This window comes from Ziziphus jujuba, chromosome 1 (genome assembly GCF_031755915.1).
Source record: "Ziziphus jujuba cultivar Dongzao chromosome 1, ASM3175591v1".
Classification (NCBI taxonomy): Eukaryota; Viridiplantae; Streptophyta; class Magnoliopsida; order Rosales; family Rhamnaceae; genus Ziziphus; species Ziziphus jujuba.
Window position 1 is genome coordinate 10,391,987 of NC_083379.1, and position 144,179 is coordinate 10,536,165.

The window sequence follows — 144,179 nt, forward strand, 5'->3', positions numbered from 1 at the left end:
TCTACTTTTGTTGGAAACTAATTTCCTCCACTTGGAAAATCAATTTCTACTAGATGAATAAATTAATATTGGAGTAAAGAAATTAAGAGTGGAGATAAAATATTATACAAGATGAAGATGGATTTAAACAAAAAATGTATTGACTTTTAAAATCAATAACCAATTAAAGAAAAAAAATTATATATATTTGTTTTTCTTTTCAAAATTATTTGGACATTTCATAAAATGAGATGTAAACTAAAGATTCAAAATCAATTCTAGAATGCCTCTTTTTATTTAGGATTAACTTCTTCAAATAAAATTGCTAATGCATGCTCCAATCACCATGAAGAAATATACAAAACTATTATTATCGTCATTTTGATACGTGTAAGAGTCTCAGGGTTCTTCGACACTAACTTATAACAGTAGGCAGGCAACTATTAAATATGGTTTTCATCTAATTACCAATTCTCGTTGTAATAATTGTTTTGTTGCAGTGGTGACTATGGCATTTTTACATTCAAGTCCATGGAGTTTTTACATGCTAGATTACCATTGACTTTCACACAAGATGACATAAAGTTCTTTAGGAGGAAGTATGCTCATGAGGCTTACAACAAAGAACTAAGCATATGAGCTGGGTGGTGATGCATTTTTCTTTACTTTTGTCATATTTATAGATGTAACGATGATAACGATTTGTTATTGATGTAAGGATAACTAATTTACCTTATAGAAAATGTGCCATGTTTATTTATTAGAATTACATTATGCACAAACATCTTACATATAGCTCAATTGTAGCTTCTGTAAATTTTTCCGCTTGTCGGAAAAAATTTTCCTCTAGGTGGAAAATTTTTTCTCCTGTTGAAAGATTTTCTTCCACTCGGAAATCCCTTATATGGAGGTCAATTGAAGCTTCTGGATAATATTTCGCCTATCGGAAAATTTTTTCTCCAAGTGGAAATCGTTTTCCTCTTGTTGGAAAAAATTTCCTCCAAGCAAAAATTGTCAAAAAATATTTACTCCTATTGGAAACTAATTTCCTCCACTTGGAAAATCAATTTCTAATAGATTATTTAAATTAATATCGGGGTAAAAAAATTGAGAGTGGAGACAAATATTATATAAGATGAAGATGGATTTAACAAAAAATATATTGACTTTTAAAATCAATAACCATTTAAAAGAAAAGAGAAAATGATATATATTTATTTTCTTTTCAAAATTATTTGGACATTTCATAAAATGAGATGTAAACTAAAGATTTAAAATCAACTCCAGAAAGTCTTTTTTCATTTGGGATTAAATTCTTAAAAAAAAAATTGCTAATAAATCATTACCGTTGAGTAGAAAATATAATATCCAATATATGAAATAATTATCAAAATATATTAAACCATAACACTAAATTAAAACTTCCTAATTCAAAGCATAAGACCATGGATTCGTACATCTATGCCTATACTGTCCAACACCACCGCATCGGCTACATCTACGTCCAATAACATCTTCACCTTGGGATGGAAAAAGAGAACATACCCATCTTGTAGGATCACATGATCGAATGTACTGGGCAGCCTTACTGTTTTTTGCCTCATTTTGCCCTATATAAAACTCAAAATCTTCAACCAAATATGCATTAGCTGCAAACATGAAATATTGTATTATTGTTTCATCTTTTGCATGTCCATTTGCTTTAATATTTCTGCTTATGTGGTATGTGCATAGCGCATGGTATGCATTAGGAAAAACTTTGTGTAATGCCTTTTCAATAGTGGGGTGTCTATCACTCACAAACACCAAATCCGGAAAATGTCCAATGGCATCCTTGAGATTTTGGAATGTATATGCTTGCTCGTTCTCTCCATCTCCAATGAATAATGTTAAACCAAATCAATAAATATATAAAAATTTGAATAATACTAAACAAATGTATTAACTGTATTAAAAAAATCAATTTTGTTTTTTTTTGGGGCAAATATAGCGTTTTTCTACTGGCGGAAAATTAGTAGAAAACTGGTGGAAAACTAGCGGAAAACTTACGAAAACTAACAAACTGGAGGAAAATAGCGGAAGTTCATCTTTTTCACCAATTTTCCTTCGTTTTTACTGTTTTTCGTGATTTTTCAGTTTTACACAAAATTTTTCCCATTTTCAAACCATATAAACTAATTTATTACATACCCATATTAAATAAATCTTAAAAAATACAAGAAAAAAGAGAAAAAAAAATACATACCCATATTTCCTCAATTTCATCCAATAAGAAAAAAGAGAAAATTTTTACTTGAGTTTAGTTTCAGAAATGAGAAAATACAAGAAAAAGGGAGTGGGAGCAGATGAGATGCAAGGAGTGTTTGTGGCCTGTTAGAAAATGTCTTACACAAAACATGAACAGGTGTTTAGAGGAAAAAGGAAAGGGTAAGAAAAAACATATTGCGCAATTTTCAATTTGGTTAAAGAGATTTTTGTCCCAAATTGACTATTTTTTTAAAAAAAAAATTTTTTTTGCTATTCTTCAAAAAACGATTTATGGGGTGGCTATTTTTCCAAAAAACCCGAGGCAACTATCATTTAGTCCCCATTTCAAAAGGTATTAGGCCGAAACCCAAACACCTTCAGCTTTTAGGTAAAGCCCAAAATGATAAATGCCATAGAGTTTGGTACTAAGGCCAGCTGAGCCACGTTGCGAAGGGTTACAACTTTCTTTCTAAAATAGTTCATTCAATTTCATGGTGAATTTAAATAAGTTGTTATTTGGCATGCCTATTCAACAACAATGCAATAGTAAAATAGTAAAAGTTATTGTTTTCTTAAGACTATTGATCATTTTGAGTTTAAAATTTTTCATCTCCATGTGAGAAAGACAATAAGACAAACAATGGAACAAAATATACATATATATATATAGAGAGAGAGAGAGAGAGGTGGGCATGGATTGGGTTGGTTTGGTTTTGGACCGAAATACAATCCAATCCATATATATCGGTTTTCCTAATATAAAATCCAAACCAAATCATTAAAAGGTTAAATCCAAACCAAACCAAACCATTTATGATCGGTTTAGTTTGAATTGGTTGATCGGTTTGAAACTTACTAATTTATAAATATATAATACAAATAAAAAAATTTCCAAATATAAAATATAAATAATAAATTATAATTATTGAAACATAAAATACAATTAGAATAATACAACATAGTCTACAATAGAAAATAAAGAAGAAAGTGTAGCAAATGATACACATCTTACACTTATCAAGTAGCAAACATTAATGTCATTATCTCACTCCTACAAAATCAAATTAAAATTGTTATAACAAATAATATAAAATAATACATTCATCAAAATTCATTTACTCAAGAATCGATTTAGGATTTGGAGATGTAAAAAAATATATATATTAAAAATTAATATATAAAAATGGAAAAAAAAGTTAAAAATTAATATATAAAAATGAAAAAAATATTAAAATTTATATATAAAAATGAAAAAAAATAAAAAAAATATATAATTTTTTAATTATATAATATATTATTTGGATTGGATTGGATTTATATTTTTAATCCATAACCAATCAAATCCATATAATCTATAATATTTTGAACCCAATCCAATTCAATTAATTTAAAAATCCAATGTAAACTATTAAAAATTGATTGAATTGGACAGATTGAACGGATTGGATTGTATTTTGTCCACCCCTATTTGGTATACTGGCTCCATTAACCTACCCAAGACCACAAATAAGAAAAAGGAATGAAAAGTCAAGGGCAATGATTTTCAATAACCTTTCAAAAGAAGATAAAGAAAGGCTCTCAAATACTATTTTTGACTTTTAAGGCTCAGAAACAATTTTCTAAGATTGTTTAAACAATGTTTTTGAGGAGCTTCAGCCTTTTATAAAAACTTCTAATGATGGCTAATAAGGTATAGTTTTTCTATAGTGCTGAGTTCTAAAAAGGCACAATCAAAAGTTATATCAAATATCACAAAGCTTTTTTTTTTTTTTTCTTTCCTTAGAAATCTGATATTTTTTTCATTTTATTTATCTAGTTATTCGTTGTTTTTGCTACATGTACAGAGAGAGAGAGAGAGAGAGAGAGAAAGAGGTGATGGGAAGGCATGTGCGAGAAAGAGGTGATGGGAAGGCATGTGCAAGAAAGAGGAAGGGAGAAAGAGATCAAGATCGAAAGACAAAAATAGTCTTGTTTCAGTTTATGGGAAGGCAGGTGCACAACACACATGGGTAAGAAAACAGAAAATGAATGAGGACGGAATGGGCCACTGTAGCAATGTTTCATCGTTTTTTTTTGCTGAAAGTCACATCGTTATAAGGGATAAATTGGCCAATTTCATAGGTTGGAGGATAAAATGTAACAAACCTCAAAGATTGGGAGCATCGTTGTAAGTAGCTTATATACATCAACAACTTTATATGTCCAACATTTTACATAAAGACAGGGGTTAAGGTGCCTTCCTCTGTCACCACTCTACTGTATATGTCATAAGCACGGTACTAAAGCAATACAAAAAGTGTCTTGCGCAAAAGAAATTTTAAAAAGCAATTTCACAAAGGTGTGACTCGCGTGAAAGGATAGACCAAAGCAAAATAAAAAATAATCATAATCATAATATAAAATATGAATAATATTGCGTGGGGTGGGAAAGGATGGCTGCGAAGCCCTATCTAGGCGTATATAACTATTATCCCCTTTAGAAAGCTTGTTTGAATTTTCACAATACAAACTATTAATAGCCTATTATAGGGCTTTTCTTTGGGAGTCTAAGCTGATTATAAGCCTAGATAATAAATAATGACCTTATAACACGTTCAAATGTAACTTCCACACATTGATTTCAGGCTGTGAGAAGAAATATATATCTTTACTCCTTTAATTTAACATCTTCCAAAAAAAAAAAAAAAGGTTGTTATAGACAAAAAATTATATCACATGGATATGTTATCAATAGATCAACTTGAAAGTTTTAACGATGAAGAATAAAGAAAAAAGTGAGAGCATGCATCTACCTTTGGAGTGGTTTGAATTCCTAATTGCTACAACATTCAATTTTTATTATTTAAACAAATTCACATGCATGGATTATAATTTAGTTGATCATTGACGATGTGTTAAGTTATTTTTACTTAAAAGCACAATTGGAAAGAAAGTATCTCTCAAAGAGCTGGCGGAATAAACACACAAGTTGGACAACTAATATGCATGAACAAGTGGTAGTAGTATGGAAGCAAACAACGATGGTAGGCTTAAATTTTTTATTATTATATTATATATGTATATATATTTATTTTTAATCTACTCATGAGAGTTCTTTAATTATTTGTTATGGTATGGATTTGTTTCTCTATTTTATACAACTTTCATGTACTCTATTGCATGAAGTTGAGGAAAAGTCTTTTCAGGATTTCAAAACCATGATTTTGTACTTAAAGTTTTTCCAAATCCTGATGTAAACAAGATTACATATTATATACATAATGGTTTTCTAATATGGAAACTTTTCGACAAATTTTTGTCCAAAAATTCATCCGATTATACATAACAAGCAGCAAAAGACACCCATCACATATAATTGGATGAATTCCCAGATAAAGAAAAATTATATATATAAAGTCAAGCTCACATTTCTAATATTAAGTTTTCTTTTATATCAATTATTAAATTTTACTAAGGGTTAGAATTTAAAATTTAAAAAGTAATAAAATATAAACATTATCTAAGAAAAACAAACCACATCTGCTCAAGATACGATTTAAAAATAGAAAAAAGGAAGTTTTAATATTAGTAGTCTTTATATTAAAAATTTCATTTGAATTTAATACTATGTATATAATGACACATATCAATCAATAAAATCCTCGATGAGTTTGGATTATCCCTTTCACTTTACAAGTGATGAAACTTCCCAAATTTGTTTTCTGATGGAACCTTCTTATATAGATGCGTAAAGCATATGTATAGATTGGAAAAAAATTGTAGTGCAAGAAATTTTTTATGTTTGTGGTAGTATTTGGAATTTTGGATATTATAGACCTCCGAGATATGTATCTAACGCTTCAAGAGATAAAAAAAGAAAAAGATGATGGTGGTGTAAATTTTTTTCTTTTTTTTGCTATGTCCCTGGCGCCTTTTCCCCCCTAAATTCGAACCCAGCTCTCCAGGCGTGGGCTGTGGTGTTCTGCCAACAGAGCTACCATGGCGATGTAAATTAATGCTGTCGTTTGTTGAAAGTGGAAATTAACAACATCCAAAGGCCAAAGCGGGCATGTGCACATTTGCTTGTTGCTCTCACAAAACCAACAGTACTTTATCCTTGTTTCATTTTTCTCTCTGCATTTATTTTGTGTTGTAGAGGGACATGTTGAGAGGGATTGATTTGTACACGACACATATGTTCATTGCTTATATCAATACCGTGGAAAATTGTTAATCATTATTTCTAAATTGATAATTGAAAATTGAAAATAGGAAATCATTATTTCTAACTTGTTCGAAACTTTGAGCATGTTGAACCCCAAAAAAAAAATATATATATATATATATATCACTATGAAATTAACAATCAACTTCATTTTTTTTTTTTGGGACGTCCGTATATATGACGACAATAATAACTATAAGAATTATGACAATATATTGTTTTTAATTCCATGTGCAGCAAGCAATCCTACGAGTTTTTCCTTTACTAAATTATTACTCTTCCAACAAAATTTTTGGAAACACAATTAAGTGGATGGTTGAAACAAACAAGCTTGATATACGTACCTAAACATAGTGGCATACGAGATCAGTCTATTGCAGAAAACAATTTGGAAAAACATGATCATCTATATAATTACTATTTAGATAATGAAATAAATATCTGCATCAAATCGAAGTGGCACATAATTAAATAAAATGTAAAAAGACCTTTCATAACAATATATAATGTAATGAACTTTTTATTCACCAAAAAAAATTAAATAAATAAATAAATATAATGAACTGTTTTGTCCTTTTGTGAAAAGCTTCGTTAAAATATATATTATATAATATTAGTATACAAAATGGAATGAAAAGCGAGTGTACGCACCACAAACACAAATTGAGCAATGACTGATGAAACCTTCACTTATTTATTTATTTATTTATTTATTCATTTTTACAATAGGTGTAGCACTTCATGTGCCCCGCCTCTATCAACAAACAACCATATTTCATTATTATTATAATCTTTTCTAGTTATTTTCCCATCTTCCTTATAATAATAATAATAATAATAATAGAAATTCCAACACTTGCGTATATAAGTGGTAATCAAGAAGAAAATATCTTGTGAAGGTAACAAAATTTAAATATCTACATGAAGGTGCATCCTTGGGTATCACAGTGACTCGTATAGCAATTCCTTCCACAGCCACAGCTATCATCTGGCTTTCCACAATATCCATGGCATTCGTAACATGGTGGTGGCCAACCAGGGCCGTGACAGCATGGCCCACCAGGATACCCAATGTAACATTGCTGACAGCGTACTCCGATCGCAACTAACACCGGCGGAGGAGGAGGAGGATGTGGCTTTTGACATGGTGGTTTCTCAGTGGCTTTACACTTTTCTAGTTCTTTCTGCTGTTCTTCTTCTTTGGACTTTCCTGATTCTTTAGTCTTCTTTTGTTTTTTTGGATTTTTAGGTGGTTCAGGGTTTGGTTTTTCAGGACCTTTGATCTCGATGCTTTTAATGGTATCACCACCTTTGCAGATAATCTTTTCCTTGATCTTCTCAGGACTGCAACATGCCACTTTGATTGTTACTGTGTCATTCTTCTCATCGTATTTCTGTTCTTGTATATCTCTTGTTCAAAAAAACCAACCCCAATATACAATTCCACTTAATATTTCACTTGCTCAAATAAAAATTTATGAACAAAATTATTTAATAGATAAACAAGATTCAGAGGAATATATAAATTAACTCACAAGGGATTTTACAGAGTATTTTTTTGACCTTCTTGTAGCATTTGCAGCACTGAAGATCCACCTTCAGCACCATTGTGGTGACTTGCTGAAAAACATTATCTCAAGAGAAAACAGAAAGTATTCACATTAATTTTTTCAATACGAAGAGAAAAATGCTCATGTGGGTATAAGCAATTGAGAAAATGAAAGTAAAAGAACGGAATCAGGGTTCTGACATGGAAGGAGGGGACGAGAGAATGAATAAAGAAGAAAGAGCCAAAAACAATGATATAAATGAACGGCAACCACATAAAAATAAGTGAAATAAAATTTTTACCTCTTCTACCCCCATGGTTTTTCTGTGAACCTCTAAGAATGATCAGAAGCTGAGGTGAAATGATTGAAGGAGAGTAGGGGGAGGGACTTATAAACTGACCAAGTAGAGCGAGAAAAGCAAGGAAAAAAAAAAAAAAAAACGCAAGTAATGTTGCAGCAAATAATAATAATAAATACTATAAATCACATATCGTACATATAATAAACTTCACTAAAAATAAATAAATTAATGATAGAACCAATAACTTTCAAAAGTAGTCATTAATAATCTTGATCTGTGACCTATAAAATAAAAAAACATGTGATAGCAATGCTTAAAATGGATAAACTGCTCTCTAATCCTTTCTCTTCTAGATCAATGGTGATCTCTCTAAATCCTAAAGTAAAATACAGTGTATGTATTTTTCTTACTTACCCCATCAGTAAAGCCTAAACCTTTTACAAACTGAAGTTACGTACAAGTCATATGACTTATCCATTATTTTTAACATATATCAAAAATAATAATTTAATAATAAATATAATAATGATAAAAATAAGTATAAGCCAAATGGACTTTTAAAGAGAGTTAGTCTTCCAGTCCAATAGGCCAACTAGAGTATTATAAAGAATGTATGTCCAAAACTCCTATTACATGAGTCAATAAATAAATCAATCACATTAATGGCCAGTAAGTTAGTCCCATTAATAGTACAAATAAGTCTTCTAAGTGAGTTATTGATTATGACAAATTCACACAATTTATATATATATATATATATATATATCTAATGTTCTTCCACTTGAACTACATAATCATCACATATATATCATCTAAACTCACTTACTACAAAATCTCCGAAAACAAAATATCATTTCATCTAAATATACAATATACCTACAATAAAATAATATACTAGATTAGGTAGTAGAGATTATCTCAGTAAATCTCCCAAAAACTAGATACAATTTCAACTGAACACTTTGCATGCCATAAACTTAGTGTAGGTAGTAGAGTTTTACCTTATCACGTGCAATCTCCCAACATATGATATCATTTCATTTTAGCACACTGTGTACCGATAATATACAACAATATACCCAAATTAGATAGTAGGAATTTACTATAGCACCTGTGGATCACTATACACGTATACAAACTAAAAGTCTTGAACGGGCCTCTCAACATAAAGAACAATAATATATGTAATAAATATCTCATAAATAAATAACGATTAAATACAACGATGTATTTCTCAATAATACAATACTCAAAGAAATAAATCATACTCAACATGGACATTATTGTAGATTACATAACAAACTCCCACTGATCGACAGCAATCTTAACTGTCTAATAATCCCATGCGAGATATATGCTCCTTAAATATGTCAGCCGGTAAGGCCTTGGCCAATGGATCTACCACCATGCTGTAAGTCCATGTGTGAACAACAGTCATGAGGCCTTTTTCAACTTTTTTCTTTACTACAAAATACTTTACATCGTTGTATTTTGCCCTAAAAATATCTTTTAAATTGTTGAAAAAGACATTAATACAGTATTATCATAGTACATTATGATAGGCCTCTCAATGGAATCAATAAGTCCCAAATCACGAATAAAATTTCTAAGCTAAGCTACTCGTCACCTCATAACACGCCACATACTCTACCTTCATATTCGAGAATACTGTCACAAATTGCTTAGTACTATGTCAAGATACAACTCCTCTTGCCATGATAAATATATATCTAATGATAGATTTTTTATCATTTACACATCCTTTATAATTTGCATCATTATAACCAACTACATCAAGAGAGTTGGTGCGTCGATATGTCAGTATATGATCTTAAATACTCTGAAGATACCTAAAGACCTTCTTAACCGCTTGGTAATGAATAAAACCAGGATTACTCATAAATTTACCAAGCACACCTATTGTAAAAGCAACGTCAGGCCGTGTACAAACTTGAACATACATTAAATTACCAACTGTAAAAGAATAATGGATGTTTTTCATCGTTATCTTTTTTCTATTATTCTTGGAACACTGATCATTGAAAGCTTTTCACCTTTTGTGGCTGGTACACCTACAGAACAATAAGTGTCCATATTGAACCTTTTAAATATCCTATCAATATAGTCTTTCTAAGACAACTACAATATATAATTAGTCATATATCAAACAATTTTGATGCACAAAACAAAAGAAGCCTCACCAAGATCTTTCATATCAAAATGGTTGCACAACATCTGCTTTGCTTCAGTTAATAACTCAGTGTCATTGGTAGTTAAGAGTATATTATCAACATACAATACCAAGAATATAAAGTTGCTCCTAAGGACCTTCATATATATGCACCTATCGACAACATTCTTCTTAGAAACTTTTTTGGTAACAACTTTATCAAACTTAAGATACCACTGCCTTGAAGCCTACTTAAGATCATAAATAGATTTCTAAAGCTTGCAAACTAAATTATCATTCCCCAATTGATGGAAGCCAACTGGTTGAACTATATACACATTCTCATACAAATCACCATTCAAAACAGCAGTTCTGACATTCATATGAGACAACTTCAACTCATAATGATCAATTCCCTCCTTCTAACTAAATCCTTTGGCAACAAGTTTAACTTTATACCTCTTCACTTGATCATTGGAGTCTTTCGTAGTCTTAAATACTCATTTGCACCAAATTGGTTTGCTACCCTCTAGTAACTCAATAAAGTCCCATACACCATTCGATGCCATGAATTTCATTTCATCTTTCATTGCATCCAACCAAAAATTTAAGTAAGAACTGTTTATGGCCTCCTCATAAGTGATTAGATCTGACTTATCACCTATATTAAACTAATGCTCCCGCAGATAAACCTCATCATCTTCAACTATAGTGGATCTCCGAGACCTCTGTGACTTTTCAAAGGCATATCAATATCTGTAGTAGCTACAACATTCTGTACTTCAATAACAAGTTCACTCTGATAAACTATTGATTCATCAAAGACTAGATCAACAATATCTATGTCAGAAACTTCAACACTTGGAATGAAAATACCTTCTTCTCTGAATTAGAGCTCTTTTGAACTGTCGCTATCATGAAATCCAAATCATCTTCAAAAACAACTCTTTCTAATTCAACAATCCTAGCAGTGTGAGATGGACAAAAGAATTTGGAATCCCTGAATCTTATAAAATAGCTAGCAAAATAAACACTGATAGTTTTAGGATCCAAATTCTTAATTTGCGGATAATAATTTAGATCTCAGCTTTGCAACTCTATACTCAAAAATAGTATAGGCTAGACTTTTTTTCTTACCACAACTCAAAAAGAGTTTTAAGAATAGATTTATTTAGCACTTGATTCAAAATATAAGCTGCTATCCTCAATGCTTCTCCATACAAGTAATATGATAAACTAAAATTTCCCAACATGCATCACACCATGTCCAACAAAGTATGATTTCTCCTCTTAGCTGTGCCATTCCGCTGAGGAGTATCAGGCATTACATACTGTTTATCAATGGCGTACTCATGCAAACAAATTGCAAATAACCCCGGGTTCTATCAAGTCTCATTGTATCTACTGTAAAATTCACTACTTCTATTAGATCTCATAGCCTTTAGCTTCTTATTCTTTTGAAACTACATCTTTATCTTTATTTTCTTAAAGGCAACCAAGAAATCCGACTTCTCACGGATAAGCTCAACATGTTCATAACGAGAAAAATCATCAATGAATGTAATAAAATACCTATAACCATCCAAAGTAATTAGTGTGAAAGGTCCGCATATATCAGTGTAGCAATTAGTATAAAAGGTCCGCATATATTAGTGTAGATTAACTCTAAAACATCTTTACACCTAGCAATCGTATTCTTCCTAATTTTGGAAATAAGCTTCCTCTTTGCACATTCAACACAACTTGACAAGTTGGAGAAGTCAAGATTACGAAGTATTCCATCTTTCATCAACCTTTTCCGTTCTAGACCTAAAAATACATCCCAAATGCATATGCCACAACATAGAGGAATTATCATTAATTCCTGGACGTTTGGAAGTAATAACAGGAAGAACAATAGAATATACAAAAGAATTAAGACCATTACCAAATAAATCAAGCTGATATAATAGGACAATCAGTATGGGTGGGTGTGGAAAACTGACAACCTACCTGATGTCCAATCCCACATCGTCTGGGTATAGATAAGAAGATGATTCAAATGTAATAATAGTTACTCTCATAACACCGAGGCCTTTTCAAAGTAGTTGGCTTCAGGATTCGAAAAGACTCTGAAGTTAAATATGCTCAGGCAAGAGCAATCTTAGGATGGATAACCTCTCGAGAATCTCTAAACAAGAAATCTCATACCGAATATGGTCGCTTAATTGAGGATAATATCAGCAGAAAGTGACAGGTCTGCTAATAGAGATGAGGTTTTACAAATCGTATCAGAACCTGTACCTAGCCGAAAGTGTACCAATAAGGATGCTGGGCCCTAAGAAGGATGGATTGTGATGACCAGTGTGGGCGAGTGGGATTCAAATATAATAATAGTCACTCTTATAGTAGTAGGGCCTTTTCAAAGTAGTTGGCTTCAAGATTTGAAAGAACTCCAAAGTTAAGCGTGCTCAAGCAAGAGTAATTGTAGTATAGGTGATCTCTCGGGAAGCCATGAATAAAAAACTCCATACCAAATATGGTGACTAAATTGGGACAATATCAGGAGTGACAGGTTTGTCAGTGGAAGCAGGGTATTACATATAAATTGCCACATAAAGTTTCAAAACCAACAAGTTTACCATTCTTGTAAAGTTCAACTTTGTTATTACCAAACAAAAGACATTTTCAGAGCCGTTGGCTTCAAAATTCGAAAGAACTCCAAAGTTAAGTGTGCTCAAGCAAGAGCAATCTTAGTATAGGTGATCTCCCAAGAAGCCATGAACAAAAAACTCCATACCGAATATGATGACTAAATTGAGACAATATAAGTCGAGAGTGACAGGTTCGTCAGTAGAAGCAGGGTATTACATATAAATTGCCATATAAAGTTTCAAAACCAACAAGTTTACCATTCTTATAAAGTTCAATTTTGTTATTACCAAACAAAAAATAATAACCTTAACTATCCAAAAGACAAACAGATAACAAATTCCTTCTTATTAAAGGTACGTGAGAAACTTGGTACAACTCTAAAACATATCTTGTGGCAAGGTTTAACTTGATTGTTCTCATGATATCCACCTTCACTTTTGAGTTATCTTCCATGCAAATATACTGCTCAAAACTATTTGCCTCTATTTGACTTATCATCTCATGCAATAAATTAGTAACATGAATTGTTACTCGGGTATCCAACTATCAAGTATTCATAGGCACATCAATAATATTGGTCTCAAGCATCAAGAGATTACATTTCTTCTTTTGCTTTCTTTTCAGTTTCCTTGTTGCAGTAGTTACACTTCCTGAGGGATAAGCATTATCCTTATGTCCTCTGGACTTCACACAAAAAAACTTCTTCTTGTTAAACTTGAACCTTTGTCCTTTTTTTGGGAAAAAACTTCTTAGGCTTGTCCCCTTGATGCGATACCATAGTGACAGATCTCGATTTATTTAACTTGATATCATCCTCTTCCTTGAGAAGAATGTCAGTCAACTCCTCCACGTTGCATCCTTCTTTCTTGATATTCAGACTAAACGTAATCTTATCAAATTGAGATGGGAAGCTTCTTGGTATAGAATAAATCAAGAACTCCTCTCCATTGTCCATCTTAAGGTCCTTAAGCTTGTTATAATAAGAGAAAATTAACAAATATGCTCCCTCACTCATTTAACCCCATCATACTTGATATTGTTTAGAAAATCCAAGTAATAATACTTCTCATTCATGTCAAACTTAATAAATTTCTTTCCAATTTCCTTAAGAAGCTTCTTAACAGTGTCCACCTTTAGAATACTAGCATATATTGATTCATCCATATAGCTCTCCATCATCATTATGTAGCAATTGTTAGAATGTTTCCAATTCTCATATAATTTCTTGGCCGCAGCATTACTGTCATTGGTTGGCATCTCTGGTGGATTCATCTTCAAAGCCATATCCAACTTCATAAATGTCATATTCATAGCCATAGTTTTCTTCCATTTATGGTTATTCGTCCCATCGAACTTTATTATGGCAATCATCGGCAAAACATTCAAGGTGCTACCCGCTGTGAAAATAACAAATATAACAAAGCATTCAAAATATAAAAAAATGCAATTATTATTTTCCAGCTCCTCAATATAAAATACAGAATATAAATATCGCTAGGGTTTTTATAATACTAAAGATATCCATACATGGATAAAGGACAGTCGACCAAATCACCATAGTTTAAGGTATTGAACTGAGTCACCGACAGGATAATTCAAAACTTGCGGCTCATGGTATTTAATCAACTTTCACTGTCATTTCAAGGGTCCTACAAAGTGACTAAAACTATCGACATGGTAACCTAATCACCTTATAGACCTTGGTTAACTAGCAAAAGAAAATAAACATATTGGCAATTTTTATAAAATAGGTAAATACCAAAATATCCTATCCACTAGGCTAATATTATATTAATAACTATAAACTAGATAAAAAGTAGATTTTACCACAGGTAAAACTTTAAAATTCCATTAAGTATATCAACATACATTCCATTGGTATGCATAACGGATAAATATATAAAATTCTACATTACTATATCAACTGGATGCAAAGCATTTTTAGAAAAAGTTAAGATATTTAATTTTGAAATGATTAAAGAAATAATAATAAATAAATAATTTAATTTTTCTTCCTTTATAAACATGTTGCCGATATCACATACTATTTCGTCACAAAATTTTTTTAAAAAGTCTGCTGATGTCATCATATCAACATCAGCAAAATATAATAACATTTCTACCTGGAGTATGGTGGACGGCATCACCTTTTTATCACAATATATATATATATATATATATATATATATAAGCGGATATAAGTGCATTTCTATCTTTAAAGAAAATCTAATCTCTACTGATTAGGTACACTTTAACAAATTACCCAAAAAAAAAAAAAAAAAGGTACACTGTACAACAAATTTTTTTTTTCTTTTCTTTTTGTATTGGCTTTCTATTCCTCGTCGATGAGGGGGCCCATTTTACAACAAACTTAAAATGTCAAAACGAAGCGTATAGAATTACTAGAAAACAAAGAAATATACGATAAAAAGAAAAATCAATTAGAGGGGGCACATATGTAATTTAGCTATTTAAGAAAAGGGTTGTCTGCGATGAGGACCAGTACAGTGTATATGACGGAATGATTGATATGTTTTGTTATGGTGTGGATGCAGGTCGGTGAAGATGATCAAATGGTCCAAAACTGTGAGCCCCAGAAGTGTCAGCTTGAAACTTGTTGAAACTGTTGAGCCGAGCTAACCTATTATAGTTTCATTTTGTCAAGGACTATGGGCCTTACGTTCCAAATCCATCCAATCTCATTCACATTTGGTGGAAGTTATGTCTTCCATGTTTATTATTTTTTATTTTCTTTCATTAAATTTGTAACACGTGGTTTTATTTCTATTCCTACAAAATAAAATAAAATAAAATGAAAATGACTTATTAGTTATCTTTATATATATATATATATATATATATATGAATTTCACCGTGCTGTCAATTTCATGTGGTTGGAGGGGTGGAGATACATATATATATGCATGTATAAAGGAATAATATTATTAACCTTTTTATTTTAAGTTTGTTATATTTTATAGAAAATCAATATTTATTTTTCAAATCTATTGACTCTTTAAAGAAAGAGAAATTGTTAGTTATTCTTTATTAGGTAGAAAAGAAAAAAAGAAAAGAAAAAAAGATCATAATAATTGAGAAGGCATGTAGTCTTATCAAATTCACCAAAATTAATGATTTCACAATTGATTAATTGACGGAAAGAAAAAAAAAATGAAAAGTTCATTTTAGATTTCTTTGGACTATGTTTGGAGTTCACAAAAAGTTGGGGGAAAATGTACGGAAAACAAAACCCAAAAAAAAAAAAAAAGGGAAAGAAAATGTAAATTTATTGTGCAACTTTCATTATTTTCGCACCTTATACAAAATTTAACAAAATATTCAGCATAATCAACATTTATAGTTTTATGGATTTCTTTTACTGTGATGATTATTTTCATTTTTACTTATAAATAATTAGAAAAAAATGTTAAAAACATATGAAAAACAATAGAAAATAAAGAAAAATGCCCATTACATATAAGCAGATGAATTCTGATAACATGAAGAGAAATTATATGTTTGTGTATATATATATATATATGAAAAAGAATGAGGAAAATATGGGAGTGTTAATAGACCTTTGGAGTGGTTTGAATTCCTAATTGCTACATCATTCAATTTATATATTATTTAAACAAATTTACATGCATGGATTATAATTAGGTGATCATTGATGATTTGTTAATAGATAGTACATGTTTCTTAGACTACAATGATTATTTTATGAAAATAGTAACATTTCAAATTTTTAGAAACCGTGAAAAATTTTTGTATTATTTTCTCTCTCTCTCTCTCTTTTTTTTTTTCCCCTATATGAATGAGTGGTAAAAAATAAGACAAAAAATATTTTTTATTAGTCATAGAAAATCATTATTATTTATGGAAAAGATTGCACATATTATAAAGAAATTCAATGCTTTAGAATTTTTGAAATATTAAAAGTTGTTTCATTTCCAACAATATATATATTTCCATTCTGAAATCATATTCATTCACTAAAACACTATTTCTTATTTTTTAAAATAAAAATTCCAAGTGTTTTAAATAATTTGGCAACCAAATAAATAAATATTGTTTATAATTTTTATTTACAAAAAATTCCTACAATCCCCACATAAATAGAAATTAATGTAAAATAATTATGCAGATACTAGAAATAGATTAGTGAAAAGAAACTGCATTAGGATAGATAGCTTTTGGCCTTGAATCTTCCTTAGTGAATAATTATCGAGTTTACTAGTCGATCAATATGCATAATGCTTTGAATTGCCAATTGTTGATGTAAACTAAGACAATAACCAACACACAATCCCTTTTCCTTACAAAATTTGTTCTCATTGTTGTGTTCATTTGGCCTTGAACAACCTAGTAATCATAAACGCTTTAGAGAATTATGCCATTCATAATTCTCATAGAAGCGGCTCCACCTCTACACTTATATAGGTGACTATCTATAAAAAATATCTAACTATATTTCACTTGGATTTCCAAAATATAGACATCATTAAAAGCATAGCTTATCTTAATAACATGCTGCATGCAATACTGTATCACCTTAAAAATTGGAAGAAATATTTTCTCTTATAATACTTCACAAAATTATTAATGAATCATACACATTTACCATGTCTCATTGAAATGGGATCTCCATTCAGTTAGGTTGAGTTTCCATCTATGATGATTCTTTAGATTTAGGCTTTAATCTCGTTCCCCTCAATGATTTATAAACTTGCTCTCTAAACAAACATTTAGTAAATGGATCCGCTAGGCTGTCTTTTGACTTTATATAATCAATAGTTATGATTCCATTATAGAGAAGTTGTCAAACAATATTATGTCTTCGACATATACGTCGAGATTTACCATTATATATATTATTTTGTGCCCTACCAGTTGTTGATTGACTATCATAATGAATACACATAGAGGCACAGGCTTTGACCAGTTTGGAATATCTTCTAAAAAATTTCTAAGTCATTCAACTTCTTTTCCAACTTGATCTAAAGCTATAAATTTAAATTCTATAACTAATCTCGCAATATAAGTTTATTTTACAGACGTCTGTGACACAGCAGCACCTTCAAGTGTAAATACATATCTATTTGTAGACTTTAAGACTTTTGTGTCTAATATCCAATTAACATCACAATATCGTTCTAACACAGTGCAATTCATGAGTCATGGCATATCTTAAATATTTCAAAACTCTAATTAATATCTTCCAATAATCTTTATTGAGTTACTAGTAAATCTACTTAACTTATTAATAGCATAAGCTATATATGATTGTATGCAATTTAAGATAAGTATTTCAATTGATATACACTGTGACTATGATTTTTAGCTAGATCTAAAGTTATGTATATCTTTTCTGGATCTCCATCATATTATCAAATTTTGGATCTCCCTTATATTGTTAAATTTCTCAAGCACATTTTTAATGTAATGAGATTGTGACAAAACTATTTGATATGATGTCTTAGTAATTTTAGTACCTAAAATCATATCAGTTTCACTTAGATCTTTTATATCAAACTTATTAGTCAACATCTTTTTAGTAGCTTTACTGATTTCCATATTGCTACTCATTATTAGCATGTTATTTATATACAAGCAAATCATGACATACCATTTTTAAGTGTTTTTATAATATACACATTTATCACACTAATTAATTTTGAAGCCATTTGTCATCATTACTTTGTTAAATGTCTTATGACATTGTTTGGGTACTTGTTTTAATCCATACAATGACTTAACAAGTTTGCACACTTTCTTCTCTTGTCCTAGAACTATAAACCTTTTTGGTTGTTTCATATGGACCTCTTCTTCTATATCTCCATTTAAGAAGGCAATTTTTACATCCATTTAATGAATTTCAAGATTATACAAAGTTGTTATTGCAATTAAAATTTGAATTGATGGAATTGTAGTTACTGGTGAATAAGTATCAAAATAATCCAAACCTTACTTTTGATTTTAACTTTTAGCCACCAATCTAGCGTTGTATTTATCAATTTTACCATTTGATTTTAATTTCCTTTTAAATCCATTTATAACCCAACGATTTAGTAACAGGTGGAAGATCTATCAACTTTCATGTATGATTTTGCATTATGAAATTAATTTCATTATCAATTGCTTCCTTCCAAAATGGAGCTTTAGGAGTTGACATTGCTTCTTTAAACATTTGAGGTTCATTTTCTAACCAATAAGTCATGAAATCAAAACCAAATGACTTAAATATTTTAATTCTCTTACTATGTCTTGCTTCAACCTCTATCCCTTTATTTGTGTCTCTTTGAGTTTGATTATTGGTAAGCATATCCTCATGAGACTTTTTTAGTGAACTATTTATTTTTCATATTTTATAAAGAAAAATATCTTCAAAGAAAGATGAAGTTCTCGATTTTATAATGGTATTGACATATATGTCTGGAATATCAAATTTATATACCAAAAATAGATATGCACTACTATTATGTACGAAGCCAATAAAAATACAGTTAAGTTAATAGTTTTAGGTCCTATTTTGAACTTTTTGGGAAAAGGTACTGCAACTAATTTCTTATGAGGTAATTTATTTAGAATTAGATAAGAATTCAATAAAGTTTCTCTCCACAATTTTTTGTGGTAAACTAGACATAAGTAATAAGAAGTTCATCATTTCTTTTAAAGTACAATTTTTTCATTAAGTTACATCATTTTGTTGTGATGAATAAAAAGCAGTTGTTTGGCGTATAATATCATGTTCCAAACAGAATTCCTTAAAAGGTGATTCATACTTACCTCCTCTATCACTCCTTGAAATTTTTATTTTCTTGCTTAGTTGGTTTTCTACCTCGTTTTTATAATGTTTAAATATTTCATTGCTTCATCTTTGCTTCACAATAATAAACATAAAAAAATCTTGTACAATCATCTATAAAAATAATAAAATATCTTTTTTCACCTCTAGTTTGTATATATTTTAAATCACAGTATGAATTAATTCTAGAGGTCCTGTGTTCCTTTGCACATTTTGAAATGGGGTTTTAGTTAATTTAGATTCTACACATGTTTTACATTTATGATTAGAGTCAATCTCAAAGTTAGATAATAAGTCCATTGCTAATTAATTTGGATAGTGCATCATAATTTATATGTCACAATCTACCATACCATAAATTAAATGACTTCATAATGTAAGTAGAAGAATTAACTTTATTATTATTAATGGGATGTACAATAGTCAATACATTCATTGTAAATAGACTATTAGTTAAATACCCCTTTTCCACATATATTCCATTTTTAATGAATACAAATTTATCAGCCACAAAGATTAACTTAAATCCATTCTTGCTAAGTAAAGATCCAAAAAATATGTTCTTTCTTATTTTAGGTACATGAAGAAAATTGTTGAGAGTAAGTTCCTTATCGAATGTCATCTTCAGAACTATATTCCTTTAGCCTTCAACCTTAGATGTTGAGAAATTTCCTATATAAAGATATTCTCATGTATCCACATCATGATAACTAGTAAACATTTACCTATTAAAACATATGTGCCTAGTAGCACTTATGTCTACCTACCACTCTTTGTTATTACAAGCCAAATTCACTTCAAAAATCACAGTATCAACGTTCATTTCTTCTATATCAATTGACAACTTATCTTCCTCTGTCATATGTGCTTAAGATTTACTTTTGTTGTTATCTTCCTCTGTCATATGTGCTTAAGATTTACTTTTGTTGTTATCACTTTGTGCTTTCCGATTTTTACATTCACGATGACCTTACTTATTGCATAGAAAGCATTTCCCTTTGAATTTCTTTGTATTCTCTTATCTATTATTTTTCCCAGGATATTTTCTCTTTTTTCCATTTTTCTATCCATCCTCAATTACATTGGCTTTGGCCTACAGGCAATTAGCTTTAGTCTTCTTTTCAAAGCTTCAATTGTCTTCTTCAATTCTAAAATGAACAATTAGATCTTCAAGACTTATTTCCTTATGTTTATGCTTCAAATAGTTCTTGAAATATTTTCAAGAATGCATCAACTTTTCTATAGCAGCACCAACTTGAAAGGATTCAATCAAAGTCATCTTTTCAACATTATTTCATAAAGAATCAATTGGAGTTCTTGTACTTGGTTCATAATAGTTTTAGAATCCACAATTTGAAATCAAGAAACCTTCCAACTATAAATTTCTTCATGCCAGCATCCTCAATTTTATACTTTTTATCCAAGCCCTCCTAAAGTTTTTTGAAAGTTTTAATAGGACTATACACATTATATAGTGTGTGGTCCAAACCATTAAAAATGTAGTTCTTGCATAGAATATCTCCATGTTTCCATGTATCCATAGCTGCTACAACTGTCTTATTTGTTTTATTCTCATTAAGAACGAGAACCTTCTCATTCAAAAACTTTGCCAAATTTAGAGTTGTGAGATAAAAGAGCATCTTTTATTGCTATCTTTTAAAATCATCACTATTGAACTTTTCAGGCTTCTCTCCATGATTAATATGAGCAGGGATAGAATTTTGGTTTGTATTTGTCATTTATCTGTTAACAAAAGTTACAGACCAAAATACTTTTAAAAGTATACTTTAAAAATCTTACACAAATATATACCACAAAATAAAATATTCAAAAATATAATAAGAAAAAGTAAAGATCTAATAAATAGAATATATATATATATATATAACAAACTACGAAACGTTGTATATATAATAATTATATTGCAATGTATATATAAATGAATCAGAAGAACTATTGCACAGATTAAAAAACAAAAGCCAACAGATCCTAAATGTAATCAATTGAAAGTGATAGGAATTGAAAACAAAAAGCAATTTATACAAACGTAATCACGAAGGTGTATTCAATATAAGTTGTATATGTGAAATGCAACGTACACAAAATAAACATTTACAGATTGAGACTACCAATAAATATATTATTCAAAACAGATATACAAAATTTAACTAAAATAAAGGAAAAGAACAACTTGGTTCCAAAAATCTATATTAAATCTAATCAATTATTAAAGCCCAATCAACTACATGACTTAAAAATGCAATTAGTCTATATGTCAGATGCAAAAAAGGAAAGTAGAATATATTTATAAACCATAAATAATACGAAATAGATTACAAGAGTCACGAGTGGGTGCGTACATATATATACATATGTATATGTATACAGACTAGAATTGAACAAGAAAGAAAATGTTTTCAGAATTCTAAATTAAAAACCGGAAATACTAAAAGTAAATACTAATGGCAATTATAAAGACAAAGCAATATATAAATATATAAGATTAACAATTGCTAATAAACTAAATAAATAATCCAATCAAATTTTCAATGATCCCAGTCAAAAGCAGTCGCAAGTTTCTAAGATTATTAAATGTAAATAATAAATGGACAGCCATAAGTAAATACGCAGCCTAGAGAATTTAAGAAAACAACCAAAAAAAAAAAAAATACAGTAGAAACAAAAAATGTCTTAAAATTGTTCTAAATATAAAATTTCTACTGCAAAAATACATAAACACCAAATACACATATAAAAAAAATAATAAAAAAACTTGTTAATATTAGTCAAAATAAAAATTTGATTTTTTGACTTTAAATAATCTTCACTTTGTATTGGTGCTTAACTATCTAAAAAATGAAAAATATCTTCTGAGCTACAATGATTATTTTATGAAAATAATAGCATTTTAAATTTTCAAAAATCACGAACAAATTTTGTGTTACTTTTTATCTTTTTTATTTTCTATATTAATGAATGGTAATAAATAAAACAAAAAAAATATTTTTTTTATCAACCTTAGAAAATCATATTATTATTTATAAAAAAGATGACACCAACTATAATAAAATTTAATATTTCAAAATATACAAAACGTTAAAAATTATCTCGTTTTCAATAATAAATATTTTTCTACTCTAAAACCATACTCATTCACTAAAACACTATTTTTTATTTTTTAAACATAAATATTTTAAATAATCTAACAACCAATTAAATAAATATTATTTATAATTTCAATTCACAAAACTTCCAAAAAGGTCTTCCGCCGCCCGGCTATCGAAGACTGGCCTTCCAAAATACCCATCCTATTGGTAACATGGTGGTGGCCCACCATGGCCGTGAAAGCAGGCAAGCATGGCCCACCAGGATACCCATTGTAACATTGCTGGCAACATACTCCGATCCGAACTAACGGCGGTGGGTATCCCGGCACCGATGTAGGTCGACAAGGACAAGGAGGTGGTGGATCTTTTGGTTTCTCAACAGGAGGTAGTGGTTTGGGCTTCTCTCTTTCTTTAGGAGGTTTCTCTGGCTCATTAAGCTCTCTGGATCCTTAGGCTTCTCAGGTTCTTTTGGTTTCTCTGGTGTCTTAGGCTTTTCTGGTTCTTTAGTTTTCTCTGGGGCCTTAGGCTTTTCTGGCTCTTTGGGCCTTTCTGGTTCTTTGGGCTTCTCTGGCTCTTTTAGTTTTTCAGGTGGTTTAGGCTTTGGTTTTTCAGGAACTTTGATCTCGATGCTTTTAATGGTATCACCACGTTTGCAGAAGATCTTTTCCTCGATCTTTTCAGGACTGCAACATACCACTATGATTCTCACTGTGTCATTCTTCTCATCGTTTTCCTGTTCTTGTATTCTGATCTTGTTAAAAAAAAAAACCAATACACAATTCGAATAATATTTCACTTGCTCAAATAAAAAATTTTTGAACAAAATTATTTAATAGACAAATAAGATTCAGAGGAATATATATAATTAACTAACGAGGGATTTTACAGAGTACTGTTTTTTTGACCTTCTTGTGGCATTTGCAGCACTTAAGATCCACCTTCAGCACCATTATGGTGACCTGCTGCAGACCATAATAAGAGGGAAAAAAAAAATGAAAATTGATTCATATTTAGTGTTTAATACTAAACAAAAAACAAAAAAAATGAAGATACATTCTGATTGCAGACAAAATGAGCTAGAAGAACGGAATCTGGTTCTGACATATGTAAAAAGGGGAAAGAGAATGGATAAGAAGAAAGAGCCAAGAATAATAATATAAATGAACATCAACCACAGAAAAGTAAATGAAAATAACAATAATAATAATAATAAAACAAAGGTACCTTTTCTCCTCCCGTGTTTTTTTCTGTGAAACTCTAAGAATGATCAGAGGCTGAGCTGAGCTTAAATAATTGAACAATACCAAAAGAAAAAATAAAATAATAATAACAATCATAATAAAAAAAGCAAGTGATGTTGAATCAAAAGTTTAAAATAAAACTAATCAAAAGCCAGATTGTCACCATCATAATAACCAGCGAATGAGTATGAACATGTTAGCTTTGGCGTTGAAATTCATGGCCTATCATTAAATGTGAGAACCATGAGATTATTTTTATTGCTGATCCTCCAATCCTGGCTATCATTGACCCACCTTATCGTCCTACCTCTGTTCTAGGAATTGGGTCGTAGTTCAGTACTGGCACAGGCACAGCATCGTTGTTGCTTTTTTATTTATTTATTTATTTATTCGGGTTGCCAACCGGTTAAGTAACCGTAGTTAACCGGTTGGATATGGGCCTAAGGCCCATTAATTTTGAGACTTTCTTTATCACGAAAAATGAGCTTTTTTAAAAATTGATATTTACAATTGCTTTACTAGATTTTGCATGTAGACTAAAAAAAACATTTTTTTTTAAAGAGAAATTTAAAATTTGAATTTTTTTTAAAACAGTTCGAAAATAAATATTAATAATTGCTTTTTGATTGTTGACAAATACTTTTTAAATTATAAAAATTTAATCTACACAAGACCAAACGCACGTTTAGTATAATGGTTATATTAAACTACACAAGACCACTAAAAAGAAAAATAAGAGTGACCAGTCCAAGGCATTGCTTTTCATTACCCTTTCAAAAGACTATAAAGAAAGGCTTGTAAAATACCAGTTATGGCTTTTAAAGCTTAAAAGCAAATTCTGAAATTTTTTTTTTTTTTTTTTTTTTTTTTTTTTTTTTTTGGAAAGAGCTTCAAGCCTTCAACAAATTTAGCTTCTACCTAAAAGCCTCAAAAAGCTCTTCTTAAAACGTGGGGATCTAAAAAATCAGAATAAAAAATTATACAGGACAAAAAGCATTAAAAATAAGAATGCTGTATCTATAGGGGGACTCGTACGTACGTGTCAAAAGTAATAATGTTAGCTTTGTAGTTATACTACATCCAGAAGATTTATATGAATGAGATCCAGTTAAAATTCTATTACCAAAATAAAAAATAAAAGAAAAATCCTGTTAAAATATCAATATAGGAAAGCATATTTATCCTTTTGTAATGAACTGTTTATTCACCAAAAAATATAACTGTAACGAACTGTTTAGTCCTTTTGTGATGTGAGGAGCTTCGTTAAAATATATATTACATAATATTAGTATACAAAATAGAATCAAAAGCAAGTGTACACACCACAAACACAAATTGAGCAATGATTGATGAAACCTTCACTTATTTTTTTATTTTTTTTATTTTTCAGTTTTTACAGTAAGTGTAGCACTTCATGTACCCCCATCTATCAACAAACAACCATATTTCATTATTATTATAATCTTTTCTAGTTATTTTCCCATCTACTTTTTACATATAATAACAATAATATAATAATAATAATAATCAACATTCCACACTACTAGAATCGCATTGATAAATGATGCAATAAATGCATCGTACAAAATAAATAATGACGTATCGCAGGGTATCGCCTAACATACTGTCGCTAAAGCCATAAAACAACAAACGACGTAGTATGAGAGTTGCCTATATTTGAGTTTTTAGCGACGCATTTTTTTAATCCACTTATAGCGACGTTTCATCACAATGTCGCTAAAAATATATTAGCAACTGTTTCATATAGTGTCGTTAAATATATTCGTCGCTAATGAGTCGCCTATTTAGTAACGCATCGATGCTTTTAACGACCCATTTGATGGTCCACTTATAGCGATGCATTATTTAATGATACTATTCAGGAGAGTCGCTATAGCATCGTCAAATATATTTGTCGCTAAAAATACACAATTAAAGGTCGCCAAATATGTTAGACGATGTTGTTATTTGTTAATGCGTCGTCCCTTCTTTTTTTTTTTTTTCTTTTTTTTAATTTTGTGAAAAGTGATTAAAATAGTAAAAATATAAAAATAATTAAAATACCAAAAAACTAAAACTAACTTCATCCAAAATAACTAGAATACAAAAATTTTAAATAAATATTTTTCATAATAAATTAATTATCAAATAAATTAAATATAATCTCATTAACATATTTTTACATAATTTGTAAACTATTGTATTTTTTTATAACAAATTTAATATTAATTAAACTTCCATGAATATACACTCATTGATATGGAAGTTGTCATCCTCTTGTTGATGATATTACACTCTCATACTGCATATGAAAAAATTAAAAAAGTTATTAACACTTACGCAAAATAAAAGAAATATTAATCATTATTAAATTTGTAATTTAGTAAATGAAAATTTAAAGAATATTACCATCGTTCTTAATATTTGACGAGATGCATTTTTCCTAATTAAAAGTGGAAAAAACATAATGAAGCGGATCAAAAAAATAATTAAATGAATAATAATAAATGTTATAATATTACTTAAAACATAAGTTAATAAATATACATACCAATTTATTTAGAAGATATTGTTTATCCATATCCTCTACAATCATAGCCACTCTCACATTCATCCTCATTATCATTTTCATCGATACTTGGCAATTATATGACAAATAGATTGTGAGCCATTATAGTATCTCCAAGAACATCTTCTTCAATAAAAGTACGAAGTTGTGGTGAAGTTAAAACAACAAGCCATCTCAAATCAAGTTGATCTCCAATATAAAATACTTGTTGAACTTAGCAAAACAATGTCAAGCAATATCAGAAACAAAATTTCTACAAAAACAAGATTAATAAAACCCAACGAACCAAACTTGCGGTTAAAATGAAGGAAAAAAAAAAAACCTAACCCACCACATGTCTCCGCCAACCACAAAGAAAAAAGAAACTCACCTAAATGATGGAGACAAAGAAAGAAAAAACTCAGAAAATCATGCAACACAGAGAAATCCAGCTTCCCGATCGACAACAACATAGGCAAATGAAAAACGAAACCCGAAATATCCCACTCTTCAAGTCTCTCTTAGATTGCTTCCAAATATAATATTTATTAGATAGTGTATTTGATGTAGTTTTAAAAAAGATAAGGGATTTAAAGGCGCATGTAAAAATTTTAAAATGCGCCAAAATTTTTCAAAAAATGGCAAAAAGGTGCATTTTCTCTCAATTTCATTTTTTTTCTTTGATTAATTTTTATGTTTTCATCTACAAATAAAAACAGAAAATATTTCTTAAAAATCCGAAGCAAAATATCGAAGATTGCTGTTTATTTTTCTGTTTTTCAAGTACATCTTTATTCTTGATAAAATTTGCATATCTTTTAAAAGTTTTATTTTTTTTAATTGAGAGAACAAGCGACACATTCTCTTCAAGAAAGGTCGCCTATTCTTAAATTGTGGGATCAAGCAATGCATTATAGTCGAAAAGAGTCGCTTGTTCCAATTTTTATATATTCTTCTTTAAATAGTTTTTTAATTGTTCATCTACAAATATATTCATGTAGCAATCCAATGAACATAAATTCCATTGATCTAAAAACAAAAAATAGTTTTGTCAATACTTTTCTCAATTATTCACATATATGTGTCTAGACGAGATACAAAATATCTCAAGACCTAATTTGAGATAGGATACCGAATATAGAATTCTAATTCCACAAGCATTTATTGACCAATTTATATACATAAATATGTTCAATGAGCTTAACTTTCATGTGTTTGTGGTCGATGATAGCTTACTTGTTTTTAAAAATTGAAAATATATTAAATTGCTTTTTCTTAAAAAAAAAAAAAACAAATTGAAGGAACAGGTGACACAATTCCAATAAAATGAGTCGCCTATTCCATGTTTTATTATTGTTTTTTTAAATTTTTAATCAATTTAATTTTATTTCAACTTCAAATAACCAGTGAAAATATTTAAGCAACATAACTAAGCTAGATTTTTTTTTTTTTAAATATATGTAACAGACGACCCATAGTCTTATTTATGCGTCACCTCTTTTTTTTTTTTTAATCAATCAAATTTCATTTCAACTACAAATAACCAATGAAAATATCAGAGCAACATAACTGAGCTAGTTTATTTATTATTATTTTTTTTTAGGCGTCGCCTGTTCTCTTTTTTTTTTTTTTTTAATCAATCTAATTTTATTTCAATTACAAATAATCAGTGAAAATATTAGAGCAATATAACTAAGTTCCTTTTTTTTTGTTTTTGTTTTTTTTTTAGATTTTGGTAGCAGGCGACGCACAATAAAGATTGTGCGTCATCTGTTCTCCTTTTTTTTGGTTCTTTTTTTCAATCTAATTTTATTTCAACTACAAATAACCAGTAAAAATATTAGAAAAACACAACTGAGCTAATTTTTTTTTTTTTAAAGATATTGGTCATTGTGTGTCGCCTGTTCTGCTTTTTTTTTTTTATTTTTTTTGTTTTTTATCAATATAATTTTATTTCAACTACAACTAACCAGTGAAAATATTAGAGAAACATAACTGAGATGGTTTATTTTTTTATTTTAATTTTTTAGATTTTGGTAACAGGCGACGCACAATCTTCATTGTGCGTCCCCTATTTTCTTTTTTTTTTTGTTCTTTTTATTAATCTAATTTTATTTTAACTATAAATAACCAGTGAAAATATTAGAGTAATATAGCTGAGCTTTTTTTTTTATTTTTTATTTTTAGATTTTGGTAATAGGCGACGTACAATGAAGATTGTGTGTCACCTATTCTCCTCTTTTTTTTTTTTTTTGGTTCTTTCTATCAATCTAATTTTATTTCAACTACAAATAACCAGTGAAAATATTAGAGTAACATAACTGAGCTACTTTGTTTTTTTTTTTTAAGATATTGGTAACTAGCGATGCACAATGAAGATTGTGCATCGCCTATTTTGTTTTTTTTGTTTTTATTTTTTTTATCAATATAATTTTATTTCAACTACAAATAATAACCAGTAAAAAAATTAGAGCAATATAACTGAGCTGATTTATTTTTTATTTTTTATTTTTTATTTTTTTAGATTTTGGTAACAGGTGATGCACAAAGAAGATTGTGCGTCGCCTGATCTCCTTTTTGTTTTTTATTTTTTTTATCAATCCAATTTTATTTCAACTGCAAATAACCAATGAAAATATTAGAGTAACATAATTGAGCTCTTTTTTTTTTTTTTTTTTTTTTTGTAATATATCGGTAACTAGAGACACACAATGTGCGTCGCCTAATTGGACATGTGCGTCACTTAATAGGAGATGTGTGTCGCCTAATTGGAGATGCACAATGTGTGTTGCCTATTACTAATTGGAGATGCACAATGTGCGTCGCCTAATTGGAGACGTACAATGTGCGTCGCCTAATTGGGGAACAGTGTATGTTGCCAGTTGCCAATATTAAAAAAAAAAAAAAAAGAGCTCAGTTATGTTGCTCTAACATTTTCACTGGTTATTTGTAGTTGAAATAAAATTAGATTGATAAAAAAAAAAAAAAAAGAATAGGTGACTCACAATCTTCATTGTGCGTCGCTTGTTATCAAAATCTAAAAAATAAAAATAAAATAAAATAAAAGTTCAGTTATGTTACTCTAATATTTTCACTAGCTATTTATAGTTGAAATAAAATTAAATTGACTAAAAGAACAAATAAAAGAGAACAAGCGACGCACAATGAAGATTATGCTTCGCCTGTTACCAAAATCTTTAAAAAAAAAAAAAGAAAAAAAAAACCAGCTCAATTATGTTGCTCTAATATTTTCACTGGTTATTTGAAGTTTTAAAAGAAATCAGGTTGATTTAAAAAAAATAAATAAATAATAAAAAAGGGGAACTAGCGACTCGAAATGCTTTTTATGCGTCGCCTGTTACCAATATCTTGAAAAAAAAGAAAAAAAAAAACGAATACTATTTAAGAGATTTGCAAAAATAAACTGTACATTAAAAATTATATAATTGAACAACAATCTCGTATAATTAAATTTTGTTATAATGTAAACATAAATAAGTGGATGGTTAGTCATTTTTCATAAGTCTAGCATTTAAACAATACAGTTCAAATAAAATATACGAACAATATTAAAAACGACTCTGTTCAACCGTATATTTAGTAACTCTTAACGAATGTATCATGTGTTGTTGTTCTTAGCAACCGTTTCACATCGATTATTTTGGGATATATCGTATATTTATTAAATTTTTACTAACGTATTAACCTTAAAGTGGCAATTTTATTTTTTCAGATGCATTTGTTTCGTAACATTGCTAAGTAACTGCGGTAATTAAGAAGAAAATATCTTGCGAAGGTAACAAAATTTAAAAATTGATCTACATGATAGTGCATCCTTAGGTATCATAGTGGCTCGTATAGCAATTCCTTCCACAGCCACAGCTATCAAAGATGGGCCTTCCACAGTACCCATGGTATTTGTAACATGGTGGTGGCCAAGCATGGCCGTGAAGGCATGGCCCACCAGGATACCCACTGTAACATTGCTGATAACATACTCCGATCGGAACAAACACCGGCGGATGAGAAGGAGATGGCCTCTGACATGGTGGTTTCTCAAGGTCTTTATGGTTGTCTGGTTCCTTTTTTTGGGACTTTTCTGGTTCTTTAGGATCCTTTTGTTCTTTTGGATTTTCAGATGGTTTAGGATCTTGTTTTTTTGGTGGTTTGATCTCGATGCTTTTAATAGTATCACCACCTTTGCAGATAATCTTTTCCTTGATCTTTTCAGGACTGCAACATAAAACTTTGATTGTGACTGTGTCATTCCTCTCATCGTATATCTGGTCTTGTATATCTCTTGTTCAAAAAAACCAACCCCAATATACAATTTCACTTAATATTTCACTTGCTCAAATAAAAATTTATGAAAAAAATTATTTAATAGTCAAATAAGATTTAGAGGAATATATAAATTAACTCACGAGGGATTTTACAGAGAAAGAAAGAGAGAGAGCGGTGATGGGAAAGCATGTGTGAGAAAGAGGAAGAGAGAAAGAGATCAAGGGCAAAAGACGAAAATAGCCTTGTTCCAGCTTATCGAAAGGCAGGTGCACAACGTATGGGTAAGAAAACGACGAAATTAAATGAGGACGCACGGAATGGGCCACTGTAGCAACGTTTCGTTGTTATAAGTTGGCCAATTTTATAAGTTGGAGGATTAAAGTGTAATAAACCTGAAAAATTGGGAGCATCATTGTAAATAAAACTATATACATTGAACACTTTATATGTCCCACCTTTTCCATAAAGACAGGGGTTAAAGTGCCTTCCACCGACTTTTCCCCAAAAAAAAAAAAAAAAGAAAAAAGAAAAGTTCCTTCCTCCGTCACCACTCTACTGTATATATGACATAAGCATAGTACTAAAGCAATACAAAAAGTGTCTTGACCAAAAGAAATTTTAAAAAGCAATTTTAAGCAGGTGTGATTCGCGTGAAAGGATGGACCACATATCTAGTATACCATTTCGGAAACTAATTGGGGTTTTCACAACAACAAACTATTAATAGCCTATTATAGGGCTTTTTTTAAGGAGTCTAAAACTGCTAATAAGTCTAGATAATATATTGATTTCAGGCTGTGAGAAGAAATATATATCTTTACTCCTTTAATTTAACATTTTTCAAGAAAAAATGAATAGTTATAGACAAAAAATTTATATCACATGGATATGTTATCAACAAATCTGATTTAAAAATTTTACATTAACAAGAAAGAATAAAAAAAAAATATGAGAGTGTGCGTCTACCTTTGGAGTGGTTTGAATTCCTAATTGCTACGCCATTCAATTTATATTATTTAAAAAAATTAACATACATGGATTATAATTTAGGTGATCGTAGGCTTAAATTTTTTATTATTATTTATGTATTTTTAATATACTCCTGACAGTTCTTAAATATTTGTTTGGATTTATTTCTTTATTTTATACAATTTTCATGTAATATATTAAATGAAGTTGAGGATAAGTCTTTTAAGTACTTCATAACCATGATTTTATACTTAAAGTTTTCCCAAACCTAATGTAATCAAGATTATATATTATATACTTAATGATTTTCTAATATGGAAACTTTTGGATAAATTTTTATCCAAAAAATTATTTGATTATACATAATAAGCAGCAAAAGACATCAATGAAAAATAATTGGATGAATTCCTGGATAAAGAAAAATAATATTTACACAGTCAAGCTTACATTTCTAATATTAAGTCTTTTTTTATAATAACCATTAGATTTTATAAAATGATAGAATTTAAAATTTAAAAAATAATAAAATATAGATTCTATTTAGAAAAAACGAATCATGTCGTTTCATAATACAATCTAAAACTTAAAAAAAAATTAATATTAATTTTGATATTAAAAATTTAATTTGATACTGTATATATATATATATATATATATATAAAATGACATATTGATCAATCAATGAGGTCCTCGATGAGTTTGGATTATCCCTTTCACTTTACAAGTGATGGAATTTCCCAAACTTGTTTTCTACATGGGTTGTTTTCCATAGCTACAGGTAATTAACCATCTTATATAGACGCATAGAGCATATAAATTGGAAAACATTGTACTGCAAGAAATTATTGATGTTCGTGGTGGTATTTGGAATTTTGGATATTAAAAACCTCCGAGATATGTATCTAACACACAAGAGAAAAAAGAAAAATATGATGGTGGTGTATATTAATGCAATCGTTTGTTGAAAGTGGCAATTAACACCGCCCAATGGCCAAAGAGCGCATGTGCACATTTTAATTGTTGCTCTCACAAAACCAACACTACTTTATCGTTGTTTCATTTTTCTCTTTGCATTTATTTTGTTTTGTTGAGGGACATGTACATGACACATATGTTCATTGCTTATATCAATATCATGGAAAATTGGAAATCATTATTTCTAATTTGATAATTGAAAATTGAAAATGGGAAATCATTATTTCTAACTTGTTCGAAGCTTTGAGGCTGTTGAAGCCCCGCCTCTCCCCCCCCCCCCCCCCCACAAAAAAAGAAAAAAAAAAAATATATATATATATATATATAAATATATCGCCATGAAATTAAAAATCAACTTCAATTCCATATATATGATGACGTCAATAACCACAAGAATTATGACAATATATTATTTTTAATTCCATAATGCAAAAAACAATCCTACGAGTTTTTCTTTTACTAAATTATTCCTCTTAGAACAAAATTTTTGGGAACAATAATTAAGTGGATGGTTGAACCACAAGTTTGATATACGTATCTGAACATAATGGCATACGAGATCAGTCTAGTGCTGAAAACAATTTAGAAAAACATGATCATCTATATAATTACTATTTAAATAATGAAAAAAGTATCTGCATCGAATCTAAATGGCACATAATTAAATAAAATGTAAAAAGACCTTTCATAACAATAGCCAATGTAATGAACTGTTTTGTACTTCTGTGAGGAGCTTCGTTAAAATATATATTATATAATATTAATATACAAAATGGAAGAAAAAGCAAGTGTACACACCACAAACAGAAATTGAGCAATGATTGATGAAACCTTCACTTATTTATTTATTTATTTATTTTTAGTGTGGCACTTCATGTACCCCCCTACTATCAACAAACAACCAAATTTCATTATTATTATAATCTCTTCTAGTTATTTTCCCACCTACCTTATACGTATAACAATAATAATCGACATTCTACCACTTGTATATATAAGTGGTAATTAAGAAGAAAATATCTTGTGAAGGTAACAAAATTTAAAAATTGATCTACATGATAGTGCATCCTTGGGTATCACAGTGGCTCGTATAGCAATTCCTTCCACAGCCACAGCTATCAAAGACGGGCCTTCCACAATACCCATAGTATTTGTAACATGGTGGTGGCCAAGCATGGCAGTGAAGGCATGGCCCACCAGGATACCCACTGTAACATTGCTGACAACATACTCCGATCCGAACTAACACCTGCGGATGAGGAGGAGATGGCCTCTGACATGGTGGGTTCTCAGGGGCTTTAGGCTTTTCTTGTTCTTTGGGCTTTTCTGGTTCTTTGAGCTTTTCTGGTTCTTTGGTCTTTTCAGATGGTTTAGGCTTCTGTTTTTCAGGAACTATGATGTCGATGCTTGTAATACAGCCACCGCCTTTGCAGATAATCTTTTCCTTGATCTTTTCAGGACTGCAACATAACACTTTGATTGTGACTGTGTCATTCTTCTCATCGTATACCTGGTCGTGTATTTCTGATCTTGTTTAAAAAAACCCAACACACAATTCCGCTTAATATTTCACTTGCTCAAATAAAAATTTATGGACAAAATTATTTAATAGACAAATAAAATTCAGAAGAATATATATAAATTGACTCACGAGGGATTTTACAGAGTATTTTTTTGACCTTCTTGTAGCATTTGCAGCACTGAAGATCCACCTTCAGCACCATTGTGGTGACTTGCTGAAAAACATTAACTCAAGATAAAACAGAAAGTCTTCACATCAATTTTTTTAATACTAGGAGAAAAGTGCTCATGTGGGTATTGAGAAATTGAGAAACTGAAAGAAACTTTCTGATTGCAGACAAAATGAAAGTAAAAGAACGGAATCAGGATTCAGACATGGAAGAAGGGGACCAGAGAATGAATAAGAGGAAAGAGCCAAAAATAATTATATAAATGAACAGAAACCCAGAAAAATAAATGAAAATAATAACAAAGAAAAAGGTACCTTTTCTCCCCCCATAGTTTTTTCTGTGAACCTCTAAGAATGATCTGAAGCTGAACTGAGCTGAAATGATTGAAGAAGATAAAAAGAAGAAAAAGAGTAAATAAAAAAAATAAAAAATGCAAGTTTTGAGTCAAAAGTTTATAATAAACCATTTCAAAAGCCAGATTTTCACCATCATAAAAACCTGGGCTGTCATTCAAATTGTCGTACGTTATTTGAGAACATGAGATCATTTAAATTGCTCACTCTCCAATCCTGACTGTGATTGACCCACCTTATCGTCCTTCCTCTATTCTAGGATACCAATTCTGTGTCCCCAAAATTAATTGGTCCCAAAAATTATTTTGGGTTGTTTTCCATAGCTACACGTAACTGACAAATAACTATCTTATATAGACACTATCTCAATTAATTATAATAGCGGATGAGGATTACGTAATCAACGCCAATCGCAGAGCAAATAGATTGGAAAAATTTGTGCAGCCAGAAATTATTGATGTTTATGTTGCTATTTGGAATTTTGAAAATAGACCTCCGAGATTATCTAATCCAAAACTCAACAGAAAAAGAAAAAGGAAAAAGATGGTGGTGGTGAAAATTAATGCAATCATTTGTCGAAAGTAGAAATTAACAATACGCAAAGCGAGCATGTGCACTCTTTGCCCGTCGCTCTCACGACACCAACACTTCTTCCCTGTTTCATTTTCCCCTCTGTCTTTATTTTGTGTTGTTGAGGGACATTTTGAGAAGGATTGATTTGTACATGATAAGTTTATCGCTTATACCATGGAAAATTGGAAATCATTATTTCTAATTTGACAATTGGAAATTGAAAATAGCTACATTGTGACTGTGTCATTCTTCTCATCGTATATCCGGTCTTGTATATCTCTTGCTCAAAAAAACCAACCCCAATATACAATTTCACTTAATATTTCACTTGCTCAAATAAAAATTTATGAACAAAATTATTTAATAGTCAAATAAGATTCAGAGGAATATATAAATTAACTCACGAGGGATTTTACAGAGTATTTTTTTTTTTTTCTTGCCTTCTTGTACCTTAGGACCATTGTGGCGACCTGCAGCAGAACATGACTCAAAGAGAAAAAGATGAAAATTAATTCTCGTTTAGTTTTTAATACTAAGAGAAAATGAATAAACATTCTGATTGCAGATAAATGAGGTGCAAGAATAGAATCTGATTATGATATATGTAAGAAGGGGACGAGAGAATGAATAAGAGGAAAGAGCCAAAAATAATTACATAAATGAACAGCAACCCAGCAAAATAAATGAAAATAATAATAAAGAAAAAGGTAGCTTTTCTATCCCTATAGTTTTTTCTGTGATCGACGTCGATGTCGGCTTCGAATGGTAGATCGTGGCGCATTTGGCAACAGATTGCCATGAAATCTTATGGGCAGAGTCACCTAGAGGTGGGCAACGTGCATGGTTGGCACGTGTATGTAGATAGTGGCTAGAATTTGAGAAAACAATGACAACCCTGTTGGTGCTTAAACAGGTTTAAGTCGACTCAGTTCGGAAGGTTTATGGGATTTGAGGGATAAAAAAGTATTTTGGGATTTATTTTTTACTGGACATGCTTCTCAACATTTATATAAAATTTTGGATTAGTAACAAATAAAAATTCAAAATTGGTTTGAATACTGATATAATACTGATAATTAAAATTTTTCAAAATTATAATTTTTTATCTGTAACACAAAATTTAGCATATCATCCGTCTATGAAATTGTATCAACATACTCTACGCAAACATATATTGGTTAAACTAACATATTGACCATATAAAAAGTGAAATTCGGGACTCACCAACAATCTAGGTGATCAAACCCAATCAAAATTTTAAAAATTTTGGATTTTTTTGGGGATAGGATAAGATAATTTTTCCTAAAAAATTCCCCCCTTGCCTTTTTTGTTTTTTCATAAACTGCTGTTTTATTGGGCTCAAAAAAATAAAATAATGTTTTTATTTTAAATTTGTTGGCCAGCATGGAAAGATAGGTTTGTCTCAAGAGGAATTTTCCTAAGGGGTATTTTAGGCCCATTGCCCAAATAAATAGGATATAAATATTACAAGCCCATTCATATTTAATATATTTTGTTCTACCTACTTTTACCCATTGTACCCCTTAATTGAAAAAAATTAAAAACAAAACAATTTTTTGCAAGTCCTTCTCCTTTGGAACCCACCTTCAATTTTTTCCCCAAGCTCAATTGTCAACCACTGAAACAGCAACAACAAAATCTAGCCAAGATTATGTGAATCTTGAATCTATAATATTATGCCATCGATCTTTCAGTGCAACTTAAAGGTCTGTACTTGTTAAGCATTATAATTATTAGGAAGGTTGATCTGAACCAAACCTTGATCGAATATTTGATTTGACATTATGCTCTCCTTAAATCTCACATAGTGTTATGAAATTCACCAATTGAAAGTTTTGTTAAGAATTTGAAGAGGTTCAGAATTTTAAAAGATGGAAATTGTTTTTATGTGTTTTAAGACTGATATAATTTCCTTAATTGTTGTGCCATCAAGATTGCCAATCCTTTAGAGTTAAAAAAAATAAAAAATAAAAAAAATATGTGACGTTGAAAGCCCACTTTCTTGAAGCACCCCATTGAATGAAAACTAAGCAAAAATAAAATAAAATGATAGTAAGGGAAACCTTTTTTACCACTCCTCGAGAATGACGATATAAGCCAGCCATAAGTAATTTTTTTTAAGACTTGTACACTGAAAAAATTAGCAATGAATGCTACTAGGATTTCCAATAGATATTTTGGCAACTACCTTGCTATTTCTTGCAGTGTACTTTTTTTTTTTTTTTTCCCACTTCATGTGGTACGACAATTTAACGTATTTACTTGTGATTAGACAGGGCCTCACTTTCAAAGATTCTGCATTTTCAACAAATTGCCGATGTTTAAGCTCATTCCTTCAAGCCCTTCGAGCCATTCTTCCGTTGTACGCTTTTAATTTTCTTACAGGGTGCCATGGAAGAGTTGATTTGGAATATCTAATGGTGTTAGGTGGTTCAATTGTCGTTTTGCATTTCATTGACTTCTGTTAAACTCGAGGAGGAGAAAAGGAATTCAATGTTATAGTTTTTGAATCTTTTAAAAATAGGGATAAAACGGGAATATGTGGATAGAACAAAATTTGGGTTAGTGGGAGAGGCAACTGTCATTTAGTCCCCATTTCAAAAGGTATTAAGCCGAAACCCGAAGGCCTTCGGCCTTCAGCCTTCAGGTAAAGCCCAATTGATAAATGTCAATAGGGTTTGGTACTAAAGCCAACTGAGCCACCTTGAGAAGGGCTACAACTTTCTTTCTAAAATAGTTTAATTAAATTTCATGGTGAATTAAATAAGTTGTTATCTGGCATGCCTATTCAGCAACAATGCAATAGTAAAATAGTAAAAGCTATTGTTTTATCTACGCAATTGATCATTTTGAGTTTAAAATTTTTCATCTCCATGTGAGAAAGACAATAAGAAAAACCATGGAGCAAAATATATATCTAACTTGGTATACTGACTGCATTAATCTACCTTCAAGACCACTAATAAGAAAAAGGAGTGAAAAGTCAAGGGAAATGATTTTCAATAACCTTTCAAAAGAAGATAAAGAAAGGCTCTGAAATACTACTTTTGACTTTTAAGGCTCAAAAACAATTTTCTAAGAATGCTTAAACAATTATTTTGAGGAGCTTCAGACTTTTATAAAAACTTCTAATGAAAGCTAATAAGGTATAGTTTTTCAAAAAGCTTTTCTATAATGCTGAGTTTTTTAAAAAACCACAATCAAAAGTTGTACGAAATATCACAAAAGTATTTTTATTTTTTCATTTTATTTATCTAGTTTTTTCATTGTTTTTGGTAGATGTACAGAGAAAGAAAGACAGAGAGCGGTGATGGGAAAGCCTGTGTGAGAAAGAGGAAGAGAGAAAGAGATCAAGGACAAAAGACGAAAATAGCCTTGTTCCAGCTTATTGAAAGGCAGGTGCACAACATATGGGTAAGAAAACGACGAAATTAAATGAGGACGCACGGAATGGGCCACTGTAGCAACGTTTCATTGTTATAAGTTGACCAATTTTATAAGTTGGAGGATTAAAGTGTAATAAACCTGAAAAATTGGGAGCATCATTGTAAATAAGACTATATACATTGACAACTTTATACGTCCAACCTTTTCCATAAAGACAGGGGTTAAAGTGCCTTCCACCGACTTTTCTCCAAAAAAAAAAAAAAAAGAAAAAAAAAAAGAAAAAAGAAAAGTTCCTTCCTCCGTCACCACTCTACTGTATATATGACATAAGCATAGTACTAAAGCAATACAAAAAGTGTCTTGACCAAAAGAAATTTTAAAAAGCAATTTTACGCAGGTGTGATTCGCGTGAAAGGATGGACCACATATCTTGTATACCATTTAGGAAACTAATTGGGGTTTTCACAACAACAAACTATTAATAGCCTATTATAGGGCTTTTTTTAAGGAGGCTAAAACTGCTAATAAGTCTAGATAATATATTGATTTCAGGCTGTGAGAAGAAATATATATCTTTTTACTCTTTTAATTTAACATCTTCCAAAAAAAAAAAGAATAATTATAAACAAAAAATTTATATCACATGGATATGTTATCAACATATCTTATTTAAAAATTTTACATTAACAAGAAAGAATAAAAAAAACAGTGAGAGTGTGTGTCTACCTTTGGAGTGGTTTGAATTCCTAATTGCTATGCCATTCAATTTATATTATTTAAAGAAATTGACATGCATGGATTATAATTTAGGTGATAGTAGGCTTAAATTTTTTATTATTATTTATGTATTTTTAATATACTCCTGAGAGTTCTTAAATATTTGTTATGGTATGGATTTGTTTGGCTTTAGTTCTCTATTTTATACAACTTTCATGTAATATATTACATGAAGTTGATGAAAAGTCTTTTAAGTACTTCATAACCATGATTTTACACTTAAAGTTTTCCCAAACCTAATGTAATCAAGATTATATATTATATACATAATGATTTTCTAATATGGGAACTTTTGGATAAATTTTTATCCAAAAAATTATTTGATTATACATAATAAGCAGCAAAAGACACCCATTACAAATAATTGGATGAATTCCTGGATAACGAAAAATAATATTTACACAGTCAGGCTTACATTTCTAAGATTAAGTTTTTTTTTTTTTTTTGTAATAATCATTAGATTTTATAAAATGATGGAATTTAAAATTTTAAAAATAATAAAATATAAATTCTATTTAGAAAAAGCTAATGTTTCATAATACAATCTAAAATTTTTTTAAAAAAATTTTAATATTAATTTTGATATTAAAAATTTAATTTGATACTATATATATATATATATATAAAATGACATATTGATCAATCAATGAGGTCCTCGATGAGTTTGGATTATCCCTTTCACTTTACAAGTGATGGAATTTCCCAAACTTGTTTTCTACGTGGGTTGTTTTCCATAGCTACAGGTAACTAACCATCTTGTATCGACGCTTAGAGCATATAAATTGGAAAACATTGTACTGCAAGAAATTATTGATGTTCGTGGTGGTATTTGGAATTTTGGATATTAAAAACCTCCGAGATATGTATCTAACACACAAGAGAAAAAAGAAAAATATGATGGTGGTGTATATTAATGCAATCGTTTGTTGAAAGTGGCAATTAACACCGCCCAATGGCCAAAAGAGCGCATGTGCACATTTTAATTGTTGCTCTCACAAAACCGACACTACTTTATCGTTGTTTCATTTTTCTCTTTGCATTTATTTTGTTTTGTTGAGGGACATGTACATGACACACATGTTCATTGCTTATATCAATATCATGGAAAATTGGAAATCATTATTTCTAATTCGATAATTGAAAATTGAAAATAGGAAATCATTATTTCTAACTTGTTCGAAGCTTTGAGGCTGTTGAAGCCCCGCCGCCCCCCCCCCCCCAAAAAAAAAAAGAAAAAAAAATATATATATATATATATATCGTCATGAAATTAAAAATCAACTGCAATTTTTTTTTTGGGGCACATTCGTATATATGATGAAATCAATAACCACAAGAATTATAACAATATATTGTTTTTAATTCCATAATGCAAAAAACAATCCTACGAGTTTTTCTTTTACTAAATTATTCCTCTTGGAGCAAAATTTTTTGGAATAATAATTGAGTGGATGGTTGAACCACAAGTTTGATATACCTATCTGAACATAATGGCATACGAGATCAGTCTAGTGCTGAAAACAATTTGAAAAAACATGATCATCTATATAATTACTATTTAGATAATGAAAGAAATATCTGCATTAAATCTAAATGGCACATAATTAAATAAAGTGTAAAAAGATCTTTCATAACAATAGCCAATGTAATAAACTGTTTTGTACTTCTGTAAGGAGCTTCGTTAAAATATATATTATATAGTATTAGTATACAAAATGGAAGAAAAGCAAATGTACACACCACAAATACAAATTGAGCAATGATTGATGAAACCTTCACTTATTTATTATTTATTTATTTATTTATTACAATAAGTGTTGCACTTCATGTAATAATAATAACAGACGTTCCACCACTTGCGTATATAAGTGGTAATTAAGAAGAAAATATCTTGTGAAGGTAACAAAATTTAAATATCTACATGAAGGTGCATCCTTGGGTATCACAGTGGCTCGGATAACAATTCCTTCCACAGCCACAGCTATCAACTGGCTTTCCACAATATCCGTGGCATTCGTAACATGCTGGTGGCCAACCAGGGCAGTGACAGCATGGCCCACCAGGATACCAAATGTTACTTTGCTGAATACATACTCCGATCGCAACTGACACTGGCGGAGGAGGAGGAGGATCAGGCTTTGGATCAGGCTTTGGATCAGGCTTTGTTTCTACGTCAGGAACTTTGATCTCGATGCTTGTAATACAGCCACCGCCTTTGCAGATAATCTTTTCCTTGATCTTTTCAGGACTGCAACATAACACTTTGATTGTGACTGTGTCATTCTTCTCATCGTATACCTGGTCGTGTATTTCTGATCTTGTTGAAAAAAACCCAACACACAATTCCGCTTAATATTTCACTTGCTCAAATAAAAATTTATGAACAAAATTATTTAATAGACAAATAAAATTCAGAAGAATATATATAAATTAACTCACGAGGGATTTTACAGAGTATTTTTTTGACCTTCTTGTAGCATTTGCAGCACTGAAGATTCAGCTTCACCACCATTTTGGTGACTTGCTGAAAAACATTAACTCAAGATAAAACAGAAAGTCTTCACATCAATTTTTTTAATACTAGGAGAAAAGTGCTCATGTGGGTATTGAGAAATTGAGAAACTGAAAGAAACTTTCTGATTGCAGACAAAATGAAAGTAAAAGAACGGAATCAGGATTCAGACATGGAAGAAGGGGACGAGAGAATGAATAAGAGGAAAGAGCCAAAAATAATTATATAAATGAACAGCAACCCAGAAAAATAAATGAAAATAATAACAAAGAAAAAGGTACCTTTTCTCCCCCCATAGTTTTTTCTGTGAACCTCTAAGAATGATCTGAAGCTGAACTGAGCTGAAATGATTGAAGAAGATAAAAAGAAGAAAAAGAGTAAATAAAAAAAATAAAAAATGCAAGTTTTGAGTCAAAAGTTTATAATAAACCATTTCAAAAGCCAGATTTTCACCATCATAAAAACGTGGGCTGTCATTCAAATTGTCGTACGTTATTTGAGAACATGAGATCATTTAAATTGCTCACTCTCCAATCCTGACTGTGATTAACCCACCTTATCGTCCTTCCTCTATTGTAGGATACCAATTCTGTGTCCCCAAAATTATTTTGGGTTGTTTTCCATAGCTACACGTAACTGACAAATAACTCTCTTATATAGACACTATCTCAATTAATTATAATAGCGGATGAGGATTACGTAATCAACTCCAATCGCAGAGCAAATAGATTAGAAAATTTTGTGCAGCCAGAAATTATTGATGTTTATGTTGCTATTTGGAATTTTGAAAATAGACCTCCGAGATTATCTAATTCAACACTCAACAGAAAAAGAAAAAGGAAAAAGATGGTGGTGGTGAAAATTAATGCAATCATTTGTTGAAAGTAGAAATTAACAATACGCAAAGCGCGCATGTGCACTCTTTGCCCGTCGCTCTCACGACACCAACACTTCTTCCTTGTTTCATTTTCCCCTATGTCTTTATTTTGTGTTGTTGAGGGACATTTTGAGAAGGATTGATTTGTACATGATAAGTTTATCGCTTATACCATGGAAACTTGGAAATCATTATTTCGAAGTTGACAATTGGAAATTAAAAATTTGAAATCATTATTATTAACTTGTTTGAAGCTTTGAGGACGTTGAGCCCAAAAAATAAACACACACACACACATATATATATATATATATATATATATATATATATTCAAGAAATTAATAATCAACTTCATTTTTTCTATTTTTATTTTCTTGCACATTAGTATATATGATGACGTTAATAACAACAAAAATTCATGACAACATATTATTTTTGATTCCACATGCAACAAATAATCCTACAAGTTTTTCTTTTACTAAAAGTTTCTTCTCGCAACACTTTTTGTACATTTGACATATCTAAATATGATGGCATACATGATCAGTCTAGTACTGAAAACAAATTGAAAAGACATGACTATCAATATAAATACTATTTAGATAATGAAAGAAATATCGCATCAATCGAAATGGCACACAATTAAAAAGGTCTTTCAAAACAATATCCAATATAATAAACAGTTTTTATTCACTGTTTTGTTACTTTTGTCCCTTTTTGATGTATTTGATTAAAATATTATAATATAATTTATTTTATACAAAATAATGGAATTAAAAAGCACGCATATGTCCAAGCAAAAAAAAGCAGGTATATGCAGCACAAAGAGTACAAATTGGGCAATCATTGATGGGACCTTCAATTATTGTTATTTAATTATTTTTTTAAGAAAAATTGTAACACCTCATGTACCCCCACTCTATCAACAAACAACCATATTCATTTAATATTCCAGTATTTCCCCATCTACCTTATATAATAACAACGATAATTTTTTTGTGCTACATAAAAATAACCCATTTGGAATCCGAAGCTTGACTCAACATTCCAACACTGCTAAGTAGATATTATAAGAAGAAAATTTTTTCCTTCCTAAGAAAAAAACCCAAAAAAAAGAAAAACAAAAAATGATCTACATAATAGTGCAAGCTTGGGGATTTTCTTCACTGAAAGTATCACAGCGGCTCACATAGACCGGTCTTCCACCACCCCAGCTATCAAAGACTGGCCTTCCACAGTATCCATCGTATTGGTAACATGGTGGTGGCCCACCATAGCCATGAAAGCATGCCCCACCGGGAATCCCATTGTAACATTGCTGGCAACATACTCCCCTGGGAACAAACGGCGGTGGGCATCCCGGCACCGGTTGACAAGGAGGAGGAGGTTGTGGTTTCGGCTTCTCAGGTTCTTTAGGTTTCTCTGGCTCTTTAGGAGGCTGCGGTGGTCCCTTAGGCTTCTCAGGTTCTTTAGGTTTCTCTGGAGCCTTAGGCTTTTCTGGTTCTTTAGGTTTCTCAGGGGCTTTAGGCTTTTCTGGTGGTTCTTTGGGCTTCTCTGGTTCTTTGGGCTTTTCAGGTTGTTTAGGCTTCGGTTTTTCAGGAACTATGATCTCGACGCTTTTAATGGTATCACCACCTTTGCAGATAATTTTTTCCTTGATCTTTTCAGGACTACAACATACCACTTTGATTGTCACTCTGCCATTCTTCTCATCGTATACCTGGTCGTGTATTTATGATCTTGTTCAAAAAAACCCAACGCACAATTCCGCTTAATATTTCACTTGTTCAAATAAAAATTTATGAACAAAATTATTTAATAGACAAATAAAATTCAGAAGAATATATATAAATTGACTCACGAAGGATTTTAGAGTATTTTTTTGACCTTCTTGTAGCATTTGCAGCACTGAAGATCCACCTTCAGCACCATTGTGGCGACCTGCAGCAGAACATGACTCAAAAGAGAAAAAAAATTGAAGATTAATTCACATTTAGTTTTTAATACTAAGAGAAAAATGAAGAAACATTCTGATTGCAGACAAAATGAGCTGCAAGAATAGAATCTGGTTCTGATTTATGGAAGAAGGGGACGAGAGAATGAATAAGAGGAAAGAGCCAAAAATAATTATATAAATGAACAGCAACCCAGAAAAATAAATGAAAATAATAACAAAGAAAAAGGTACCTTTTCTCCACCCATAGTTTTTACTGTGAACCTCTAAGAATGATCTGAAGCTGAGCTGAGCTGAAATGATTGAAGAAGATCAAAAGAAGAAAAAGAATAAAAAAATAAAAAATGCAAGTGATGAATCAAAAGTTTATAATAAAACTAATCAAAAGCAATATTTTCACCATCATAATAACGTTGAGATTCATGGGCTATCATTCAAATTGTCGTACGTTATTTGAGAACCATGAGATCATTTAAATTGCTTATTCTCCAATCCTGGCTGTGATTGACCCACCTTATCGTCACTTCCTCTATTCTAGGATACCAATTCTCTGTCCCCAAAATTAATTGGTTCCCTTACCTGTCCCAACTATCAAATAGTGTCGCATCATTTATGAAAATTAAAACTAAAACTAATAAAACATTTAGGTTTTAGTTTATCTTCTCTCGATTACTTCTTCTTTCATAATAAAATTTAGTTTAGATTGTTGCAATAGATTATGAAAGAATCTGGAAAGCTTTATTGAAACAATAATAAATTTTTATGTCAATTTTATTTTCTTTTATGTCAAACATTTTTGTAGTGTTTAATAAACCATTATTTCAAAATTGCTAAAAGTCACAAATTAGAATTTAAGCATTTGAAAGAAAATCTAATTAACTGTTTTAATTACATGTAAATAACCAATATAGATTTGAATGATTATTTTCTTATGTGTATATATATATATATATATTATTACTATATATAAAATTTTATTATTAGTTGAGAGATATAATAGTAATTTTAATTATATATATTAAAAGAAAAATCTACAATTATTCTAACTTTTAAAAAGGGTAAAGTATTAAAAAATCTATCTTTAGGTTTGGACTAAAATTAAGGGTCAACGCACTCCCATGTGCCAACCTAATATGTGTCCCCAGAGTTAGGTGCCTCCCATCTTGGGACTTTGCCTGCTTAAAATTACATAAACACCCTTTTAATTTTTAATTTTTTTTTTACATACCCTTTATTATTTTTAATTGGATAAATACATTTTGTCACCAAATTTTAAAATCTATTTGTTATCAATGTATAGGATGAAATATAGCTTAAGTAACTTGGTCCGTAAAAATAACAACTATGGATAAATCAATGAAGGATAGACAACCTTAATGAAACGCCCAAGGATGAAACAACTTTGGTGTGGGTTAGAAACAATCTTAGTATAAACGAATGGGTTAGAAACAAAGTGGGATGAAGCATGACAACCATGGACGAAACAAATTGGCTAAATTGATCTATCAATTGAAAGCCGCTTAGAAAGCAGCCTTGAATTGGCTAAATTGATCTAACCTATCAATTGAAATCCGCTTAGAAAGCATCTAAGACTGAGATAAATCATCATATTCGAATCAACACAACTATTACAATAACAATCAAAAGCATAGAAAATCCGAGTGACAGACGAAGGCATTGGTCTATCAGTGCCTTAGGTGCAATCATCTGCACCTAGCACTGATCTCTTCAAGCCCTTCGCCTGATATCCCATTAAAGTAAACCGTGTGATAGAATGCTTTCATGCTTGGAATTACTGCCCAAGCGCGGTATGCGATTGAAGTTTCGAATATGAAAGATAATAAAAACCATGAAATCCATAAAATTTTCAATGAGATATATGAGGAAGGATGAAACAATATCGTTTAAGAAGAATTACTCACATTATAACCTTAATTTAGATAAAAGTTTGAAGTTAATAAGCCAAATTGTTATGGCGATGAAACGAGTATACATGTATAAATGAAACAATTGATAATATTTCAAGAATATAAAAGATAAAATGTCACGCTCGGTCCAAATAATTTCTGAATAGAATTAATCAGAATCCAAGTCATTATTAAACAAGATAAGGATGAAAAGAATTTTACAAACTTAAGAATTCTCCTATAAGATATACACCAATTCATAAACGACTCTGTGGGTGATTTAATCCTTTTGGGGTTAGGAGTCTTGAGTTATGATCAAACTCTAAAAAGTCAAACACCCTCTATATAAGCTTTATTCCTCCATCGGAATAAGCCATGCCATTCTCAACTTACACTGAGCATTAAAATATTTCAAACACCATTATCTGGCTTAAACATTGAACTGTCTTTGATCAGTTTCATACTAATATGTTGAAGTGTCTTTGGTAGATATCGGCAGTTTCACACTGATATCCTATGATTTTTCATGTGATTTCCATTGTTTTGTAGGTTTTACAAAGAAGATTCAAATACTCGTGTGGATGTAAATACTCCTGTGGATTCAAATACTCATGTGAAGATCTTCCCATCGAGACTTATGCATCAATAGTTTACCCCCCATATAGGGGGCAGCAATAAAGAAGCATCTCAAAAAGCCTAGAACCACTGTTAAATTCATTTGTTTTTGCATGAATCTAAAAACAATGGCTGAAGAATCAAAACACCGAAGCCATACCAATAGGAAAGCTAGGCCCAAGACTTTGCCAGCTCAAAAGGCCAATCAAATGGCACTAAAGAAAGCTAAATTAACTGTGGTAAAAGAACAATTGCAGCCTCTAGTACAGTTAATAAAGAACGGATAAAAGAACTATTACAGCCTTTATTACAGCTAACAAAGAACGGCGGGCGATTAACTTCAGCTTGATTAGGCAACTAGGACCTTTTCTTTCTACAATCCTTTTAAAATATGGGACGCAAAACTTAAATAATTTGAATCAAAACAATTTGGCTGATATAATACGAAGCGGTCAAACCCCTAATTGTCGATATTTGAATCAGGACAATCTAGACGACCTAACATAAACTGGTCAAAATCTTGATAATTAATCAGAATCAAAATTTGAATGACCAGAATTTGGAAATCATTATTTCTAATTTAATAATTCGAAATTGAAAATTGAAAATCATTATTTCTAACTTGTTTGAAGCTATGAGGATGTTAATGTAGAAATATTATTATGAGAATAATATGTAAATACATATGAATCTAAAATATATAAATAAAAAAAATAAATTAAAGAAAATTAGGAACATATATCTTTAGATTTTATCTGCTTATCCTTAAGATTATTTCCATCTCACTGATGCAGGTCTGCTCATTCTTAAGACTATTTCCATCTCATCAATGCAGGTATTTTTCGATAGTCATCTTCTATAATACAATAGATACTCAAACTCTCGGACACAACACTTACTCAAACTCTCGGACATAGCACTTCTGAAAATTTTCTTTCGAACTTTCAGAATATCTTTGCTTTGCCACCCTCACAATGTAATATGAAATTTTTCTTAATATTTTTCCTTCAAAAACTCACGTGTGGGGAATATTGTGTTTCAAAACTTTCGCGTGTCTGGATATTGTTTTCCTTTTCTTTTTCCTTTCGAAATCAGTCCCCTCAAAACCCAAAACGGTAAACATTAAAACTCATTTTAAAACCCATTAATGCCATAAAGCTCATTAAAGACAAAACCCATCAAATCATTCAAATTAAAAACATGCAAAACGTTACAGTTGAACCCCGAAAATATATATATATATATATATCTATATATATGATGACGTTAATAATAACAATAATTATAACAATACATTGTTTTTAATTCCATATGCGACAAACAATCTTATGAGTTTTTCTTTTACTAAATTATTCATCTTGCAACAAATTTTTAAAAACATAATAAAGTTAATATTTGAAACACAACAGGTTTGGTTTACGTATCTAAACATAATGGCATACGATATCAATCTAGTGCTGAAAACAATTTGGAAAAACATGATCATGTAAATAATTTTTTTTTTGGTTTTTTATTAAATAATTATTAGTTAGATAATAAAAGAAATATCTGTATCAATCGAAATGGCACATACTTAAATAAAGAATAAAAAGATCTTTCATAACAATATCCAATGTAATGAACTTATTTTTCCCTTTATGAAGAGCTTGATAAAAATATATCTTATAGAATATTATTATATATACAAAATGGAATCAAAAGCAAGTGTACACACCACAAACATAAATTGAGCAATGATTGATGGAAGCTTCACTTAGTTTTTTGTTACAAAAAGTGTAACTCCTCCGCCATCACAATAAACAACCATATTTCTTTGTTATTGTAATCTTTTCTAGTATTTTCCCTTCTATCTTATACATATAGTAATAATAATAATAATCGACATTCCAGCACTTGTATATATAAGTGGTAATTAAGAAGAGAATAACTAGTGAAGCTAACAAAACTTAAAAATTGATCTACATGATTGTGCATCCTTGGGTATCACAGTGGCTCGTATAGCAACTCCTTCCACCGCCCCAGCTATCAAAGACTGGCCTTCCACAATACCAATCGTATTGGTAACATGGTGGTGGCCCACCATGGCCGGGAAAGCATGGCCCACCAGGATACCCACAGTAACATTGCTGACAACATACTCCGATCGGAACCAACGCCGGCGGAGGAGGAGGAGGTGGCTTCTGACATGGTGGTTTAGGTTCCGGAGGCTTCTGGTCTGGTTGTGGTTTAGGTTCAGGAGGACAAGGAGGCGGCTTCTGGTCTGGTTGTGGTTTAGGAGGAGGCTTCTTATCTGCTGGTGGTTTAGGTATCGGAGGCGGCTTTTTTATCTCGATGCATTTAATGGTGTCGCCTCCTTTGCAAATAATCTTTTCCTTGATCTTTTCAGGACTGCAACATACCACTTTGATTGTGACTGTGTCATTCTTCTCATCGTATATCTGGTCTTGTATGTCTCTTGTTCAAAAAAGAAAAAACAACCCTAATATAAAATTCCACTTAATATTTCATTTTGCTTAAACAAAATTTATGAACAAAATTATTTAATAGACAAATAAGATTCAGAGGAATATATATACAATTAACTCACGAGGGATTTTACAGAGTATTTTTTTGACCTTCTTGTAGCATTTGCAGCACTGAAGATCCACCTTCAGCACCATTGTGGTGACCTGCTGCAGTACATAACTCAAAAGAGGGGGGGGGGGGGGGGGGGGGGAGGGAAAGGAGAATAAATTCTCACTTAATTTTTAATACTAAGAAAAAGAAAAAAAAAATGAAGAAACATTCTGATTGTAGACAAAATGATGTAGAAGAATGAAATCTGGTTCACACATATGGAAGAAGGGGACCAAGAATGAATAAGAAGAAAGCCAAAAAAATAATAAAACAAATGAACAGAAACCACAGAAAAGTTAATGAAAATAATAATAAAAAAAAGGTACCTTTTCTCCTCCCATGGTTTTTTCTGTGACCCTCTAAGAATGATCAGAAGCTGAGCTGAGTTAAAATAATTGAACAAGAGCAGAAGAATAAAAATAGTAATAATAATATAATAAATGAGCAGGTGACCATGAATCAAAAGTTTATAGTAAAACCAATCGAAAAGTTAGATTGTCACCATCATAATAACTTGGAGTTTACTTTTCTTACATGACAAGCTAGAGAGATATGAACCTGTCAGCTTTGGCGTTGAAATACATGGCCTATCATTAAACGTGACAACCATGAGATTATTTTGACTGCTTATCCTCCAATCCTGGCTATGACTTCCCCCCTTATCGTCCTTCGTCCATTCTAGGGATTGGGTCGTACTTCAGTACTGGCACAGCTGTTACATAATCAGTTTTGTTATACATGATATGTACAGCTCTATGTGATATATATATTGTTATTTTTTAATATTTATCCTACTGTTATAGCTTAGTAGGACTCTTTAGTTTGTACACCTGTATTTAACAGTGGTTTCATGTTAATAATAATATACTTTTCATTCTCTCTATTTTGTCTCTGTTTTCCTTATATGGTATCAGAGCATCTAAAATTTTTTTTTTTCGATCCTTCCTAGTCCTTCTCATGGCTCTCTCTTCATCTTCTACATCAAATCCTACAGACTCAACATCCACTGTTGCTCCTTCTACTGTCTCTAATGAGCCATCTCTCTCAAGCCGTGTTCTTGTGGTTCTCAATGTGGCCACACAGGTCCCTCTTAAACTCACTGACACCACCTATTTTCCATGGCGTAAGCAGTTCGACGTGCTTCTCACAGGTTATGATCTCTATGGTTTCGTCAACGGCAATATTCCCTGTCCATCACCGACTCTATCTGATCAATCTCCCAATCCTGATTATTCGTTTTGGATCCGCCAAGACTCTCTTCTACTTGGTACGTTGCTGGCTTCTTTATCTTCTGAGGTTCATCAGATTGTAGCCACCTCTGAAACATCTAAAGATGCATGGGATCGGCTTGCCTCTGCTTTTGTGAAACCATCCCGCTCTCGGCTGTTGCGAATCAGAGAAAGGCTTATTAAAGCCCAGGGTAATCGGTCGGTCTTGGAGTATCTTAATGATGTCAAAAGTGCAGCAGATGAACTCAGTCTCTTAGATCATCCGGTGAGTGAAGATGATCTTACTTTATATATTCTTAATGGTCTATCTACTGCATTTGAGAGCATTTCTGCAGCATTTCGTACAAGAGATTCCTCTATCAGTTTTGAAGAATTACGTGAGAAATTAACGGAGCATGACAATTATATGAAAAGGACAGACACACAGCCTTCAGACACCACGATTACTGCCCATGCTGCACAACGCATGCCTCCACCTGGCACTTTTGGCCCACGGTTTGGTGCACCCAGACCATACAGACCCCCTCGTGCTTCTGTTGTTCCTCAACGTCGTCCCGTCTCCAACTCCTCTCCCACCAATTACAAAGGTCGCTGTCAGCTATGTGCAACCCAGGGACATTTTGCACGTTATTGTCCTCTATTCAAACATCAATGGACATTTACGCCTAAGCAGCAAGTCCCTCCTACTTTCAATCAATCTGCTCCTCATGCCTTTCATTCAACATCTGTTCTGGGTCCTGCTCCTATTCCTCCACCTCAACCTTGGCTGTTGGACACGGGTGCTTCGCATCACATAGCTCAAGATTTTCAGACTTTATCTCTTCATTCTGACTATGATGGCACCGAAGAAATCTCTGTTGGTAATGGTAACAGATTAGGTATCACACACACGGGCTCTACCTCTTTATCCTCTCCCTCTAAACTTTTTTCACTCACTAATGTCTTATGTGTTCCTGCTATAACAAGAAATTTACTTTCTGTTTCTAAATTTTGCCAAACCAATAATACCTCTATTGAATTCTTTCCTACTCATTTGTTGTGAAGGATCTCCGGACCGGCGCTTGTCTTCTCAAAGGACCACTTAGACATGGAGTTTATGAATGGCCGGGTCCCTCTTCTCCCTCTCATCCAACACATGCTGCCTATACAAGTGTCAAAACCAGTCTTCAACAGTGGCATCAACGGCTTGGCCATCCTGCTCTCAAAACTCTCCGTCATATTATTCACAAGTATTCCCTACCTGTCTCCAATAATGCCAAATTTATTTGCTCCTCATGTTTTTGCAATAAATCTCATCGTCTCCCTTTTGGTGTGTCTTCCCTTTCTAGTTCAAAACCTTTACAATTAGTCTATTCTGATGTTTGGGGACCTTCTTCTGTTCCCTCTTTTGATGGTTTTACATTTTATGTAATTTTTGTAGACCATTTTTCTAAGTACACATGGTTATTTCCTATTATGCATAAATCTGATGTGTCTTCAGTTTTTATTAAATTTAAAGCAATTGTAGAAAAATATTTCAATCTCTTCGCTCCAAAATCTGTGTTCTTACAGGATCACATATTTTGCGGGGGGATGTTACGTAATCAGTTTTGTTATACATGATATGTACAGTTCTATGTGATATATATTGTTATTTTTTAATATTTATCCTACTGTTGTAGCTTAGTAGGACTCTTTAGTTTGTACACCTGTATTTAACAGTGGTTTCACGTTAATAATAATATACTTTTCATTCTCTCTATTTTGTCTCTGTTTTCCTTATAACAGCAACATTGTTGCCTTTTTTTTTTTTTTTTGGGGGGTGCGGGTTGATATGGGCCTATATGGGCCTATGGCCCATCAATTTTGAGCCTTTCTTTATCATGAAGAATGAGCCCTTTTAGAAATTGATTTTAAAATTTGAATTTTTTTTAAAAACAGTTTATAAAAAACTTTTTTTTGGTTAATAATTGCTTCTTGATTGTTGACAAACATTTTTGAAATTATAAAAATTTCATCTACTCAAGACCAAACGGACGCTTAGTATAATGGTTGTATTAGTATACACAAGACCACTACTAAGGGAAAAAAGAGAAAAAAAAAAAAAAAAAAAAGGTGAAAAGTCCAAGGCATTGATTTTCATTACCCTTTCAAAACAATATAAAGAAAGGCCCTGTTTGGCTTGTAAAACACCATTTATGGCTTTAAAAGCAAATCCTGAAAATGTTTAGATAATTTTTTATTTTTTTTGAAAGAGCTTCAAGCCTTCAACAAATTAAGCTTCTAAATAAAAGCCTCAAAAAGCTCTTCTAGTAAAAATAGAGATCTAAAAAAGCAGAATTAAAAAATTATACAGGACAAAAAGCATTAAAATAAGAATACTGTATATATAGGGGATTCAAAAGTAGTGATGTTAGCTTTATAGTTATACTACATCCTGAAGATTTATATGAACGAGATCCTGTTAAAATTCTATAACCCAAAAAAAAGGGGAGATCCTTTAAAAATATCAATATAAGAAAGCATATTTATCCACTCAGCATTCTCAACCCCTTCCCATGTCCCGCACTGTCAACAGCCTCATATATTAACAACTTTTAACTTTTTCCATAAAGACTCCATAAAGACAGGGTTCAAAGTGCCTTCCTCCTTCACCACTGCACTGTACATGACATACGCACAATACTAAAGCAATATAAAAAAGTGCCTTGCCCAAAAGAATCTTAAAAAGCAATAATTTAACAAAAGTTGATTCGTGTGAAAGGATTGACCAAAGCGTAATAAAAAATAATGATAATCTCAGAGAATATATATATATATATATATATATATATATATGCTATTAATAAACTAATAAGGCTTTTTTTGGAGTGTAAGCTGAGTTTGAGAATACCAAATATTTGAGAATATATTGTTAAGTATAAGTGTGTAGATAATAATGACCTTTGTGTTTAAATTTAGCTTTCATATATGGATCTTTCCTCCTTTTTATTAAACACCTTTCAAAAAAGAATTAATAATTAAAGATAACAAATTATATCACGTGCATATCTTTTCCAGATCATCGATTTCAAATTGTTTTACATTAACAACGAAGAAAAAAGAAAAAAGAGAGAGTATGAATAGACCTTCGGAGTGGTTTGAGTTCCTAATTGCTACATCATTTAATTTATATATTATTTAAACAAATTCACTTGCATGGATTCTAAATTAGGTGATCGTTGACGATTGTTAAGTTATTATTCACTGAAAATCACAACTGAAACAGAAAGTCTCAAAGAGCTGTCAGAATAAACTCTTCACAAGTTAGACAACTAATATGCATGATCAAAACAACAAGTAGTCCAACGAAAGCAAGCAACGATGGCAGGCTTAAATTTTTTATTATTTATATTATATATATTCTTTTCAATCGACTTATGAGAGTTCTTTAAATATTTTTTACCGATTTGTTTCTTTATTTTATACAATTTTCCATGTATTATATTACATGAAGTTGAGGAAAAATCATTGAGTATTTCATATCCATCATCATATACTTAAAGTTTTATCAATATATACAGCTTTGATTTGATTAAGATTATATATACAGTGGTTCTTTAGTCTGAAAAATTTTTAAACAAATTTTTGTTTGAAAATTCATCCGATTACATGTAATAAACAGCCAAAAAAAAAATGTCCATTACATATAATCGGGTGAATTCTGATATGATGAAGGAAAATTATATGTGTATGTATATATATATGTTATATGTAAAAGAAAATTGACACATATTGATTAATAAGTGAGGTCCTTGATGAGTAATTGGATTATCCCATTCACTTTACAAGTGTTGGGATTTCCCAAACTTGTTTTCTATTTTGGGTTGTTTTCCATAGCTATACGTAATTGACAAATAACTATCTTATATAGACACTATCTCAATTAATTATAATAGCGGATGAGGATTACGTAATCAACGCCAATCGCAGAGCAAATAGATTGGAAAAATTTGTGCAGCCAGAAATTATTGATGTTTATGTTGCTATTTGGAATTTTGAAAATAGACCTCCGAGATTATCTAATCCAAAACTAAACAGAAAAAGAAAAAGGAAAAAGATGGTGGTGGTGAAAATTAATGCAATCATTTGTTGAAAGTAGAAATTAACAATACGCAAAGCGCGCATGTGCACTTTTTGACCGTTGCTTTCACGACACCAACACTTCTTCCTTGTTTCATTTTCCCCTCTGTCTTTATTTTGTGTTGTTGAGAGATTTTGAGAAGGATTGATTTGTACATGATAAGTTTATCACTTATACCTTGGAAAATTGGAAATCATTATTTCTAATTTGATAATTGGAAATTGAAAATTTGACATCATTATTATTAATTTGTTTGAAGTTTTGAGGACGTTGAGCCCAAAAAATAAACATATATATATATATATATATCCAAGAAATTAATAATCAACTTCATTTTTTTTTTTTTCTTACACATTAGTGTATATGATGACGTTAATAACAACAAGATTCGTGACAACATATTGTTTTTGATTCCATATGCAACAAATAATCCTACAAGTTTTTCTTTTACTAAAAATTTCTTCTCGCAGCAAATTTTGTACATTTGACATATCTAAATATGATGGCATACAAGATCAGTCTAGTACTGAAAACAATTTGGAAAAACATGACCAACAATATAAATACTATTTAGATAATGAGAGAAATATCGCATCAATCGAAATGGCACACAATTAACAAATTATAAAAAGGCCTTTCAAAACAATATCCAATATAATGAACAGTTTTTATTCACTGTTTTGTTATTTTTGTCCCTTTTTGATGTATTTGATTAAAATATTATAATATAATTTTATTTTATACAAATAATGGAATTAAAAAGCACGTATATGTCCAAGCAAAAAACAGCAGGTATATGCAGCACAACGAGTACAAATTGGGCAATCATTGATGGGACCTTCAATTATTGTTATTTAATTATTTTTTTTAAGAAAAATTGTAACACCTCATGTACCCCCACTCTATCAACAAACAACCATATTCATTTAATATTCCAGTATTTCCCCATCTACCTTATATATAATAACAACGATAATTTTTTTGTGCTACATAAAAATAACCCATTTGGAATCCGAAGCTTGACTCAACATTCCAACACTGCTAAGTAGATATTATAAGAAGAAAAATTTTTCCTTATTAAGAAAAAAACCCAAAAAAAAGAAAAACAAAAAATGATCTACATAATAGTGCAAGCTTGGGGATTTTCTTCACTGAAAGTATCACAGCGGCTCACATAGACCGGTCTTCCACCTAGGGGTGGGCATTGATTGGATTGGTTCAGTTTTGGACCGAAATACAATCCAATCCATACATATCGATTTTTTTAATTTACAATCCAAACCAAACCATTAAAGCATTAAATCCAAACCAAACCAAACCATTTATAATCGGTTTGGTTTGGATTGGTTGATCGGTTTGAAACTTACTAATTTATAAATATATAATACAAATAAAAAATTTTTCAAATATAAAATATAAATAATAAATTATAATTATCCAAACATAAAATACAATTAGAATAATACAAAATAGTCTACAATGGAAAATATAGCAAATGATACACATCATGCACTTATTAAATAGCAAACATTAATGTCATCATCTCACTTCTATAAAATTAAATTAAAATTGTTAGAACAAATAATGTAAAATAATACATTCGTCAAAATTCATTCATTCAAGAATCAATGCATAATTCTTTTTTTTTTTTTAACCTTAAAACTTTGGTAAATCATAAGTCAATCAATGTTGACAGGTTCACTAATTTTAGTTGATTCTGTAAGCTCTACGAAGATTAAAACAATAAAATTAGCAATAAATTATATTTAAACATTTATATATATATATATATATATATATAAAAGTAACAATTGGATACAATATATGTAGATATATATATATATATATATGATGGGGAAATATATATATATTATGATGATAGTGATGGACTGGTGGTGGACGGCAACAAAGGTAAATGTTTAGTTTAAAATTACAACTTACAATTTGATTTGGGATTTGGGATATGGGGATGTAAAAGAAAAAAAAAAAAATATATATATATATATAAATATAAATATATTAAAAATCAATATATAAAAATGGAAAAAAATTAAAAATTAATATATAAAAATGAAAAAAAAATACTAAAATTAATATATAAAAATGAAAAAAATAAAAAATATATAATTTTTTAGTTATATAATATATTATTTGGATTGGATTGGATTGGATTGGATTTATATTTCCAATTCATAACCAATCAAATCCATATAATTTATAATATTTTGAACCCAATCCAATCCAATTGATGTAAAAATCAAATCCAAACCATTAAAAATGGATTGGATTAGGCGGATTAACCGGGTTGGATTGGATTTTGCCCACTCCTACTTCCACCACCCCAGCTATCAAAGACTGGCCTTCCACAGTACCCATCGTATTGGTAACATGGTGGTGGCCCACCATAGCCATGAAAGCATGGCCCACCGGGAATCCCATTGTAACATTGCTGGCAACATACTCCCATCGGAACAAACGGCGGTGGGCATCCGGGCACCGGTTGACAAGGAGGAGGAGGTTGTGGTTTCGGCTTCTCAGGTTCTTTAGGTTTCTCTGGCCCTTTAGGCTTCGGTGGTTCCTTAGGCTTCTCAGGTTCTTTAGGTTTCTCTGGGGTCTTAGGCTTTTCTGGTTCTTTAGGTTTCTCAGCGGCTTTAGGCTTTTCTGGTTCTTTGGGCTTTTCTGGTTCTTTGGGCTTTTTAGGTTGTTTAGGCTTCGGTTTTGGATTTTTTTGAAAAATAACCACATTACAACTCCATTTTAGAAAAATAGCAAAAAAAAAATTTTTTTTAAAGAATAGCCAACTTTTAGTACAACAGGACCAAAATACCCTTTGTACTTTTTTTTTTTTGGGTCTATTTTCTCTACCAAAATGCAACTTTCTTTTAGTTTGTTGTTTTTGGTTTTTTTTTTTTCCTCCATTCCCTTTTCCTTTCGAAACAGAACTAGGGCATAAAAACAAAGCTAAGCTTTCCCTTTCCCTTTAGAAACACACCAGTGCCATTTTCACTTCAAGCAAAATTGTCCTCCCATTTGCCGGTGTCATAGAAGAACCAGTTTTTGGAAAATTGTTCTCCCTCCCCATGCCCATGCGATGTGATGTTGTTTGATTTTCATCTTTGAGCAGAGAGACAAGTTTCTGGAAAATCAAAATTAGCTTGCTAATTTCTATAAAAGGTCCACATTTTCGTCAGTTAGTTTGCCGAAGAAGAAAAATGACGGAAAATTGGCGGAAAACTGGTGGAAAATTGGCGAAAAATTGGCGGAAATTTTGCGAAAATTGACAAACTGGAGGAAATTGGCGGAAGTTCATCTTTTTCGCCAAATTTCCTCCGTTTTTACTGTTTTTCCACAATTTTTCAGTTTTACACAAAATTTCTCCCATTTTCAAACCATATGCCACCTAAGTATCTTTAAAATCACATATAACAGCTCATAAATTAATTTCTTGCATACCCATATTAAATAAAAATCTTAAAAAACCCTAAACTAATAAAAAATACAAGAAAAAAGAGAAAGAGAAAAAAAAAAAAAAACACACACATATTTCCTTACTTTCATCTAATAAGAAAAAAGATAAAATTTTTACCTGAGTTTAGTTTGAGATATGAGAAAATACAAAAAAATGAGAGTGAAAGGTGATGAGATGCAAAGAGTGACCTTAGAGAAACCCCACGAACGGCTGTGTAGAAACCCCACGAACGGCTGTGTAGAGGAAGAAAGGAAAGGGTAAAAAAAAAAACCTTTTGCGTAATTTTCAATTTTATCAAGGATATTTTTGTCCCAAGATGGCTAGTTTTTTTTTAAAAAAAAAAATTTTGCTATTTTTCTAAAATGGAGTTATAAGGTGGCTATTTATCGAAAAAACCCTTCGGTTTTTCAGGAACTATGATCTCGACGGTTTTAATGGTATCACCACCTTTGCAGATAATCTTTTCCTTGATCTTTTCAGGGCTACAACATACCACTTTGATTGTTACTCTGCCATTCTTCTCATCGTATACCTGGTCGTGTATTTCTGATCTTGTTCAAAAAAACCCAACACACAATTCCGCTTAATATTTCACTTGCTCAAATAAAAATTTATGAACAAAATTATTTAATAGACAAATAAAATTCAGAAGAATATATATAAATTGACTCACGAGGGATTTTACAGAGTATTTTCTTGACCTTCTTGTAGCATTTGCAGCACTGAAGATCCACCTTTAGCACCATTGTGGTGACTTGCTGAAAAACATTAACTCAAGATAAAACAGAAAGTCTTCACATCAATTTTTTTAATACTAGGAGAAAAGTGCTCATGTGGGTATTGAGAAATTGAGAAACTGAAAGAAACTTTCTGATTGCAGACAAAATGAAAGTAAAAGAACGGAATCAGGATTCAGACATGGAAGAAGGGGACGAGAGAATGAATAAGAGGAAAGAGCCAAAAATAATTATATAATTGAACAGGAACCCAGAAAAATAAATGAAAATAATAACAAAAAAAAAGGTACCTTTTCTCCCCCCATAGTTTTTTCTGTGAACCTCTAAGAATGATCTGAAGCTGAACTGAGCTGAAATGATTGAAGAAGATCAAAAGAAGAAAAAAAATAAATAAAAAAATTAAAAAATACAAGTTTTGAATCAAAAGTTTATAATAAACCATTTCAAAAGCCAGATTTTCACCATCATAAAAACGTGGGCTATCATTCAAATTGTCGCACGTTATTTGAGAACATGAGATCATTTAAAGGGTTTTTTCGATAAATAGCCACCTTACAACTCCATTTTAGAAAAATAGCAAAAAAATTTTTTAAAAAAAAAACTAGCCACCTTGGGACAAAAATACCCTTGATAAAATTGAAAATTATGCAAAAGGTTTTTTTTTTACCCTTTCCTTTCTTCCTCTACACAGCCGTTCGTGGGGTTTCTACACAGCCGTTCGTGGGGTTTCTCTAAGGTCACTCTTTGCATCTCATCGCCTCTCACTCTCATTTTTTTGTATTTTCTCATAGATCAAACTAAAATCAGGTAAAATTTTTATCTTTTTTCTTATTAGATGAAAGTAAGGAAATATGTGTTTTTTTTGTTTTTTCTCTTTCTCTTTTTTCTTGTAAGTTTTATTAGTTTAGGGTTTTTTAAGCTTTTTATTTGATATGGGTATGCAAGAAATTAATTTATGAGATGTTATATGTGATTTTAAAGATACTTAGGTGGCATATGGTTTGAAAATGGGAGAAATTTTGTGTAAAACTGAAAAATCGCGAAAAACAGTAAAAACGGAGGAAATTTGGCGAAAAAGATGAACTTCCGCCAATTTCCTCCAGTTTGTCAGTTTTCGCAAAATTTCCGCCAATTTTCCGCCAGTTTTCCGCCAGTTTTCCGCCAGTTTTCCGCCAGTTTTCCTCCATTTTTCTGCCAGTTTTCCGCCAATTTTTCGCCAGTAGGAAAAAGCTATATTTGGCCTGAAAAAAAAAAAACAGAATCAACTTTTTTAATACAGTTAATATGTTTGTTTAGTATTATTCAAAATTTTATATATTTATTGATTTAGTTTAATGTTATTCATTTAATTTTGTAGTAAAATGGAAGATGATGACATTGTAATTGCGGTTTTATACAATGGAACATTGGTACAAAATGATAGTGGTAATTGGGAATATCGAAATGGTAAAAATATAATGGTTTCCGTCGGCAAGAGATGCACAAAATCAGAGTTAGAGGATGAGATTTTCAATTCAATTGAGATAGATCGAAATGAATATTTGCTAAAGCTAAAATGGATATATGGACGATGTGCAGAAAAGTTGGATCCTACAGAAATACGATATGATAGGGATGTGAAATGCTTTCTTCAAGAAGTGAGGAATGGAGGGATGACAATGATGCGGCCTCCATTGTATGTTGAGGTGATTTCGAAAGTTGAACATGTATGTAGAAATGTGGGAGTAATCTTCATTCTTTTTCTTGTCCTCCAATTGGCGCTCGTCTACCACAAGCTTCTGGTACTGAACCTATTCAGGCTACATCTCAGGAAATTATGGTTCAAGAAACTCAGTTTAGAGATCAAGTTGATGTTCGTGGGGCCTGGACATCATTTAACATCCACGAAGGAGTTGATGTTGGAGGTGACTATGCTGAACGGTTTCCTAACGACGGGGAGTATGAGCAGTTGCATCATATTGATCATGATGAGAATTACAATGCAGCAGGGGATGATGTTGATCATAATGATGTAGATTTTGATCATGAGTTGCCAGACAATGATAATGATATGCATCCTGAAATGAACAATGAAGGAGTTGATGATGTTAAGGTTCATCGTGCTACAAGTGACCACATATCATCTAGCAACAGAAGTGGTTCTATGGCCATATTTTCGTCAAAGTTCACTGGCTGTGAGAGCATAGTAGTTGGACAATTATTTCGCAACAAACGTGACCTACAGAATAAACTGAGTATCTATTGCATGCGAAAAAATAAAGAGTTCAAGGTGACACGGTCAACTACACAACGGTATGAGGTTGTATGCTTGGAAAATAATTGTAAATGGCGACTACGTGCAACCACATTTAAAAATGGAGAAATATTTGTTGTGAGAATGTTTGATAATGTACACAGTTGCTCGTTAGATATCGTGCATCGAGAACACAAGCAAGCCAGTAGCCGGGTTATCGGGCAATGTATCAAATCTAAATATGAAGATATTGCACGTGTTTACAAACCCAAAGAAATTCAACATGATTTTTTGCAGAAATATGGGGTGAATATAAGCTACAACAAAGCATGGAGAGGTAAAAAGTATGCACTTAACAGTGTTAGGGGATCTCCAGAGGAGAATTTTGCTAAGTTACCTGCCTACTGTTATGAGTTAGTGTCGAAGAACCCTGAGACTATTACACGTATCAAAACAGACGATAATAACAATTTTGTATATTTCTTTATGGCGATTGGAGCAAGCATTAGGGGATTTAAATCCCACATAAGACCCCTGTTGGCTGTTGATGCAACTACATTGGAAGGGAAATACAAAGGGTACATGTATATTGTATCGGGCATGGATGGCAATAAACAAATATATCCTTTGGCTTTCGGCATTGGAGATGGAGAGAACGAGCAAGCATATACATGGTTTTTCCAAAACCTGAAGGATGCCATCGGAGATTTTCCAGATTTGGTGTTTATGAGTGATAGACACCCCGCTATTGAAAGGGCATTACGCAAAATTTTTCCCAATGCATATCATGCGTTGTGCACGTACCATATAAGCAGAAATATTAAAGCAAATGGATATGCGAAAGATGAATCAATAATACAATGTTTCATGCTCGCAGCTAGTGCATATTTGGTTGAAGATTTTGAGTTTTATATGGGGCAAATTGAGGCAAAAAATAGTAAGGCTGCCCAGTACATTTGATCATGTGACCCTACAAGGTGGGCACGTTCTCTTTGTCCATGTAGAAGGTACACTATCATGACCACCAATATTGCAGAAAGCTTGAATGGCATTCTGCTAGATGCTAGAGAGATGCCAATAGTAGCATTAATAGAGCACATACGGGATTTACTGCAAAGGTGGTTTTATAAGCGACGTACTGCAGGTGCAAAATTGACAAAGCCTGTGACTGACCATATGGAAGAGCAACTCAAACTACGAAATTTGGAGTCCATCAGACTACGTGTGAAAGCCATTAATATGCATGAATTTCTTGTGGAAGGTGAGAGTTTGAGGGGTACAGTTAATCTCCAATCAAAAACATGCTCATGCAAAGTCTTCGATATTGATCAATATCCTTATGATCATTGTATTGCCGCTTGCAGAGACCGAAAAATTGCTCCTTATGGCATGTGTTCTCATTACTACACCGCGGATGCATATCGTGCAGCTTATGCTGAGTCCATTTATCCTTTGTTAGATGAAAAACAGTGGCATGTCCCGGATGACGTGGCAAGTCGCATTGTTCTTCCACCAAGATGGACACGTAGGCGAGCGGGTAGACCGAGGATGCAACGCATACCATCCGAAGGTGAAGATGTTATTGGACGTAGATGTAGCCGATGCGGTGGTGTTGGACATTATAGGCAGAGATGTACGAATCCATTGTCTTATGCTTCGAATTAGAAAGTTTTAATTTAGTGTTATGGTTTAATATGTTTTGATAATTATTACATATATTGGATATAATATTTTCTACTCCACGGTGGAAGATTTATTAGCAATCTTTTTTTTTTTTTTTGAATTTAATCCCAAATGAAAAGAGGCTTTCTGGAGTTGATTTTAAATCTTTAGTTGACATCTCATTTTATGAAATGTCCAAATGATTTTGAAAAGAAAAACAAATATATATCATTTTTTCTTTTCTTTAAAATGGTTATTGATTTTAAATGTCAATACATTTTTGTTAATTCCATCTTCATCTTATATAATATTTGTCTCCACTTTCAATTTTTTTACCCCACTATTAACTTAAATAATCTATTAGAAATTGATTTTCCAAGTGGAGGAAATTAGTTTCTGATAGGAGTAAAAATTATTCAATGATTTCCGCTTGGAGGAAATTTTTTCCAACAGGAGGAAAAATTTTCCGCCTAGCGGAAAATTATCCAGAGGCTTCAATTGATCTCCATATGGGATTTCTGACTGGAGGAAAATATTTCCTCCAGGAGGAAAAGTTTTCCGCCTAGAGGAAATATTTTCCGATAAGCAGAAAATTTTTTAGAATTTGCAATTGAGCTTGTAAGACGTTTGTGCATAATGGAATTCTAATAAATAAACATGGCACATTTTCTATAAGGTCAATTAGTTATCCTTACATCAATAACACATTGTTATCTTTGTTAAATGAACATTATAAGCCACCATTATCTTTACAATTAAAGGTCTAATGTAATAAAAAATATGCATCTATAAACATGAAAAAAGGAAAAAAAAATGCATCACCACCCAGCTCATATGCTTAGTTCTTTGTTGTAAGCCTCATATGCATACTTCTCCTAAAGAACTCCATGTCATCTTGTGTGAATGTCACTAGTAATCTAGCATGTAAGAACTCGATGGTCTTGAGTGTAAACATGCCACAGTCACCAGTACAAAAAAACAATTATTATAACATATATTAGTATTATTAGAACAGTTAATATTTATTCAACAAACATGTACGTATTAAGGGGCTTTACCCGTTACTTTGCTAAGGGGAATTTTGTGCCAATTCACATGTAAACTCATCAACGAAGTCTATAAAATCTGTCCGCTGCTCATAAAAGGATGGAGACCACAGTAAATAAGGTAACATAATGCATAATTTCTAGAAATAAATTTCTCCCATGTTTTGGTTGCCAGAGTCATACGATGCTCTTTCAAATCCACCTGCCCTACCAGCCAATGTATGTTGCGCTTATTTAGTGGAATCAACAACTGTCAATACATTACAGGATTTCAGTTAGCACAACAAATAAAGGAAGGCATATGAATAAATGAATAGTTAACATTATACAATTTGGACATGTATATTGTACATGATTTACGCATTTCCATGGCTTCGACTCCTTCATTCGAATCCCCAATACATATTCTTGTATTGCATATGAGAATTGGAACTTAGATGGATTGGCGAGGAACTTTCCATAACACTGCTCAATGTATACTTACAACAAAATAAATTATTAGTTATCCAAAATCACAATAGCCACATATAGAACATCTGGCCTTTAAAACTTCTTTACTTGGAGAAAAATATTTTCCGACAGGAAAAAAATGCTTTCCACTTGGAGGAAAAATTTTCTGACAAGCGGAAAATTATCCAGAAGCTTGAATTGAGCTACATATAAGGGATTTGTGAAAAATGGAATTATAATAAATATGCCACATTTTGTAGACGGTTAATTAGATATATTTACACCAAAACCCATTATTATCTTCGATAAATGAACATCAAAATAATCTAGTACAAGATAAGTATTAAAAAAAATAGCTAGAAGTACATTATATATAAGAGCAAACTAATAAATGACTTCAACATTATATAGAAATTTCCCTGTACTTGGCAAAGACATATGGTAAAGACATCTCCATATCAAGTAGAGCTCGGCAGAGCAAGCTTCAACCTGTACCATGTACTGTCCTATATCCAATCTACTTTCCTACTTCTATTTCTTGATTGGCCAAACCATATCATCACCATGGCCACATCATCATCTTCTACAATACCACTTCCAAATCCAATTTCCCACATCTCCAAAAATCAAGAATTTCAATTCCAATCTTCAGACTATATCTATCAAAATTAAAACTCATGACTTCTAAACGAACCAAACATAGTAATATTTTTTACCCACACTCCACAAAATCATCTCCATCTATGGTTAAAGCCACCACCATAGCCAGCAGCCATGAATGCATACCAAGCTTAAAAATTAACCACCTACCAATTGTTTTGCCTCTTATTATGCTCTTGTATATCTAAAGGGTAATAGAAATGACAAAAGATAATTATAAATATAATTACTTTAAAAAAAAAAAGAGAAAAAACATGAAATTTGAGACTAGAAGATGAGATTATCCCATTTTGGAACAATTGTTGGCTGGAAAGAAACTCTAAATTGAGTGCTTGGTGAAGTAAAATAACTCCTACACAGATTTTATGGTTTGTGTAACATGGCGTTGTTTGTATTTTGATGTAATTTTGCATGGATTAGAAAAGCAAGTAAGCCATTAAAGCAGGACAATAACTTAACTAATAAAGTAATTGTAATGCATATGTACGTACAACAAATAGTGGGGTCAAAAACAAAATAAGACGTTAAATATATAATCACGTATGTAATTTTTAGTTACTTGTTTGAAGCATGCTTAATTACCTAGTGCTTAGCCAAAAAAATATTCATAATAAGTGATAATGATGATAATTAATTATTTGATGATTCTGCAACTAGAAATTAAAATTGCATTAAATAATAAAGCTCATAGCCAAAGAGATCGTTGGGTTGTTGAATTTGGAGGAAGGCCTTAAATCCATTTCGAATTGCTAAATGCTAATGTTGGATGGATGGATAACCTAAATTTGCAGCCAAACAGATTAATTAATGGAATACTTGGTGGATCTTGAAGGAGAAATTACCTTCACTTCATCACTGCCTCGTGGGGAAATTGAAGGGCTACCCTCACTTGATAACTACTCAACTGGCTGTGACATTTCAAAGTGAAACTATGAGTCATACTGTTTTTTGGGCCATTGCCACCTTTACCATTTTTTTTTCCTCTCCCAATTTCTACACATGATAAACAAATTCTTTAAAAACTAAACCCTCAAAATATAATAATAATAATAATAATAATAATAAACAATTTTAAATAGTAATAATAATTAATATAAAAAATTTGAATTTGGATAAACAGTGCAATTTCAAATCTTCATACCATCATCCTTGGAACTTGCCTTTTCCCTCCCACTTCCTACAATTTTAAGCATTGTTTTGCAAAAATCATTGCCACATTCAGCAAAACTATACCCAAAAAATAAAAAAAAAAGGTTTCCACATTTAGCAAGCTGAAACAGGGAAGAAGATACCTGAGGATCGAGTACCATAATTATTTTCAACCTTGCTGACATCCTTCCGATGAGAAATAAAGTAAGAAAAGCAAATCATTCTTTGAAAACCCATTAAATAATTAAAAAAATTAAAGTTAAAAACAAAATTTGTACAGCTAGAAAACTAAAAATCCCACTCAAGTCGCTAACACAGAGAAAAAAATTTGTACAACCAAAAAATGTCTCTTTAAACGCAAAAAATTGAGAGAGAGAGAGAGAGAAGGAGGTGGAGAGGGGAGATGTGTCTGAGAGTGAGCTACAGATTCAGCCGTGCAGTTTTGGAAGGAAAGTGGAAAAAAAGAAATTGTATTGTTAAAGGGTATTTTAGTCCAAATACGTAAAAAGGTGGTTATTTTTTATAAAAAATATTTTTTTTGTTATTTTTCAATTGTTAATTTAGAAGGTGGTTACTTTTCAAAAAAACCCTCATTTAAATTGCTCACTCTCCAATCCTGACTGTGATTGGCCCACCTTATCGTCCTTCCTCTATTCTAGGATACCAAATCTCTGTCCCCAAAATTAATTGGTTCCCTTACCTATCCCAACTATCAAATAGTGTCGCATCATTTATGACAATTAAAATTAAAACTAATAAAACATTTAGGTTTTAGTTTATCTTCTCCCGATTACTTCTTCTTTCATAATAAAATTTAGTTTGAGATTGCAATAGATTATGAAAGAATCTGCAAAGCTTTATAGAAACGATAATAAATTTTTATGACAATTTTGTTTTCTTTTTTTTTTTTTGTCAAACATTTAATTAGTGTTTAGTAAACTATCATTTCAAAATTGTTAAAAATCATGAAATTAGAATTTAAGCAAGTGGTAGAAAATCTAATTAACTGTTCTAATTATATGTAAATAACCAAAATAGATTTGAATGATTATTTTCTTATGTATATATATATTATTACTATATATAAATGGGAAAAGATGAATTTGATTATTAATGGAGAGATATAATAGTAATTTTAATTTTAAAGTTTTAATTATATTAAAAGAAAAACTAGAACTATTCTGACTTTAAAAGGGGTAAACTATTAAAAAATCTATCTTTAGATTTGGACCAAAATTAAGGGTCAACGCACTCCCATGTGCCAACCTAACACGTGTCCCTGGATTTAGGTGCCTCCCATCTTGGGACTTTGCCTGCTTTAAATTACCTAAAAAGCCTTTTAATTTATAATTTTTTTTTTCACGTACATTTTATTATTTCGTAATTGGATAAATACATTTTGTCATCAAATTTTAAAATCTATGTGCTATCAATGTATAGGATGAAGCATAGCTTAAGTAACTTGCTCCGTAAAAATAACAACTATGGATAAATCAATGAAGAATGAGACAACCTTATTGAAACGGCCAAGGATGAAACAACTTTGGTGTGGGTTAGAAACAATCTTAGTATAAACGAATGGATTAGAAACAAAGTGGGATGAAGCATAACAACCATGGATGAAACAAATTGGCTAAATTGATCTAACCTATCAGTTGAAATCTGCTTAGATAGCATCTAAGGCTGAGATAAATCATCATATTCGAATCAACACAACTACGACAATAACAATCAAAAGCATAGAAAATCCGAGTGATAGATGAAGGTGTTACAGATAAGGATGATATAGCTCCTAAAAGATCCTAACAATTCTAACTATAGTAGTTGGGCAACCATCGTATCTGGTGTTTTTTTGAATTTTGTATTTTAAATTCAGCTTATCCATTTATATTTTTTTGTCAATCATATGATGTATATATACAGAGGTTGTACTCATTTTGTAAATTATTCAAAAATATAATAAAGTCTTTTATTCATCATTCAGTTTCTTAACTTGGTATCAGAGCCAATGGCCACTTTCGTTGCTGTTCCTGCACAAGGAGTTCAAGTTTCTAGTATGTTATCTCATCCGCTGTCCACAAAGCTTGATTCCATTAATTATCTTCAATGGCGTCAACAGGCTCTTGCTGCTACTAAAGGAAATAGGATGCTTTCCTATGTACACAGTAAAAGTGTCCCTCCAAAATTTCTCCTAGATGCTGATAGAGAAGAAGGCAAAATTAATGAAGAATATATTACCTGGTGTCAGCTGGATCAAGTACTCATGTGTTGGCTTCTTGAATCCATGACTGATCCTGTGCAGACTCAGATGGTTGGCTGCAACACAGCTTTCGAAGTATGGAAAACAACTGAATGTTGTTCTCCTCGAATTCTAAGGTGAGAACCATGCAGTACAAACTACAACTTCAAACTATTAAAAAGGGTGGCTCTTCAATGGCTGAGTATTTGCTTAAAATTAAAAGTATTGTTGATGCTTTGGCTTCTACAGGATCCACAATTTCTCAAGAAGACCATATTCTTCGCATCTTGAATGGTTTAGGCACTGAATATGATGCTTTTGTTATCTTTGTTGCAATTAGAACTGAACCGATAAGACTGCTATGTTAGTAGCTCATGAATGCCGCATTGATCATCACAACTCAATTATTGATGATGCCATGCAAGTAAATAGAGCAAGTAAGAATACTAATTTTCGTAAGAATAATAATTTTTCGATCAATACATCACGTCATATGATGTTGTGGTTCTCTGACCACGTTAGAGAAGAAATATGAGAAGAAAAATAAAAAGAATTCTATTAATCTCTTAGAAATAGAATACAAAAATAAAAACTTCTCTCATGGAGGATTCTCACGTGGAACCTCTCTCTGCACTCTCCAATTCTTTCTGGAATTGCTCACTCTTCTCTCAAGCTCTCTCTGGAACTTAAACACTCTCTCTCTCGGAGTTTTCTCTCAATATTCCTCACTTGGGATAATATTGAGCTTTGCTCACTTGGCTTGGTTTGCATGCAACGGGAAGGAGCCTATTTATAGGCTTACAAGGCCATAATCTTCAACAGCTTAGCCCATAATTGTTGATCAATTTAGAATTCGGTGCAGCAATGTCCATTTGTCAAAAATGGTGGCTGTGGTTGGTGCGGCTGTGGTTGGTGCGGCTGTGGTTGGTGTGGCTGTGGTTGGTGCGGCTGTGGTTGGTGTGGCTGGACTTCACAATTCTCCCCCTCCAGTTGCATTTAAACTGATGGTCATCTGCCATCTATTCCAGCTATGTCTCTGCATAGCTTCAGCTTCTCTTGCGCAACAACTTTTGTTAGCATATCTGCTGGATTCTCTTTTGTGTGGATCTTCATCAGTTTCAGCAACTGTTGATCTATTACTTCGCGTATCCAATGATAACGGATGTCAATGTGCTTTGCACGGGAATGATACATTGAGTTTTTGCTCAAATCCATGGCACTTTGGTTATCACAATGTATCTTGTAGTCTTCTTGCTTGATGCCCAATTCTGTGAGAAAACGCTTTAACCACAACATTTCCTTACCCGCTTCCACTGCGGCAATGTACTCTGCTTCAGTAGTGGATAAAGCAACACACTTCTGCAATCTTGACTGCCATGACACAGCTCCCCCTGCAAAAGTGTAGAGATAACCTGATGTAGACTTTCTATTATCAGGGTCTCCGGCCATATCTGCATCTGTATAGCCTTCTAAGATTGGATCACCTCCTCCGTAGCACAAGCACAGCTTCGATGTACCTTTAAGATACCTGAGAATCCATTTGACTGCTTCCCAGTGTTTCTTTCCAGGATTTGAAAGAAATCTGCTCACAACACCTACTGCATGAGCAATGTCTGGTCTGGTACACACCATTGCATACATCAGACTTCCTACCGCTGAAGAATATGGTACTGAAGCCATCTCCTCTATCTCTTCTTTGGATGAGGGGCACATTCTCTTACTCAACTTAAAATGATTTGCAAGTGGAATGCTGACCGGTTTGGCTTTATCCATGTTGAATCTCTTTATCACCCGTTCAACATACTTCTCTTGAGATAGCCATAACCTTCTATTCTTCCTGTCTCGGATTATTTACATTCCCAAAATTTGTTGAGCTGGTCCTAAGTCTTTCATATCAAAGGACTTAGATAATTCTTTCTTCAGCTGACTAATCTTCATTGCATCTTGTCCAACGATCAACATGTCGTCCACATATAGCAAAAGTGCAATGAAGTTTCCACCTGAAAATTTTTGAATATAAACACATTGGTCTGCTGCAGTCCTTTTATAACCTTGACTCACCATAAACGAGTCAAACTTCTTATACCATTGTCTTGGTGCTTGGTTGAGGCCATACAAGCTCTTCTTTAGCTTGCATACGAGGTTTTCTTTCCCTGAAACCTCAAATCCTTCTGGCTGCTCCATGTAGATTTCTTCATGTAAATCACCGTGAAGAAATACTGTCTTCACATCCATCTGTTCAAGTTCTAGGTTTAGACTTGCTACTAAACCAAAAATGACTCGAATTGAAGTCATTTTTACCACTGGTGAAAAAATCTCATCAAAGTCAATTCCTTTCTTCTGAAGAAATCCTTTGACCACCAATCGAGCTTTGTGTTTCACCACCTTTCCGCTGCCATCTTTCTTGAGCTTGAACACCCATTTATTCTTTAGTGCCTTCTTTCCTGTTGGAAGCTCAACCAACTCATAAGTATGATTTTTCTGCAAGGATTCCATCTCATCTTGCATTGCTTGCAGTCACTTTTCCTTCTCTTAATGAGAAACAGCTTCCTGGAAACTCTCTGGCTCCCCCTCTTCAGTAAGCAGAATATACTCAGATTTTGGAAATCTCTTTGATGGAATTCGGCCTCGCTCAGATCTCCGAACTTGTAAACCACTGGTTTCAGGAGGTGTACCATCATCTGACCGCTATGATGGCCCTGCAGCTGCTTGAGAGGATTGAGTCTCCCCCTGCTCAATATCCCCTTCTTCCTCCTGGTCTGCTTCTGGTATATCTTCATGCACCTCATTATCTTCTGTGGCTATTTGTGCTGGTGCTGGATTAGGACAAAAATTCTCGGCACTAGAACTACAATTAGGAGACATTCTGGGCTTTTCAATGTCTTCCATTTTCTGGTTTTCATGAAATACTACATCCCTGCTTCTAATAACCTTCTTTGTTTTCGAGTCCCATAATCTTTATCCGAATTCTTCATCTCCATATCCTATAAAGATGCATGGAGTAGATCTTGCATCGAGCTTCTGTCTGAGCTCCTTGGATACATGTACATAAGCTAAACAACCAAACACTCTTAAATGAGAGTAGGAGGGAATCTTACCCGACCACATTTTCTCCAGAATTTCAAAATTCAACGGTACTTACGGTGATCGGTTGATTAAATAGCAGGCGGCACGAACAGCTTCTCCCCAGAATGGCTTAGGCAGCTTAGCCATACTGATCATACTTCTGACCTTTTCCATAATGGTTCGGTTCATTCTTTCGGCTATTCCATTATGTTGTGGGGTGCGAGGGACCATCTTCTCATGTCGAATGCCGTGTCTTCTGCAGTAGGCATCGAACTCCTTGGAAGTATACTCGCCTCCATTATCTGAGCGGAGGCATTTCAGCTTCTTTCCTGTTTCACGCTCTACCATGGTATGAAACAGTTTGAAGTAATCCAATACCTGGTCCTTTGTTTTCAAGAAATATACCCACACCTTCCGAGAAGCATCATCAATGAAGGTCAGGAAATACTTGTTGCCACCTAATGATTCCACCTCCATGGGACCACAAACATCAGAGTGCACCAGACTAAGCAACTCTGATTTTCTCGATGCAGAGGAACTGAAGGAGACTCTATGTTGCTTACCAAATAAGCAGTGACTACAAGGATCTAGTGCAGCATCCTTGCAAACAGTGATAAGCTTCTTCCTTGCCAAAGTGGACAATCCTTTTTCACTCATGTGACCAAGTCTCTGGTGCCACAGATTTTGAGACGCCTCTCCTTCTGCAATATTGAGGCTATCTGCACATATCTTCACATGAGTCTTGTACAGCGTTCCACAAATATGTCCTCGGGCGACAACTATGGCACCTTTCGTCATTTTCCATGTGCCATTGCTGAAGTAGTTGTCATAGCCTTGCTTGTCTAAGGCTGCTCCCGAAAGTAGATTAAGCCGAAGATCTGGAACATGACGGACATCCTTCAAAATGATTGTACAACCAACATTCGTTTTTACCTGAATATCACCAGTTCCTATAATCTTTGCAAAACTGGAATTTCCCATCTTTACCGTACCAAAGTCTCCTGCTTTGTACGTTTTGAAGAAATCTCTGTGTGGAGTGACATGGTAGGATGCTGCAGTATCGACTACCCACTCAACATCTTGGGTTGATATATGAAGGCATGTCTCTTCTTCGGTGGAGCAGAGCGCCACTTCTCCTGTAACAGTGACTAGTGTCTCTCCATCCTTCTTCGGCTGATTACCTTGGAGTCTCTGCTCTCTCAACAACTTTCTGCAGTTCTTCTTCATGTGACCCTCCAGGCCACAATGATAGCACTTATATAATGATTTTCTGCCGTCTGTAGATCTGCCTCTGCTCTTGCTCCTGCCTCTCCCCCTATCACGACCACCTCTTTGCTATCATCCTCTCTCTGTGACAAGGGCATGTGACTGATCCATGCCAATGTCCTTTCTCCTGGCCCTGGCTTCTTCATTAAATAGGGCATCCTTAACCATAGACATAGTAAGTTTGCCATTCGGGGCCGAATTGCCTAGAGAGACTACCAATGTCTCCCAATTGTCTAGAAGAGAGCTTAGAAGTAGGAGGGCTTGATCCTCATCCCCTAGTTGATAATCCACAGCAGATAGTTGATTTACCAAGCTCTGGAACTCACTGGTATGCTCGGCTACAGAAGTTCCACTCTGTAATTTTAAATTTACCAATCGCTTAAGCAACAGGGCTTTGTTCCGAGCAGTCTTGGCCTGGTACATGTCCTCCAATTTTGTCCAGAGGGCATATGCATCCGTTTCCTTCGCTACATGATGGAAGACATTGTGGTCGATCCATTGCCTGATCTGACCGATCGTTTTCTTGTTTAATTTCTTCCACTCTGCTACTTTGCTGGGATCGGGGTTTTCTCCTTTAGCTTCTATAGGATCAAACAGATCCTTACAATTGAGGAGATCTTCCATCCGAGGTCTCCAAAGTGTATAATTTGTGGCAGTGAGCTTAACCATAGCTCCCGAAGATGATTCTTCCATTGACATTATGGCTTGACCAAAAATGGAGCTGAATTTGGCAAAACGGAGTTAACCGTTGCGTCCGGAACGGCCGAAAATGGTGGACTTGACTCTTCCGGGGTCAAAATATAATTACCAGAAATTTTGGGGCAACATTGTAATTTTACAAAAGTTCTAGGTCAACCTGCAAATACAGAAACTTCAGAGGTCAATTTGTAATTTCCAATAATTCAGGGGCTGTTCCGTAATTTCAGAAACTACAGGGGTCAATCTGTAATTTCCAATAATTTAGGGGCTGTTCCATAATTTCAGAAACTAAGGGGTCAATCTGTAATTTCCAATAACCCAGGGGCTATTCCGCAATTTCAGAAAGTATTGATGACGTGGCAGATGTGCTGACGTGGCGATTACGTGGCTGACGACGTGTCGGCTGGCGTGGCAGATGACGTGGCCGGGGCACTGACGTGTCTGCTGACGTGGTCGTCTTCAACCTCCAGACGGCGCGTGCGGCGCGTGAGGCGTGTGAGCTGTTGCAGAAATCTTCAGGTGGCGCGTGCGACGTGGCGTTTCTCTCCGGCGAATTTCGTTGTTCTCGTCTCGTCGGGTACTTTCACCTGGTATTGTCAAATTAATTATTTGAGCAACTTTTCAAAATACCAACTTGAAGAACAGTGGCTCTGTTTCTTCAAATTTTGAACCCAAGCTCTCGACCTGGAGCTCCGATACCACTTGTTGTGGTTCTCTGACCACGTTAGAGAAGAAATATGAGAAGAAAAATAAAAAGAATTCTATTAATCTCTTAGAAATAGAATACAAAAATAAAAACTTCTCTCATGGAGGATTCTCACGTGGAACCTCTCTCTGCACTCTCCAATTCTCTCTGGAATTGCTCACTCTTCTCTCAAGCTCTCTCTGGAACTTAAACACTCTCTCTCTCGGAGTTTTCTCTCAATATTCCTCATTTGGGATAATATTGAGCTTTGCTCACTTGGCTTGGTTTGCATGCAACGGGAAGGAGCCTATTTATAGGCTTACAAGGCCACAATCTTCAACAGCTTAGCCCACAATTGTTGATCAATTTGGAATTCGGTGCAGCAATATCCATTTGTCAAAAATGGTGGCTGTGGTTGGTGCGGCTGTGGTTGGTGTGGCTGGACTTCACATATGACAGGTGGATGATCCAACTTCAATGGTCGTCAAAATTTTCTACATGGTTGTGGACAAAGCAATCGAGGTGGTTTTCACAATTCTTTCTCTCATGGTAAACCACAATTTCAGATTTGCACCAGGTTTGGACACATAGCTCCTCGATGTTATCATCGTTTTGATCAAGATTATCCAAGTCCGTCGATGACTACTTCTCCAACAACCAATCCGATGACTGCTATGGCTGCACTACGAGAGTCTTTGATTGATCCTCACTGGTATTCTGATTCGGATGCGACAAATCACTGTACTCCGGATATCAACAATCTCACTGACATGCAAGAATATCATGGTTCTGAAAAAATTTATATGGGCAATGGTGAAGGTTTGAAAATCTCTCATTTTGGCTATTCTTCTATTTTATCAGCTAATCTCCACTTCATCTCAACAATATTTTACATGTGCCCCATATTACAAAGAATTTATTAAGTGTTTCCAAATTTACATGTGATAATTATGTTTACTTTGAATTTCATCCTCAGATTTTTTTTTATAAAGGATCGAGCTACGAGAACAGTACTTCTACACGGAACGCTTAAGAATGGACTTTATCAGTTTGATGCAAGGATTCTCAAAACCCATAAATCAAGTAGTTATTGTAATAAAGGATGATTGTCTTCATCGTCACCTTTTCAATTCCATAACCAGAATGATTATGTTGGTTCTACAGTTCTCATTGCTGATAGTAATTTCTCTTTAGTTAAGTTATGGCATGATCGCTTGGGTCATCCTTCTCATGATGTGACCAAATCAGTTATGCGTAGTTGTAGTGTTCCTATGTCAAATAATAACAATTTTATTTGTACTGCCTGTCAATTAGGTAAAAGCAAATGTTTACCTTTTTCTTTATCTTCAACAGCTTATGATGAACCATTGCACCTAATTAGTATTGATTTATAGGGTCCGGCACCATGTTTGTCTTCAAATGGTTTCCGATACTATATAAGTTTTGTTGATCACTGTACAAGATTTACATGGATTGTCTTACTAAAAGCTAAATCAGAAGCTTTAAATGCTTTTATTCTTTTCAAGAAACAAGTTGAGTTACAAACTGGTAAACGTATTAAAATGGTTCAAACAGATGGTGGTGGCGAGTCCAAACCATTTGCTTCTTACTTAGCAACCTGTGGAGTTATCTTACGGCATTCTTGTCCTCATACACATGAGCAAAATGGTATTTTGGACTGCAAGCATTGTCATATTGTGGAAACATGTTTGACCTTACTTGCTCATGCATCCATACCTCTAAAATATTGGGATGAATCTTTTTTAGCTGCTGTTCATATGATTAATAAACTACCATCTTCAGTTCTTTAACATACAACACCTTGGGAACGATTTTATGGCACTAAACCAGATTATGCCATGCTCAAAGTGTTTAGTTGCTACTGTTTTCCTAATCTCTGTCCACATAATAAGCATAAATTGATGTTTCGATCCACACCTTGCACATTTATTGGCTATAGCAATAAGTATAAAGGATATAAATGTTTGGCATCTAATGGAAGAATTTATATTGCTCGGAATGTTATATTTGATGAGACTCGGTTTCCTTTTGCTTCTACTACTGCTTCTAATTCTTCTTCTTTATCTATTCAAGACTCTACTTCTACTAGGACAACATCTTTTGTGCCTTATCTTCAGGTAATTAAGACTTTTCAATTGGTTCCACCACCTCCTCAAACTTCTAGTCCTACTAATATTCCATCTCAGCTTGATGAATCTACCACATCTATGAGTCCTCATGCTCCATACGTCATTCCATGGTCACTCGGTCACAAACAGGTTCTTTAAAGCCGCGAGTTTTTCTTGCGGATTCACAACTGTCTGAACCAAAATCTGCCAAGGATGCTCTTGCTAGTCCGCAGTGGTGTAAAGCAATGGATGCCGAATATGACGCTCTCATGGTTAACAAAACTTGGTCACTGGTTCCTCTTCCACCTGACAGAAAAATTATCGGTTGTAAATGGGTATTTAGAGTGAAGAAGAATTCAGATGGTACAGTTCAACGTCTTAAAGCGCGTCTAGTAGCTAAAGGGTTTCATCAGCTTCCTGGCTTCGATTTCAGAGAAACATTCAGGCCTGTGGTCAAGCCTATTACTATATGAGTTTTACTTACTGTTACTCTTGCTCAAAACTGGTCTATATGATAGCTAGACTTTAATAACACATTTTTAAATGGTGATCTCACCGAAGATGTATATACGGCTCAACCACCTGGGTATGTTTCTTCCTCTAATCCTCATTTTGTTTGTAAACTTCATAAGTCATTATATGGCTTAAAGCAGGCTCCAAGAGCCTGGTTTGAGAAACTTGGTTTAGCACTCAAAGCTTTTGGCTTTCAACAATCCTTATTTGAGAATTCTCTGTTCCTCTGCCTCAGTCATTTATTCATTAGCTTATGTTGATGATATCATCTTGACTGGTAATAATAAGGATGATTTGCAACTTCTGATTCATCAGCTTCATCATAAGTTTGCTCTCAAAGATTTAGGCTCATTAAATTTTTTTCTTAGAATTGAAGTGGTTCCTACTGCTGCTGGAATTTTTTTATCACAGCAAAAATATATTAATGATTTACTTGTTAAGGCAGCCATGCAACATGCCAAGCCCTTACCAACTCCTATGGTGGGTGATCTTCAGCTTTCAGCATCTTCTGGTGATTTTTTCTCCGATCCTCATCTTCATCAAAGCATAGTTGATGCTCTACAGTATGTCACAATTACTCGTCCTGAATTATCTTTTTCTGTTAATCGTGTGTGTCAATATATGCAAAATCCTCTTGATACACATTGGAAAGCCGTGAAAAGAATTTTACGATATTTAAAAGGTACTTCACGGTTTGGTCTTCATCTTCGCGAGTCAAAAAGTTTAAATATTATTGCTTATTCTGATGCTGATTGGGCTTCTAGCCCTGATGATGGTCACTCAAACACCAGATTATGTGTTTATCTTGGTAGTAATCTTGTTACTTGGAGTGCTAAGAAACAAAATACTGTCTCTCATTCTTCTACTGAAACTGAGTATCGTAGCTTGGCTAGTGCAACTTCAGAAATCTTATGGCTTCATTCTCTGCTGTCTGAGCTTGGCATTCCAATTGTTCATCTTCCTTTGTTATGGTGTGACAATCAAAGTGCCATAGCTCTGGCACATAATCCAGTTTTTCATCATGAAACAAAACACATTGAGATTGATCTCCACTTTCTTCGCTAAAAAGTAGCTCAACATTGCTTAGCTGTCCAGTATGTTCCTTCTGTAGATTAGGTTGCAGATGTCTTCACAAAGTCTCTTTCAGCTCCTCGTTTTCACCTGTTGCGTTCCAAGCTTACAGTGGTTGACTCCCCTGTTAGCTTGAGGGGGGATGTTACAAATAAGGATGATACAGCTCCTAAAAGATCCTAACAATTCTAACTATAGTATTTGATCAACCATCGTATCTGGTGTTTGAATTTTGTATCTGGTGTTTTTTTGAATTTTGTATTTTAAATTCAACTTATCCATTTATATTTTTCTATCAATCATATGATGTATATATACAGAGGTTGTACTCATTTTGTAAATTATTCAAAAATATAATAAAGTCTTTTATTCATCATTCAGCTTCTTAACTGAAGGCATTGGTTCATCGGTGCCTTAGGTGCAATCATCGCCAAGCACTGATCTTTTCTAAGCCCTTCACCTGATAACTCATTAAAGTAAACCGTGTGATAGAATGCTTTCATGCCCGGAATTACTTCCCAAGCGTGGTATGTGATTGAAGTTTCGAAGATGAAAGATAATAAAAACCATGAAATCCACAAAATAGTCAATGAAATATATGAGAAAGGATGAAACAATATCGTTTATGAAGAATTACTCACATTATACCTTAATTCAAATAAAAGTTTGAAGTTAATAAGCCAAATTGTTATGGTGATGAAATGAGTACATCCATGTATAAATAAAACAATTGATAATATTTCAAGAATATAAAAGGATGAAATGTCACGCTCAGTCCAAATAATTTTTGAATAAAATTAATCAGAATCCAAGTCATTATTAAACAAGATAAGGATGAAAAGAATTTTACAATAAGGAAGAAAAAAAATTTACAAGTTTAAAAATTCTCCTATAAGATATACCCCAATTCATAAACGACTCTATGGATGGTTTAATCCTTTTGGGATTAGGAGTCTAAGTTATAATCAAACATAAAAGGTCCAACAACCTCTATATAAGCTTTATTCCTTCATCAGAATAAGGCATGCCGTTCTCAACTTACACTGAGCATTAGAATACTTCAAACACCATTATCTGACTTAAACATTGAAGTGTCTTTGATCAGTTTCACACTAATATGTTGAAGTGTCTTTGGCAGATATCGGCAATTTCACACTAATATCCTAAGATTTTTCATGTGATTTCCATTGTTTTGCAGGTTTTAAAAAGAAGATTCAAATACTCGTGTGAAGATCTTTCCATTGAAATTTATACATCAATAGTTTAGCGCCCCAGATATGGAGCAGCAATAAAGAAACATCTCAATAAGCTTAGAACCCCTGTTAAATTCAATTGTTTTTGCATGAATCTAAGAACAATGGCTGAAGAGTCAGAACACCGGAGCCATACCAATAGGAAAGCTAGGCCCGAGAGTTTGCCAGCTCAAAAGGCCAATCAAATGGCACTCAAGAAAGCTAACTGTGGTAAAAGAACAATTGCGGCCTCTATTACAGTTAATAAAGAAAACGGGTAAACGAACAATTGCAGCCTCTATTATAGCTAACAAAGAACGGCGGGCAATTAACTTCGGCTTGATTAGGCAACTAGGACCTTTTTTTTCAACAATCCTTCCAAAATATGGGACGCAAAACTTAATAATTCGAAATTGAAAGTTGGAAATCATTATTTCTAACTTGTTTGAAGCTATGAGGATGTTGAACCACGAAAAATATATATATATATGTATCACCATGAAATTAATCTAACCTTTTTTTTTTTTTTTTGGGCACATCAGTATATAAGATGACGTTAATAACAACAACAATTATGACAATACATTGTTTTTAATTCCATATGCAACAAACAATCTTACGAGTTTTTCTTTTACTAAATTATTCGTCTGCAACAAATTTTTAAAAACAATAATAAAGTGGATATTTGAAACACAACGGATTTGATATGCGTATCTAAATATAATGGCATACGAGATCAATCTAGTGCTGAAAACAATTTGGAAAAACTTGATCATCTATATAAAATTTTTTTTTTGGATTTTTATTAAATGATTATTAGTTAGATAATGAAAGAAATATCTGTATCAATCGAAATGGCACATAATTAAATAAAGTATAAAAGGACCTTTCATAACAAGATCCAATGTAAAGAACTTATTTGTCCCTTTATGAGCAGCTTGATAAAAATATATCTTATATAATATTATTATATATGCAAAATTGAATAAAAAGCAAGTGTACACACCACAAACACAAATTGAGCAATGATTGATGGAAGCTTCACTTATTTTTCAGTTACACAAAGTGTAACACCTCCGCCATCAATAAACAACCATATTTCTTTGTTATTGTAATCTTTTCTAGTATTTTCCCATCTATCTTATATATATAATAATAATAATCGACATTCCAGCACTTGTATATGCAAGTGGTAATTAAGAAGAGAATAACTAGTGAAGCTAACAAAACTTAAAAATTGATCTACATGATAGTGCATCCGTGGGTATCACAGTGGCTCGTATAGCAACTCCTTCCACCGCCCCAGCTCTCAAAGACTGGCCTTCCACAATACCAATCGTATTGGTAACATGGTGGTGGCCCACCATGGCCGTGAAAGCATGGCCCACCAGGATACCCACTGTAACATTGCTGACAACATACTCCGATCGGAACTAACACCGGCGGAGGAGGAGGAGGAGGTGGCTTCTGACATGGTGGTTTAGGTTCCGGAGGCTTCTGATCTGGTTGTGGTTTAGGTTCCGGAGGAGGAGGAGGCGGCTTCTGGTCTGGTTGTGGTTTAGGTTTCGGAGGAGGAGGCTTCGGATCTGGTGGTGGCTTAGATATTGGAGGCGGCTTTTTGATCTCGATGCATTTAATGGTGTCTCCTCCTTTGCAAATAATCTTTTCCCTGATCTTTTCAGGACTGCAACATACCACTTTGATTGTGACTGTGTCATTCTTCTCGTCGTATATCTGGTCTTGTATGTCTCTTGTTCAAAAAAAACCAACCCCAATATACAATTCCACTTAATATTTCGCTTTGCTCAAACAAAATTTATGAACAAAATTATTTAATAGACAAATAAAATTCAGAGGAATATATATATACAATTAACTCACGAGGGATTTTACAGAGTATTTTTTTGACCTTCTTGTAGCATTTGCAGCACTGTAGATCCACCTTCAGCACCATTGTGGTGATCTGCTGCAGTACATAACTCGAAAGAAGAAGAAAAAAAATTAAAAAATAAATAAATTCTCACTTAATTTTTAATACTAAGAAAAAAAAAATAAAAAAATAAACATTCTGATTGCAGACAAAATGATGTAAAAGAATGGAATCTGGTTCTCACATATTGAAGATGGGGACGGGAGAATGAATAAGAAGAAAAAGCCAAAAGAATAATAAAATAAATGAACAGAAACCACAGAAAAGTTAAATGAAAATAATAATAAATAAAAAAAGGTACCTTTTCTCCTCCCATGGTTTTTTCTGTGAACCTCCAAGAATGATCAGAAGCTGAGCGGAGCTAAAATAATTGAACAAGAGCAGAAGAATAATAATAGTAATAATAATATAATGAAAGAGCAGGTGATCATGAATCAAAAGTTTATAGTAAAACCAATCGAAAAGTCAGATTGTCACCATCATAATAACTTGGAGTTTACTTTTCTTACATAACCAGCTAGAGAGATATGAACCTGTCAGCTTAGGCGTTGAAATTCATGGCCTATCAGTAAATGTGAGAACCAATGAGATTATTTTGACTGCTTATCCTCCAACCCTGGCTATGATTGCCCACCTTATATTGGGTCATATTTCAGCACTGGCACAGCAACATTGTTGCTATTTTTTTTTTTTTTTTCTTTTTTTCTTTTTTTTTTTGGGTGCCGGTTGCCAACCGGTTAAGTAACCGTACTTAACCGGTTGGATGGGCCTATGGCCCATCTATTTTGAGCCGTTATTTGTCATGAAGAATGAGCCCTTTTAGAAATTGATATTTACAATTGCTTTATTAGATTTTCCACCTAAACTCTAAAAAGAATGAATTTTTTAAAAGTAGTTTAAAATTTGAATTTCCTGTAAAAAAGTTTTAAAAAAAAAATTGGTTAGTAATGACTTCTTGATTGTTGACAAACACTTCTGAAATTATAAAAATTTAATCTACTCAAGACCAATCGGACGCTTAGTATAATGGTTGTATTAATCAACACAAGACTACAAAAAAAAAGAAAAAAAAAAAAAAAAAAAAAAAAGAAAGAAAGTGAAAAGTCCAAGGCATTGATTTTCATTACCCTTTCAAAACAATATAAAGAAAGGCCCTGTTTGGCTTGTAAAATACCATTTATGGCTTTTAAAACTTAAAAGCAAATTCTGATAATTTTTTTTTTTTTTTTTCCGAAAGAGCGTCAAGCCTTCAACAAATTAAGCTTCTAAATAAAAGCCTCGAAAAGCTCTTCTAAAAACGTAGAGATTTTTAAAAAAGCAGAATAAAAAAATACACAGGAAAAAAAAGCATTAAAGTAAGAATACTGTATCTATAGGGGATTCAAAAGTAGTGATGTTAGCTTTATAGTTATACTACATCCTGAAGATTTATATGAACGAGATCCTGTTAAAATTCTATAACCCAAAAAAAAAAAAAAAAAAAAAAAAGAGGGGGGGGGGAGGGGAACCTTTAAAAATATCAATATAAGAAAGCATATTTATCCATACAGCATTCTCAACACCTTTCCACGTCCCGCAGTGTCAACAACCTCAAATATTAACAACTTTTAACTTTTAACTTTTTCCATTGCCTTCCTCCGTCACCACTGCACTGTACATGACATAGGCACAATACCAAAGCAATATAAAAAAGTGCCTTGCCCAAAAGAAATTTAAAAAGCAATAAGTTAACAAAAGTTGATTCGTGTGAAAGGATGGACCAAAGCGTAATAAAAAATAATGATAATCATAACATATAGAATATGAATAATATGTGTGGGGTGGGAAAGGATGGTTGCAAGGCCATCTCTAGCTAGGCATATATATATATATATATATATATATATGTAACTAGTATACTGTATCCACAGTGATTTAAAAATATTTTCTCAGAGAATATTAGGGGTGGATTCGATTCGGTTCGGTTCGATTTTGTGATCTTTTTTAAATCGAACCGACCGATTCGGTTTGGATTGGGTACAAAATCGAACCGAACCGACCGTTACATTCAACCCAAACCGAACCGAACCGAACCGAATGAATATTTTTTTGTTTGGGTTGGGTTCACGGGTTAGGCTGGGTTGGGCTTTCTGATGGGCTTCGGCCCAAATTTTTTTATTTTTGGTTTAGACCGGTTTGGACCTTATGATGAGCTTCACTTTCAGCCCAATTTTTTTTATTTTTGGTTTGGGCCAGTTTGGACCTCAAGATGGATTTCAGCCCAAATATTATTTTTAATGTTTCTTCTTCTTTTTTATATTGATGAGTTTCACTTATTTATTTTATTCAGGTTTAATTTTCATTAGTTTTACAATTATTAAAATATTTTCATATTAATTTTTTTTTTAATATTTTCATATTAATTAGTAAATTCACAAGTGAGGTTGGTCCAAGTATGCTTAATATTTTATTTTCAAAGTTGCAGGTTCAAATAAACAAAAGGGATAATATAATATTCTTTTATGCTAGTACTGATATTATCATGTGAAAAAATATATTACAATATAATGTAGTATAAATAATATGCATTATGTTTTTTAAAAAAAGGGAAACAATAAGGATGAAGAAATCTTCTTACCAAAATATAAATAAATAAAAAAGAAGGACAATAAAGAGAATCATTCCCCATCGGATTCTTATCCTTGTCCTGTTGTCATTGTTAATGCTCTCCTTTATTTTTATTTTTTTTTCTTTTTTTTAAATAGAAAAATTATTAAAAAAATATATACCAAAAGCTTTGAGGGGATATAATTATTCACATGCATATTTTTTTTAATATTTCATGACTAAACCTTCACCTTTGGATTATTATGGGTCGGCTCGGTTTGGGTTGGGTAAATTTTCTACCCACCCGTAATCCGAACCGAAAACCACGGGTTCAATACATATGTAACCGAACCGACCCGTTTAACAGTTAAAAACCAACCCAAACCGACCCAAATAGTTCTGTTCGGGTGGGTTGGTCGGTTTGGGTCGGGTTTTGCCCAGCCTTAGAGAATATATATATATACACACGCTATTAATAGACTAATGACGCTTTTTTTTGGAGTGTAAGCTGAGTTTGAGAATACCAAATATTCGTGAATATATTGTTGAATATAAGTGTGTAGATAATAATGACCTTTGTGTTCAAATTTAGCTTTCATATATGGATCTTTCCTCTTTTTTATTAAATACCTTTCAAAAAAGAATTAATAATTAAAGACAACAAATTATATCACGTGCATATCTTTTCAGATCATCGATTTCAAATTGTTTTACATTAACAAGAAAGAATAAAGAAAAAAGTGAGAGTGTGAATAGACCTTTGGATTGGTTTGAGTTCCAAATTACTACATCATTCAATTTATATATTATTTAAACAAATTCACATGCATGGATTCTAAATTAGGTGATAATTGACGATGTGTTAAGTTATTATTCACCGAAAATCACAACTAAAACAGAAAGTCTCAAAGAGCTGTCAAAATAAACTCTACACAACTTAGACAACTAATATGCATGATCCAAGCAACAAGTAGTCTAATGGAATTAAGCAAGCAACGATGGCAGGCTTAGATTTTTATTATTATTTATATTATATATATTCTTTTCAATCGACTCATGAGAGTTCTTTAAATATTTTTTATTGATTTGTTTCTCTATTTTATACAATTTTCCATGTATTATACTACATTAAGTAGAGAAAAAATCTTCGAGTATTTCATATCCATCATCATATACTTAAAAGTTTTACCAATATATACAGCTTTGATTTGATTAAAATTATATATATCATGGTTCTATAATTAATCTGAAAAATTTTCAAACAAATTTTTGTTTGCAAATTCATCCAACTACATATAATAAACAGCAAAAAAAAAAAAAATGTTCATTACATATAATCGGATGAATTCTGATCTGATAAAGAAAATTATACATGTGTGTGCGTATATATATTTGTTATATGTAAAAGAAAATTGACACATTGATTAGTAAGTGAGGTCCTTGATGAGTAATTGGATTATCCCATTCACTTTACAAGTGTTGGGATTTCCCAAACTTGTTTTCTATTTTGGGTTGTTTTCCATAGCTACACGTAATTGACAAATAACCATCTTATATAGACACTATCTCAATTAATTATAATAGCGGATAAGGATTACGTAATCAACGCCAATCGCAGAGCAAATAGATTGGAAAATTTTGTGCAGCCAGAAATTATTGATGTTTATGTTGCTATTTGGAATTTTGAAAATAGACCTCCAAGATTATCTAATAAAACACTCAAGAGAAAAAGAAAAAGGAAAAAGATGGTGGTGGTGAAAATTAATGCAATCATTTGTTGAAAGTAGAAATTAACAATATGCAAAGCGCGCATGTGCACTTTTTGCCCGTTGCTCTCACGAAACCAACACTTTTTCCTTGTTTCATTTTCCCCGTCTTTATTTTGTGTTGTTGAGGGACATTTTGAGAAGGATTGATTTGTACATGATAAGTTTATCGATTATACCATGGAAAATTGGAAATCATTATTTCTAATTTGATAATTGAAAATTGAAAATTTGAAATCATTATTATTAACTTGTTTGAAGCTTTGAGCACGTTGAGCCCAAAAAATAAACATATATATATATATATAATTATATCCAAGAAATTAATAACCAACTTCATTTTTTCTATTTTTATTTTCTTGCACTATCAGTGTATATAATGACGTTAATAACAACAAGAATCGTGACAACATATTGTTTTTGATTCCACATGCAACAAATAATCCTACAAGTTTTTCTTTTACTAAAAATTTCTTCTCGCAACAAATTTTGTACATTTGACATATCTAAATATGATGACATACAAAATCAATCTAGTACTGAAAACAATTTGGAAAAACATGACCATCAATATAAATACTATTTAGATAATGAGAGAAATATCGCATCAATCGAAATAGCACACAATTAACAAATTATAAAAAAAAACCTTTCAAAACAATATCCAATATAATGAACAGTTTTTATTCACTGTTTTGTTACTTTTGTCCCTTTTTGATGTATTTGATTAAAATATTATAATATAATTTTATTTTATACAAAATAATGGAATTGCACGTATATGTCCAAGCAAAAAAAAGCAGGTATATGCAGCACAAAGAGTACAAATTGGGCAATCATTGATGGGACCTTCAATTATTGTTATTTAATTATTTTTTTAGAAAAATTGTAACACCTCATGTACCCCCACTCTATCAACAAACAACCATATTCATTTAATATTCCAGTATTTCCCCATCTACCTTATATATAATAACAACGATAATTTTTTTGTGCTACATAAAAATAACCCATTTGGAATCCGAAGCTTGACTCAACATTCCAACACTGCTAAGTAGATATTATAAGAAGAAAATTTTTTCCTTATTAAGAAAAAAACCCAAAAAAAAAGAAAAACAAAAAATGATCTACATAATAGTGCAAGCTTGGGGATTTTCTTCACTGAAAGTATCACAGCGGCTGACATAGACAGGTCTTCCACCACCCCAGCTGTCAAAGACTGGCCTTCCACAATACCCATCGTATTGGTAACATGGTGGTGGCCCACCATGGCCATGAAAGCATGGCCCACCGGGAATCCCATTGTAACATTGCTGGCAACATACTCCCATCGGAACTAACGGTGGTGGGCATCCCGGCACCGGTTGACAAGGAGGCGGAGGCTGTGGTTTCGGCGGAGGCTGTGGTTTCGGCTTCTCAGGTTCCTTAGGTTTCTCTGGCTCTTTAGGCTTCGGTGGTTCCTTAGGCTTCTCAGGTTCTTTAGGTTTCGGTGGTTCCTTAGGCTTTTCTGGTTCTTTGGGCTTTGCTGGTTCTTTGGGCTTCTCTGGTTCTTTGGGCTTTTCAGGTGGTTTAGGCTTCGGAACTATGATCTCGACGCTTTTAATGGTATCACCACCTTTGCAGATAATTTTTTCCTTGATCTTTTCAGGACTACAACATACCACTTTGATTGTCACTCTGCCATTCTTCTCATCGTATACCTGGTCGTGTATTTCTGATCTTGTTCAAAAAAACCCAACACACAATTCCGCTTAATATTTCACTTGCTCAAATAAAAATTTATGAACAAAATTATTTAATAGACAAATAAAATTCAGAAGAATATATATAAATTGACTCACGAGGGATTTTACAGAGTATTTTCTTGACCTTCTTGTAGCATTTGCAGCACTGAAGATCCACCTTCAGCACCATTGTGGTGACTTGCTGAAAAACATTAACTCAAGATAAAACAGAAAGTCTTCACATCAATTTTTTTAATACTAGGAGAAAAGTGCTCATGTGGGTATTGAGAAATTGAGAAACTGAAAGAAACTTTCTGATTGCAGACAAAATGAAAGTAAAAGAACGAAGTCAGGATTCAGACATGGAAGAAGGGGACGAGAGGATGAATAAAGAAGAAAGAGCCAAAAACAATGATATAAATGAACAGAAACCACAGAAATATAAGTGAAATAAAAATTAAACAAAAAAAAGAAATTGTACCTTTTCTGCCCCCATGGTTTTTCTGTGAACCTCTGAGAATGATCAGAAGCTGCGCTGAAATGATTGAACGAGAGCAAAGTTGGGTTTAATGGCAGGGAGGGACTTATAAACAGATGAAGTAGAGCAAGAAAAGCAGGAATTTAAAAAAAAAAAAAAAAAAAAAAAAAAAAAGGTAGTACAGGTCAAAAGTTGATAATAAAATTAAACAAAAGCCAGATTGCCACCATAATGAGGTTGAGTTTACTTAAAAAAAAGAAAAAAAAAAAGGGAAAAAAAAGAAAAAAAGAAAGAAAAAGAAGAAGAAAGAAAGTGCGAGTGATGGATCAAAAGTTTATAATAAAATTAATCTAAAGCCTGTTTGCCACCATAATAAAGTTGAGTTTACTTTTTAGTGCACAACCAGCCAATGAGATGTGAACACGCAAGATTTGGATTTGAAATTGATGGGCCATTATTAAAATTGTCGTTATATTGAGAACCATGCTGATTCTCCAATCCTGCAATTGCATGTGCTGGCTTTGATTGACCCACCTCACCTTCCATCCTCTTTCTCTCATTTCATTAAAACCATTAAAGCCTAAATTACATTCTAAGTTACGCTGTTTGGTCAAGTGCATTTAAGGGTCATTGCACTCCCACATGCCAACCAAACACCTGTCCCTAGATTTGGGCGCCACCTATTTTGGGATTTTTGCCTTTGCTAAATTACATAAAAATCCTTTTAATTTTGAATTTTGAAAATAACATAACTATAAATTTACCAAATTTATTTACTAAAGTCTTAAAATCTAAATAAATAATGATACAGTATTATATAATTGATTTTTTTTAAAAATTTTATTAGAGTATACATAATTTATTAATCATTTATATATTACCATATCATTATTTATTAAAATTTTACTAAACAAATTTGATAATTGTAACATTATTCAATTTTTTAATAATGTTACATGAAACAAATTTGTCTACCAAATTAAAGCCAACTGAATATGAGCATATAATATATTATTAATTTATCGCTAATAATTAGGTGTAACTAAATATAAATAAATACTCACTTACAAAGATAAATAAAATTCAATACAAACTAATATATATATATATATATATATATAAATATAACATCATTTACCCCTTGGCAAATATCTTAGTGCCTATAATATTATTAAATTTTTTTTTTGTGCATATAATATTGCTTCTTTTTGCCTATACTATTACTGCTTTTTGAAATCATAATAATCTTTTCTCCAGTTTCATATTCCATAAGCAAAAATACTATAGAGAAAAATACGATTATATTGGATGTCATCACCTTTTTATCAATATATATATATATATGTATATATCTATGTAAGTGGAAATAAGGACATTTCTATCTTTAAAGAAAGTTTAACCTTTATTGAATAGGTACACTTCACAGCAAATTTTTTTTTTTTTTTTTCTTTATTGGCTTTCTATCCCTTGTGGATGGAGGGGGTCCATTCTGCAACAAACTTAAAATATCGAAAGTGTACACAATTACTAGAAAATAAAGAATATTAAATAAATTAAAGGGGGCACATATGTAATTTAGCTATTTGCGAAAAGGGTTTGTCTGCGATGAGGACCAGTACAGCGTATATGAAGGGTTGGTTGATCGGTTTTGTGATGGTGAGTGTCCTCATATTACTTGTTGAAACTGTTGAGCCGACCTAACCTATTATTGTTTCATTTTGTCAAGTAGTGTGGGCCTTACATTCCAAATCCATCCAAGCTCATTCTCATCTGGTGGAAGTTATACCTTCCATGTTTATAATTTTTTATTTTCTTTTATTAAATTTGTAGCTCTTGGTTTTATTTCTCAATAGAATTCCTACAAAATAAAATAAAATGAAATTGTCTTATTATTTATCTTTATATAAATATATGTATATGAATTTCACCATGCTATCAATTTCATGTGGTTGGAGGTTTGGAGCTATATATATGTATGTATAAAGGAATTACCAAAACATAATGTATGTATAAAGGAATAATATTATTAACATTTTATTTTAAGTTTGGTATATTTTATAGAAGATCAATATTTATTTTTTCAAATTTATTGACTCTTTAAAGAAAGAGAAATTGTTTTTGCTTCCATCAAGAAAGAGAAATTGTTAGTTATTCTTTATTAGGTAGAAAAAAGAAAAAAAAGAAAAAAAAAAGAAAAAAAAATCATAATAATTGAGAGGGCATGTAGTCTTATCAAATTCACAAAAATTAAGAATTTCATAATTGATTGATTGACGGAAGAAAAGAAAACGAAAAATTCATTTTAGATTATTCATTTGGCCTTTTTTTGGAGTTGAAAAAAGTTGGGGGAAAATGTACGGAAAAACAAAACCCAGAAAAAAAATGCCAGGAAAGAAATGTAAATTTTTCTTTTTCTTTTTTTTTTAAAAGAAATTTGCCAAAGAAAAAGGAAATGGAAAAATTTTTCAACATTGAGACACACAAGAGACAGAGACGCCATGTTACATTGAGAGAGAGAGAGAGAGAGAGAGAGAGAGAGAGAGAGAGAGAAGAGAGGTGTGATGTTAAATGAGAAACAGAGAAAGAGAAGAGAGAGCCAGGCGATGCAAGAACGGCAAGAGTGACGGCATAAGGAAGCGAGGAAAACAGAAATCTTGATTTCATGCTAGCTCTTCCATTAAATTTTTTTATCTATTTCTTTTTTTCTTTTTTTTTCAAAAGATATTTTACAACCAAACAGGGATTTCAAAAACTTTTTTTCTTTTCTTTTTTTTTTTTCGTTTTTTTTTCCTTTCCCTCAACCAAACAGGGATTCTAGGTTTTCGGAAAGAGCCTTGGGGTTTCAATGAAAATAAAATAGTTTTTAGAAATTTTTTTTATCCAAATATGAAAAATAAAATTTCCTTATTTCCACATTTAAAAATTTAACAGTTTGCTTTACAGAATATTTTAAAACTATTTTCAAAAGTTTTTTTTGTGATAGGATTATCTTTCAAAGTTAATAATTACAAGTTTTATATGATATCCAAAAGTACAAATGTAAGGACACATATTATATATGTACGTTATAGTTATTTTTTTTTTTAACTTTTTCTTTTTATTTTTTTAGATAATAATTCTAAATACATATCACTTTGGTCAAAACTTTTAAAAAAATGTTGACCAATCAAAAATTGAATATATTTATATATATATATATATATATATATATATTTATAGCTCCGAGAAACCTCACCCTTTGTATGGGCCGGTGTGATCATTCTTATAAAGAAAGTAAATGTTAGCTTTGGGTAGAAAAAGAAGTGAAAAACAAATCAATGGTCTTACAACAACTACAGCTGATGCCACTAATAATCGGTAGTTACGTCAAGCTGATAAGAAAATCATGATAGTTCTGATTAAAATAACAGACCTTTCCAGAAGAAAACCACCAAATTTTTCATTTTCTTTGTCATTATTATTTGTGATCTAAAATTCTTTATATTAACTTAAATTAGTTTAAGTAAAAATAAATAAAAAAATCTAGAACTTAAATTGTGAACAAAATACTTGGTGTAGCTGGTATGTGGCCTGGGCCAGTCCAATATGTGCGAAGCCCACGGAAGTTATATTTGGGCTGGACATTCGGCCTTAAAGGAAGAATACAGATTGATCCATTAATGCAATAAACCTTCATGCATGTATTGTGTATAAGACCGACCAAAAGTTCTATTGCATAACCAAACCAATTTATGAAAAAACCATTCAATCTAACACATGAAGAGTAATAAATAAGATGGGGAAAATACAAAAATGGTCATCTCTTAGCCAAAACGAAGAAAAATGCCCACCTTTTTTTATTTTTAACAATTTTACTAAACTTTTTTTTTTTTTTTATCTAACAAATATCCAAAATATCCTCATCATATTACCTAAATAAACCCACCAAAAATGAGTTTGCTTTGCAACTTCTGTTATTACCACACTTTATTAAGAAATTTAATAACATAGTCGATATAATCATAGCTTTATGGATTTTTTTTTTTTTTACTTTAATGATAATCTACATTTTTATTTGTAAATGCTAAGAAGAAAATATGAAAAAGAATTAGAAAATTTTAAAAAAAAAAAAATCATATATACGTCCCACCTCCATTGCGAGGGGATCCCTTTCATGGGGAGGATGGGTCAAGGAAGATACCTTACCCTCATTAAGGAGGGATCCCCTTGGACAGGATTCCTATCTAATAGGAATGAGATAATTTTACTTGATTTCGTTTACACCCCACCTTCCTCCCCATGAAAAGGATTTATCTATGCCCTGCTCCCAATTACACATCCTATCCCTTAGTAGGAGCTCTCCCTCGACTCAATGGGGTGGGATGTGTTGTCTTTAACGATTAATATTTTTTTCTTTATTTTATTTTTTTCATATTTTTCTCATTTTTGTTTATACTTTCTTACAACCATTTACAAATAAAATTGAAGACTAAATATGTTTGATTTGGCTCATAAAAACACATTTTTCGAAGATCTCTTCCTTCTTTTCGGGATCGAACGTCAATTATAACGATTTGATAAATGGTTCATTGGGATAGAGGAACAATACTCCCTAGAAACATATAAAAAGTTTTCTTCTCCTACAATTCAAGAAAATTGAAAATTATATCATAAACAGTCATAAATAATTATAAAATTATATTTTTTCTCATACAATTCAAGAAAATTGAAAATTATATCATAAACAGTCATAAATAATTATAAGATTATTTTTACATATTTCTTTATTTCTACATTTAAGAATTTATCGGTTTGCTTTATAGAATATTATAAAACTATTTTCAAAGTTTTTCTTTTTATTTTCATTTTTTTTTAAAAGAACTATTTTAAAAGTTAATAATAACTAGTTTCACATGATATCCCAAAAATACAAATGTAATGACAAACGATACATATGTTATGTTACAGTTATTTTTTTATTTTTCTTTTTATTTTTTAGATAATAATTCTAAATACATATTATTTTGGTCAAAATTAAAAAAAAAAAAGGCTGACCAATCAAAAATTGAATATATTTATATATATATATATATATATCTTCCTATATACCTGGCAATTCGTGTTGGTGGGTCGTGTTCGTGTCAACCCGTTTAATAATCGTGTCAAAAATACCTAACTCGAACACGACCCATTTATTAATCGTGTCAGGTACCTAAAACACTAACCCGATCTGTTTATAAACAGGTCAACACAACACGACCCGTTTAACACGATTATTTTAACAGGTCGTGTTGACCTATTAACCCGTTAACCTGAAATTGACCTATTAATCCGAAAACTAACCTATTAACCCGTTAACCCGAAAATTAACCTATTAACTCGAAATTTTTATTTATTTTTATTTATTTTTATGTTTTTTTTTATTAAAGATGTATTTTTTGTTTTTAAAAATTAGTAATAGAAAATTATTTTTATAAAATTTTTAATTTATAATATTTTTTAGTTATTAAATATTATATTAGTGATAAAATATTAATTTAAAATTAAATTTAAATGGATTGTAATAGGTGTATAATCGTGTCAGGTTGAAACTGAGACGTTTAATAAATCGGTCGTAACGAGTCAACTTCAAGTTAAACAGGTTAACCCGAAAATGACACGATCAATAATCGTGTTAAACGAGTTGACCCGATTATGATCCAAACCCATTTATAATAAACCCAAACCTATTTATTCCGTGTTATTTTCGAGTCGTATCGCCATGTCATGATCCAAATTACCAGGTCTATCTTCCTATAGCTCCTATAAATCTCACCCTTTCTATGGGCCGGTGAATATTCTTATATTCCTTTTTTATCTCAATATTGAGAATGCTTAATAAGAAGGAAGTAAGTAATAATTAACTTTAGGTTAAAAAATTTTTAAAAAAAAAAAGAAAAAAAAAAGAGTGAAAAACTAATCAATGATCTAACAACAACTACTGCTAATGCCACTAATAATCAGCAGTTTGATGAAAAACAGAGTTAAGGGAATTCTGCAGAAAAACGTTTACTGGTTGCTTTATTATTTTAAAACACTTACTGCACACTAACTGTATACCGTTTACAAGCTTTTACATCTGGTATATTTACACGATAAAGGAAAATAACAACCATGAGTAGGTAGAAACCTTATCCTTCTAAAAATCTATCTTGATGCAATCCTTATGATAAGGCTTTACATACAACCAATCCTTTCAGAAGTGTATCTCCTCTAAACCGATCCTTTGAGTGACCTGTTGGTGCCGGCCTCAAGTGTAATTCTTCTTCACCTGATATGGCAGTAACTTGCTGAATTGTCTCATTCTTTAGCTGACTTGGCTTACCATGATGAGTTGGATTGAGACCCTCACAGTTATGCCATGCTGATAAGAAAATCATGATATTTCTGATTAAAATAACAGAATATTTCAAAATACAAACACCAAACATTCCATTTTCTATGTCATTATATAAAGAATTTTAGATCACAAATAATAAAATATTGCAACTTCTTAAAAGTAACTACTTTCTATAATAATAATAATAATAATAATTCTTATGAAAAACAACTAGACCTTAAATTGAGAACAAAATGTTAGGTGTAGCTGGTATGTGGTCTGGGCCATTCCTACATGTGCGAATCCTAGGGCAGTTTTATTTGGGCTGGACTTTCAGCCTTAAAGGAAGGATACAGATTGATCCATTAATGCAATAAACCTTCATGCACGAATCGAGTATAAGACCTACCAAAAGCTCTATTACATAACCAAACCAATTCATGAAACCATTCACTCCGACACATGAAGAGGAGTAATATAGAAGAAGGGGAAAAACACAAAAATGACCGCCCCTCGGCCAAAATGAAGAAAAATACTGCTTTTATTTTTTATAATTTTATCCCCTTTTAGCTTTTTTTCTTTGAGGGATATCCAAAATATCCTCACCATATTACCTAAATAAACTTACAAAAAATTAGTTTGTTTTGCAACCTCCATTATAGTCGCACTTTACTAAAAAAATTTAACAACACAGTCAATATAATCGGCATTTGTAGCTTTATGGATTTCTTTTACTTTGATGATCATCTTCAGTTTTATTTGTAAATGATTAGAGAAAAATATGAAAGAAATAAGAAAAATATGGAAAAAATGAAGAAAATAAAGAAAAATGCCTATTACACTTAATCGGATGAATTTTGATCACATGAAGAAAAATTATATGTGTGTGTATGTATATATACATATATACAAGAACAGGGAAAATATGAAAAAGAATGAGGAAAATATGAAAGTGTGAATAGACCTTTGGGGTGGTTTGAATTCCTAATTGCTACATCATTCAATTTATATATTATTTAAACAAATTTACATGCATGGATTATAATTAGGTGATCATTGATGATTTGTTAAGTTATTATCTACTGAAAATCACAATAAGAAAGAAAGTCTCAAACAACCGACAGAATAAACTCTACAGAAGTTAGACAACTAACATGCATGAACCAAGCAACAAGTCGTCTAATGGAAGCAAGGCAGGCTTAGATTTTTTATTAATTATATTATGCATATTTCTTTTCAATCTACTCATGAGAGTTCTTTAAATATGTGTTATTGATTTGTTTTTTCTATTTTATACAATTTTCCATGTATTATACTCCATGAAGTTGAGGAAAAATCTCCTGAGTATTTCATATCCATCATTATATACTTGAAGTTTTTTCAATATATACAGTTATGATTTGATTAAGATTATATATATAGTAGTTCTTTAATTTGAAATTTTATGAACAAATTTTTGTTAGAAAATTCATCTGATTACATGTAATAAACAGTAAAATATTGCCCATTACACATAATGGGATGAATTCTGATTATGAAAAAAAATTATATGCATGTGTATATATATTTGCCTATATTTAAAAAAAAAAAAAATGATTCATGCTGATCAATCAATGAGGTCCTTGATAAATAATTGGATTTGTTAGAGATAAACATTATCTATCAGTTACTTTTGACTAAGAATTGGTTGTCATGTTTTATCCGATCAAGTAAATTTGTATTTTTCATATTTATCAACAGCTATATTTTGTACTTTTTTACCGAAAAACAGCTATACTTTGTACTAACATGGACATATAAAATCAACTATTGTACCACATAGCAGAATGACAATATGATACATTATTTTTCTTATCTGCTTTCCTGACTGGATTATCCATTCACTTTACGAATGATGGGACTTCCCGAACTCGTTTTCTATTTTGGGTTGTTTTCCAGAGCTACACCTGTAATTGACAAATGACCATCTTATATAGAGACACTATGTCAGTTAATGGCAGATGAGAATTACTTAATCAACGTCAATCGCAGAGCCTATGGATTGGAAAAAATTGTACTACTAGAAACTATTGATGTTTAAGAAAAAAGAAAAAGATGATGGTGGGAAAATTATTGCAGTCACCTATTGAAAGTGGAAATTAACAACATGAAAAACGCGCGTGCTCACTTTTTGCCCGCTGCTCTCACGAAACCAGCACTTTTTGCTTGTTTCATTTTCCTTTCTGTCTTTGTTTTGTGTTGTTGAGGGATATTTTGAGAAGGATTGGTTTGTATATGATAAGTTCATCGCTAATATCATGGAAAATTAAAAATTATTATTTTTAATTTGATAATTAAAAATTTGAAATCATTATTGTTAATTTGTTTGAAGTTTTGAGGACGTCGAACCCAAAAAATAAACATACATACATACATATATATATATATATATATATATATATATATATAAACCAAGAAATTAATAATCAGCTTTATTATTATTATTTTTTTAATTTTCTTGCACATCAATGTATATGATGATATTAATAACAACAAAAATCATGATAATATATTATTTTTAATCCCATATGCGAAAAATAATCTTACGAGTTTTTCTTTTACTAAAAATTTCTTCTTGCAACAAACTTTTGGAAATAATTGAAACACCAAATATTTATACATGTGCATATCTAAACATGATGGCATGCAATATCAGTCGAGTACTGAAAACAATTTGGAAAAACATGACCATCCATATAATTACTATTTAGATAATGAAAAAAATATCTGCATCAATCAAAATAGTACACAATTAAACAAATTACAAAAAGGTCTTTAAAACAATATCCAATATAATGAACTGTTTTTATTTACTGTTTTGTTATTTTTATCCTTTGTGATTTACTTGGTTCAAATATTATATAATATTATTTAATACAAAATAACGGAATAAAAAGCAGGTATACGCAGCACAAATAGTACAAATTGGGCACTGATTGATGCAACCTTCAATTATTGTTATTTATTTCTTTATTTATTTTGTTGGAATAAGTGCAACACCTCATGTATACCCCTCTATCACGAGAAAATCTTCTGTGCATCGGTGGTACCAGCTCAGCTGATACCACTCCAAATGATTTACTGACATGTGTTAAAAAAAAGCCATATCATAAGCCAAGTATTCAAAACTCAGTACTTCTCCCTTTTATTTAATGATATATGGATGATTTCCACGTCGACAGCATTCCCCCCAAAAACTCATTAACGCCGTTGGACACCGTTTCTTTTTTGTGCCTTGGCTTCTTCGTCTCCTCCGTTGAAGCTGCTGCATCCTCTGTGATAAAAGGAAAGGAAAGAAATAAAATGAAATAAAATGGTAAAAAATAATTAGAGTACATCAAAAATTAATTTGGTGGGCACTATAAAATTTATGAGTACATCTGTTGCCTCTAAAGCTAGTTCAACACACACATTCTCATGATTTTTCTCTGAAATAGTGGATGTTCATGGATTCAAGAACAATTGGAACACCTCTTAAGAAAAAAAAAAAAAAAAATTGATTTCCAGGCGTAGTCATTTTTGGCACCACAAAAAAAATTACTCCAGCTCCGGCGGACTTGGTTTCAACTCTATTTCACCTTCTTAAATTTCTGGATATTGTAAATCTTAGTTGTTAACGAGAGACAATTACTTACCGTGAAAATGTTTTTTTTTCAGCTTTAATGGAGTTTACAGAAAAATTAGGAGAAAAAAAAATCTAACTAGATTCATAGCTAATTGTCCACTGATTTTTACTCTTTTTTTTTTTTCCCCTTTCTTGATAATGGGGAGACAGCTATTTACCCAAAAATTTTAAAAAAAAAATTATAATATGTATATATATAATATAATTAGGCAGCAGCAGCTTCAATGCAGGAGGCGGAGAAGGCAGGCGCAAAATAGAAACGTGCTCAATAGCGTTAATGAGTTTTTGTGGGAAGACAATCCAACGTGGCAATCATCCACATGTCAGCAAATTATTTGGAGTGGTATCAGCTGAGCTGGTACCACCGATGCACTGAAGATTTTCTCCTCTATCACATAATAGCAATGATATTTTTCTTAATACATAAAATAACCCATTTGGAATCCGAAGCTTCAGTCAACATTCCACCACTGCTAAGTGGGTATTATTACAAGAAGAAAAAATTTTCCTTACTAAGAAAAAAGAAAAAAACCAAAAAAAAAAATAAAAAAATGATCTACATAATAGTGCAACCTTGGGGATTTTCTTCACTGAAAGTATCACAACGGCTTACATGTCACGTCCGTTCTAGATATAAGGGTTTTAGTGTAAAACACATAAATATATAAGAAGAAGATAATAGAAAAATCTATTAATTTTAGTTTAGTTGAGGTAAGAATTTGATTTTTTAGTTTTAAGATAATTTTTATCCCTTAGTGATATTCAATGGTTTAATAGATAGTACATATTTTTCAGACTACAACGATTACTTTACAAAAATAGTAACATTTTAAATAATTAGAAATTGCAAACAATTTTTGTATTATTTTCTCTCTGTCTTTTTCTTTTTTTTTTTTTCCTATATGGATGAATGGTAAAAAAATAAAATAAAATATTTTTTATTAGTCATAAAAATTCATTGTTATTTATAAAAAAGATTCCATATATTATAACGAAATTCAATGCTTCGGAATTTCTAAAGTGTTAAAAGTTGTTTCATTTCCCACAATAGATATATTTCCACTCTGAAATCATATTCTTTCAGTAAACACTATTTTTTATTTTTTTAAAATAAAAATTCTAAGTATTTTGAATAATTTGGCAACTAAATAAATAAATATTGTTTATAATTTCTATTCATAAAAATTCCTACAATCCTCACATGAACAGAAATTAATGTAAAATGATTATGTAGACACTAGAAATAGATTAGAAAAAGGAAACTGCATCAGGATAAATAGCTTTCGGCCTTGAATCTTCCATAGTGAATAATTATCGAGTTTACTGGTCGATCAATATTCTTAATGTTTTAAATTGTTAACTATTGATGTAAATTAAGACAATAACCGACACACAATCCCTTTTTCCCACAAAATTTATTTTCATTGTTGTGTTCATTTTAGTCTTAAACAACCTAGTTTTCATAAATGCTTTAGAGAATTATGCAATTCATATTTCTCATAGAAGCAACCCCGTTTCTACACTTATATAGGTGACTACCTATAAGAAATAACTGACTATTTTTCACTTGAATTTCTAAAATATAGACATCATTAAAAGCATAGCTTATTTTAATAACACGCTGCATGTAATACTGTTTCACCTTAGAAATGGAAAGAAGTATTGCTTGTGAATCATATATACTTACATTGTTCCATTGAATCTAGATCTTAAGATCTCCATTCAGCTAGGTTGGGTGTCCATTTATGATGAATTGTCAGATTTAGACTTTAATCTCATTCCCCTCGATGATTTACTAACTTGCTCTCTCAATAAACCTTTATTAAATGGATCCGTTAGGTTGTCTTGTGACTTTGCATAATCAACAGTTATGATTCCATTAGAGAGAAGTTGTCGAACGATATTATGTCTTTGATGTATATGTTAAGATTTACCATTATACATATTATTTTGAGTCCTATCAGTTGTTGATTCATTTTCATAATGAATACATATATGAGGCACATGCTTTGACCAATTTTGGAATATCTTCTAAAAACTTTCTAAGCGGGCCTCTTCTCCAACTTTATCTAAAGCTATAAATTTTAGATTCCATAAGTGATCTCGTAATACAAGTTTGTTTTGCAGATTTCCATGAAACATTATTCACTTATAGACTTTGAGTATTTTGTATCTGATACCTAGTTAACATCACAATATCCTTCTAACAAAGTGCAATTCGTGTATCATGGTGTATCTTAAATATCTCAAAACACTAATTAACACCCTCCAATGATCTTTCAGGATTACTTGTAAATCTACTTAACTTATTAACAGCATAAGCTATATCTGATCGTGTGCAATTAAAGATATACATTAGGCTTCCTATAATTCTAAAATATTTTAATTGATATACACTTTGACTATGATTTTTAGATAGGTATAAAGTTATGTTTATGAAAGTCTTTGTTGGACCTCCATCATATTTATCAAATTTATCAAGCACATTTTTAATGTAATGAGATTGTAACAAAACTATTCCATATGATGTCTTAGTGATTTTAATACCTAAAATCATATCAGCTTCACTAGATCTTTCATATCAAATTTATTAGTTAACATCTTTTTAGCAGATTTACTGATTTCCATATTACTAGTCATTATTAGCTTGTCTTCTACATACAAACAAATCATAACATACTCTTTTTGAGTGTTTTTATAATATACACATTTATCATACTCATTAATTTTGAAGTCATATGCCATCATTACTTTCTTAAATTTCTCATGCCATTGTTTTGGTGCTTGTTTTAATCTATAAAATAACTTAACAAGTTTGCACACTTTTTTCTCTTGTCCTGGAACTATAAACCTCTGTGGTTGTTCCATATAGATTTCTTTTTTTTATGTCTCCATTTAAGAAAGTAATTTTTTCCATTTGATATATTTTAAGATTATACAAGGCTGTTACTGCAATCAAAATTCAAATTGATTAAATTCTAGTTATTGGTGAATAAGTATCAAAATAATCTAAGCTTTCCTTTTGATTGTAACTTTTAGCCACCAGTCTAGCTTTGTATTTATCAATTGTACTATTTGATTTTAATTTCCTTTTAAAATCCATTTATAACCCAACTGTTTAGTATTATGTCAGGACCCGTCCAAGATCCCTCATCGAAACCCTAGACAAGTCCTGATCCCAGGGAAACACCACCGAACCTTCCAACGGAAAATCCGACAGCATCTCCCCTATGGGTAGGACTTACCACAAAATTCTCTGCACATAAAACACACTCCAATAAACACCACCTTATTTTTCCCACCTTACTATAATTTATTTCCTTAAATTTACAGCACTCCAAAATAATAACAGGGAATCAGTAAGCAATTAAACAAATATCTGTGCAATCCGTATACAGAGCATTATACAAATAAATATGACTTTAATACAATGACAAATAAAGAAGCAATACAAGATGGAGAGGAAAAAGGGAGGAAATGCTTCTTGGACTTTCGGCAATGAACTGAGACGTTGAGCTCGCCCCGGACGATCAACGTCTCCCAATCTGGGCCTAGGGAAACGGAATTTAATAACATGAGATACTAATCATCTCAGTGAGTATCCCAATCTAATATTCAATTATAATAGTAATAATAATTATAGTAAACTTGATCAATTAAGAATAAATAAATAAATAATTAATAATTAATTGGAAATAATATTTTCTCTCAAAACCCTCATCATTCACTCCGTTGGAAAAGTTCCCATTTTAAAACATTTTCGCAAAATCCAATATTTTATGCCCCAAAAATCAAGGAATAATTAATTTAATAAAAATTTAAATAATCCAAATACGAATAAAATATAATAAAATAAATTTAGAATACTTGCATTAAAGAAATATGACATAAAAGTAAAATTTAATATATAATTCATAAAATTTGATTTAATAAATCAAAATAAACAGTGTCAAAAATATAATTTAAATAATTACAACCAACTATATAAAATAAGTGGTAGAAAAATACTATAATATTCATTTTGAAATATTCAACCAACCTATATAATATTTTTATAGCAAGATACATTTTAAAAACATTAATTTAAAATAAATGACATAAAATATGAATAAATACATTTTAGAAAATACTAATTGGAAATAGATGATAAAACAAATTAAATACATTTAATTTAAATGCTGCTTTAAAACTTTAGGATTTGAAATTTATATATGAAAAATAATACTTGACGCACCACACTATATACTAATGATGTCCTATGATACCCAGCATCCCGAGCACCATCTGGCGAAGGTTGAAGAGAGAAACTTGTATACGGTCGCTTTGGTGTCCCGATAGTGCCGCTGCTTAAACCGTCATCCCGGCCATGGAGGGGGACAGCTTATGGCCAATATCAAACTTGCCTGCCCTCGGTCTAATGGCAACTCACGGGAGACATTATAACTTGCGCGCTCATCCACATATATAGTACAGAACACCAGTACTGTATGAGTGCATCTAAAACAAATAACCATATTATTTTTTAAAAATAACAATTTTTCCAAAACTCACCGTGGGAATTATATCACTTTTCAAATTCATATTCCCACATTTTTCTTTAATATCACCGGCATAAATCCATCGATAATAAATTCCATCAATTTCAAATCCATCAATGAAATCAACAATAATTTAAAATAAATATTCCTTCAATTCCTCAAACTTCAAAATATAATTAAATCATATGATAAACATAACAATTATAAAAGAAAATTGAAATCACAATTTCTTTTAATTCTCAAATATATTTTTGGCGCCCAAACATATATTAAAACAACATGCATTGGTAATATAATTTAGATGGAAATTCTCTTAATATCAAATACATAAAACATATTTTTCAAATATCTAATTATAAAATATTCCAATAACAAAATCCAATAATTATTAAATTAAACCTCAAATTCAAGAAAATCCTTAAAACCCAAAATATTTATAATACACAAATAATTAATTTCCTTCAATTTTGGCATAAAATTTCAATTAGAAATTTACTAAACAATTAACACATGAAATAAAATTTCCAAATATATAATCAACACAAAATATATACAATTTACCAACCCAAAATAATTTTGAAAGTGGGTCACTCACCTCGAGCAAGCAATTAACCCAAGATCCTCCATAGGATCAATTCCACGATGCACACGTGCTCCTACAACAACAATATTACATAACTCAAATAAATTAATATTTTATTCAGATAAATAATACCTGGTATCCGGGGGAGTTTAAGACAAACGGTGTCCAAAATTCACAAATAAAGTGCCTATGGAAAGCTAAGGAGACGATGATCACATTACCAAACTTCATTGGACCCAATTTGATCAGCAGGAACCGGCAGAATGGACAGAAAGTTTTGGCCGAATTTCAACTTATTGTATCTCTCAAACAACAGGGAATTGAGCTGAATGGACCTCAACTTATTTGGCTCATAACTTTCAATCTGTAACTCCGTTTTCAATGTGCTACTAGTCTATGGACTCGTGATAATGTGTACTTTTTAACGGTATCTCGGTCAATGTGAAATTCCATCAGGAACAAAAAGTCAATATTTGACCCTTTCTCGGTCAACGACAGTCAAACCTGGACAACCTTGGTCAAATTTTAGAAATTCCGATGTACTTCAGGAACAACTAGGTGGAAGATCTACCAACTTTATGTATGATTTTTCATTATGGAATTAATTTCACTGTCAATTGCTTCCTTCCAAAATGGAGCTTTAGGAGTTGACATGGGTTCTTTGAAGGTTTGAGGTCCATTTTCCAACAAATAAGTCATGAAATCAAAATCAAATAATTTAAATATTTTAAATCTCTTATTACGTCATAGTTCAACTCCTTTCTTTTCATTTGTGTCTCTTTGAGTTTGATTACTAGTAACCATATTCTCATGAGATCTTTTTAGTGAACTATTTATTTTTCATATTTTATAAGGGAAAATATCTTTAAAGGCAGATGCAGTTCTTGATTCTATAATGGTATTGACATGTATGTCAGAAATATTATATTTATACGCGAAAAATTGATATGCACTACTATTTTATACATAGCCAATGAAATTATATTCAATAGTTTTAGGTCGTATTTTGACCTTTCTGAAAAAAGGCACTGCAACTTTAGCAAGACATCCCCATGTTTTTATGGATTTATATGTAAGTTTTAACATTTTCATAACTCATATCGTATTTTATCCAATTTCTTGTGACATAATTTCTTTAGAATTAGGTTAGAAGTCAATAAAGCTTCTCCCCACAATTTTTATGGTAAATCAAATATAAGCAATAAGGAATTCATCATTTCTTTTAAAGTATGAGTTTTTGCATTCAACTACATCATTTTATTATGGTGAATAAAGAGCAGTTGTTTGCTACATAATACCATATTCCAAACAGAATTCCTTAAAAAGTGATTCATACTCACCTCCTCTATCACTCTTCGAAATTTTTATTTTCTTACTTAGTTGGTTTTCTAGTTCATTTTTATAATGTTTAAACATTTCAATTGCTTCATCTTTGCTTCGCAATAAATAAACATAAAAAAAATCTTACACAATCATCTATGAAAATAATAAAATATTTTTTCCACCTTTAGTTTATATATATTTTAAATCACATGTATCAGTATAAATTAATTCTAGAGGTCCTGTGCTCCTTAATTTGCACATTTTGGAATGGGGTTCTTGTTAATTTAGCTTCTACACATGTTTTTACATTTATGATTAGACTAAATCTTAAATTTAGGCAATAAGTCCATGTTAATTAATTGGTGTAGTGCATCATAATTTATATCTGCTAACCTACTATGCCATAAATTAAATGACTCCATAGTATAAGTAGAAGAATTAAGTTTATTATTATTAATAGGGGGTACAATAATCAATACATTTATTTTAAATAGACTATCAGTTAAGTACCAATTTCTCATATATATCCCATTTTTAATGAGTATAGATTTGTCAGCCATAAAGGCTAGCTTAAATCCATTCATACTAAGCAAATAACAAGAAATTATTTTTTTTTCATATTTTAGGTACATGAAAAACATTGTTGAAAGCAATTTCGTTGTTGAATGTCATCCTCAGAACTATTTTCCCTCAGCCTTTAACCTAATGGGGTGTTTGGATAATGGTAAAGTTAGTAGGAATCTAAAATTCCCTAGGAAAATTAAATTTTCTCTTGTTTGGATAGTTTTTAAAAGAAAAAATTTGTGGGTCCCAGTAATAAATAAATCTCACAATGTGAGAAAGTGAAAGGGAAAATGAATCCTTCCAAAAATGTGTTATTTTAAAATTTCCTGAGAAATTAGTTTTATATATATTTTTAAATACAATTTTACCATTTAATTTTAATATACAAATTTATTTAATTACTTATAAATTCTATCTTCTTTTATAATTAACCAAACACTATAAAAAGAATCCCAAAGAAACACATTCTCTGGAAACTAAATATCAAGAAACTGATTCTCAGGAATCAGTTTTATTCAATACTTTCCATTTTACCAAACACCCCATAAGATTTGAGAAATTTTCCATATAAAAATATTTTCATGTATCCATAACATGATAACTAATAAACATTTTCCTATTGGAACATATATGCCTAGTAGCACATGCGTCAACCACCGTCAATTCACTTCAAAAATCACACCAACAAGGTTCATTTCTTCTATATCAATTGACAAATCTTTCTCTATCATGTGTGCTAAGATTTCCTTTTGTTGTTCACTTTGTGCTTTCTGATTTTTATATTCGTTTGCATGCTGACCTTATTTCTTGCATACTAAGCATTTCCCTTTGAATTTCTTTGTACTTTCTTATCTATTATTTTGCCCAGAATACCTTCTTTTTTTTTCCCATTTTTCTATCAATTCTCAATCACATTGGTTTTGGCCTTCAGGTAATGAGCTTTAGTCTTCTTTTTTTCAAAGCTTCAATTGTCTTCCTTAATTCTAAAATGAACAATCAGATTTTCAAGATTCATTTCCTTACATTTATGCTTCAAATGGTTCTTGAAATCTCTTCAAGAAGGTAGAAACTTTTCTATAATAGCAACAACTTAAAAGGGTTCACTCAAAGTCATCTTTTCAGCATGTATTTCATGAAGAATCAATTGGAGTTCTTGTACTTGGTTTATAACAGATTTAGAATTCACCATTTTAAAATCAAAAAACCTTTTAACCATAAATTTCTTCATGCCAGCATCCTCAGTTTTATACTTCTTATCCAATCACTCCCAAAGTTCTTTGAAACTCTTAATTGGACTATAGACATTATCTAGTACGTTGTTCAAACCATTGATGATGTAGTTCTTGGCAAGAACTTCTTGCATAGAAAATCTCCATGTTTTCATGCATCTGTAGCTGCTATAGTTGTCCTATCTATTTCATTCTCATTAAAAACTTTGTCAAATTCAGAGTTGTGAGATAAAAGATCATCTTTTGTTACCATCTTTTAAAATCAGCACTATTGAACTTTTTAGGCTTCTTTCTATGATTCACATGAGCAGGAATAGAATTTTGGCTTATATTTGCCAATTATCTGTTAACAAAAGTTACAAACCAAGTTATTTTCAATAGTATACTTTAAGAATCTTACATAGATATGTACAAAACAATAAAGTATCCAAAAATATAATAAGCAAAAGTAAAGATCTAATAAACAGAATATATATATAGAACAGACTACGGAACTTTATATATACAAACTGATAGAATAACTAAAACTATATGTATACTAATTCTATTGCAATGTATATATAAATGAACCGAAAGAACTATTACACATTAGAAAACAAAAGCCAACAGATCCTAAATGTAATCACCTGAAAATCATAAGAAGTTAAAATAAAAAGCAATTTATACAAATGTAATCACCAAGGGACATATATTCAATATAAATTGTATATGTGAAATGCAACAGATACAAAATAAACATTTACAGATGGAGACTACCATTAAATATATTATTCAAAATAGACATACAAAATCTTACTAAGATAGAGGAAAAGAAAAACTTGGATTCCAAAATTCTGTACAATATATAAAAATAGAAGAGTATGCGCCACGTGTTATCATATTATCATTCCAAATTTCCTAAAAAATTATCAATAAAAAAATCATCTTTTTTTTTTATTCTTTATTATTTTATCAAAATATTAATCAATACTAAATGGAACAGCTATTTATAAGCATGAAATTGTTTAGCTTTATTGGTTGTATTAAAAAATATATATTTTTATTATTATAATATTAGATAATTGATTGAAAAAATATGCAAAAGTAGAACAGTCGATGCCATATGTTATCATAATAGTCTTCCAAATTTCCTCTAAAATCATCAATAAAAAAAATTATCTCTCATTCTTTTTATTATTATATAAACTCTTATCAAAATCTTAATCAGTACCAAATGAAACAGTTGTTTAAAAGTATAAGATTTTTTATCTTTTATTAAATTTATTAAAAAATATATGTTTTTATTATTATAATATCATATAATTGATTGAAAGAATATAATAGTTTTTTATCTTTTGTGGTTGTACTAAAAAAAAATATATTATTATAAAATAATAATAAATATATATTATTATTTATTAATAATAAATAAATAAATACTTATTGTTATAATATTATAAATATAATTACCACGGTTGCATTTAAGTTATTAATTTATATGTTTATAAATAAAAATAAATAAGTATATATTTATTATTATAATTTTTTAATATTATTATTACTATATTATAATTTTACATATGTTTTTTATTTGTTTTGCCCCTGAAATGAAAGAATAAAATATATTTTTTTATTATTATACTATTATATATGACATAAACTGTATTTCCATATATATGATTTACTTAATCAAACTTATTTTAAATATTTATATATATAAATGTGATTATATGGAAATTAATAAAAATATCTCTTTATTTGGAAATAAAAAATATAATATATTAAACATGATAAAATAAAATTTATATTTAAAATAAATTATTTTATTTACCAAATATGTCAAATACATTTGGTTATAAATTAGAAAGTGATACCTTCCGGTTATTTAAAATTTTTTTGTTCAATGTTTTGTTGTTTTTTGGTCTCTCATATTTCCGTTTTAGTTATTAAATTTTTTTTTTGTTTTTATTGTTTTAATTTCAATTTATTTTTTTGGATGAATCTTAATTATGATCATTTTATTCATGAGCATGAATGTGAATTATGCTATAGATTTTTTGTTGAAGTTGACAATACTAAATCAAGATATACTGTGAAACTAATAAAAAAAAAAAATATTCTGACGAAGATTCCTCATTAATTATTAATTTATCTTTATTTATCAACTTTTTCAAAATGATAAAGGAAAAAAATATAAAAAAAGAAGACATAAGAGATCATGTGAGAAAGCACAATATGATTGTTCTGGCAATCAGGTGATATCGGAATTCCTGGACCTTACGACAACTTCATTGAATAAAAAACAACTTAAGAAGATTAAGCATTTATCTTCGACAATATAGTTTTTTTTTTTCTTATTATGTTTCATTTTTTTTTTATTGAAATCTATTGTGTTTGAACAATAATATTTTAATCTTTATTTGAATTGAAACAAAAAAAAAAAAGTTTTATTTTAATTGTTATAAATTACAACATAATAGCTTAATAAAATGAAAAATCATTAATGCCTAATGCATGGTTGTTATTATGTTCCAAAAATAATAATATATAATATATAACATTTTTCTTATTATTATTTATGTTATTATATACATACATATATTTATATATATACATATTATCTTTATTTTATATAAAAATAAGATAATAAAAAATTTTCTCACATGTCATCATTAGATTTGAATATAATTGATTATTTTAAATTATTTTTAAACTTATCTATTATGATTATACATACTGTGCATCGCACGTGAATATATGTTAATCTATATAAAATCTAATCAATTATTAAAATCCAATCAACTATATGATTGAAAAATGCAACCAGTTTATATGTCAGATGCAAAAAGGAAAGTAGAATATGTATATATATATATATATGTATATCTATATAAAGATTTTATGGTATAGATGTTCGCAAAAATGACAGTTTCTAAAAAATCGATCGTCAATACTCGTAATTGTGTGATAGTATTACCGACGATTTTTTAAAAAACCGTCGTCTTTGTGGAGGTGTGCACAATAAAAATGTTCAGACATCCATACCATAGACGGACTATATACATATATATATACTATAAATAATACAAAATAGACTAAAAGATTCACGAGCGAGTGCATATATATAAAAAATCATGTATACTAAAATTGAACAAGAAAGAAATTGATTTCACAATTCTAAATTAAAAACCAAAAATACTAAAAGTAAATACTAATGGAAATTATAAAGTCAAAGCAATATATAAATATATAAGATTAACCAATTTCTAATAACCTAAATAAATAATCCAATCAATTTTCAATGATCCCAGTTAAAAAGCAGTCACAAGTTTATGAGATTATTATATGTAAATAATAAACAAACAACCATAAGTAAATACGTAGTCTAGAGAATTTAAGAAAAAAAAAATGTAGTCGAAACAGAAAACTATCTTAAAATTGTTCTAAATATAAGATTTCTATTGCAATAACACATAAACACCAAATATACATATAAAAAGAAAATGATAGAAAAATCTGTTAATTTTAATTAAGATAAAAATTTAGGAGGGTGTATTCAATTTAGAATTTAAAGGATTTTAAAAGTTATTAAAAGTTTAGAGGTATTCGATTTAGATTTTAAAGGAGTCTATACAAGTCTAATGATATTCAATTCAGGTTTTGATGGATTTTATAAAAATCTATTAAAATCTAGGTGTATTCAACTAGAACTTTGTAGAATTTTTTTAAAATCTGATGGTATTTAAAAAATTATTGATTTTAAAAGATTTTAAAAAATGATAGATATTAATAGATTTAAACAGATTTTAACAGTGAAATTGTAAAAAAAAATTATAAATATAAAATCTAACCTTAAACTCGAATATTTCGTTGGATTTTTATAAAATTATTATGGAGTCTATAGAATTCCATAACAATCCGTCAAATCTTTTAAAGTCTATAATTCATTTTAAAACCATCAAACTCTAAATTAAATATATCCTTCTTAATTCTTTGGCTTTAAAATAATTTTTGCTCTATATTGGTATTTAATGGTTTAATAGATAACAAATAATAATACTTCAAATCCTCTAAGATCACAAACATCTTTTGTGTTACTTTCTCTCTTTTTTACTTTCTATATCGATGAATGGTCAAAAAATAAAACAAAATATATATATATTTTTATCAATAGTAGAAAATCATATTATTATTTATAAAAAAGATGACACTTATTATAAAAAAATTCAATATTTCAAGATATACTAAAACTTCAAAAATTATCTCATTTTTAATAATAAATACTTTCTCTATTCTAAAATCATATTCTCCCATTAAAACACTATTTTTTATTTTTTTTAAAATAAATATTTTAAATAATTTGGCAATCAAATAAATGAATATTATTTATAATTTCTATTCAAAAAAATTCCAACAAGATCTTCCACCGCCCCGGCTATCAAACACTGGCCTTACATAATACCCATCACACCCATCGTATTGGTAACATGGTGGTGGCCCACCATGGCCGTGAAAGCATGGCAAGCATGGCCCACCGGGATACGCATTGTGACATTGCTGGCAACATACTCCGATCGGAACTAACGGCGGTGGTATCCCGGCACCGATGTAGGTCGACAAGGACAAGGAGGTGGTGGATCTTTTGGTTTCTCGTCAACAGGAGGTGGTGGCTTCGGCTTCTCTGGTTCTTTAGGAGGTTTCTCTGGCTCATTAGGTTTTCTGGTTCCTTAGGTTTCTCAGGTTCTCTAGGTTTCTCTGGGGTCTTAGGCTTTTCTGGTTCTTTCGTTTTCTCCAGGGGCTTTAGGCTTTTTCGGCTCTTTGGGCTTTTCTTGTTATTTGGGCTTCTTTGGCTCTTTCGGTTTTTGAGGAACTTTGATCTCGATGCTTTTAACCACCTTTTCAGATAATCTTTTCAGGACCGCAACATACCACTTTGATTGTCACTGTGTCATTTTTCTAGTCGTATAGCTGGTCTTGTATTTCTGATCTTGTTCAAAGAACCCAATACACAATTCCGCTTAATAGTTCACTTGCTCAAATAAAAATTTATGAACAAAATTATTTAATAGACAAATAAGATTCAGAGGAATATATAAATTAACTCATGATAGATTTTACAGATTATTTTTTTGACCTTCTTGTGGCATTTGCAGCACTTAAGATCCACCTTCAGCACCATTATGGTGACCTGCTGCAGAACATGACTCAAAGAAGAAAAAAAACTGAAAATTAATTCATATTTAGTTTTTAATGCTAAGAAAATAAAATTAAGATACAATCTGATTGCAAACAAAATGAGGTAGAAGAACAGAATCTGGTTCTGACATATGGAAGAAGGGGACAAGAGAATGTATAAGAAGAAAGAGCCAAAAATAATAATATAAATCAACAGCAACCTCAGAAAAGTAAATGAAAATAATAAAATAAAATAAAACAAAAAAAGGAACCTTTTCTCCTCCTATGTTTTTTTTCTGTGGAACTCTAAGAATGATCAGAGGCTGAGCTGAGCTAATTGAACAAGGGCAAAAGAAGAAAAAAAATAACAATAATAATAAAAAAACAAGTGATCTTGAATCAAAAGTTTAAAATAAAACTGTTTAGATATATATATATATATATATTGAACGAGCTTCAAGCCTTCATCAAATTAAGCTTCTAATTAACAGCCTCAAAAAGCTCTTCTAAAAACGTAGAGATCTAAAAAAGCAGAATAAAAAATTATACAGGATAAAAAGTATTAAAAATAAGAATACTGTATCTATAGGGAGTCGCATACGTACGTGTGCAAATGACGATGTTAGCTTTATAGTTATATTACATCCAAAAGATTTGCATGAATGAGATCCTGTTAAAACTCTATTAGCAAAATAAAAAATAAAAGAAAAATCCTGTTAAAATATCAATATAAGAAACCATATTTATCCTTGTTTAATGAACTGTTTATTTACCAAAAAGAAAAAAAAATGTCATGAACTGTTTTGTCCTTTTGTGAGGAGCTTCGTTAAAATATATATTATATAATATTAGTATGGGTCAGGACGGTCCTGACTGTGTTTGATCTTGCCTTGATAGCAATGGTACGTGATTTGTGATTGGGATGTGGCAGTGACATGAAGAAGAAGGAAATTAAAAGGTTTATTTATTATAAATAAAATTATAAGTCAAAATATAAAAAATGTGAGAGCAAAAGTGTGTCAGTCAGTCACTCAACCAGATTTTCGAGAAAAAAAAAAAAAAATCCATGGATTTTATACAGTTTCATAATTTTTAATTATCTAAAATATCCTTTCTATTTTTTCCTCCTTTTCCTCCTTCTTCTCTCTCATAAATTTTAATTATCTAAAATATCCTTTCTATTTTTTCCTCCTTTTCCTCCCTCTTCTCTCTTTCTACAGTGATCTCTCTAAGCTATAGATTTTCCATTTGAATTATAATGCATTCTTAAAGTTAATTTTTCAAAATCCATTTTTTTTTTTTTACTTGAGAATTTATAACATATTTTTTAATTATGGGTTCATCTTCGTTCACCATAACCATTAGCTATTTCTGTTTGCTAGTTTTATGATAAGATCAGGTTGAGATTCTGAAATGGCAAAGCATTTTCCCATGAAAAAAAGTGGAAGAAAAACCGATCAATTGGCAAAAGCCGGCAACTAATGGGAGATCCCTCTGTAATAAACTACTGAAACTTGAATTCGGGATTTTCTCTTTTTTCAAAGATTCATTATGTTCATAGGTTTTTTTATCTGGGTTTTTGGGATTTTGCTGTGACTTTGTTTTTCTCTTTGATGTTTTTAGTTTTTTTTGGCTTTTGGATGATTTTTAAGATATTTGCGAGGTGCCTAAACGTTAACTTGCTCATTTATGTTATTAACAATGGCCATGTTGATGCCAAAAACCATAAGGCGAAAGGCAACAGAAAGGAGGTGATGCAAGCATGGGATGAATTTGATAAAAGGATGAAAATTTAAGAATATTTTAATAATTCAATAATGAATGGGACTGTATGAAAGAGATTTTGGTAGTGCAACTAGAAGTACTGAAAAAAAAAAAAAAAAAAAAAATTCTCTCTCCGACTCTACCACCTCTCTTCCTTACTTCAATACCACCATTAAAATTCTTTTTTTTTTCTGACTCTCTTTCTCTGTCTCTCTCTGTTTACTCCTTTCTTTTTCTGTCTCTCTCTGTTTACTCCTTTCTTTTTCTTTTGTTTTCTTCTTCTCTTTCGCACATAAAACCAAAAAACCCAGAACCTCAAGGGACAAAAAAGAAAAAAAAAAAGAAAAGAAAAAAAAAAAAAGCCTAACAGAGAAAGGAAAAAAAGCCTGATGCTGGCCGTGGCTTTGGTTCTAGAGAGATTATGGAAATGGCGGCCCAAGATGGTGGGAAAGGAAGCGGAGGAAAGCTTGTAGGAGCAGGGTATTTGGGGACTTGGGCGGTGGCTGGTCGCTGGAACGGCGGAAGATAGTGGGAAAGGAACGGAAGGGAGCACTTAGAAAACGTTTTTTTGAGAAAAATTTGCATTCTAATCTGTTTTTTATGCGAATGAAACATGGTCAGGATCGTCCTGACCTTAGCGGTTCCCATATTAGTATACAAAATGGAAGAAAAAGCAAGTGTACACACCACAAATACAAATTGAGCAATGATTGATCAAACCTTCACTTATTTATTATTTATTTATTTATTTATTACAATAAGTGTTGCACTTCATGTGCCCCCTCCGCCCCAATATCAACAAACAACCATATTTCATTATTATTATTATTATTATTATTATAACCTTTTCTAGTTATTTTCCCATCTTCCTTATACATGTAATAATAATAATAATAATAGACGTTCCGCCACTTGCGTATATATGGTAATTAAGAAGAAAATATCTTGTGAAGGTAACAAAATTTAAATATCTACATGAAGGTGCATCCTTGGGTATCACAGTGGCTCGGATAGCAATTCCTTCCACAGCCACAGCTATCAACTGGCTTTCCACAATATCCGTGGCATTCGTAACGTGGTGGTGGCCAACCAGGGAAGTGACAGCATGGCACACCAGGATACCAAATGTTACATTGCTGACAACATACTCCGATCGCAACTAACACCGGCGGAGGAGGAGGAGGATGTGGCTTCTGACATGGTGGTTTATGTTCCGGATCAGGCTTTTTGCACTTTTCTTTTTCAGGAACTTTGATCTCGATGCTTTTAATACAGTCACCGCCTTTGCAGATAATCTTTTCCTTGATCTTTTCAGGACTACAACATACTACTTTGATTATGACTGTGTCATTCTTCTCATCGTATATCTGGTCTTGTATATCTCTTGTTCAAAAAAAAACCAACCCCAATATACAATTTCACTTAATATTTCGCTTGCTCAAATAAAAATTTATGAACAAAATTATTTAATAGACAAATAAGATTCAGAGGAATATATAAGTTAACTCACGAGGGATTTTATAGAGTATTTTTTTGACCTTCTTGTAGCATTTGCAGCACTGAAGATCCACCTTCAGCACCATTGTGGTGACCTGCTGCAGAACATAACTCAGAGGAAAAAAAATAAAAATAAAAATAATTCTCATTTAGTTTTTAATACTAAGAAAAAAAATGAAAAAAATTCTGATTGGAGACAAAATGAGGTAGAAGAACAGAATCTGGTTGTGACATATGGAACAAGGGGACGAGAGAATGAATAAGAAGAAAGAGCCAAAAAATAATAATATAAATGAACAGCAATGACAGAAAAGTAAATGAAAACATAAAAAAGGGTACCTTTTCTCCTCCCATGGTTTTTTCTGTGAACCTCGAAGAATGATCAGAAGCTCAGCTGAGCTAAAGTAATTGCACAAGAGCAAAAGAAGAAAATAATAATAATGTAATGAGAAAGCAAGTGATCATGAATCAAAAGTTTATAGTAAAACTAATAGAAAAGTCAGATTGTCACCATCATAATAACGTTCAATTTTACCAAAAAAACCAGCTAGTGAGATATGAACATGTCAGCTTTGACGTTGAAATTCATGGACTATCATTAAACGTGAGAACCATGAGATTATTTTGATTGCTGATCCTCCAATCCTGGCTATGATTGACCCACCTTATCGTCCTTCCTCGATCCTAGGAATTAGGTCATAGATTAGTATTGGCAGTGATGAAAATATCGGTGTAAACAAAAATATCAAGAATAAAATTTTATGAAAATATCGATCAAGTTACAGAAATTATAAATATTTAATTTAAAATATAAATTTTTACATATCAGATAATTAATACAGTAAAACAATATAAAAAAAATATAATAATTAGAATATAAGGATAGTAACATAGTTTATAAATATAAAAAATTACCCTAACTAAACAATATAGAATTTTCGTTATCACTAAAATATAGAAAATTTAATAAATAATTTTAAGATACATGAAATTATCAAACATAATTTATAATATATCATCAATACCAAAAAGAACTTCTTTGCTGTCTGCACTATCATCAAACATCAAACTAAATTTTAATCTTTCTCAAATATCAAACATCAAAACAAAATAATTTAAATAATAAAGATTAAAATTTTGAAACAAAATCCCTTTGCAACCAGTCGGCCAAGCTACATTTTCTTTGTTGTTAATTCCCCAATCCACCCGGTCGGCTGGCCGTGTTATTTCCCTGTGAATCCTAAACCCACTTCAAAAGAATCAAAATCTTCACCGGCAGACTTCATTTCCAGAAAACCCACCGGTCGGCCCTGTCAATCCCCACGTGAATCCCCTGTGAAAATACATATAAACACAGAACATGAAACAAGGATGGATTGCAACCATTCAGGATATCCAAGTTGGGGGATCAAGCAGCTCCCTCAATGCAATAGCGTGAAGAGGCTCTGAGAGCGATGGTAAGGAAGTTGATAGCTTATCAGCTACCTGCTTCATAGTTGGCCGAGACTGTGGACTTGTTTGTAGACATGCAAATGCTACGTTCACAATAGAGGCAAGAAACGTTGATCCAATAAATCCTTTAGCAGAATTTGTGAAAAGCTGGTGTTGATGCTGACAGAGACAAGATTAGACCTCCTGGATGTTTTCCCATGATCGGCTCCAAATACTACAACCCCAAAGCTGTACACATCACACTTTTCATTTACTTTCATTGTGTAAGCAAGCTCTGATAACAAAATGCATTTAAGTTATATATTTTCTAGAAATGAGATAAGTTTTGCCAATTGCAACCAATTAATTTACTTGTTAAATAATGATAATTTTTCAGGCTTGAATTGATTAATTAACCCACGTGAAACCCACTTCAGGCTTGAATTGATTTCCCAAAAACCCACTGGAGCTGTACTTGGTCTCCGAAATTCCATTGATTTCTCGAAATTTCGACGATTTAGTCCAACAATGTCGACATCGAATGGCATTTGTGAGGTTTCGATGACAAGGCCGACAAAAATTTCTTTCCCCCCTGTATCGTTGTTGGCGGCCAGTGATCCTCGAAATTATCGGCGACATCCCAACGACATGTTCAACTTTTTCTTCCTTGGTAATTGATTGGATATGGGCCTATGGCCCATCAATTGTGAGCCTCTCTTTATCACGTAGAATAAGCCCTTTTTAACAATTGAAATTTACAAGGGTTTTTTCGAAAAGTAGTCACCCCGTAATATGATTTTTGAAGTATAGCAAATTTTTTTTTTTTTTTAAACTAGCCATGTTGGGACAAAAATACCTTTGATAAAATTGAAAATTATGCAATTGGTTTTTTTTACCCTTTCATTCTTCCTCTACACAGCTGTTCATGCAATAATTTCTCTAGCAGGCCACTCTTTGCATCTCATCTCCTCTCACTCTCATTTTCTTGTATTTTCTTATATTTGAAATTAAACTTAGGTAAAAATTTTATCTTTTTTCTTATTAGATGAAACTAAAAAAATATGTGTTTTTTCTCTTTTTTCTTGTAGTTTTTGTTAGTTTTGGAATTTTTAAGCTTTTTATTTAATATGAGTATGCAAGAAATTAATTTATCAGCTGTTATATGTGAATTTAAAAATACTAAAGTGGCATATGGTTTGAAAATGGGAGAAAATTTGTATAAAACTAAAAAATTATGAAAAACAGTAAAAACGGAGGAAATTTGGCGAAAAAGATGAACTTCCACCATTTTCCTCAAGTTTGTCAGTTTTCGCAAGTTTTCCTCTAATTTTTTGTCAATTTTCTGCCAATTTTCCGTCAGTAGGAAAAAACTATATTTGGCCCAAAAAAAAAAAAAACAGAATCAATTTTTTTAATACAGTTAATATGTTTGTTTAGTATTATTCAAATTTTTATATATTTATTGATTTAGTTTAACGTTATTAATTTAATTTTGTAGTAAAATGAAATATGATGATATTGTAATTGCGGTTTTATACAATGGAACATTGGTAAAACATGATGGTGGTAATTGGGAATATCGAAATGGCAAAAATATAATGGTTTCCGTCAGCAAGAGATGCACAAAATCAAAGTTAGAGGATAAGATTTTCAATTCTATTGAGATAGATCGAAATGAATATTTGCTAAAGCTAAAATGGATATATGGACGATGAGCAGAAAAGTTGGATCCTACAGAAATATGCTGTGATAGGGATTAAAATGCTTTCTTCAAGAAGTGAGGAATGGAAGGATGACAATGATGCGAAAGTTGAACATGTATCTTGAAATGTTCATCAAACAGCATTTGCTTCGAATAGTGGGAGTAATCTTCATTCTTTTGCTTGTCTTACAATTGGCGTTCGTCTACCATAAGTTTCTGGTACTGAATCTATTCAGGCTACATCTCAGGAAATTATGGTTCACAAAACTTAGTTTAGAGATCAAGTTGATGTTCGTGAGGCCTGGACATCATTTAACATCCACGAAAGAGTTGATGTTGGAGGTGACTATGCTGAACGGTTTCCTAACGATGAGGAGTATGAGCAATTGCATAATATTGATCATTATGAGAATTACAATACAGCAGGGGATGATGTTGATCATAATGATATAGCTTTTGATCATTAGTTGCCAGACAATGATAATGATATGCATTCTGAAATGAACAATGAAGGAGTTGATGATATTAGGGTTCATCGTGCTACAAGTGACCACATATCATTAAGCAACAGAAGTGGTTTTATGCCCATATTTTCGTCAAAGTTCACTGGCTGTGAGAGCATGTAGTTGGACAATTATTTCGCTACAAACGTGACTTATAGAATAAATTAAGTACCTATTACATGTGTGAAAATAAGGAGTTCAAGGTGACACGGTCAACTACACAACGGTATGAGGTTGTATGCTTGGAAAATACTTGTAAATGGCGACTACGTGCAACCACATTCAAAAATGGAGAAATATTTGTTGTGAGAATTTTTGGTAATATACACAATTGCTTGTTAGATATCGTGCATCGAGAATATAAGCAGGCTAGTAGCCAGATTATCGGGCAATGTATCAAATCTAAATATGAAAGGATTGCATGTGTTTACAAACTCAAAGAAATTCAACATGATTTTTTACAAAAATATGGGGTGAATATAATCTACAACAAAGCATGGAAAGGTAAAGAGTATGCACTTAACAGTGTTAGGGGATCTGCAAAGGAGAATTTTGCTAAGTTACCTGCCTATGGTTATGAGTTAGTGTCGAAGAACCTTGAGACTCTTACACGTGTCAAAACAGACGATAATAACAATTGCTCCTTATAGCATGTGTTCTCATTACTACACTGCATATGCATATCGTGCAGCTTATGCTGAGTCCATTTACCCTGTGTTAGATGAAAAATAGTGGCATGCTTCGGATAACGTGGCAAGTCGTATTGTTCTTTCACCGAGATGGGCACGTAGGCCAGCCGCTAGGTCAAGGATGCAACGCATACCATCTGAAGGTGAAGATGTTATTAGACGTAGATGTAGCCGATGCGGTGGTGTTGGACATTATAGGTAAAGATGGACGAATCCATTGTCTTATACTTCGAATTAGGAAGTTTTAATTTAGTGTTATGGTTTAATATATTTTGATAATTATTTCATATTTTGGATATTATATTTTCTACTCGACGGTAGAAGATTTATTAGCAATTTTTTTAAAAAAAAAATTTAATCCCAAATGAAAATAGGCTTTTTGGAGTTGATTTTAAATCTTTAGTTTACATCTCATTTTATAAAAAGTCCAAATGATTTTGAAAAGAAAAACAAATATATATTATTTTTTCTTTTCTTTAAAATGGTTATCGATTTTAAACGTCAATATATATTTTTTTAAATCCATCTTTATCTTATATAATATTTGTCTTCACTCTCAATTTTTTTACCCCACTATTAACTTAAATAATCTATTAAAAATTGATTTTCCAAGTGGAGGAAATTAGTTTTGATAGGAGTAAATATTATTCAACAATTTTCGCTTGGAAGAAAAATTTTCCAACAGGAGGAAAATGATTTCTGCTTGGAGGAAAAATTTTCCGCCTAGCGGAAAATTATCCAGAAGCTTCAATTGGTTCCATATGGGATTTTCGACTAGAGGAAAAATTTTCCTCTAGAAGGAAAATTTTCCGCCTAGAGGAAAATTTTTCCAACAAGTGGAAAATTTTTCAGAATCTGCAATTGAGCTCGTAATATGTTTGTGCATAATGAAATTCTAATAAATAAACATGGCACATTTTCTTTAAGGTCAATTAGTTATCCTTACATCAATAACACATCGTTATCTTCGTTAAATTAACATTATAAGCCACCATTATCTTTACAATTAAAAATCTAAAATAATAAAGAATATGCATCTATAAACATGACAAAAGTAAAAAAAATAAAAAAATAAAAAATAAAGTGTCACCACCCAGCTCATATGCTTAATTTTTTGTTGTAAGTTTTACTCTTTTTCTTCAGTAGGATATCCACATTCAACCATAGGAAATTTCCTTTTTTAGTTTGAAATAAGTTTCTAAAGTAGGAACCAAATTTATCATAAGGAACCAAATTTATCAATAGCATGATTATGAGTCAACTATCTAGTTTACAGAACTCACTTTCCAGATCACTCATGAAAGAAGAAAAAGAAGTACATACGAAAAAACCTAAAGGGAAAAAGGAAATCAATTGGAGCAATGAAGAAGAAAAATCTAAATGTATACTTTTATATATCTTTTTCCCTTTTAAATGAAAGTTTTTTGCATAATAGATTTATTCCACTTCACTTTATTATTTAGCCACAGGAAGCCTCCATTGAAGTAAAACAACATGAGGATTTTTAGATTTGCAAAGAGTACCTGGGAGCAAATAAGCATTGACAATAATAGCTTCCAAAACACTACTCAAAGACAAGAAATGTTTTTCATAAATGGAGTCAATCATAACAGTGTTTGGAAGCTTTGCTCTTCTATATTTCTTCCTCAATTGGTTGATACATTCAGGCCTCTTCTTAGTAGTCCCATCTCTATGTTGCTCACTCCATGCCTACAACATTCCATACATCCCCAACTCCCCGTTAGTAGAAATTAAACTTAGCCAATCTAAAATCTTTACCTTTACCCATTTCCATAACCAAAAACCCAAAACAAAGGTTCAAACTTTGGATTTTTTTTTTCCCCTCAATTTTCTCATTAGCCAAACACCAGAGAATACATTGAAAATATATGAAATTAAGTGTAAAAAAAAAAAAAAAAGAAAAAAAAAAGCTCTTTACCTCCTGAGTGATATCAAAGAGAAGAATTGCTGGGGTAGCATCACTGGAATAAGCAGTACAAGTCTTGAGGATTCAAGAAGCAATCCAATTTCAACTGGGTCATTTGGTCTCTTTTCCATTTCCAAGTTTGGGATCTATATCTTGGTCTTCTTCTTCTTTTTCTTCAGGGGATATTATGGATCTGGCATATTCGATGAATCTAAGAAATGGGTCCTCCTCTTCTACTTCCAAATCTTCAATGGCCATGTCTAAATCCTTTTTTTTTTTTCACCGAGTTTTATATATTAAATTTTATTGGATTAATTACCCTACTAAAGCAAAATTCCAATATTACAACAGTTCATAAATAATCAACCACTGGCCAAAAAAAAAAAAAAGTAGAGAAAGAAGGAATAGGTGGTTGCGGTGGCATCGACACATACGCAACCTGCGGCTGTGGCGACAACTAGCTTTTGGTGGTGACAGCAATGGTGCAGATGCGACGATGGCAATGGTGCTGGTGCTGCGACGACTGGCTCTTGGTGGCGACGATAATGGTGCAGCTGTAGTGATGACTAGCTCTTGATGGCTATGGCAATGATGCGGCTGCGATCATGTTGGCTCTTGGTGGTGACTGCAATGGTGTTTTTTGAAAGGGAAATTAGAAAGAGAAAGCCCTAGCTAAATTTTGAAAAGTTTGAAAAGGAAAAGGAAAGGGAAACCAAGAAAAAAATTTAAAAAAATATAATAAAAGATATTTTGGTCCAAATATATTAAAACTTGATTATTTTAAAAAAAAAATTATTTTTTATTATTTTTTAATTTTGAATCAGACAAGTGGTTATTTTTCAAAAAAACCCAATTTACAAATGTTTTACTAGACGATACACATAAACTTAACAGAAGAAATTTTTTTTTTTTTAAAAGAAACGTTCAAAGTTTAACTTCTTTTAAGACAGCTAAAAATAAATTCTTTTCTTTTTTTTTTTTTTTGGGTTTCATAATTGCTTTTTGATTGTTGACAAACTCTTTTCTTTTTGGTTAATAATTGCGTTTTGATTGTTGACAAACACTCTTGAAACTATAAAAATTTAATCTTTACAAGACCAAACGGACGCTTAGTAAAATGGTTGCATTAATCTACACGAGACCACTAATAACAAAAAAAAAAAAAAAAAAAAAAAAAAGCGAAAAGTCCGAGGCATTGCTTTTCATCACCCTTTCAAAAGAATATAAAGAAAGGCCGTGTTTGGCTTCTGAAAATATTTAGATAATTTTTATTTATTTATTTATTTTTAAAGAGCTCCAAGCCTTCAACAAATTAAGCTTCTAATTAAACGTCTCAAAAAGCTCTTCTAAGAACGTAGATCTAAAAAAGCAGAATAAAAAAATTATACAGGACAAAAAGCATTAAAAACAAGAATACTGTATAAATGGGGGTCGCGTACGTACGTGTCAAAAGTAATGATGTTAGCTTTGTAGTTATACTAAAGAGTTATATGAATGAGATCCTGTTAAAATTCTATTACCAAAATAAAATATAAAATAAAAAATAAAAAATCCTGTTAAAATATCAATATAACAAAGCATATTTATCCGTTGAGTATTCTCAACACCTCTTCATGTCGGGTTGTGTGAACAACCTCATATATTAACAACTTCTATGTGTCAAACTTTTTCCATAAGAAAGGGGGTCAAAGTGCCTGACACCGTCACCACTGTACTGTATATGACATACACACAATACTAAAGCAATATAAAAAAGTGCCTTGCCCAAAAAAAATTCTAAAAAGCAGTTTTATCAAAAGTGTGATTCGTGTGAAAGGATGGACCAAAGCATAATATAAAATAATGATAATCATCATAATATATAGAATATGAATAATATGCGTGGGTGGGAAAGGATGGTTGCTAGGCCATCCCTATGTCACGGACTTGTTTGTTTACCCTTCAAGCCGTGCGGCCTTAGTTGCTATTCCGACCCTTTGTTGCAATTAAGTAAGCCTTTTGCCCGCTAAAAGAGAAAGCTAAGCAAAGAAAGCTAGAGCACAAAGAGAGTTTGGGAGAATGAAAGTATATTACTTAGAGGAGAGCTTTACAAGTGAATGTGGGAATTCTTGGATGGTTTAGCCAAATGAGGCCTCCACCTATTTATAAGCACACAAAGTCTAATCCTACGGCTATAATTGCTTTGATCCTACGGTGGAGAATGGGTGTCTAGATCCTTCCCACCTCCTTTACATAAAATATCTAAAGAAGCATCTAGAATGGATATGTACATGGCTTGACCTAGAGTTCTCCACAAGGTTCTAGAGAATTCTACACTACTCTAGGTGCTTGGCCCATTGTAAGGCCCAAAATAGGCTCAAAGTGGATTATAAGGCCCAAAATCGAGAGAATGCTCACCAAGTGTTTGATGAAATGTCCCAACCGTGACATTCTCCCCCACCTATGCCGTCGACGTCCTCGTCGAGCTTTCTTCATGGAACCTCTTGATGTAATTTTCAAATTGCCAAAGCGCGGTAGCAGGTTCCCAACTTGCTTCGCTATCGGGAAGTCCCTTCCATTTCACCAAGTACTCATGACTCGGATGGTTATCCCTTCCACGAACTACTCGATCAGCTAAGATGCTCTCCACATCCTTGTCATAAGTGTTGTAGACCCCTATTGGTGCTCGCTTGGACTCCCCTCTTGTTTGGTCTTCCTCATCCTTGTAGTATGGCTTTAAGCAACTTACATGGAAGACCGGGTGAAGTTTGAGTGTAGGAGGTAACTCCACCTTATAAGATACCTTGCCCACCTTCTTGACGATTGGAAATGGTCCCTCGTATCGGCGAACAAGGCCTTTGTGTAGTCCTCGGGTAGACTTGTGTTGGGATGAAAGGATTTTGATGAACACCAAGTCTCCCACTTGATACTCCACGTGCCTTCTTTTGGCGTCCGCCCACTTCTTCATTTTCTTGGTGGCCTTATGAAGGTACAACCTTGCTAAGTCCACTTGTTCATGCCAACCTTTGGCAATCTTGAATGCGGCAGGACTCCTTCCTCCATACTTGGTAACAAGTGTTTGTGGAGTGAGTGGTTGTTGCCCCGTGGCTAACTCGAATGGACTTCGGTTGGTGGACTCGCTCCTTTGCAAGTTGTAGGAGAATTGGGCAACATCTAGCAGCTTTGCCCAATCATGTTGATTGGCACACACAAAGTGCCGTAGATATAGTTCCAATAACGCATTAGCTCGCTCGGTTTGCCCATCGGTTTGTGGATGAAAGCTTGTAGAGAAATGCAACTCCGAGCCCATGAGCTTAAATAACTCCGTCCAAAACTTTCCGGTGAACCTTGAGTCTCGATCACTTATAATTGATCTTGGGAGTCCCCAATACTTCACCACGTGCTTGAAGAATAGCCGTGCCGTCTCCTCAGCTGGACACTCCTTTGTCGCGGCAATGAATGTAGCATACTTGGAGAATCGATCAACTACTACGATTATAGTGCTACATCCCTCGGACTTGGGTAAGCTAATGATGAAGTCCATGGAGATGCTCTCCCATGGTCTCTCCGGAGTTGGTAGTGGCTCCAATAAACCTGCGGGTTGTCGTTGCTCTACCTTGTCTTGTTGACAAACAAGGCAGGTCTTCACATACATCTCGATGTCGTCCCGCATTTGTGGCCAATAATAGTTCGTCTCCAACAAAGCTCTCGTACGCTTTTTCCCCGGGTGGCCGGCCCATTTGGTGTCATGGCATTCCTTGATCAAATTCTTCCTTATGTTGCCCCACCTTGGTACGTAGATGCGATGCCCCTTTGTGTAGAGAAGGCCATCTTCAACCCAAAACCTCTTAGTCTTGCCCTCCATGGCAAGTTGTAGGAGTTGCTTGGCCACAACATCACGGTCCATGCCCTCCTTTATTAGGTTGAGCAGTTCCCCTTGGAACTTGGTTATTGATGCTAGTTCGGCCTTCCTACTTAATGCATCGGCAACTACATTGGCCGTACCGGGCTTGTATTCGAGCTTGTAGTCGAACTCGGCAAGAAAGTCTTGCCAACGAGCTTGCTTGGGGCTTAACTTCTTTTGAGTTTGGAAATAGCTTGTGGCCACATTGTCAGTCTTTACCACAAATTTGGACCCCAGCAAGTAATGCCTCCAAGTGCGCAAGCAGTGGATGATGGCGGTCATCTCCTTCTCTTGGACCGTATACCTCCTCTCCGTGTCGTTGAGCTTGCGGCTTTCAAATGCGATTGGATGCCTTTCTTGCATCAACACGCCCCCTATGGCAAAGTCAGAAGCATCAGTGTGCACCTCGAATGGTTTGGAGCAATCGAGCAATGCCAACACGGGTTCCTTCATAATCGCCTCCTTCAAATTCTCAAAGGCTTGCTAGCATTGGGTGGACCAATTCCATGTCTTGTTCTTCTTTAGTAGGTCGGTGAGTGGTGCGGCTAGGGCAGAATACCCTTTGATAAACCTCCTATAATAGTTAACAAGACCAAGAAAAGATCGCAGCTCACTCACCTTGGTTGGAGGATCCCACTCTTGGATGGCTTTCACTTTGGCTTCATCCATGTGTAGCTTGCCATCCTTGATCTTATGACCGAGGAAGTACACTTCATTGGTTGCAAACGAACACTTCTCTCTCTTCACGTAAAGCTCATTATCCTTTAGAACCTTGAACACAATTCGTAGGTGGTGGATGTGCTCCTTTAGCGTCTTGCTATAGATGACAATGTCATCCAAATAGACCACCACGAATTTGTCCAAGTAAGGATGGAAGATCTTGTTCATGAGAGTGCAGAAAGTGGCGGGTGCGTTGGTGAGACCAAAGGGCATGACGAGGAATTCGTATGCTCCATATCGAGTAACACATGTAGTCTTTGGCTCATCACCCTCCGCAATTCTAACTTGGTAGTACCCCGACCTCAAGTCAAGTTTGGTAAAGTACCTTGCTCCTCCAAGTTGATCAAACAAATCGGCTATCAACGGTATAGGGTACTTGTTCTTGATGGTAACCTTGTTAAGTGCCCTATAGTCGATGCATAGCCTTAACGAACCATCGTGCTTCTTTTGGAACAAGACGGGTGCTCCATAAGGTGCTTTCGACGGTTGAATGTAACCGGCATCCAAAAGCTCTTTAAGTTGTCTCCTTAGCTCCTCTAGCTCCGGTGGAGACATGCGATATGGTGCTTTTGCGGGTGGTTTTGCACCAGGCTCCAACTCGATGCAATGATCCACCTCCCTCCTTGGTGGAAGTTTCTTGGGTAGTTGTGGTGGCATGACATCCTTGAACTCTTCAAGGACTTGGCTAACCTTCTTCGGTGGCTCCTTGGAAGTAACTTCTTCTTCCTCGCGTAGAGTAGCAAGGAATGTAGGCTCCCCTTTCTTTACTCCTCTCTTGAATTGCATGGCGGAGAGGCGGTTGGAAGTACTTGGCTTGTGCATGGTTGGAATCATGCAAGGGCCTCCCTCCATTATACACACCGTGTTGTAGCGAGGGAGTGGTACCACATTGAATTGCCTAAGAAATTCCATGCCAAGTACAATATCAAAGTCATCCATAGGAGCAATGGAGAAGTTTACGTTACCTTGCCAAGTGCCGAGGTGTAACTCCACGTTACGAGCCATGCCATCTAGCGGTTTAGCCTCCGCATTCACAGTTTTCAACCACCCTTGACCTTTGTCGAGTTTGAGGCCAAGCCTCATGGCCTCCTCCTTCCTTACGAAGTTGTGTGATGCGCCGGTGTCTACCATGACTTGGGCATCTTTCCCATTGATACGTGCCGCCACGTACATTAGGGAGTTCTTCGTATTGTTGGTTGGGATTGGACTAGCCTTCAGTGAGTTGAGGAGTTGTATACAACCCATTTGCGTGTGCTCGTGAGTTTCCCTCTCTTCGAGCATGGCACTTAAGGACTTCCTCTTCGGACAATCTCTAGCCCAATGGGGACCATCACATAAGAAGCAATTTTCCTTCGGCTTGAATTCGGGCTTGCCTCCTTTCTTCCAATCTTGGCTAGGTAGTGGTGGCCTTCTTGGAAACTCCTTACTTTGGGGAGTTTTATGGAATTTGGCTCCCCCACCTTTAATATAATTAATCTTAGGCTTAGAGTTGGAAGACTCACCTTGCCTATATTCGACAAGCGTTTCGGCCGTGGTGAGGGCAGTGGAAATATCTTGTACTCCCCTTCGTTGAAGCTCTTGGCATGCCCACGGTTGCAACCCATCCATGAAGTTGAAAAGGAGGTCCTCCTCACTCATGTTCGGAATTTGGAGCATTAGCCCAGAGAATTGCTCCACATATTCACGGATGGATCGTTGGTGCTTCAACTCCTTCATGCGTTTCCTAGCTTCATTCGCCACATTCTCGGGATAGAATTGTTTTTTCAATTCACTCTTTAAATCTTCCCAAGAATTGATGGTGCATATGCCTTTCTTCATTTCTTCGTGCTTTCTACGCCACCATACCGCTGCAAGATTAGTAAGATAGAGGGTAGCGGTGTTTACCTTTTGCTTCTCGTCTTGGAAATCCAAGGCCTCGAAGTACCGTTCCATGTGCCACATGTAGTTGTCCAACTCCTTTGCATCCCTTCTCCCACTAAACTCCTTGGGCTTGGGAACATCTACCCTTGGAGTAGAGACTATTTGTTGGGTGGTGGCCGTGCCACTAGTTGCAGCTCTCTTGCATAACGCCCAATCCTCTCGTGTCTCCTCTAAACTCTTCTTAAAATCATCTAATTGAGCTTGCATAAGGGACAAGGTTTCAATTACCTTTGTTTGGAAAGCTTGGCTTTCATGACGCCATGCCTCGGTGTTGGCCTCGTTGGTGCTTTGCATGGTACCTCTAAGCTCCCCCACTTGGTCACCCACACGACTATCGAGCTCCTCCATGCCTTGCTCCACACAATCAAGCCGCTCCAACATGTCGGCAACGGCCAACTCCATCTTGACCACCTTGGTCTCCATGGCGGTGAGAACGTCCTTCGACTTTGAACGCCCACGTCCCTTCCTTGCAGCTTCGGGGATGACCTCCCTTCCCCTTGCTTCTTCAATCACAACCTCTGATGAAGACATTGTGCTCTAAATGCTAGCTTTAACCTTGGGCTCTGATACCACTTGTCACGGACTTGTTTGTTTACCCTTCAAGCCGTGCGGCCTTAGTTGCTATTCCGACCCTTTGTTGCAACTAAGTAAGCCTTTTGCCCGCTAAAAGAGAAAGCTAAGCAAAGAAAGCTAGAGCACAAAGAGAGTTTGGGAGAATGAAAGTATATTACTTAGAGGAGAGCTTTACAAGTGAATGTGGGAATTCTTGGATGGTTTAGCCAAATGAGGCCTCCACCTATTTATAGGCACACAAAGTCTAATCCTACGGCTATAATTGCTTTGATCCTACGGTGGAGAATGGGTGTCTAGATCCTTCCCACCTCCTTTACATAAAATATCTAAAGAAGCATCTAGAATGGATATGTACATGGCTTGACCTAGAGTTCTCCACAAGGTTCTAGAGAATTCTACACTACTCTAGGTGCTTGGCCCATTGTAAGGCCCAAAATAGGCCCAAAGTGGATTATAAGGCCCAAAATGGAGAGAATGCTCACCAAGTGTTTGATGAAATGTCCCAACCGTGACACCTAGCTACGCATATATAGGTGTGTGTGTGTGTGTGTGTGTGTGTGTGTGTGTGTGTGTGTGTGTGTGTGTGTAGGTAGTATACTGTATCCCCCTTTAAGAATATGTACAAGCTATTAATAGACTAATAAGGCTTTTTTTTGGAGTTGTAGCTGAGTTTGAGAATACCAAATATTCAAGAATATATCGTCAAATATATGTAGATGATATTGAGCTTTCTGTCTAAATTTAGCTTTCATATATTGATTTCTTTCCTCCTTTTATGAAACATCTTTCAAAAAAATATAATAAAATAAAACTAATAATTAAAGACAATAAATTATTTCACGTGCATATCTTTTTCGATCATTGACTTCAAACTGTTTTTCATTAACAAGGAAGAATAAAGGAAAAAATGAGCGTGTAGACCTTTGGAGTGGTTTGAATTCCTAATTGCTACATCGTTCAATTTATATATTATTTAAACAAATTCACATGCATAGATTATAAATTAGATAACTAGTGACGATGTGTTAAGTTATTATTTACTGAAAATCACAATTAAAATGAAAGTCTCAAAGAACTGTCAGAATAAACTCTACACAAGTTAGACAACTTATAATATGCATGATCCAAGCAACAAGTAGTCTAATGGGGAAGCAAGCAACGATGGTAGGCTTATATTTTTTATTCTTTACATTATATATATTTCTTTTCAATCTACTCATGAGAGCTCTTTAAAAATTTATTATTGATTTGTTTCTCTATTTCACACAATTTTACATTTATTACATGAAGTTGAAGAAAAATCTTTGAGTATTTCATAACCGTTATCATATATTTAAAGCTTTTCCAATATATGCAGTTTTGATTTGATTAAGATTATATATATAGTGGTTATTTAATCTGAAAATTTTTCAAACAAACTTTTATTCGAAAATCTGATTACATGTAATAAACTGCAAAAAGTGCCCATTGCATATAATCAGATCAATCCTGATCAGATGAAGAAAATGTATGTGTGTGTAATTGGATTATCCCATTCACTTTACAAGTGATGGGATTTCCCAAACTTATTTTCTATTTTGGGTTGCTTTCCATAGCTACACCCAATTGAACAATGACCATCTTATATATATAGACACTATATCAAATAATTATAGTAGCGGATGAGAATTAGTAATCAACGCCAATGGCAGAGCAATTGTTAGTTATTCTTTATTAGGCAGGAAAAAAAAAAAAAAAAAGATCATAATAATTGAGAGGGCATGTAATCTTATCAAACTCACAAAAATTAATAATTTAATAATTGATTGATTGACGGAAGAAAAGAAAATAAAAAATTCATTCTAGATTCCTTTGGGCTTTTTCTGGAGTTCAAAAAAGTTGGGGAAAAATGTAAGGAAAAACGAAACCGCAAAAAAAAAATACCAGGAAAAAAATGTAAATTTTTCTTTTTTTTTCTTTTTTTTTTTTTTTAAAGAAATTTGCAAAAGAAAAAAAAAGGAAAAAATTTTCAACATTGAGATACAGAGGAGAGAGAGACGCCATGTTACATTGAGAGAGAGAGAGAGAGAGAGAGAGAGAGAGGAGAGAGGTGTTACGTTACAATGAGAAAGAGAAGAGAGAGCCAGGTAATGCTAGACCGGCAAGAGTGACGAAATAAGGAAGCGAGGAAAATAAAAATCTTGATTTGATACGAACTCTTCCATTAAACTTTCTCATCTATTTTTTTTTTTTTTTTTCCAAACAGATATTTTACAACCAAAGAGGAACTCCAAAAACCTTTTTTTCTTTTTTTTATCTTTTCCTCAACCAAATAGGGATTCTAGGTTTCGGAAAGAGCCTTGGGGTTTTAATGAAAAGAAAATAGTTTTTAGAAATTTTTTTATCCAAATATGAAAAATAAAATTTCCTTATTTCCACATTTAAAAATTTAACAGTTTGCTTTACAGAATATTTTAAAACTATTTTCAAAGCCTTTTTTTTTTTTTTTGGGGATAGAATTATTTTTGAAAGTTAATAATAACAAATTTCATATGATATCCCAAAAGTACAAATGTTAAGGACAAATGTTATATATGTCATGTTACATTTAAGATTTTTTTTTTTTTTACTTTTTTTTTTTCAGATAATAATTCTAAATACACATAACTTTGGTCAAAAATTTTAAAAAAATGTTGACCAATCAAAAATTGAATATATTTATCTATATATATAGCTTCTTATAGCTCCTAGAAACCTCACCCTTTCTATGGGCCGGTGAATATTCTTATACTTCTTTTTTATCTCAGTATTGAGAATGCTTAATAGGAAGGAAGGAAGTAATAATTAACTTTAGGTTAAAAAAAAAAAAAAAAAAAGGTGAAAAACTAATCAATGATCTAAAAACTACTGCTAATGCCACTAATAATCAGCAGTTATGCCACGCTGATAAGAAAATCATGATATTTCTGAGTCAAATAACAGACCTTTTCAAAAGACAACCACCAAACTTTCCATTTTCTTTGTCATTATATAAAGAATTTTAGACACAAATAATAAAATATTACAACTTCTAAAAGGTGTTTACCTTCTATAATAATAATAATAATAATTCCTGTGAAAAACATCTAGAACTTAAATTGTGTCAAGGGTATGTGGTCTGGGCCAGTCCTATATAAAAATGCGAAGCCAAGGGTAGTTACATTTAGGCTGGACTTTAGTCCTTAAAACTATTCAATCTAACACATGAAGAGTAATAAATAGGATGGGGAAAATACAAAAAAAGGTCATCCCTTAGCGAAAATGAAGAAAAATACCAACCTTTTTATTTTTAACAATTTCACTGAATTTTTTTTTTTAATCTAACAAATACCCAAAATATCCTCATCATATTACCTAAATAAACCCATAAAAAATGAGTTTGCTTTGTAACTTCTATTATTACCACACCCTATTAAGAAATTTAATAATATAGTCGACATAATCGTAGCTTTATGGATTTTTTTTTTACTTTAATGATAATCTACATTTGTATTTGAAAATAGTAAGAGGGAAATATGAAAAAGAATTAGAAAATTAAAAAATAAAAATAAAAAAAATCATATCAGTCCGAGGTTGGAAAGATATGTCCCACCTTCGTTGGGAGGGGGTCCTTTTCGTGGGGAGGATGGGTCAAGGAAGATGCCCCCATTAAGAAGGAGTTCCCTTTCATGGGCAAGGTTCCTCCCTAATGGGAATAAGATAGTTTTATTTGATTTTTTATTAAGTGTTTTACAGGCTTGATTCAAGTAATAGAATCGAGTTACCGAGCAGCTAGATAGATATTGTCCCCTATTAGTCATATAGGTTACAAAAAATTGAGGCTAGAAAAAAGGGTAGGTTGAATCTGAAAAGTTTACACATCGCCTCCCTTTCCATGGAAAGGCCCCCTCCCTACCCCCAATTACACATCCCATGCTATAGTAGGAGCTCTCATCTTCCCCCCAAGGGGGGTGGGACTTCTCGTCTTTAATGACTGATTTTTTTTATTTTTTTTATTTTTTATTTTTTTCATTCTTTTTTATACTTTCTTACAACTATTAATGAAGACTAAATAGGTTTGATTCTTTATCGAGTCATAAAAATCCATTTTCCTAAGATCTCTTCGGGATTGAACATCAATTGCGACAATTCAATAAATGGCTCATTAGAATAGATGAACAATAGCCCCCTAGAAATGTATAAGAAGTTTTCTCCTTGTACTACTCAAGAAAATTGAAAATTATATCGTAACATCTATAGATAATTATAAGATTATATTATTCTGAATGGGATGAAAGAATTTCTACTATATTGTTATTGTTCTCTTTTCTTCTTTTAATTGAAGAAATAATTGGAACATAAAACAGCAAGTACAAAAATGAAAAATAACCCCCAGTTGAGATTGGTACAATTCAATTCAACATTTTGCTCATTCACGTTTGATTTTCATCAAAGAAAAAGAAATCCAATAATATTGTTCACTTAATATCTACATTGAATTAATAGATTCATAAATTTTAAAACTTACCAATTTTTAACTAAAACAATTCTTTTGATAAATATCCAAATATATATATATATATATATATATATATATATATATATATATATATATATATATATATATATATATTATAGAAAACACCATAGATATCATTATTCAAAAATCATAATAAAGCTAAAAGTGTCGATTATTTGATTATAATAAATTTCTTGTTAAGGTTTAGAAATAATGAAGGCTGAAAGGCAAATCCATTTTTTGTGAATTTATTTAGGTAATATGATGAGGATATTTGGATAATTCGTTGGGTAGGAAAAGTGAAAGGTGGGCAAAATAATTGAAAATAAGAGAAATTGACGTTTTTCTTTATTTCGCTTAGGGATGGGTATTTTTGTGTTTTTTCCATATAAGATTCCAGCAAAAGGAAAAAAAAAATGGTAATATGTAAGAATGAATATGCAAAGAAGGTGGAGAACCTAAGGTTAATAGAGAAACTTATTTCTTAAGCCTACTATCTTCTCTCTTCTTCCTTTTTTTCCCTTTTCAACTCTCTCTATTTTACTTTTTTTTTTTTTCCTTTTTTTGGGATGGAAATGTCCTTTTAACTACCTCCAAATCAACTACCATGATAATTTTTTGTTTTTCTTCAAGCATCATATAACTGTATACCTAATATTTCAATTTTTTTTTTTAATTACTACTTTCTGGCTGTGTACTATTTAAAGTATGAAATCATGAGATAAAAATCTATAAAACATTTTCATTTTCTTTTGCTTGTTTGAAAGAATTATGAAGAACAGCCATTCTCTACTGTGCTCATGTTGGAATGGGCTTCTATAGAGCCAGACTAGCAGCTAGTGAAACCATTTATAATGGAGGCAAGTGCAAAGTCCATGAGTCCATGTTTTAGGTTTGTAATTCTAATTACTTTTTAAAAGGAAAAATCCGTTGAAGAGGTGAAGAAAAAAGTAAATTAATAAATATTATGAGATTTTATATTTGATATAATTAACTTGTTACATCATGCAAGTATCAAGTGTTATTCCAATATATATATATATATATATATATATTCACATAAAAGTTTCACAAGTTATGAAATGGTACTTTCTTTAAAAGACTTTAGAAAATAATTTATAAAAAAAAAAAAAATTTAGAAACTAAGAATAGAAATGGAGTGTAAAACTTGGATAATCCGGAATAATTTTGAATAGCCTAAAATCAATTTTAACTATATAAAATCACAAATGCCTGAGGGAAGGTTCACTACAATTGGAGAAATGGGCTGGACTTAAAGGAGAAAGACAAGGTGTTTCATTTCTATTCGTACTTCAAAATGAATTCTATACACTCTACCCATAAAATAATTTTTTTCTTTCAAAAATTTTATGTAGAAGAACCACAGAAGGTGTATAGAGTCCAAATAGTTTTACAAATAGCAACTTCCCTATTAATGTCCTACTCAACTTCAGTCCAGCAACTCGGAAAATTATTCATGAAGTCAAACCACCCAACCTAATTTCTTCAACATGTTTTTAAATTTGAGCTGCAAACACCATATTTTGTTCGTCTTCAATTCCCACCATCTTAATATTGAGAAAGCCACATATATATGGTTGCAATAAATTTGGACATCCTATACGGTTACAGAATTAATTTGCTTCCACTCAGAAATTTATATGTATATATATATATATATATATATGTAACGTTTTTTCATTTATTAGGTTTGAATGATTTGTCTTTAATGGGCTTTAATGTGTGTTGATGGGGCCTTTCAAGTTTCAAACGTTTGTTTTGGTGGAAAAGTGGGCTTTTGACAAAATGGTTTTGGAATGAAAAAACACACATCATTTTGAGTCCTACTGCATACAGAGAGGAATTTTCGAGTTTTTGCATTGTTGTGTGTATGGTAAAGTAAAAATACTGAAAGTTCGAAATGAAAGGTTTTGATGATGCCGTATCTAAACTTTTGCATCCGTTGTATTTTGGAAGACGATCGTCACAAATCCATCTACACCGATGAGGTGAAAATCATCTTAAGAATATTGTGGTATCACACAAACTTCGAAAAGATCTATCAACCAGCAGATAAATAGGTTCTAAAATTTTATTTCTTATATATATTATCTAACAATATATAGATATATATATATATAAATGCCTGGTAAACAATATATAAATAAACACTTTCTTATACATGCTAAAGAAAAATTAATTAAACCATATATATTGGCTTAATTAGCCCAGATAAAAAAGGGTTTGGTTCAGAAATTGATTTTTTTTTTTTTTAAATAAATTTTTATATGGTGGGCAGGAGTGGAGGAGGTAAGCACAAATAGCAAATCTGGCAAGTTGGTAGTGAAAGGCAAAGCAGCAGATACATATAGGCAAAAAAAATTATGATTTTGATTTGGATGTGATTTATGTGCATATGATTTTGCATGTTGCAACATGCGCATCTTTGTTGTTACAAAATTAATTGACAACATTCACACACACACACACACGCACAAACACACAAAAAGTAAAAATAAAAAATAAATAAAAAAATAATTGACAACGCACAATTTTAGCTTCAGCAATAATCGTTGCCTGTTGCGAAAGGTGTACAACTTTTGACAACATCAAGATGGACAACATTTACATGCAACATTTCGGCAATGCACATCACCTGTTGTCAAGAGCAAATTTTCTTGTAGTGTATACTATTGACAACATGCAAAACACGAAAAAAATAATTATATATATATATATATATATATATGTATGTATGTATTCAATGTTCTTGGAATACACACTTTCCCTTTAATACAAAAGTGCAGTGCATGGGGATGGTTCCACTAGGGGTGAGGTCGATGCGGTTTGATTCGATTTTATAAATTTTTTTAAACTAAACCGACCAACTCGGCTTGGATTGGATACGAAACCGAATCGAACCGACCACCACATTCAATCCGAACTGAATTAAACCAATGGTCATTGGTTGGTTTGGGTTGGGTTAACGACTTAGGTCGGTTTGGACCTCGGACTAAATTTTTTTAGTTATGCTATTTTGAGATAGAAATTGTATACATTGGATTCAAAATTGTATAAAGTTTTTTTAGGCCTTTTTAATTATTAATCTTCAATCATATTCATACATTATATTTTGAATTAAGCATTTTTTTTAAGCTATTATCTAAACCAAATAATATCTAAATTAAATAATTTTAACATACATTCAACTAGTAAAAATATCAAATAAACTAATTATTAACTACAATGCAACATGAAACCTTACAACTACAATACAAGTAAAATACTACAATATAAAACCATACAACTACAATATAAATCTCCAACTACAACCTATTTATACAAATATATCATACACCAACAAATAAATTCTATAACAAATCTACAACCATTATTAATTATAAAATAGAATACAGCCCATATTTAAAATATTAAATTTCAAAATGAACTTATAATTAAATAAACTAATAATCCATAAAAATAAAAATTATTTTAAAAAGTCTTCTTCCATACTCTTCAATCTCATTCTCATAATAAATAAAATAATAATTTTATTTTATAATTATATACTATATTTATATATAAAAGTAAAATAAAATATTAGTTTAATTGATGATCAAATTGATAAGACTTGGATTGGATAAAATTTCATCCAATCCGCAACTCGAACCAACCGTTTTAATTTTTTTATATATTTAACAAAACTAAATCAATTAATAAGTTAAAATCAATCCAAACCAAATCAAATACGACAATTTGATCCGTTTGATCAATCCGGTTCGATTTTTGCCCATCCCTACGTTCCACCTTTGCATTAAAAAGGGCGTACGTACTCCGCCGACAGTACTGGAAATATTCTTGCAAAACACGTTGATTTATATGGAAAAACTTGTAATACTCCCAAAGTACTGAACACTCACTACTGCTACTATTCTCTTACTGCCATGTGTATTAAATTTAATTTCCACGTCAGAAGGTGTTTCATTTTCCTCCGGTCTCTTCAAAACGCAATTCGTTTACTGTTTATTTTTCTGAAACCAAACCCACACTGAAGAGGGGAAAAATCAGAAAGGTTCCACTAAAATTCAAGTGAAAAGGGCAGCTTGGGATTCTGGGTGTTTGATTTGATTTGATGATGTTGGTAATGTAAAGTAATTGTGGTTTTGTTGTTTTTCTGTCTCTTCATTTCCTTATGTCCTGATAATTGGGTATTTTGGAGATTTAACTTTTTAAAGTTTGTTCGCTATTGCCTTCACCATTTTTATAATACGTAAAATCTAATGCCATTTATAATTTTGTTTGGAGTGGCAGAGAATGCCAACATCATCAAATCAAATTAAACATCTAGAATTGAGGAAACTGTATAAATATAATAATCACTTTTTGATAGCCTTCTGCTGGAGAATTGAAGATATATGATTAGGATTAAAGACTTCTATTGGAAAACCCATTTTGGAGAAGGCAAAGATATGGAAAAGGAGCAACGATTTGTTACGGGAAACCATGAACCCTTCTGACTTTAAATCTTTTTTTGTCATCCTCGGTGGTGGTTTTGTTTCAGAAACAGATACAGTAGAACGGTACTTTGGAAAGAGAAGAGGTAAGCGAAGCAGCTTTTGACTTGGAAATTTGATACACGTGGCATTCAAAGAGTGACAGTAATATTGAATGGTCAGTACTCGGGGACTACTAGAATTTTTCCGATTTATATTTTTGTTAAAGCGAGGTCTTTTTCTAAATCAGACAAAGCTGAAACAGTCTATCCTCCACATGACGCATGGATGACGTTTTGTCTTTTTTGTTTTTTGATATTGAAGATGAGGTTCTTTGATTTTTAAAAAGCTATTTTATGGTTGGTGTGTAATAATTCACCCACTTGATTTTTTTTTTATTGCATTTTTATTTGTATCAAATTTGGCCATCATCTCATGTTTGTTAAATTAATGTTATTAAACTTCTTAATTTTAATATCATCTCAGTTGAGTGGTTGGCCTTCTTAATTTATTATAAGATTTTGTCATTATGTTATTGGAATTGTTATAACGAAATTGCATCCGCTGGTTCCTTGAAATTCCCAGAGAAAAATAAACATATGAAAAAAAGTTACATGCACATATATTACCAAAATATTCGAGAGCTGTTAAAAATAAGTTTAGATAATAATAATCATATTGTGTTTAAACTTAACTTCCATATATGGATTTCAGGCCGTGAGAAGATATATATTTCCTCCTTTAATTTGATATCTTCGGAAAAAAAAAAAAAAAAGGATATATTAATGTCAGATCATCGACTTGAAATTTTTACATTAACAAGGAAGAATAAAGAAAAAAAGTGAGAGTGTGCATGTACCTTAGGAGTGGTTCGAATTCCTAATGGCTACATCATTCAGTTTACACTATTTAAACAAATTCACATGCATGCATTCTACTTAAATTGGGTGATCATTGGCGATGAGTTATTTATTATTCACTGAAAAGCACAACTGGAAAGAAAGTCACACTATGTACACAAGGTAGACAAGCCTAATGGAAGCAAGGCAACGATGGTAGGCCTAACTTTTTTTATTTTATATATATATATATATATATATATATATATTCAATCTACTCATGAAGTCCTTTGCATATTTATTTTATGGATTTGTTTCTCTATTTTATATATTTTTCCATGTATTATATTACATGAAGTTGAGGAAAAATCTTGAAGTATTTCATAACCATGATTCTATATTTGAAGTATTACCTGTAATCAGGATTATATATACAGTGGTTCTCTAATTTAGAAATTGTATGAAAATTTATCCTATAACTTGCAATAAGCAATATATTTAATTGGATGAACTCCCGGATGAAGAAAAATTATATATATGTATATATATGTGTGTGTGTGTGTGTGTGAGTATATGTCAAAAAAAAAAGAAAAAAAAATGACACATTGATCAATCAGAGAGATCCTCGATGAGTTTGGATTATTCCTTTCACTTCACAAGTGATGGAATTTCCCAAAACTTGTTTCTATTTGGGTTGTTTCTCCACGTAATTGACCAATGACCATCTTATATACACACCATATCAATTAATATGGCAGATGGAAAAAATTGCACTGCTACGAATTATTGATGTAAGTGGATATATATTTGTGCTTACCTTGAAATAGACTGGTTAGCCTATTCTTTAAAAAATGAGCAATAGACTAATCTTGCCATTTGAAAACAATCATACAAATTATAATGATTTTCCCTTTTTTTTAGGTAAAAAAAAGATGGAAAAACATGATAATTAACCTATGTAATTACTATTTAGAAAATGAAGGAAATATCCGCATCATCGAAATGGCACATAATTAAACATATTATCAAAAGACATTTCATAACAATAACAAAAACCAAATTCATCACAAAGTGAAACCAAGTTCATCATAAACGGACTAAAAAATTCATTACATTTTTTTTTTCTTTTTGAATTCCACAAAAAAAAAGGAAAAAAAATGTAATGAACTGTTTTCTCCCTCTGTGATGAACATATATATACTAATTAAACAAAATACAATAAAAAGCAGGTACACGTACACACACAGCACAAACACAGATGGGCAACGATTTGATCATGGAACCTTTTAACAACTCGTGTGCCCCCTCAATCAACAAACAACCATATTCCTTTTTATTGTAATATTTTCCATTATTTTCCCAGCGGCTTTGATCTACATGGTAGCGCATCCTCCTTTTGGATTTTCTTCACACCAAGAAGGAGGATTACATTGGTTCGGACCGCGCCTTCCACAACAACTTCCTTCGCACTTGCCACCACAGCGACTTCTACCGCAGCTTCCATCGCATTGGTCACCACAGCGCCTTCCACAATTACCACCGCATTGGCCACCACAGCGCCTTCCACAATTACCACCGCATTGGCCACAGCGATTTCCACATTGGCCACCACAATTACCACCGCATTGGCCACAGCGATTTCTACATTGGCCACCACAATTACCACCGCATTGGCCACAGCGATTTCCACATTGGCCACCACAATTACCACCGCATTGGCCACAGCGATTTCTACATTGGCCACCACAATTACCACCGCATTGGCCACAGCGATTTCCACATTGGCCACCACAGCGATTTCCACATTGGCCACCACAGCCCGGAAAGCAAGGATACCCACAAGAAACTCCGATCGCAATTGACTGCTTCAGAGACGGTGCAGGAGTCGGTGGTGGTTTTGGTTTATCAGGAACTTTGATCTCGATGCTTTTAATGCAGCCACAGTCTTTGCACAGAATCTTTTGCTTGATCTTTTCAGGATTGGAACTTACCACTTTGATTGTCACTTTCCCATTCTTCTCATCGTACTCCTGGTCTTGTATTTCTCTTGTTCATAAAAACCCAATATACAATTCCACTTAATATCTCACTTAATTACCAAAATAAAATTTGTGATCAAACAAATTAACAAACAAAAAAGATCGAACTAAGATATTCACAGGACTATAAACTCACCAGGGATTTTGCAGAGTATTTTTTTTATCTTCTTCAAGCATTTGCTGCACTTAAGATCCGCAGTCAGCACCATCGTGACCTGTTGCCGACCATAACTCAAAAAAAGAAAAAAAAAAGTATATATATATATATATATATATTATTAGACATAATTTGATATACCTAATAAATCCATATATTAACGGTTTAAATTTTTAAAATCAGTAATAATTTAATACAGTATTAAAACTTAAAATCCTAAGCATCAATTTAAATCATACAATTTCATACAAATAAAAAAAAAAATGTTAGATATAACTACTTTAAAAATGAGTGATAATTTAACAATTATTAGTTTTAATACTAAGAAAAAAAATGAAAAACTTTATGATTGCAGACAAAATGAGCTAGATGAACAGAATTTGGTTGTGACATATGGAACAAGGAGACGAGAGAATGAATAAGAAGGAAGAGCCAAAAATAGTAATTCAAATGTATTAAACCATTTGACCAAAAAAATAAAATGTATTAGACCGCAATCCCGTCCCTCCAAAGGGTTATATACTCAAGGAAAACCCATAGACAAGACCTATTACCTTGAACTTGGGTTACACATGCAGGGAAACCCGTAAACAAGATCCAGCACGTGAAAAAGAATTTAATTTTTAAGAACTAGCAATAACATGCGTTTAATCCATGATTTGCAACGGTAAAAATATTCTATAGTCATAAATGTTAGGATAAAACTAATTATATTATTATAAGGAGGTTATAAGTTAACAAAGGTGTAGTTACAAAAAATTATTATTTTAATTTAATTATCCTTAATGCAAGTTGTATAGAGGTAAACTATGCACTGCATAATAATTAATTAATGGCGCATATCAAGTCCGAGATATAGATATTAATGAAAGAGATAGACATAGTTTTAAAAGAATTTTAGATAAATACATTTTTTATCTTGAACTTTAATATCACTTTACATATATTTTCTACAACATACAATTTACAAATAGTTATTAATATGTAGATAACTTATTGTAATGTAATATTTATTTTTATTTATAATTCGTCAAAAATTTTATAAAGTACATAGAGGTTATTGTTGTAAAATATCAATATAAAGAGATTTTATTGTATTTTGATAAAATATTAAATTACAACCAATATAATTACTTTCAAAAGCTTAAACTTGTTAGAGGTGAATTAAAATTAGGTTATACTATCTAACAAAATCAACAGCAACCGCAGAAAAATAAATGAAAACGAAATAAAATAAGGAAAGTACCTTTTCGCTCCCCATTGTTTTTCTTTCAACCTCTAAGAATGATCAGAAGGTGAGCTAAAATGATTGAAGAAGAGCATTGTGTTTAATAGGAGGGAGGGAAGGGGATTATAAGCAGATGAAGTAGAGAGCAGAGCACAAAAAGATTAAAAAAAAAAAGAAAAAAGAAAAAGACAATGAAAGTGACGCACCAAATTAAAAGTTTTATAAAACTAATTAAAAGCCAGACTATCACCATGATAATTAGTTTACTGTTTTATACATAAATAGCCAATAAGATATGAACATGTAGTGTTGAAATAGATGGGCCATCATTAAAATGATCCTTATTTGAGAACCATGGGGTTAGTTTGATTGCCCATTCTCCTATCCAATTTGATAAAATATTAGATGTAATTATGTAACTGTTATATTATCTAGGTCACTTTATATTACTTGTAAATTTAAAAATAGAAAAAAAAAAAGAAGTTATATTTAATTATTATATGGCTAATATAATGTGATAAAATATATAATAACATGTAAGATGTATATATTTTAATTATTCATCGTATTACATTTTTAAAATTTATATAGTATAAAATGATAGAAAATTATGTAATATTTTTTTCTTTGTTGAAACTGTTGAGCAGTCCTAACCAATGAAAAGTACATTTTGTCCAGGAATATGTGCGTTACATTTGACGTACATCCATCCAATCTTACTCTGACTTGGTCGAAGTCATACCTTCTTCCTTTATTATTATTGTTATTTTGTAATATATTTCTTTTATTAAATCGTTAACTCTTGGTCAATAGGATTCCTACAAAATAAAATAAAATAAAAATTGTATAGTTAGTCGGAAATTTTTTCATTTAAATCTTTTTAATTTCATCTCAATTATGCTTAGGTTCTATATTTTTAGAAAACTACTTTTTAAATTTTATCTATCTATTTTTAACTAATATTTTTAATGATTAAAGGCTATAATTATATTTTATTAATACTATTCAATTATAAAATGTTTATTTTTAACTTTTTTTGTTTTTAATTGTTAAAATTAATTAAAAAAATAACAAATGGATCTTTTAATAATTAAAAAAAATTAACAATGATTTTTTAAAAAATAAAATTTAAATATAATTATGATATAAATTCCAAATTTATTAAACTAAGAAATTATTTAAATGAAAATCTCACATTTAGTGGAATATTGTACGTACATAATGATAAAATAAAATAAGAGTTGCCCTTAATAAATTCCACCCATTCCATTTATTATTTATCTTAGACTCAAAATCCATCCAATCTTATTTTGACTCATTGGAATCTTGTCCGTAGAAGATAAAATAAAACAAGAATTGTGTGGTCGATAAATTGCAACCACGTAGACTAAATATATATATATTTTTTTTTGAATTATCTAGATAAATCAACCCAAATCCTACTCAACTCATAACTCGCACATGTGCGTGTGGGGCATAAATGTGAATGCCTAACCATTAGAGCAGCTACCAGAGTTGATCACGTCCACTTCACTTATATATATTTTAATGATGTGTCAATATTTTATTTATTATTCTATAGTAATTTCTATAAAATATAATAATTAATAATTAAATATGATTATTTAGTATATAATCCCCATACACTAATTTTAAAATTGGTTATAAAATTTGATTTAATCAATAATACTAATGTACCATGTGAAAGCAAGAAGTGTCTCTACGGTACTGCGAAGGTAAGTATGTCCACGTACACGGGGGCTAGATTCGAAATCTATCCAATCTTACTCTGACCTAGTCCCTAGTGGAAGTTATACCTTCCACATTTATTATTTTTATTTCTTTTATTAGATTTGTAGCTCTTGGTTTTATTTCATGATAGGATTCCTTCAAGACAAAATAAAATAAGACTTGTTTCAGCAAAAAAAAATAAGACTTGTATAGTCAATATATTCCACCTACTCGACTATTATTTATCTTATATGTATATATACATATATATATATATATATATGAATTTCACCATGCTATCAATTTCATGTGGTTGGAGTTTTGGAGCAACATATATATATAAAATGAAAATTAATTTCATGTGGTTGGAGTTTTGGAGCAACAAGAATAAAAAGAAAATTAAAAAAAAAAGAAAGAAATTGAAAAGAGCAACAAGAATAAAAAGAAAATTAAAAAAAAAAGAAATTGAAAAATAAGAAGAAAAGAAAAACTTGAAACTTAAAACTCATGCAATAATAATAATTAAAAAAAAAAGAATATACAAAGATTAAAAACAGAACAAAGAACAAAGATTTAAAAAAAATCCAATTAAAAAAGAAAGAACTTAAAAAGAAAAAGAAAAGAAGATAATGTAAAAAAATAATAATAATAATAATAATAAGATAAGAAAACAGAAGAGAAAAAAGAAGAAAAAATGAAGAAACAGAGATTTAAAAATAATAATAATAATAAAGAAATAAAGAAAAACCGGGAG

At 31.7% G+C, this 144,179-nt stretch overlaps 10 protein-coding genes and 2 pseudogenes across 18 annotated transcripts; all 12 read right to left on the bottom strand.

Annotated features, from left to right (window-relative positions):
- Positions 1-7,133: 7,133 nt before the first annotated feature.
- LOC132800372 (protein PYRICULARIA ORYZAE RESISTANCE 21-like) lies at positions 7,134-8,380 on the bottom strand. The gene is made up of 3 exons (XM_060813891.1): positions 8,282-8,380; positions 7,966-8,050; positions 7,134-7,838 (listed from the first exon to the last, which is right to left on the bottom strand). Exons 1-3 carry the CDS (start codon positions 8,294-8,296, stop codon positions 7,348-7,350), a joined length of 591 nt encoding a protein of 196 aa, XP_060669874.1. The 5' UTR covers positions 8,297-8,380; the 3' UTR covers positions 7,134-7,347.
- A 14,665-nt stretch (positions 8,381-23,045) lies between these two features.
- On the bottom strand, positions 23,046-24,210 carry LOC107415077 (protein PYRICULARIA ORYZAE RESISTANCE 21-like; annotated as a pseudogene).
- Positions 24,211-33,747: 9,537 nt separating this feature from the next.
- On the bottom strand, positions 33,748-35,345 carry LOC107415070 (protein PYRICULARIA ORYZAE RESISTANCE 21-like). Its single transcript, XM_048476299.2, has 4 exons — positions 35,195-35,345; positions 35,023-35,082; positions 34,669-34,753; positions 33,748-34,541 (listed from the first exon to the last, which is right to left on the bottom strand). Exons 2-4 carry the CDS (start codon positions 35,035-35,037, stop codon positions 34,069-34,071), a joined length of 573 nt encoding a protein of 190 aa, XP_048332256.1. The 5' UTR covers positions 35,038-35,082; positions 35,195-35,345; the 3' UTR covers positions 33,748-34,068.
- A 6,138-nt stretch (positions 35,346-41,483) lies between these two features.
- Positions 41,484-42,971, bottom strand: LOC132799249 (protein PYRICULARIA ORYZAE RESISTANCE 21-like). Its single transcript, XM_048476304.2, has 4 exons — positions 42,785-42,971; positions 42,613-42,672; positions 42,259-42,343; positions 41,484-42,131 (listed from the first exon to the last, which is right to left on the bottom strand). Exons 2-4 carry the CDS (start codon positions 42,625-42,627, stop codon positions 41,737-41,739), a joined length of 495 nt encoding a protein of 164 aa, XP_048332261.2. The 5' UTR covers positions 42,628-42,672; positions 42,785-42,971; the 3' UTR covers positions 41,484-41,736.
- Positions 42,972-44,060: 1,089 nt separating this feature from the next.
- LOC125423069 (protein PYRICULARIA ORYZAE RESISTANCE 21-like) lies at positions 44,061-45,698 on the bottom strand. 5 transcript variants are annotated; one of them, XM_060820182.1, is made up of 4 exons: positions 45,563-45,698; positions 45,396-45,455; positions 45,070-45,149; positions 44,061-44,928 (listed from the first exon to the last, which is right to left on the bottom strand). In XM_060820182.1, exons 1-4 carry the CDS (start codon positions 45,594-45,596, stop codon positions 44,341-44,343), a joined length of 762 nt encoding a protein of 253 aa, XP_060676165.1. In that variant the 5' UTR covers positions 45,597-45,698; the 3' UTR covers positions 44,061-44,340. The 5 variants fall into 5 exon arrangements, 3 of the variants coding, with proteins under 3 accessions (XP_060676165.1, XP_060676166.1, XP_048332251.1); XM_060820183.1 differs by having other exon boundaries at positions 45,070-45,165; positions 45,563-45,690; XM_048476294.2 differs by having other exon boundaries at positions 45,096-45,149; positions 45,563-45,686.
- A 3,708-nt stretch (positions 45,699-49,406) lies between these two features.
- On the bottom strand, positions 49,407-50,749 carry LOC132805386 (protein PYRICULARIA ORYZAE RESISTANCE 21-like). The gene is made up of 3 exons (XM_060820192.1): positions 50,627-50,749; positions 50,272-50,356; positions 49,407-50,136 (listed from the first exon to the last, which is right to left on the bottom strand). Exons 1-3 carry the CDS (start codon positions 50,639-50,641, stop codon positions 49,643-49,645), a joined length of 594 nt encoding a protein of 197 aa, XP_060676175.1. The 5' UTR covers positions 50,642-50,749; the 3' UTR covers positions 49,407-49,642.
- Positions 50,750-56,448: 5,699 nt separating this feature from the next.
- Positions 56,449-58,713, bottom strand: LOC132804508 (protein PYRICULARIA ORYZAE RESISTANCE 21-like). The gene is made up of 3 exons (XM_060818946.1): positions 58,646-58,713; positions 57,969-58,609; positions 56,449-56,822 (listed from the first exon to the last, which is right to left on the bottom strand). Exons 1-3 carry the CDS (start codon positions 58,711-58,713, stop codon positions 56,749-56,751), a joined length of 783 nt encoding a protein of 260 aa, XP_060674929.1. The 3' UTR covers positions 56,449-56,748.
- Positions 58,714-59,199: 486 nt separating this feature from the next.
- Positions 59,200-60,277, bottom strand: LOC125423072 (protein PYRICULARIA ORYZAE RESISTANCE 21-like). The gene is made up of 3 exons (XM_048476306.2): positions 60,128-60,277; positions 59,774-59,858; positions 59,200-59,646 (listed from the first exon to the last, which is right to left on the bottom strand). The coding sequence occupies exons 1-3, from the start codon at positions 60,140-60,142 to the stop codon at positions 59,480-59,482; spliced, it is 267 nt and encodes an 88-aa protein (XP_048332263.1). The 5' UTR covers positions 60,143-60,277; the 3' UTR covers positions 59,200-59,479.
- Positions 60,278-80,875: 20,598 nt separating this feature from the next.
- LOC107415904 (protein PYRICULARIA ORYZAE RESISTANCE 21-like) lies at positions 80,876-82,502 on the bottom strand. Of its 5 annotated transcripts, none has more exons than XM_016024344.4 (4): positions 82,345-82,502; positions 82,169-82,228; positions 81,847-81,916; positions 80,876-81,685 (listed from the first exon to the last, which is right to left on the bottom strand). In XM_016024344.4, the coding sequence occupies exons 1-4, from the start codon at positions 82,348-82,350 to the stop codon at positions 81,180-81,182; spliced, it is 642 nt and encodes a 213-aa protein (XP_015879830.1). In that variant the 5' UTR covers positions 82,351-82,502; the 3' UTR covers positions 80,876-81,179. The 5 variants fall into 5 exon arrangements, with proteins under 5 accessions (XP_015879830.1, XP_015879812.1, XP_015879806.1 ...); XM_016024326.4 differs by having other exon boundaries at positions 81,819-81,900; positions 82,345-82,499; XM_016024320.4 differs by having other exon boundaries at positions 81,819-81,903; positions 82,345-82,498.
- A 4,560-nt stretch (positions 82,503-87,062) lies between these two features.
- Positions 87,063-88,596, bottom strand: LOC107416041 (protein PYRICULARIA ORYZAE RESISTANCE 21-like). Its single transcript, XM_016024492.4, has 3 exons — positions 88,425-88,596; positions 88,061-88,145; positions 87,063-87,933 (listed from the first exon to the last, which is right to left on the bottom strand). The coding sequence occupies exons 1-3, from the start codon at positions 88,437-88,439 to the stop codon at positions 87,347-87,349; spliced, it is 687 nt and encodes a 228-aa protein (XP_015879978.2). The 5' UTR covers positions 88,440-88,596; the 3' UTR covers positions 87,063-87,346.
- A 22,488-nt stretch (positions 88,597-111,084) lies between these two features.
- LOC112492122 (protein PYRICULARIA ORYZAE RESISTANCE 21-like) lies at positions 111,085-115,485 on the bottom strand (annotated as a pseudogene).
- Positions 115,486-139,236: 23,751 nt separating this feature from the next.
- LOC112492109 (uncharacterized) lies at positions 139,237-141,825 on the bottom strand. The gene is made up of 3 exons (XM_025075162.3): positions 141,713-141,825; positions 140,446-140,524; positions 139,237-140,314 (listed from the first exon to the last, which is right to left on the bottom strand). The coding sequence occupies exons 1-3, from the start codon at positions 141,725-141,727 to the stop codon at positions 139,644-139,646; spliced, it is 765 nt and encodes a 254-aa protein (XP_024930930.3). The 5' UTR covers positions 141,728-141,825; the 3' UTR covers positions 139,237-139,643.
- Positions 141,826-144,179: the final 2,354 nt, after the last annotated feature.

Coding starts and splice junctions, on each gene's coding strand:
- LOC132804508 (XM_060818946.1), bottom strand. CDS start 58,713: ATGGGGAGGGAGAACAATTTTCCAAAAACTGGTTCTTCTATGACACCG. Junction 58,610..58,645: donor GCAAATGGGAGGACAATTTT/GCTTGAAGTGAA, acceptor GTGTTTCTAAAG/GGAAAGGGAAAGCTTAGCTT. Junction 56,823..57,968: donor AGTCTTTGATAGCTGGGGTG/GTGGAAGTAGGA, acceptor GCCCACCCCTAG/GTGGAAGACCGGTCTATGTG.
- LOC132799249 (XM_048476304.2), bottom strand. Junction 42,132..42,258: donor AATACTCTGTAAAATCCCTC/GTGAGTTAATTT, acceptor CAACAAGATCAG/AAATACACGACCAGGTATAC.
- LOC107415904 (XM_016024320.4), bottom strand. Junction 81,904..82,168: donor AAACCATGGGAGGAGAAAAG/GTACCTTTTTTT, acceptor TATGTACTGCAG/CAGATCACCACAATGGTGCT. Junction 81,686..81,818: donor AATACTCTGTAAAATCCCTC/GTGAGTTAATTG, acceptor TTTGAACAAGAG/ACATACAAGACCAGATATAC.
- LOC112492109 (XM_025075162.3), bottom strand. Junction 140,315..140,445: donor AATACTCTGCAAAATCCCTG/GTGAGTTTATAG, acceptor TATGAACAAGAG/AAATACAAGACCAGGAGTAC.
- LOC132800372 (XM_060813891.1), bottom strand. Junction 7,839..7,965: donor AATACTCTGTAAAATCCCTT/GTGAGTTAATTT, acceptor TTTGAACAAGAG/ATATACAAGAACAGAAATAC.
- LOC107416041 (XM_016024492.4), bottom strand. Junction 87,934..88,060: donor AATACTCTGTAAAATCCCTC/GTGAGTCAATTT, acceptor GAACAAGATCAG/AAATACACGACCAGGTATAC.
- LOC125423072 (XM_048476306.2), bottom strand. Junction 59,647..59,773: donor AATACTCTGTAAAATCCCTC/GTGAGTCAATTT, acceptor GAACAAGATCAG/AAATACACGACCAGGTATAC.
- LOC107415070 (XM_048476299.2), bottom strand. Junction 34,542..34,668: donor AATACTCTGTAAAATCCCTC/GTGAGTCAATTT, acceptor AAACAAGATCAG/AAATACACGACCAGGTATAC.
- LOC132805386 (XM_060820192.1), bottom strand. Junction 50,137..50,271: donor AATACTCTGTAAAATCCCTC/GTGAGTTAATTG, acceptor TTTGAACAAGAG/ACATACAAGACCAGATATAC.
- LOC125423069 (XM_060820182.1), bottom strand. CDS start 45,596: ATGATAGCCCATGAATCTCAACGTTATTATGATG. Junction 45,456..45,562: donor ATCTCAACGTTATTATGATG/GTGAAAATATTG, acceptor CAATCATTTCAG/CTCAGCTCAGCTTCAGATCA. Junction 45,150..45,395: donor AAACTATGGGTGGAGAAAAG/GTACCTTTTTCT, acceptor GTTCTGCTGCAG/GTCGCCACAATGGTGCTGAA.